Source organism: Oncorhynchus kisutch, linkage group LG28 (genome assembly GCF_002021735.2).
Source record: "Oncorhynchus kisutch isolate 150728-3 linkage group LG28, Okis_V2, whole genome shotgun sequence".
NCBI classification, from domain to species: Eukaryota; Metazoa; Chordata; class Actinopteri; order Salmoniformes; family Salmonidae; genus Oncorhynchus; species Oncorhynchus kisutch.
In genome coordinates, this window is record NC_034201.2 from 46024070 (window position 1) to 46140559 (window position 116490).

At 47.8% G+C, this 116490-nt stretch overlaps 2 protein-coding genes across 7 annotated transcripts; both read left to right on the plus strand.

Moving 5' to 3' along the window:
* Positions 1 to 5502: 5502 nt before the first annotated feature.
* On the plus strand, positions 5503 to 92889 carry LOC109873355 (myotubularin-related protein 4). 6 transcript variants are annotated; one of them, XM_031808632.1, is made up of 17 exons: positions 5503 to 5626; positions 23107 to 23208; positions 45347 to 45436; positions 56541 to 56657; positions 61234 to 61263; positions 62668 to 62750; positions 65632 to 65798; positions 66756 to 66852; positions 69894 to 70007; positions 71396 to 71598; positions 80325 to 80453; positions 84260 to 84371; positions 85021 to 85216; positions 85619 to 85804; positions 87824 to 87994; positions 89993 to 90147; positions 92409 to 92889. In XM_031808632.1, the coding sequence occupies exons 2-17, from the start codon at positions 23176 to 23178 to the stop codon at positions 92863 to 92865; spliced, it is 2340 nt and encodes a 779-aa protein (XP_031664492.1). In that variant the 5' UTR covers positions 5503 to 5626; positions 23107 to 23175; the 3' UTR covers positions 92866 to 92889. The 6 variants fall into 6 exon arrangements, with proteins under 6 accessions (XP_031664492.1, XP_031664494.1, XP_031664493.1 ...); XM_031808634.1 differs by lacking the exon at positions 5503 to 5626 and adding an exon at positions 15796 to 15877; XM_031808633.1 differs by lacking the exon at positions 5503 to 5626 and adding an exon at positions 15888 to 16004.
* LOC116358173 (myotubularin-related protein 4) lies at positions 92862 to 103318 on the plus strand. The gene is made up of 4 exons (XM_031808637.1): positions 92862 to 93968; positions 96876 to 97013; positions 99748 to 99836; positions 102661 to 103318. Exons 1-4 carry the CDS (start codon positions 93036 to 93038, stop codon positions 102836 to 102838), a joined length of 1338 nt encoding a protein of 445 aa, XP_031664497.1. The 5' UTR covers positions 92862 to 93035; the 3' UTR covers positions 102839 to 103318.
* Positions 103319 to 116490: the final 13172 nt, after the last annotated feature.

Here is a 116490-nt window from a genome sequence, read left to right on the forward strand (position 1 = left end):
TTGCTGCTATAACAGCCTCCACTCTACTGGGAAGGCTTTCCACTAGATGTAGGAACATTGCTGCTATAACAGACTCCACTCTTCAGGGAAGGCTTTCCACTAGATGTTGGATCATTGCTGCTATAACAGCCTCTACTCTTCTGGGAAGGATTTCCACTAGATGATGGAACATTGCTGCTATAACAACCTCCACTCTTCTGGGAAGGTTTTCCACTAGATGTAGGAACATTGCTGCTATAACAGCCTCCACTCTACTGGGAAGGCTTTCCACTAGATGTAGGAACATTGCTGCTATAACAGACTCCACTCTTCAGGGAAGGCTTTCCACTAGATGTTGGATCATTGCTGCTATAACAGCCTCTACTCTTCTGGGAAGGCTTTCCACTAGATGATGGAACATTGCTGCTATAACAACCTCCACTCTTCTGGGAAGGCTTTCCACTAGATGTTGGAACATTGCTGCTATAACAGCCTCCACTCTTCTGGGAAGGCTTTCCACTAGATGTTGGATCATTGCTGCTATAACAGCCTCCACTCTTCTGGGAAGGCTTTCCACTAGATGTTGGAACATTGCTGCTATAACAGCCTCCACTCTTCTGGGAAGGCTTTCCACTAGATGTTGGATCATTGCTGCTATACAGCCTCCACTCTTCTGGGAAGGCTTTCCACTAGATGCTGGAACATTGCTGTGGGGACTTGTATCCATTCAGCCACAAGAGCATTAGTGAGGTCGGGCATTGATGTTGGGCGATTAGACCTGGCTCACAGTCGGCGTTCCAATTAATCCCAAAGGTGTTCGATGGGGTTGAGGTCAGAACTCTGTACAGGCCAGTCAAGTTCTTACACACTGATCTCGACAAACCATTTCTGTATGGACCTCACTTTGTGTACGGGGATATTGTCATGCTGAAGCAGGAAAGGGACTTCCCCAAACTGTTGCTACAAAGTTGGAAGCACAGAATCGTCCGTTTTTTAAGAGAACCAGTCAGTATCTAGCCTGATGGTAAGAGAACCAGTCAGTATCTAGCCTGATGGTAAGAGAACCAGTCAGCATCTAGCCTGATGGTAAGAGAACCAGTCAGCATGTAGCCTGATGGTAAGAGAACCAGTCAGTATCTAGCCTGATGGTAAGAGAACCAGTCAACATCTAGCCTGATGGTAAGAGAACCAGTCAGCATCTAGCCTGATGGGTGGGGTTTTGGGCCAGTAACCGAAAGGTTGCTGGATAGAATCCCCGAGCTGACAAAGTAAAAATCTGTCATTCTGCCCCTGAGCAAGGCAGTTAACCCACTGTTCCCCTGAGCAAGGCAGTTAACCCACTACTCCCTGGGTGCTGATGCCGTGGATGTGGATACGGCCAGCCTCCCTGATACATTTCAGTTGAACAATTGACTAGGTATCTCCATATCTGCTGACACCACCATTTTGCCTCATGCAGTGTGACACATCTCCTTTCGCATAGAGTTGATCAGGCTGTTGGTTGTTGGCCTGTGGAATGTGGTCCCACTCCTCTTCAATGGCTGTGCGATGTTGCTGGATATTAGCAGGAACTGGAACACGCTGTCGTACACGTCGTTCCAGAGCATCCCAAACATGCTCAATGGGGGACATGTCTGGTCAGTATGCAGACCGTGGAAGAACACATTTTCAGCTTCTAGGAATTGTCTACAGATCCTTGCGACATGCGGCTGGGCATTATCCTGCTGAAACATGAGGTGATGGAGACAGATTAATGGAACGACAATGGACACTCAGGATCTTGTCACGGTTTCTCTGTGCATTCAAATTGTCATCTGTAAAATGCAATTGTGTTCGTTATCCGTAGCTTATGCCGACTCATACCATGACCCCACCGCCACCACGGGGAACTCTGTTCACAATGTTGAAGTCAGCAAACCGCCATACACGTGTTCTGTGGTTGTGAGGCCGGTTGGACGTACTGCCAAATTCTCTAAAACAATGTTGGAGGCGGCTTATGGTAGAGAAATTAACATTATATTCTCTGTCAAAAGCTCTGGTGGACATTCCTGCAGTCAGCATGACAATTGAATGCTCCCTCAAAACTTGAGACATCTGTGGCATTGTGTTGTGTGACAAAACTGCACATTTTGTTGTCCCCAGTGCCTCCAACACTCTACTCAGCAAATTGGGTGCAGTCTATCACAGCGCCATCCGTTTTGTCACCCAAGCCCCATATACTACCCACCACTGTGACCTGTATGCTCTCGTTGGCTGGCCCTCGCTTCATATTCGTCGCCATACCCACTGGCTCCAAGTCATCTATGAGTCTTTGCTAGGTAAAGCCCCGCCTTATCTCAGCTCACTGGTCACCATAGCATCACCCAGCACTCCAGCAGGTATATTTCTCTGGTCACCCCCAAAGCCAATTCCTCCTTTGGCCGCCTTTCCTTCCAGTTCTCTGCTGCCAATGACTGGTACGAACTGCAAAAATCACTGATGCTGGAGACTCATATCTCCCTCACTAACTTTAAGCACCAGCTGTCAGAGCAGGCCACAGATCACTGCACCTGTACATAGCCCATCTGTAAATAGCCTATCCAACTACCTCATCCCCATACTGTTATTTATTGGATTTATTTTGCTCTTTTGCACCTCAGTATCTCTACTTGCACATTCATCTTCTGCACATCTATCACTCCATTGTTTAATTGCTATATTGTAATTATTTCACCACTATGGCCTATGTATTGCCTTACCTCCCTTATCCTACCTCATCTGCAAACACTGTATATAGACTTTTTCTATTGTATTATTGACTGTATGTTTGTTTATTCCATATGTAACTTTGTGTTGTTGTCTGTGTCACACTGCTTTGCTTTATCTTGGCCAGGTTGCAGTTGTAAATGAGAACTTGTTCTCAACTGGCCTACCTGGTTCAATGAAGGTGAAATAAAAAAAATAAAAAAAGCCCAAGGTGCATCTGTGTAATGATCATACTGTTTAAACAGCTTCTTGATATACCACACCTGTCAGGTGGATGGATTATCTTGGTAAAGGAGAAATGCTCACTAACAGAGATGTAAACAAATATGTGCATAACATTTGAGAGAAGCAAGCTTTTTGTGCACATGGAAAATGTCTGGGATCTTTTATTTCAGCTCATGGGACCAAAACTTTACATGTTGCGTTTATATTTTTGTTCAGTGTGTATATACAAAACCTCAGAAAATCTCATTTTTGACTGCATTTGGGCCTTTAATGATTGATTTGTTGTAGTTTCAGTCTCTCTCTCTGATGTTCCTCTTTTGTTATCTCATATTTTTATTTAACTAGGCAAGTCAGTTCAGAATAAACTCTTATTTACAATGACGGCCTACCAGGGAACAATGGGTTAACTGCCTCATTCAGGGGCAGAATAACAGATTTTTACCTTGTCAGCTCGGGGATTTGATTCAGCAACCTTTCGGTTACTGATCCAACGCTCTAACCACTAGACTACCTGACCTTGAACTCGACAATGATGGGCTCTGACTTATAAAATTTAAATATCCTTTATCAAGTCACTGAGGGAGAGAGGGGAATGCAGAATGTTTACATTCTGTCAGAACATGGTATTGTTAGACATCAGGTATCCTATGGAAAGGAGAAGGTTCACAGTCTGGTTTCAGTTGTTTGGCTGTAGTTTGAAATATTTGCTACACCAGACGTTAATGTCTATCTGTAGGAGGAAAGCATATGGTGGAGTAAATTAAGGTTGGATATGAGCCAGGGACTTGGAATGTTACTGAGTAAGGGAAAAGGCAATCACAGGGTTGCGGTCATTGATAAGGGTGGAGAGTTGTGGATTAGTGAGGAATGGGTACCGAGGTCAGGTCACATTAAGGGAGAAGGAACAGTGTATTACCCACATCACTTAACTTCCTGCCTAGCAACAAATATGTAATGTTTAGAGAAAAGGAGACTGCACATAAAGGGGGGGGGGGGGGTGGGTATATACTTGTGCTGATGCGAACATGTCATTGTCTGTTTCGCTGTCTGACCCATTGGGTGACTAAACTTGGTTTGAACTTTTCCTAGTTGTCCGGTAGTTTTTAAACTCTTGTTTGTTTAGAACCTAACAACAATAAATGAAATGAGAAAATCTAAAAAGGGGCTCTTTAGATAGGAGAGCCGAATGAACAGCTCTCCACCCTTATCAGTGACCACAACCATGCGATTGATTGCCTTTCCCTTACTCAGTAACATTCCAAGCCCCTGGTGTCATGCCCATATGGGGACACAGTGGTACGTGCCCCCTCAGATGTCCCTTTGAAAATAATAATGATACTGTTTCTCTGTAACAGAGCCACATAGAAATGTTATAAAGTTGGCTTTAGCTAGCCTAGATTGGATACCTATCTTCCAAAATCAAAACGACTATGTCAGGCTATCAATCAAGGTAGAATAGCTAGCTTGTCTAACTATGTTAGCTGGCATGCCTGCTGGCAAGTTTGGTAGATTTTAGAAAAGCAAGCAATAACTAAATGTCCTGAATAACACTCATTCCTTTCAATATTCTAGACAGATTTTTAGCAGAGATGCAGAGAAGTATATTTCGTAAAAAAAAAAAAACAGTCTAGAGGATAAAGACAGCTCAACATGTATGCTTAGAAATGCATAGAATTAAGCACAATGATTATGGCTCTAGATTTGCAGGGGGAAAAAGCTGTTTCAGGAAAATTCTTTAACCTGTGCTTTGTTCTCCCGTATATTTGTAGGGATCATTACGCACCTGGAGATTGCAATACTCAGCTCAGCTAAGAGCACGAACGTTTCAGACGCAATAGATTTCAAATTGAGTCACGACCGCTTTAACACAGTTCCCGATGACGCGCCAGAGCATGTGATCAGTTTGTGCCGCGCTGTGATTTTCTATTGGTCCCTCATTTCACTAGAATACCGCCCACAGGCACTGCCGCCTCTGATGCCGCGCGATTGCCAGCAACATTGAGGGAATTCGATTAATCTGCCCCGTATTCCCGGGTGGAACTTGTTTTGTCCCAGGTGAAAGTTGAATGCATTCGTCTTGGGAATCGGGCTGTATCCCGGGCATGAGCCAGGTGCCCCGTTCAATGCCCACGGTGAAGTCTGCTCAAAACAAAAGTGATGTAATTAAGCACGCGGAGTAATGAGTAGGATTGTGTATTTTCACATGCAACAATTATTGCTTAATCTGCCTTCCCAATGTAAAATTAGTTAGAAAATTATTACATATATTTTATGGAAAATAGATGTATGTTTCTGGGCGATGCACCATGTTGACTAATGATTAAGTGGCGTAGATCACGGTTCCATTTTAGACAGGCACTCCTACCTCACCACCGCTTTTGCCCGTTCATATCACGGACCATATCCTAATCGAATCCACCCATTCTAGAGGCACCGATCTGTCTTGATTGGCTTTGGTGTGGGTGTGTGCACGCCATTGACGCGGCTACACAACCGCGCTTTTACCTGTCATAAACTTTCATTGGCTATTCCGCAGTTATTGGTATGGTTTCTCTCTCACCATTGGTTTAAATGCATGCTTTACGTTTGCTGATTGGTCGAAGCATAGGTCATCGCTCGTGAATGCGGAAGTCGTGTAGTCTACTGAGTCACCGTTGTATCAGCTGATTCTTTCTGAGTGAGTAGCTATCCCGATTGTATTTTTAAAAATAAACCAACATGTCAATTTAAAAAAAAAAGTGTGTATTGTGTTGCACGGCTACTGAGAGATATACTGTTCCTTACCAATATTTTGACATTTGCCAGTGTGCTTAGCTAGACCAGTCCAGTAGACCTCGAACCGCCTCCCCCTCCTAGTAGCCGGTGTGTTTGATGGGGCATCACCACTCTCACTAACGTTAAGCTCGTCGAACCTGGACTAAGGAAAGCCAGCTCCTAGTTTTCAACATTTCCGTCTTGTTGCACCTGTTTGGTTCTCTACATACATTAGTGAACTCGCTATTTTATCTGTCAAACGGTACTGTTTTAGCGTGTTTTTATATGCTTTGTAGTACCAAGCTACTCTGATCCTATCAAAGGGTGTGTTCGTAAATTATCTCCAGTGTGTCATGAGTGCGCTCTCTGGGTCGCTCGTTAATTCACAGAGTTGTCAAATGTTGTCTTTTTAAAATTCAGACCATTTCGCCCTCGGGTCGTTCAGAGCGCATCCTGGATGCTTTGGCGGAGGACGAGGGTTGATCCGAGCGTTTTGTCCTCATGTCTGTTTCCAAGCACCCAAGTTAACTGGCTTAAGTTGCCTAACTTGCAAGCTACTTTAACACCTTTTATTTTATAAATGAGATCAGCAATGCATCAACCTACGTGAAAGAGGGCCAACCAACTTTCTGGTAGAGCATGCAGTGATGAGTACAAAATTTTTGCCCATAATAAAATAAATCAAATCACATTTTATTTGTCACATGCGCAGAACATGCGCCGCAATGCGCTATGATAAACTGCTTTTAACAGCTTTAAATAAGTGACCGCTGCGTTCATATGTTGCCATAGTCTAGGACCAATGGGAAAATCGACTGAATCATCTGCTTTCTACTGTTTAGCGAAAAAGTTTAGATAATTATTTGGGTCAGACACGAATGAGAGAACACATGTCTCTGACCCTAGCAGAGCTGGTTAGGCTGTTTTTAATGTTGTCAAGAGCGCCAGTGACTGACTGTGCTGCTGGCAAATATATTATAATATTTTGCTGACGGTGGTCATATTCAACGGGTGTTGCACGTTCGTAAATTCATCAGTTATTTGGGGAATTTTTGAGTACACCTTTTTTATTGGGGCGGCAGGGAGCCGCCCCAATGTAGGCCTACATTCCATGAGACTTTTCATGCAGGCCTTGACATTTAACTTGTTTATCCACTTGTTCTTCAGACAAGGATGTGACTGAACGTTTTGATGCAAGAAACCACTTAAAACATTTTTACGTATCATTATTCCCATACCATTTATTAGAGAGAATATGACAAATTATGCTACCCTGTGCTCATTGGCTATTTAGCTTATTCAAGTATGTCTCAAAATACAACACTACCCCTTTAAGACAAAAAAATCTCTTTTACCTGACTCACTTTTCAAAGATGTGTAGAAATGCACACGTTTTGTGATCTTCCAGAAAGCAATCACTCCCCCAGTTATAGATAACTACAAATTATCTATAACTGGGCTAATAACTCACTAACTAGCGAAGGATATAAACACATGTAGAGCTCTGATTGGTTATGGCGCTCCAGTTTGTGTAGAGTACAGGCTGTCAATGCGATAGAATCCTAATCGGATGCATTCTGCGTCCAACAAAATCTCTTGCGTACTTGTCACCGTGTCTAAACACATATGGGACACAATTTGAGGGATTTTAAATGATATTATTAGTAACCAATCAGATCAATAGGACTGTAGATGTTTTCAAAGTGAGGAGAAACAGACAGGAAATGTTGATTTATTTTGAAAGGAAACAAAACAAACCATAGTTTGTTTTTGTCTCTGAATGTTTAATTGAAAGTTGCTAATATTGCATTGATTCGATCACAATTCCCACAGTAAAGGGAAATGTTGATAGTGTTAACTAACGGGGACAAGTCTATAAAGTTGTGTGAAGTTCAATCTCCTGCTTCTCTGGGCATATTTCTTCTGCCAGCAGTCCAATAGAAATTTTGTTTTTTGCTCTACTTCCATTCTGGTTCTTAAAGGGTTTCTGTAATGAACGCACCTCAGGTAACTTCCAAAATAAAGGAACCATTTCCAGTAAATGAGGGATACAAAGAATATTGAAAGCAAGTCCTTCTACACAGGTGTGGTTCCTGAGTTAATTAGGCAATTAACATCCCATCATGCTTAGGGTCATGTATAAAAAAATGCTGGGCAGGGCATTCTTTTGGATACCATGGCTATCCCCCCCCCCCCCCCCCCCCCATAAAGCGACAATGGCCCCATCCACAGGGCACAAGTGGTCACTGAATTGTTTGATGAGCATGAAAGCGATGTAAGCCATATGCCATGGCCGTCTCAGTCACCAGAGCTCAACCCAATTGAACACTTATGGGAGATTCTGGAGCAGCGCCTGAGACAGCATTTTCCTCACCACTGTCAACAAGACAACAAATTATGGAAGAATGGTGTCACAGCCCTTCGATAGAGTTCCATACAGTTGTTGAATCTATTTCAAGGGGCATGTTCTGACTCGTGGTTGCCCAACTCCCTATAAAGACTACTTTATGTTGGAGTTTCCTTTATTTTGGCAGTTACCTGGTGTCATACGTGCGAGTCGTGCCCACTTCTCCACCCTTCCATGTGTAGCCCCGGGCCTCTTTCCCTCGTGTGGTATACAACATACCTGCTGTGTTATGCAGTGCTTTATTGATGGCTCTGATCCTGTTACAGGTCACACTACTCTTTGAATAGCCCATAGACATGTTTTCAAGCTATTTTAAATGGAGGTCGACCGATTTTATGATTTTTCAACATCGATACCGATTATTGTAGGACCACAAAAAACCTGATAATGATTAATTGGCTGAATTTAAAAATGTTATTTAAAATATTTTTTATTCATATATTTTTTTTTTAAATATAATACAATTTTTAAAAAGTACATTTATATAATATTTGCCTACCGGGTGGCGCAGTGGTCTAGGGCACTGCATCGCAGTGCTAGCTGTGCCACCATAGACTCTGGGTTCGCACCCAGGCTCTGTCGCGACTGGGAGGTCCATGGGGCGACGCAGGTAGAGTTGTTAAAGTGACTATGCATAGATGATAACAACAGAGTATCAGTGGTGTAAGAGAGGGGGTGGAGGGGGTGCAAATAGCCATTTGATTAGATGTTCAGGAGTCTTATGGCTTGAGGGTAGATTCTGTTTAGAAGCTTCTTGGACCCAGACTTGGCGCTTGGGTGCCGCTTGCCGTGCGGTAGCAGAGAGAACAGTCTGACTAAGGTGGCTAGTCATAGACTGACAATTTTTAGGGTCTTCCTCTGACACCGGCTGGTATAGAGGTCCTGGATGGAAGGATGCTTGGCCCCAGTGATGTACTGGGCCATACGCACTACCCTCTGTAGTGCCTTGCGGGCAGAAGGCCGAGCAGTTGGCATACCAGGCAGTGATGCAACCAGTGATGCAACCTAGGATGCTCTCGACGGTGCAGCTGTAGAACCTTTTGAGGATCTGATGACCCATGTCAAATCTTTTCAGTCTCCTGAGGGGGAATAGGCTTTGTCGTGCCCTCTTCACGACTGTTTTGGTGTATTTGGACCATGTTAGTTTGTTGGTGATGTGGACACCAAGGAACTTGAAGCTCTCAACCTCCATTACAGCCCCGTCAATGAGAATGGGCACAATTGGCCTAGCATCGTCCGGGTTAGGGAGGGTTTGGCCGGTAGGGATATCCTTGTCTCATCGCGCACTAGCGTGCCGGGCGCAGTGCGGCAGTGTGTTAAGAAGCAGTGCGGCTTGGTTGGGTTGTGTTTCGGAGGACGCATGGCTCTCGACCTTCGTCTCTCCCGAGCCCGTACGGGAGTTGTAGCGATGAGACAAGATACCACGAAAAGGGGGTAAAAAATAAATGAGTATAATATTTATAATAATGACAATTACAACAATACTGAATGAACACTTTAATTTTAACTTAATATAATACATAAATAATGAAACATGTTCAATTTGGTTTAAATAATGCAAAAACAAAGTGTTGGAGAAGAAAGTAAAAGTGCAATATGTGCCATGTAAAAAAGCTAACGTTTAAGTTCCTTGCTCAGAACATGAGAACATATGAAAGCTGGTGGTTCCTTTTAACATGAGTCTTCAATATTCCCAGGTACGAAGATTTAGGTTGTAGTTATTATAGGAATTATAGGACTATTTCTCTCTATACCATTTGTATTTCATTTACCCTTGACTATTGGATGTTCTTATAGGCACTATAGCATTGCCAGCCTAATCTCGGGAGTTGATAGGCTTGAAGTCATAAACAGCGCTGTGCTTCAAGCATTGCAAATGCAGTAAAGTGTGAATGAATGCTTACGAGCCTGTTGCTGCCTACCACTGCTCAGTCAAACTGCTCTATCAAATCATAGACTTAATTATAATATAATAAACACAGAAATACGAGCCTTTGGTCATTAATATGGTAAAATCCGGAAACTATAATTTTGAAAACAAGACGTTTATTCTTTCAGTGAAATACGGAACCATTCCGCATTTTGTTAAACGGCTGGCAACCCTAAGTCTAAATATTGCTGTTACATTGTACAACCTTCAATGTTATGTCATAATTCTGGAAAATTAATTACGGTCTTTTGTTAGGGAGAAATGGTCTTCACACAGTACGCAACGAGCCAGGCGGCCCAAACTGCTGCATATACCCTGACTCTGTTGCACAGAACGGAAGAGAAGTGACACAATTTCCCTAGTTAATATTGCCTGCTAACATGAATTTCTTTTAACCAAATATACAGGTTTAATATACTTGTGTATTGATTTTAAGAAAGGCATTGATGTTTATGGTTAGGTACATTGGTGCAACGACAGTGCTTTTTTTTCGCGAATTTGCTTGTTAAATCATCACCCGTTTGGCGAAGTAGGCTGTGATTCGATGATATGTTAGCAGGCACCGCATTGATTATATGCAATGCAGGACAAGCTAGTTAAACTAGTAATATCATCAACCATGTGTAGTTAACTAGTGATTATGTTAAGATTGATCGTTTTTTATAAGATAAGTTTAATGCTAGCTAGCAACTTACATTGGCTCCTTGCTGCACTCGTGTAACAGGTGGTCAGCCTGCCACGCAGTTTCCTTGTGGAGTGCAATGTAATCGGCCATAATCGGCATCCAAAAATGCTGATGGTTAGAGTTCACATGACATTCTCTTGGCTGTTGCCATGACAAGAGGTGGGTGGGTGGGTGGCTAGCTACTATAGAAAATGTGATTTTCGTTCTCTCAACATTTCAGGCTAGCCAATTTAAAATTAGAGCTTGGCCGATTAATTAGGGCGATTTCAAGTTTTCAAAACAATCGGTAATCAGCATTTTTGGATGCCGATTATGGCCGATTACATTGCACTCCACAAGGAAACTGCGTGGCAGGCTGACCACCTGTTACACGAGTGCAGCAAGGAGCCAATGTAAGTTGCTAGCTAGCATTAAACTTATCTTATAAAAAACGATCAATCTTAACATAATCACTAGTTAACTACACATGGTTGAAGATGTTACGAGTTTAACTAGCTTGTGTGAATGTATGAGACTAAAGGGCAGCTTTAAATAATGTTTTCAATAATACTGGCGTGGGAGAACTGTATAGGTTTACTAATTGTTTTACTACTTGTATCACTGTCTTTTTGAATATTTCCCCCACCGCTCTGCCCACCCACCGCTCTGCCCACCGCTCTGCCCACCCACCGCTCTGCCCACCGTTCTGCCCACCCACCGCTCTGCCCACCGCTCTGCCCGCCCACCGCTCTGCCCACCCACCGCTCTGCCCACCGCTCTGCCCGCCCACCGCTCTGCCCACCGTTCTGCCCACCCACCGCTCTGCCCACCCACCGCTCTGCCCACCCACCGCTCTGCCCACCCACCGTTCTGCCCGCCCACCGCTCTGCCCACCGCTCTGCCCACCGTTCTGCCCACCCACCGCTCTGCCCACCGTTCTGCCCGCCCACCGCTCTGCCCACCGCTCTGCCCACCCACCGCTCTGCCCACCCACCGCTCTGCCCACCCACCGTTCTGCCCACCGTTCTGCCCACCGTTCTGCCCACCGTTCTGCCCACCACTCTGCCCTTCGACAAGCACATGTATTTGTTTGGGCTCAGAGAGATTCCATTCCTCCTTCCCAGGCGTATATCTTGTGCTGGACAGGACTGAACTAGCTACATAAGTGCTCAAAAACATTGCCATTTCTGACTGTTATCAGTGCATGGTGAACTTTGACCTGGGTGTTGATGTGTGATGACAGGGCTGCTGTGAGTGTGACTGGACAAAAAATATTGTTTACGTGAAATACTGTTGGTTGAGCTCTTGAAGGACCGATCCCAGAATAATATGCATGAAGATTCATGCTTATTTACACATGGCCTACTTCAGATTTAGAAGTGAAACCAACTTGTTCTGTTTTCCTGTAAATGAAGAAGTGCGAATGTTAGTCTGACCCGTTGAACAGTTTTAATGACAGAAAGTAGTTTCTAGGCCGGGGTAAATCCCACAACAGCAGAGAAGTGGATGAGTGGTTTTTGTCTCCATTCAATTCAAGGGGCTTTATTGGCATAGGAAACATGTGTTAACATTGCCAAAGCAAGTGAGGTAGATAATATATAAAGTGAAATAAACAATCAAAATGAACATTAAACATTACACATTCTCTGTGTAGCATACATTTCCAACTGTCACGTGATGATGATAATATATATATTTTTTTATTTTGTCACATTGTCTATGGTGGTAACAAAATTGTTGCTACTGTTGTTTCAGAAGGATTATGCAACAGATTTGATTGATTTATATATATTTTATCAATGGAGCGTTATTGTAAGCCCCCAAGTCCGCTCTGACTATTTCGGGTGATTCATCAGCCACTGAATTGATTCTTTCGGAAAACTCCCTGTGGAAAATAAAACAAAACAAGTCTTGTGTAGATTTTCTTGGGGTCAGGATGCTTGTTTGTATGAAGGTACAGTAACCCAATCTTTCTGCTAATGTTGACAATATATTCCCTGGGCTCCTTGTTTTTGGAGTAGGTTCCCCAGAAGGTTATTTCACTGGCATTTATAACACAATCCAAAGCTAGTTGGTCTTTTTTTAATTATATAGATGTGGCCATTTATCCACTGACACCATTTTGTTTTTTTGCGGGATAAGGATGGGAGAGTTTGCGTCAATGTGTTACTGCGTTATAGGTCTAATAATATATATGTGTATGTATGTATATGTCTGTCCCATGGATAGAGGTTTCATCAGACCCTGTCTGGAGTGCAGTGTAACATGACTCATATGTTCTGAACCATTGTTGCTTCGGGACCACACTATAATACTTACTACTTGCTTCAAATGTTTCCTGGTAAATATGGGATTGATGCGTGACAGTACCAGTCAAAAGTTTGGACACCTACTCATGCAAGGAGTTTTTCTTTCTTTTTAAAACTATTTTCTACATTTTAGAATAGTGAAGACATCAAACTATGAAATCAAATTGTATTAGTCACGCGCGCCAAATACAACAGGTGTAGGTTTCACCTTACAGTGAAATGCTTACTTACGAGTCTCTAACCAACAATGCAGTTTAAATTAAATAAGAGTAACACGTAATTAAAGAGCAGCAGTAAATAACAATAGCTGGGCTATATACAGGGGGTACTGGTACAGAGTCAATGTGGAGGCTATATACAGGGGGTACCGGTACAGAGTCAATGTGGAGGCTATATACAGGGGGTACCGGTACAGAGTCAATGTGGAGGCTATATACAGGGGGGTACCTGTACAGAGTCAATGTGGAGGTTATATACAGGGGGGTACCTGTACAGAGTCAATGTGGAGACTATATATAGGGGTACTGGTACAGAGTCAATGTGGAGACTATATACAGGGGGTACCGGTACAGAGTCAATGTGGAGACTATATACAGGGTGGTACCGGTACAGAGTCAATGTGGAGACTATATACAGGGGGTACCGGTACAGAGTCAATGTGGAGGTTATATACAGGGGGGTACCTGTACAGAGTCAATGTGGAGACTATATATAGGGGTACTGGTACAGAGTCAATGTGGAGACTATATACAGGGGGTACCGGTACAGAGTCAATGTGGAGACTATATACAGGGTGGTACCGGTACAGAGTCAATGTGGAGGCTATATACAGGGGGTACCGGTACAGAGTCAATGTGGAGGCTATATACAGGGGGTACCGGTACAGAGTCAATGTGGAGGCTATATACAGGGGGTACCGGTACAGAGTCAATGTGGAGGTTATATACAGGGGGTACCGGTACAGAGTCAATGTGGAGGTTATATACAGGGGGTACCGGTACAGAGTCAGTGTGGAGGCTATATATTGGTTGGGTACCGGTACAGAGTCAATGTGCCTGGGAACAAGTTAGAGGAAATTGAGATAATATGTGCATGTAGGTAGAGTTATAGAATAGGCTTTGTCGTGCCCTCTTCACGACTGTTTTGGTGTATTTGGACCATGTTAGTTTGTTGGTGATGTGGACACCAAGGAACTTGAAGCTCTCAACCTGCTCCATTACAGCCCCGTCAATGAGAATGGGGGCATGCTCGGTCCTCTTTTTCCTGTAGTCCACAATCATTTCCTTTGTTTTGATCACATTGAGGGAGAGGTTGTTGTCCTGGCACCACACGGCCAGGTCTCTGACCTCCTCCCTATAGGCTGTCTCGTCGTCGTCGGTGATCAGGCCTACCCACTGCTGTGTCATCGGCAAACTTAAGAATGTTGATGTGAGCCGTGACCAGCTTTTTAAAACACTCCATGGCTACAGACCTGAGTGCTACGGGTCTGTAGTCATATAGGCCGGTTACCTTAGTGTTCTTGGGCACAGGGACTTGGTGGTCTGATTAAAACATGTTTGGTATTACACTCGGACAGGGAGAGGTTGAAAATGTCAGTGAAGACACTTGCCAGTTGGTCTGCGTATGCTTTTGAGTACACGTCCTGGTAATCCGTCTGGCCCTGTTGACCTGTTTAAAGGTCTTACTCACATCGGCTGCGGAGAGCGTGATCACACAGTTTTCCGGAACAGCTGGTGCTCTCATGCATGTTTCAGTGTTATTTGTCTGCTAGGCTCGTGTCACTGGGCAGCTCTCGGCTGTGCTTTCCTTTTTGTAGTCTGTAATGGTTTGCAAGCCCTGCAAAAATATATACAGCAGAGTTGTTTTACTTTGCCTACTTTCAATAGTGAGTTCCCAGCAAGGTTAATGGTCATTTGTGAGATGTTGTTCTGTCAGTCCAATTATACAAGTTGGAGTTTACCGTGTAGTAAGGTAAGATGAGTAAAACCTGTGTTCGTAGTGATTGGTTGTTGTCATGTTGGCTGTCGGGGAAATGCTCTGTGCGTGTGAAATTGTACTGTATTGTCAGTGCTGTCAAGAGGTTTGACATGTAGCAACCTGCTTACAGCAGAGGAGAGAGGGTGTGGCAACTGGAACAGCAGCAGAGATTAGTACCTTAACTTTTGTGTAAAAAAAATAAATAATAATAATAATTCTGAGTGATAAGCATACACATTCTAAATCAAAATGCCACAGACTCATAAGCTGTTGAGTCATGTTTAGGAATTCCATTCCTCCATTTTCATTATTTGTGGATGAAAGGCGTACTACTGCCTTTGCCCCAGATTTAGTAGTCACTAGTCCGTGAATACTGGCTTGTTTTTAAAAAAAAAATCCAAGTTTAGGCTATCCTGTTGGCCTAAAGGTTACTTGAAAAGGTCCTGTTGTTGTTACCTTCAAAGATTAGGATTTGTATAGCAAGGAGACACAGTATAGGCTACTGGTTTTGTTTAGGCGGAGTCGAGGATGGTGTAGTTGGTGAAACCGAGACGGGTCGTGCCCTATTTCAGGCACAATAAAAATCTTTAAAAAATAAAATGCCTAGTTCTGTCTTTTTCTATTTTAATTTTTTTTCTCTCAAATTCAGTTTGCTCTGTTTTTGTTAGATTTTTTTTCTTCAGGTTTTTGCTCTCAAAATCACACTTAAGGGCCCTACCTATAGAAAAGACCCCTTCACATGGTCAGAATGAGATGGAGGGAGGGAGGGAGGGAGGGAGAAAGCGAGAGGGACAGTAGGAGAAAGAAGAGTACAGAGAGAGAGAGAGTAGGAGCACGCAGAGAGGGTGTGAGAGCGGAGGGACGTCATGCTGCTGATTACAACCAGAGTGAGTTGGGGAGACTGAGAACTACATACTACTTCTTTCACTTCACCTTTACGTTGAGGGGGGAGAGAGAAGTTTAACCAAACAATTCTTGTTTTTTAACAAAGCACTACTAATCAGCTTCACTCAGGTAAGAAATGCTGGATTTTTAGAATGACGGATTTTATGTTGTTGTAGTTTAAACATTATTATTTTTATTTTTTTCCTTCTCTGTTTGTCTGAAGACTTGGTCTGCAGTGTGCAGAAGGGGGTGTGTCAGTCTTTACAGAGAAGTGAGAGGAGCATGTGTACTGCTCCGTGAGAAGCAGTCGGAAGCCTTAGACTAATAATAGGACGATCCACTAGTAATAATACCACTACAGAGTAGACTAATTACTACTGTAGACAGAGAGGGAAAGCAGACTGCTCTTATGCGATATGCCTCAACAACTAAAATCTAATAGTTCACTTATTAGAGAATTGTAGAGAATAATTGTACCATTTTTAAACCACTGTGTAATATATTTTTAATAACCCAAAATATATTTTTTTATACTGTGTTTGAAGCTGGTGTACCGAAAGTAAAAGACGCAAAAACAAAACTTAAGAACGACAAGCATAGAAGTCGTGGACATAGAACCGAATCTATAGCTCACATTTCTTTATGAATTTGGTTAGGTCGCCAAAACAATGTGACATATTGCAGCTTTACCGTTATACTTGGTGCCTGTTAGGTTTAAATATTGTTTCTCGCACAATGTGTTTTAAAACAAAACAACAACAACAAAACAACAACAAAAAAGGGTATTTGTGTACGCCCACTCCTCACGGCCAACCCTGTACGTGTAGTAGGCAAATAAACAATGTAGTTTGTCATTCTGGCGTAGGTATTTCTGTGTGTTTTTAAAAACAAATTTAAAAAAATAAAAGTTTTCTTAATGAGGTTGTCAGTAACCACGCCTATGTTTACAGTCTCTCTCCTTTATTGTGTTAGCGTTGGGCTTAAGGTTAGCAGTGTGGTTGGATAAAGTGATTTTAAACCTAACATTAAAGACTAAAAAAGCTACACGTTTTTATGAATTTTTACAATATAGCCAATTTGGATTTTTTTTGGGGGGTGGGGGGGCTGTGGAAACTGTTTTTATTAACCTTGAAGCAATGACATATGTTTATTACTGTATGATTGACATTCTGTCATAGGTGATGCAGGTGGCCTAGTGGTTAGAGCGTTGGACTAGTAACCGGAAGGTTGTGAGTTCAAACCCCCAAGCTGACAAGGTACAAATCTGTCGTTCTGCCCCTGAACAAGGCAGTTTAACCCACTGTTCCTAGGCTGTCATTGAAAAGAAGAATTGGTTCTTAACTGACTTGCCTAGTTAAATAAAGGTTAAATAAAAAATGTCCAGTCTGAACACTAATGACTTGCTCTACACGCGGACTACTGCATGTTCTGCTGAACTCCAGAGCAGTCGTTAAGGAATTAGGCTAGGCTAATAGAATTGAGCTGTTAGCACTCACTCGTTCATAGCACTCACTCGTTCATGGCCCTCAGTACATGGCCTCTATACTCTCCGTCTATCTTCTGATCAATCAACCTAATAAATCATAGCACTCACTCGTTCATGGCCCTCAGTACATGGCCTCTATACTCTCCGTCTATCTTCTGATCAATCAACCTAATAAATCATAGCAATGCCAAGTATTGAAGTTCTTTGCCACTGGAGCCCAGGCATCTACTACTATGTCTATGGCTAACAGTTGCTGTTATCCCCAACCAGAACACCCACTGTGGGGACTGTTGTGGTCTTTGGTGGATCCGTCTGTTTGTGGAATTCATTTTCCCTCTGCTTCCTGTGTCAATATCCTCCGGTCATCTCTCTGTGGCTGGCCTTACGACTGGCTCGGTGTGTTTACTGTGGCTGGCCTTATGACTGGCTCGGTGTGTTTACTGTGGCTGGCCTTACGACTGGCTCGGTGTGTTTACTGTGGCTGGCCTTATGACTGGCTCGGTGTGTTTACTGTGGCTGGCCTTACGACTGGCTGGCTCGGTGTGTTTACTGTGGCTGGCCTTACGTCTGGCTGGCTCTGTGTGTTTACTGTGGCTGGCCTTACGACTGGCTGGCTCGGTGTGTTTACTGTGGCTGGGTGTCTTTACTGTGGCTGGCCTACCGTTGGCTGGCTGGGTGTCTTTACTATGGCTGGCCTACCGCTGGCTGGCTGGGTGTCTTTACTATGGTTGGCCTACCGTTGGCAGGCTGGCTGGGTGTCTACTATGGCTGGCCTACCGTTGGCAGGCTGGCTGGGTGTCTTTACTATGGCTGGCCTACTGTTGGCAGGCTGGCTGGGTGTCTTTACTATGGCTGGCCTACCGTTGGCAGGCTGGCTGGGTGTCTTTACTATGGCTGGCCTACCGTTGGCAGGCTGACTGGGTGTCTTTACTATGGCTGGCCTACCGTTGGCAGGCTGGCTGGGTGTCTTTACTATGGCTGGCCTACTGTTGGCAGGCTGGCTGGGTGTCTTTACTATGGCTGGCCTACCGTTGGCAGGCTGGCTGGGTGTCTTTACTATGGCTGGCCTACCGCTGGGTGGATGTGTTTATTGTGTCTGTGTTCCAAATTGCTCCCTATATAGTGCACTACTTTGACCATACAACCTTTTCCCTAATACCTATAGATGGGTTGGTTGACTACGTCACAAAGGATGAGCGTGCATAGACGTGGCTGGATACCATATGTTGTTTAGGATTCTGAATGGCCAGGTAACTGGCAACAATGTTTCTGAATGGTCAGGTAACTGGCAACAATGTTTCTGAATGGTCAGGTAACTGGCAACAATGTTTCTGAATGGTCAGGTAACTGGCAACAATGTTTCTGAATGGTCAGGTAACTGGCAACAATGACGACAAGCTGCCATGAGGGGAATCGTAGGTGGCTCGTTTCAGCTAGTGTCATCTTATTGTTGACACCATGTCTTGTTTTGACCGATGTCACATTTTTATACTAAAATGGCAACAAAAAGAATCACTAGCAAGCTAACCGACAACTGTAACCATGTATTTGAGGGACCACAAGTGCTCATTTTGTGCAAATGCATTTATGTTTTCAATAAACATTTGGAGACCTCTCGTCTCATAGTTGAGCACATGTTTGGTTCTGTTGCTGAACAACCAAACCTGTCTGGGTCTGGTCCAGAAGTATTGCACTATATAGGGAACAGGGTGCCATGTTGAGACACAGGCAGTCATGGATCAAGGTTCCCAGTAACAACTGTTGAGAAATGTTGAGTTTCCCGTTTCCTGTAAATTGTTAGTCATCCAATTAGAAGGCTTGTCATCTTGGATCAAGGTCCGTGTGGAGGGAGAGAGAGCGCAGCCTCAGAACGCGTGCGTCTTGGTGGAGTCTACTAGTCCAGTCTGGCCTTTTTTAAATGAATACTGACTGACTGATGAGACAGCACAACCTTCTTAGTCAAAGCTACTGTTGATGGCAGCCATCTTAACCAGCATCTCTACTGTATGTGTGGGTTCTTGTAGGTATGGCCTAGTTCTAATGTAGCAGGTATAAAAGAAACACCTGAAAGTACATACTGGTCTTGAGAGGGAGAGGGGGGGGTACTGTTCTCTTCTGCACTATTCGACCAATCCAGTAAATGTGGAGGAGGAGTTAAGATGGAATGTCCAAAAAAGGAAAAAGGAAAAAGGAAGTGTCTTTCCATTTTACGTGAACTGGAACAACCGGTTGTTGGGGACTCTGCAGAGGCTAATCTCTAGGCTATATATATTGGTGCAGGTTTTTTTTCTGGATTCAAAAGGGGCTTAGGTGTTGGGGGAGAATGGGCGTGGGTAGCCCACTGGGCGTGACTGAATTCGGTCTGGGCCCTGGGTAAGAATTTGAGGCCCTCGCCTTGGCGGCGGAGAGAATTGGTTTTAAAGCACATTTCCTGGAATTCCACACACATTTTTCCATGGAACTGAGAGAAATGTTGTGCAATTCTACACATTTTGCCATGGCTAATGCTGTCTTCTTATTCTGAAACAGAACAATCAATACTCAAATTGTTTTGTCTACCCTTTATTTGAATGATTGTTAGTTATAGAATATTTATCATAAAATGCATACATACGGTGCATTTGGAAAGTATTCAGACCCCTTGACTTTTTCCACATTTTGTTACGTTACAGCCTTATTCTAAAATTGATTTTTTTTAAAAATCTGTCCTCAATCTACACACAATACCCCATAATGACATCACAATACCCCATAATGACATCACAATACCCCATAATGACATCACAATACCCCATAATGACAAAGCGAAAACAGGTTTCTAGATATTTGTTCAAATGTACACTGCTCAAAAAAATAAAGGGAACACTAAAATAACTAGATCTGAATGAATGAAATATTCTTATTAAATACTTTTTTCTTTACATAGTTGAATGTGCTGACAACAAAATCACACAAATTATCAATGGAAATCAAATGTATCATCCCATGGAGGTCTGGATTTGGAGTCACACTACTAAATTAAAGTGGAAAACTACACTACAGGCTGATCCAACTTTGATGTAATGTCCTTAAAACAAGTCAAAATGAGGCTCAGTAGTGTGTGTGGCCTCCACGTGCCTGTATGACCTCCCTACAACGCCTGGGCATGCTCCTGATGAGGTGGCTGATGGTCTCCTGAGGGATCTCCTTCCAGACCTGGACTAAAGCATCCGCCAACTCCTGGACAGTCTGTGGTGGCGTTGGTGGATGGAGCGAGACATGATGTCCCAGATGTGCTCAATTGGATTCAAGTCTGGGGAACGGGCGGGCCAGTCCATAGCATCAAAGCCTTCCTCTTGCAGGAACTGCTGACACACTCCAGCCACATGAGGTCTAGCATTGTCTTGCATTAGGAGGAACCCAGGGCCAACCGCACCAGCGTATGGTCTCACAAGGGGTCTGAGGATCTCATCTCGTTACCTAATGGCAGTCAGGCTACCTCTGGCGAGCACATGGAGGGCTGAGAAATGCCACCCCACACCATGACTGACCCACCGCCAAAACGGTCATGCTGGAGGATGTTGCAGGCAGCAGAACGTTCTCCACGGCGTCTCCAGACTGTCACGTCTGTCACATGCTCAGTGTGAACCTGCTTTCATCTGTGAAGAGCACAGGGCGCCAGTGGGGAATTTGCCAATCTTGGTGTTCTCTGGCAAATGCCAAACGTCCTGAACGGTGTTGGGCTGTAAGCACAACCCCCACCTGTGGACGTCGGGCCCTCATACCACCCTCATGGAGTCTGTTTCAATGGAAGAAGTTCGGAACCACCAAACCACTCTTCCTAGAGCTGGCCAGCCACCCAAACTGAGCAATGGGGGGAGAAGGGCCTTTGTCAGGAAGGTGACCAAGAACCCGATGGTCACTCTGACAGATTTCTAGAGTTCCTCTTTGGAGATGAGCGAACCTTCCAGAAGGACAACCATCTCTGCAGCACTCCACCAATCAGGCCTTTATGGTAGAGTGGCCAGACAGAAGCCACTCTTCAGTAAAAGGGACATGATAGCCCACTTGGAGTTTGCCAAAAGGCACCTAAAGACTCTCAGACTATTAGAAACAAGATTCTCTGGTCTGATGAAACCAACATTGAACTCTTTTGCCTGAATGCCAAGCATCACATCTGGAGGAAACCTGGCATTATCCCTACGGTGAAGCATGGTGGCGGTGGCAGCATCATGCTGTGGGGATGTTTATCAGCGGGAGGGACTGGGAGACTAGTCAAGGTTGAGGGGAAAGATGAACGGAGCAAAGTAAAGAGAGAAATGAGATGACCTGCTCAGGACTTTAGATTGGGGTGAAGGTTCACCTTCCAACAGGACAACAACCTAAGCACACAGACAATGCAGGAGTGGCTTCGGGACAAGTCTCTGAATGTCCTTGAGTGGCCCAGCCAGAGTTCGGACTTGAACCCAATCGAACATCTCTGGAGAGACCTGAAAATAGCTGTGCAGCGACGCTCCCCATCCAACCTGACAGAGCTTGAGAGGATCTACAGAGAAGAATGGAAGAAACTCCCCAAATACAGATGTGCCAAGCTTGAGGCTGTAATCGAAGTCTTGAGGAAGTAATCGCTGCCAAAGGTGCTTCAACAAAGTATGTAAATGTGATACTTAAGTTTATATATATATATATATATATATATATATATATATATATATATATATATATATATATATATATATATATATATATATATATATTTTTTTTTTTTTTTTTTTTAAATAGATTTGCAAAAATGTCCTGTTTTTGCTTTGTCGTTATTAGGTATTGTGTGAAGATTGACGAGGGGGGAAAAATCCATTTTAGAATAAGGCTGTAACGTAACAAAATGTAGAAAAAGTCAAGGGGTCTGAATACTTTTCCGACTGCACTGTAGGTCGATGCACTGTAAGTCGACGTTATCTTTTCTACATACTTCATATCTGGTTTTTAAACTGAAAGAGTTTTTCCATCCTGAGAATGTATTTAAAAAAAATAAATGCTTAGATGGGCCCACCCAAGACTTTTTCTATGCAGATAACATCCCGGGGTCTTGTTTCTGCCCAATCATTTTAGCCAGCTCTGTTTGTCTTGACCACTTAAGGCCATGTCTCAAGGCCAGTGAAGTATAAACACATGTAATACTAAATGCCATAGCTGAGTCGTGAGCACATGAAGGTTGCAAAAAAATTCAAATTAGTTTGCTTAATTTCAGTATGTGACAAAACAAGCAATGTGTAGAGAGTCAAACCGCTGTGAAATATCTTTTCAAATAAAAAAAAATAAAAAATATATAGTATTTTCAGCTGTTTGAAGCTGGTGTACAAAACCAAAAGTAAAAGACACAAAATTTTAACGTAGAAATGGAGCACATAGAACAGATCTACCGCTTCTTAGACTTGCTTTCAATGAGAGTGACAGATCTACAACTCACATTTCTATGCGAATTTGATCAGGCCGCCCAAAAACTTACATATTGCAGCTTTTAAAGATCTCTAGTCTACTTCCTGTAAAATTGAGTTGGGATTTAAAAAAACATTTTTTTTACCACCTTTAACACATTTGACCAAATGTTCGTTTTCACTCTCACATAAAGAGCTGTTAGTAACTTTAATGATGGGTCGTGCAGTGTCTCTCTCTACCCAGGCTGTAACACACACTCTCACACCCCCCTAAGTGTGTGTGTGTTTTTCCCCTATCAATGTCTTAACAGTGTGTGTGTGTTGGCAGGAGACGTCGCTGACTCAGCGGAGCCCGGTAGAGGGGAGGAGAGACTGAGGGAGCTGGAGAGAAGCCAGTATGATTGGTGCAGAACAACAGACTGACAGCATGGTGAGCCAATCAGACAGCGCCATGGGGAGGGAGAGGGGGAAGCTGCCATTTCATCTCTCACTGACTTATTCTTCTTCCTCTTGACGTTTCTCACACAACTACAACACATTTATGCTTCAGTACTGAAGGATACAGTGATGTAAATTGATAGACCTGATAACGTTTATTGTTTTGAAATCTTACTTGCATAATGGCATTGGCTTCTCGGTATGTCATTGATTTATATAGCATCTGACAATCGTCACCTTACAAACCAAAAAAAATTGCAGCCGTTTTCACATCCCTAAACCAAGTGGAGGATATTCTTCCAATGTTTCAATTAACTTCCCACTAAAATGTGCTGTGTTGAGAAGCCAATAGTACACCGGTCTTAGACCTGTCCCCGATTTGGCTCTTTTCCATCACAGCGTGAACACACCCCCATCATGACAGACAGAACCGAAATAATTCACATTTCTACATCGTCCTCACAATCATTAAACACCCTGAGGACGGAGTAGCAATTGAACGTGTTGTCTGGGGAACCGAGACATCACTAATCTATAGTCTAGGGGTGTGTTCCCTAGAAATCAAACGAAACGCGGCGGGACCTACCTGAATTTGTCCAATAGAAAGTGTAGCTTTCATTGCAAACTGTTACAGTAATGAATGCATCCCTAGGCCTCATGGGGCCATAAGAACTGAGCAGAAGCTGTGACTTTCCAACATGCCTGTTTAAAAAAAAAAATATAATATTCTGTCTGCACATGACATAGGCCACACCCACCTCTGTGAATGAATTAGCAAAACATTCTAAACCTGTTTTTGCTTTGTCCTTCATTTTTAGAATAAGACTGTATAACGTAACCAAGTTGAAGAAGTCACATGGTCTGTGTACTTTCTGAATACACATGTATATGAGGAAGTATACACCCTTAGCAGCAGAATCTTAGAAACGGCGCCCTCTTGTGGGGGATTTTTTATAGGTGATCATTTCAAAAGCAGTCACCGTTTTGGTACGACTTCTCAACACACACTTCTTCCGTCTAGAAAAAGTGAAATAGATTGGGTGGCCTGCAGATTTGAATACTTCTCTATAGAGCTGTTTTCATATGAAGACATGACCAATCTACCACTTGTCTCCTCAGAGGACTCCTAGTAGGAATGTTTTGATGATTTGAGGTATCGAGTCACTGTGTGGTCCATTTACAGTTGACCTCCCAGCATATCCCAACTCCACCTAAAGTCCCGTGGTCTTGACTCTGCTGTAGTTGCGTAACTGTGCGGGAGTTTTGTAAACGAGAACCCTCCTCCACCTGCTAGACATAAGAGACAATGATAATACCATATCAGCCTGGCAACTGTCAACAGCTACACACACACATTCCATGTGGATGGATGGATGGATGGCCGGCCTCCTTTCCTAAAATAAAACTGTGGAGACACCGGATATAGGAGGCTATCTGGGGCTCACCGTCTGACTGCTTTGGGTAGGCCGAGAGAGGCACGCACACACACACACACACACTAAGCCACAGTGTGGAGAGTCGGTCAGTCACGCCACCAGACAGGAGAACCCCAATGTGCTCTCTAACCCTCTCAGATATGATACATAGGGACACAGGAGGTTATAATCCTGTGTGTGATATCTACAGTACCAGTCAAACGTTTGGCCACATCGACTCATTCAAGGGTTTTTCTTTATTTGTACTATTTTCTACATTGTAGAATAATAGTGAAGACATCAAAACTATGAAATAACACAATATGGAACCATGTAGTAACCAAAAAAAGTGTTAAAAAAAAAAAAATATGAGATTCTTCAAAGTAGCCACACTTTGCCTTGACGACAGCTTTGCACACTCTTGGCATTCTCTCAACCAGCTTTATGAGGTAGTCACCTGGAATGCTTTTCCAACAGTCTTGAAGGAGTTCCCGCATATGCTGAGCACTCTGCTGTCCAACTCATCCCAAACTATCTCGATTGGGTTGAGGTCGGGTGATTGTGGAGGCCAGGTCATCTGATGCAGCAATCCATCACTCTCCTTCTTGTTCAAATAGCCCTTACACAGCCTGGAGGTGTGTGTTGAGTCATTGTCTTGTTGAAAAATAAAAGTCACACTAAGAGCAAACCAGATGGGATGATGTATTGCTGCAGAATGGTTAAGTGTGCCTTGAATTCTATATGAGTCACCAGCAAAGCACCCCCACACCATCCCACCTCCTCCTCCATGCTTCACGGTGGGAACCACACATACGGAGATCATCCGTTCGCCTACTCTGCGTCTCACAAAGACACGGCTGTTGGAACCCAAAATCTCAAATTTGGATTCATCAGACCAAATGACAGATTTCCAGCAGTCTAATGTCCATTGGGGCGGCAGGGTAGCCTAGTGGTTAGAGCGGTGGACAAGTAACCGCAAGGTTACAAGTTCAAACCCCCGAGCTGACAAGGTACAAATCTGTCGTTCTGCCCCTGAACAGGCAGTTAACCCACTGTTCCTAGGCCGTCATTGAAAAGAAGAATTTGTTCTTAACTGACTTGCCTAGTTAGATAAAGGTAAAATAATAAAAAATTGCTTGTGTTTCTTGACCCAAGCAAGTCTCTTCTTCTTATTGGTGTCCTTTTTAGTAGTGGTTTCTTTGCAGAAATTCGACTTTTCTCTCCTCTCTTTTCTCTCCTCTCCTCTTTTCAAGATGACAGAGCCAACCATCTAATCTCTTGATGTATGCAGTGAAAAAGCACTTTAGCTTAATCTGGTCCCCTTTGCCAGTTGCCTGCCCCACTCTGTTTGACGTACATTGCGGCTGTAGTTGTTTCCATACAGCACAGTTAAGATAATGAAACGATGTCATGCAACAGAAGGCCTCCATACCCTCCCCGCCCCTCTAGCTGGGTGTTCTGAGGTTTTCCTCTCTGTCACGATCCACCGAAACAACAGGCTTCTGTCTGCGTGCATCTTCCCTTCTGGTTTACGACGTCCACATACCAGGCTCTGTTTGCTCCTAGCAGAACGCGGCGCAAAGCGTAACGTCCGCTCGCGTACTCCCTCAAAGACCTTCACTTACAAAACCAGAAACTGCAGTATTACGGGTTTTTTTCTCCTCAAAATAGTCCTACATTTAACGTAAGATTAATCAAGAACGCTACGTAATACATTTAGTCTTAGTTGCAATGTTTCATCTAGCTAAGATGTTTTGATGTTGTATTTCTCAAATGAAAAAAAAAAAAAATGTGCATATGGAAAACTAGTCTCTCCTTGAATGACAGCAAACAATTCATTCAAGAATCCTGTCCATTGTTCCCACTCCTACTAGGAGTAGTGCTGTTGACCAATCACCGACGAAGGGGCATAGACTTCGGCTACCAAACTTGCACTTGCTTTAAAAAACAACATTTTTTGGGGTGTGTGTGTGTGTGTGTGTGTGTGTGTGTGTGTGCACGAACAGCTTAAAATAAATCCAGAACACGAAAGCAAACGTCACAATTTTATAATATGGGCACAGAGGCACACCACGTTTCCCCTAGGGAGCAGGTGACAGGCGTTAGGGACGCAGTGTATATAAGTAGTGTACACTCACACCCTCCCCTAGGGAGCAGGCGAGCGTGCAACTCTATCTGGGAACAGTGCAGTGAAGTACTGCGGCTCACTCAGGCAGCTCCAAGGAGACCCTCAGGAGGGGGGGGGGGGGAGGGGGGGAGGGGGGGGGCTCCTGTTAGAATGCTGTGTCACTGGAGCTCTCTGCGTGGGCTTCCCCTCTCCTCCTCCCTCCAGTCTCTGATCCGTCCGTCCCTATCACACTCAGTCAATCGCTGCCAACGGGGTGGCTTGAAGACACGCACACTAACAGCAACAGTGTCTCTTTTTCTGATGCAGAGGTGTCAATGTAGGGGTGTGTGTGTGTGTGTGTGTGTGTGTGTGTCTACCCCTGAGTAGTGCGTGGTGGTCCGTTGTGGTGCTTGAGATGGTTGAAGTGCTGTAGCATCCTCAGGCTCTGCCATGCGTTGCTGCGGTACATGCTGCTGTGGTACATGTTACCATGGTACATATGGATGGGGTACATGGTGATATGGTACAATATGTGTTGATGTGGCACATGTTAATACGGTACATGGTGATGTGGCACATGTTGATGTGGTACATGCCACTGTGGCCCATACCTCTCTGCTGTGGTACATGCTGCTGTGGTACATGCTGCTCTGATGTGGTACACAGTGTGCTGTCGTGGTACATAATGTGCTGCTATGGTACATAATGTGCTGCTGTGGTACATGTTGTGTGGCTGTGGTACATACCACCGCGGTCCATGTCGCTCTGCTGTGGCACATGCTGCTCTGCTGCGGAACATGATGTGCCAATGTGGTACATGCAACAACGGTACATAATATATTGGTGTGGTACATGTTGCGGTGGTACATGCCGTTGTGATACATGATGCGGTGGTACATGATGACATGGTACATGCTGGTGTGGTCCATGTCTCTCTGATGTGGTACATGCTGCTGCGGCACATGCCAATCTGCTGTGGTACATGGTGTGCTGATGCGGTACATAATGTGCTGCTGTGGTACATAATGTGCTGCTGTGGTACATGTTGTGCAGCTGCGGTACATGCCACAGTGGTACATAATGCGCTGATGTTGTATGTGTTGATGTGGTACATGTAGACGTGGTACATTCGGATGTGGTACATGCAACTGTGGTACATGCTGCGCTGCTGTGACACGTTGCCAAGGAAGCTGCCTGTCTGCGATGAGATGGATCTCGGTGAAGGGTGAACAGGGATGGAGTGGGGAAGAGAGGGAGGATGTGATAGCGGGGGGGGGGGGGGAGAGAGAGCACGTGATTGGGTGAGGTAGGAGATGCGCATGGCATGGTGATGGGTGGAGCTTAGCATCAGGCAATTCCTCCTCTCTCTCTCTTGCTCTCCCTTCCCTCCTCTCTCTCATGCTGCATTCTCACTCTTCCTGTCACGTCTAGTAGGTCCGCCTGCATCCCTTCTTCCTTTCCTTCCTCTTCTCTTTCTGGACTATTTCAGTGGACTCTGTCGTTCTTACAGACTATCCACTTCCTTCCAGACTCAGTCTGAGCAACAGGGGGTCTTTCCAGGCACCTGCGCTCCCTCACTCTGTTTTCATCCACCTCTCTCTGGGGGGGGAGTGGGGGGCGGGGAGGACTGTGGTTGGGGGTGTGTCGCACCACTGTCCCGGAGCACCTCCTGGGGTACGAGCGGGGAGAGGCAAAGCGGAGTGGAGGGAGGAGGAGGGTAATGCAGGCCCGTGGTGCTCCCTTCATCCTCCATGCTAATGTTCCTCTGTAGACTGTGTGTCTGGCGACAGCCCTGTCTCTCATCATGAGCCTGGCAGACCGGGTCGCCTGCTCTTTGCTCAACTGTTTTGTAAGTGGCTCTATGGCCCCTTTTTTTTCAAATTCTTGTGTGTTTTGTGTGCAAGTTTCTATCTCTTTTGTGTGTGCTACTCCCCTTCCTGTGCAGCGTGTGTTTGTGGGTGCGCCTGGGAGAGTGGGGTGGGGGGGGGGGGGTGTGAGTCTGTCGGTTCTCATGGAGCCATGTCAGGGGGGTAGAGCTCCAATAGAGAAGTGACTGTTAGCCTAGCCTACCTATCCTCTCTAGTAGTAGTAGTAGTAGAGAGTGGAGCGACTGTGTTAGCCTCTCTAGTAGAGAGTGCAGCGACTGTGTTAGCCTACCTAGCCCCTCTAGTAGAGAGTGGAGCGATTGGGTTAGCCTACCTAGCCCCTCCAGTAGAGAGTGGAGCGATTGGGTTAGCCTACCTAGCCTCTCCAGTAGAGAGTGGAGCGATTGGGTTAGCCTACCTAGCCCCTCTAGTAGAGAGTGGAGCGCCTGGGTTAGCCTACCTAGCCTCTCCAGTAGAGAGTGGAGCGATTAGGACTGTGCTAGCTGGGACTGTGCTGTGTGGAGAGGCTGGGACTGTGCTGTGTGGAGAGACTGGGACTGTGCTAGCCTACCTAGCCTCTCCAGTAGAGAATAAAGGGACTGTACTAGCCTACCTAGCCTCTCCAGTAGAGCATAAAGGGACTGTGCTAGCCTACCTAGCCTCTCCAGTAGAGAATAAAGGGACTGTACTAGCCTACCTAGCCTCTCCAGTAGAGCATAAAGGGACTGTGCTAGCCTACCTAGCCTCTCCAGTAGAGAATAAAGGGACTGTGCTAGCCTACCTAGCCTCTCCAGTAGAGAATAAAGGGACTGTGCTAGCCTACCTAGCCTCTCCAGTTGAGAATAAAGGGACTGTGCTAGCCTACCTAGCCTCTCCAGTAGAAAATAAAGGGACTGTGCTAACCTACCTAGCCTCTCCAGTTGAGAATAAAGGGACTGTGCTAGCCTACCTAGCCTCTCCAGTTGAGAATAAAGGGACTGTGCTATCGTACCTAGCCTCTCCAGTAGAGAATAAAGGGACTGTGCTATCGTACCTAGCCTCTCCAGTAGAGAATAAAGGGACTGTGCTATCGTACCTAGCCTCTCCAGTAGAGAATAAAGGGACTGTGCTATCGTACCTAGCCTCTCCAGTAGAGAATAAAGGGACTGTGCTAGCGTACCTAGCCTCTCCAGTAGAGAATAAAGGGACTGTGCTATCGTACCTAGCCTCTCCAGTAGAGAATAAAGGGACTGTGCTAGCGTACCTAGCCTCTCCAGTAGAGAATAAAGGGACTGTGCTAGCGTAGTAGCCAGCCTCTGAGCAGTAGCGCTTGATCTGAGTCGTGCTGTAGGGATGTACCGTGTGAGGAATATAAATAATGCATGTTACTAATGTTACAGCAGTGGCAGGTGGTACTGTTGTCTGTTAGCAGGAGGTGGTGGGATGGTACTGTTCTCTGTTAGCAGGAGGTGGTGGTGGTTGGATGGTACTGTTCTCTGTTAGCAGGAGGTGGTGGTGGTTGGATGGTACTGTTCTCTGTTAGCAGGAGGTGGTGGTACTGTTGGATGGTACTGTTGTCTGTTAGCAGGTGGTGGTGGTTGGATGGTACTGTTGTCTGTTAGCAGGTGGTGGTGGTTGGATGGTACTGTTGTCTGTTAGCAGGTGGTGGTGGTGGTTGGATGGTACTGTTCTCTGTTAGCAGGAGGTGGTGGTTGGATGGTACTGTTGTCTGTTAGCAGGAGGTGGTGGTTGGATGGTACTGTTGTCTGTTAGCAGGTGGTGGTGGTTGGATGGTACTGTTGTCTGTTAGCAGGAGGTGGTTGGATGGTACTGTGGTCTGTTAGCAGGAGGTGGTGGTTGGATGGTACTGTTGTCTGTTAGCAGGTGGTGGTGGTTGGATGGTACTGTTGTCTGTTAGCAGGAGGTGGTTGGATGGTACTGTTGTCTGTTAGCAGGAGGTGGTGGTGGTTGGATGGTACTGTTCTCTGTTAGCAGGAGGTGGTGGTTGGATGGTACTGTTGTCTGTTAGCAGGAGGTGGTGGTGGTTGGATGGTACTGTTCTCTGTTAGCAGGAGGTGGTGGTTGGATGGTACTGTTCTCTGTTAGCAGGAGGTGGTGGTGGTTGGATGGTACTGTTGTCTGTTAGCAGGAGGTGGTGGTGGTTGGATGGTACTGTTGTCTGTTAGCAGGAGGTGGTGGTGGTTGGATGGTACTGTTCTCTTTTAGCAGGAGGTGGTGGTGGTTGGATGGTACTGTTCTCTGTTAGCAGGAGGTGGTGGTGGTTGGATGGTACTGTTCTCTGTTAGCAGGTGGTGGTGGTGGTTGGATGGTACTGTTCTCTGTTAGCAGGTGGTGGTGGTGGTTGGATGGTACTGTTGTCTGTTAGCAGGTGGTGGTGGTGGTTGGATGGTACTGTTCTCTGTTAGCAGGTGGTGGTGGTTGGATGGTACTGTTGTCTGTTAGCAGGAGGTGGTGGTGGTTGGATGGTACTGTTGTCTGTTAGCAGGAGGTGGTGGTGGTTGGATGGTACTGTTGTCTGTTAGCAGGTGGTGGTGGTGGTTGGATGGTACTGTTGTCTGTTAGCAGGTGGTGGTGGTGGTTGGATGGTACTGTTGTCTGTTAGCAGGTGGTGGTGGTGGTGGTGGTGGTTGGATGGTACTGTTCTCTGTTAGCAGGTGGTGGTGGTGGTTGGATGGTACTGTTGTCTGTTAGCAGGTGGTGGTGGTGGTTGGATGGTACTGTTGTCTGTTAGCAGGAGGTGGTGGTTGGATGGTACTGTTGTCTGTTAGCAGGTGGTGGTGGTTGGATGGTACTGTTGTCTGTTAGCAGGTGGTGGTGGTGGTTCGATGGTACTGTTCTCTGTTAGCAGGAGGTGGTGGTGGTTGGATGGTACTGTTGTCTGTTAGCAGGTGGTGGTGGTGGTTCGATGGTACTGTTCTCTGTTAGCAGGAGGTGGTGGTGGTTGGATGGTACTGTTGTCTGTTAGCAGGTGGTGGTGGTTGGATGGTACTGTTGTCTGTTAGCAGGTGGTGGTGGTGGTTGGATGGTACTGTTCTCTGTTAGCAGGAGGTGGTGGTTGGATGGTACTGTTCTCTGTTAGCAGGAGGTGGTGGTGGTTGGATGGTACTGTTCTCTGTTAGCAGGTGGTGGTGGTGGTTGGATGGTACTGTTGTCTGTTAGCAGGAGGTGGTGGTGGTTGGATGGTACTGTTCTCTGTTAGCAGGTGGTGGTGGTGGTTGGATGGTACTGTTCTCTGTTAGCAGGTGGTGGTGGTGGTTGGATGGTACTGTTCTCTGTTAGCAGGTGGTGGTGGTGGTTGGATGGTACTGTTCTCTGTTAGCAGGAGGTGGTGGTTGGATGGTACTGTTCTCTGTTAGCAGGTGGTGGTGGTGGTTGGATGGTACTGTTCTCTGTTAGCAGGTGGTGGTGGTGGTTGGATGGTACTGTTGTCTGTTAGCAGGAGGTGGTTGGATGGTACTGTTGTCTGTTAGCAGGAGGTGGTTGGATGGTACTGTTCTCTGTTAGCAGGTGGTGGTGGTGGTGGTGGTTGGATGGTACTGTTCTCTGTTAGCAGGAGGTGGTGGTTGGATGGTACTGTTCTCTGTTAGCAGGTGGTGGTGGTGGTTGGATGGTACTGTTCTCTGTTAGCAGGAGGTGGTGGTGGTTGGATGGTACTGTTCTCTGTTAGCAGGAGGTGGTGGTGGTTGGATGGTACTGTTCTCTGTTAGCAGGAGGTGGTGGTGGTTGGATGGTACTGTTCTCTGTTAGCAGGAGGTGGTGGTGGATGGATGGTACTGTTCTCTGTTAGCAGGAGGTGGTGGTGGATGGATGGTACTGTTCTCTGTTAGCAGGAGGTGGTGGTGGTTGGATGGTACTGTTCTCTGTTAGCAGGAGGTGGTGGTGGTTGGATGGTACTGTTGTCTGTTAGCAGGAGGTGGTTGGATGGTACTGTTCTCTGTTAGCAGGAGGTGGTGGTTGGATGGTACTGTTCTCTGTTAGCAGGAGGTGGTGGTGGTTGGATGGTACTGTTCTCTGTTAGCAGGAGGTGGTTGGATGGTACTGTTCTCTGTTAGCAGGTGGTGGTGGTGGTGGTGGTTGGATGGTACTGTTCTCTGTTAGCAGGTGGTGGTGGTGGTGGTGGTTGGATGGTACTGTTCTCTGTTAGCAGGTGGTGGTGGTGGTTGGATGGTACTGTTCTCTGTTAGCAGGAGGTGGTGGTTGGATGGTACTGTTCTCTGTTAGCGGGTGGTGGTGGTTGGATGTACTGTTCTCTGTTAGCAGGTGGTGGTGGTGGTTGGATGGTACTGTTCTCTGTTAGCAGGAGGTGGTGGTGGTTGGATGGTACTGTTCTCTGTTAGCAGGTGGTGGTGGTGGTTGGATGGTACTGTTGTCTGTTAGCGGGTGGTGGTGGTTGGATGGTACTGTTCTCTGTTAGCGGGTGGTGGTGGTTGGATGGTACTGTTCTCTGTTAGCAGGAGGTGGTGGTGGTTGGATGGTACTGTTCTCTGTTATTCGATGCTGCTGATGTGCACTGTCTGCAGTTTCTCTGCTCTGGCACGTGGCAGAGGGGAGGTGGGGAGGTAATGGTGAGGGAGAGGGGAGAGAGAAGTGGTTGGTCTTCTTTGTCAGTCAACTTTGTCAGTTACTTAAAAGACTTGACAGGTCTTGAAAACAATATAGTTGAAGCTCCTCATCAGGCTTTTATCAGGCCACTTCTCCTCATCAGGTTGGCTTTTACCAGGCCACTTCTCCTCATCAGGTTGGCTTTTACCAGGCCACTTCTCCTCATCAGGTTGGCTTTTACCAGGCCACTTCTCCTCATCAGGTTGGCTTTTACCAGGCCACTTCTCCTCATCAGGTTGGCTTTTACCAGGCCACTTCTCCTCATCAGGTTGGCTTTTACCAGGCCACTTCTCCTCATCAGGCTGGCTTTTACCAGGCCACTTCTCCTCATCAGGCTGGCTTTTACCAGGCCACTTCTCCTCATCAGGCTGGCTTTTACCAGGCCACTTCTCCTCATCAGGTTGGCTTTTACCAGGCCACTTCTCCTCATCAGGTTGGCTTTTACCAGGCCACTTCTCCTCATCAGGTTGGCTTTTACCAGGCCACTTCTCCTCATCAGGTTGGCTTTTACCAGGCCACTTCTCCTCATCAGGTTGGCTTTTACCAGGCCACTTCTCCTCATCAGGCTTTTATCTGGCCACTTCTCCTTATCAGGCTTTTACCAGGCCACTTTTATCAGATCAGTGCAATGAAGGAGAGGAGGCGAGGACCGGACAGTTTTTTTTTGGGGGGGGGGGATTGAGAGAGGGAGAGAGCCCAGTTCAGCCCAAGGTCCTCAGGTTAATCTCATCTGTGCTCTCCAAACCCCCCCACCAAACCCACTCACAAGCCCATAGTGAGCTCTGATTGGCTAAGGCGCTGCATTATGAAACTGAATAGTTGGTTTCATAATGTCCCAAGTTGGCACCAGTACCAGAGCTTTTGCTTTTGGTATTGCCAACACAAATTATTTCCAGAGTTAAGTTTCTTGCACTCATCTGCTAGCTTTGCATCAAACATTTATTTTGGCATACCATTAAATGATTTTAAAAAAAACTCCAGTCCCCCCCAATCCCCATCCATCTCTCCTCCTATTCCCCTGACTTGGTCATGTTTGTTTCTGCTGCAAATATATTCATTTTGCCAAATTGAGCCAAAAAATACTCATGTAATTGATTTGTTTTTGTTTCCAAGAATCAGGTGCAATTCTAGCTCTCTTTCCTCTGTGTTGGCTAAGTGAATCCGAAGGAGTGCAACTGGAGCGCTCCCCTTCTGCCACTGGCCTGCACCCGGGAGAGCTCCCCTTCTGCCCCTGGCCTGAACCCGGGAGAGCTCCCCTTCTGCCCCTGGCCTGCACCTGGGAGAGCTCCCCTTCTGCCCCTGGCCTGCACCTGGGAGAGCTCCCCTTCGGCCTGAACCCGGGAGAGCTCCCCTTCTGCCCCTGGCCTGCACCCGGGAGAGCTCCCCTTCTGCGCCTGGCCTGCACCCGGGAGAGCTCCCCTTCTGCGCCTGGCCTGCACCCGGGAGAGCTCCCCTTCTGCCCCTGGCCTGCACCCGGGAGAGCTCCCCTTCTGCCCCTGGCCTGCACCCGGGAGAGCTCCCCTTCTGCCCCTGGCCTGCACCCGGGAGAGCTCCCCTTCTGCCCCTGGCCTGCACCCGGGAGAGCTCCCCTTCTGCCCCTGGCCTGCACCCGGGAGAGCTCCCCTTCTGCCCCTCGCCTGCACCCGGGAGAGCTCCCCTTCTGCCCCTCACCTGCACCTGGGAGAGCTCCCCTTCGGCCTGAAGCCGGGAGAGCTCCCCTTCTGCCCCTGGCCTGCACCCGGGAGAGCTCCCCTTCTGCCCCTCACCTGCACCTGGGAGAGCTCCCCTTCGGCCTGAACCCGGGAGAGCTCCCCTTCTGCCCCTGGCCTGCACCCGGGAGAGCTCCCCTTCTGCCCCTCACCTGCACCTGGGAGAGCTCCCCTTCGGCCTGAACCCGGGAGAGCTCCCCTTCTGCCCCTGGCCTGCACCCGGGAGAGCTCCCCTTCTGCCCCTCACCTGCACCTGGGAGAGCTCCCCTTCGGCCTGAACCTGGGAGAGCTCCCCTTCGGCCTGAACCCGGGAGAGCTCCCTCTCTGCCCCTGGCCTGCACCCGGGAGAGCTCCCCTTCTGCCCCTGGCCTGCACCCGGGAGAGCTCCTATCAAGTGGCTCCCTGACTGACCGGCACCTAGGCTACAAGCCCTATGAGCGCCTGCTAGGTCCTGGGCAGTATTCAGTTCTCTTGCTCTCTCTCCCTCTTCACGTGAGAGAGAGCGCACATCTTGCGCTCGCTCGCTCTCTCGTACTCCCTTTCTCACACTCGCACACCCTCCCAATCAAGGCTAGACATTTGGAATGACTGGGAGTGAATGGAAGCAGTGCAAAGTTTTTACCTAAATTTGATTTGTGAACTACTCATAACTACTTTACTATCATTCTGTTAATTTAGACCTCTCTATTCATGGATGTCCTGACCTCTGGTCAGGTTTTCACTGCTAATCCTGTAGAATTAGACACGGCGCTGGTCCAATGAATGTGTTTTTTATTTTTTTTAAACCTCCGCACGTTGTCTTTAACTTTCCCATCTTCAAACACACTTTAGGCTACCATTTTAGTTTTGCCTGATTGTTTGTGCGCTTTCTGTTCCTGTTTGGAAAAAGTTGCGATAGCCAATGGGGAAAAACAAGGACACCTGAGGTCACGGCAAAATTGCATTCCATGTCCAGGGGTCTGATCATTACGCGACTCTGTTGCGTAATGTTTTGCAACAAACCGTTTACTCCAAATGAAGAAAACAAACACAAACGAGAGTTTCTGTTGGACAAATTCCGATGGGTTCTGTTTGGACGGTTTGCTTCTGTTTTGAGTCTTAAACGGTTGTCAGTTTTCGTAATGAATACACCCCCCCCCCCCCCAGGCCTTGTCCCTGTCGTTGATCCATGATGTCACAGGTAGTAGAATTTCCAGGCATTCTCTCGGAGGTCTCTGCATTGTCCCTGTCGTTGTTCTGATGGGTAGATTATCCACTGTGTCGCGGAGCCCTATGACCTCAACAGGTTTTTAACACACAATCACTGCACATTGTTGTGTGTATGAATCAACAAAAGAGTTGAGGCTTTTTCTCGAAGCCAGGGGGAGGCCCTTTGCTTATTGAACAATCAGCCCAACCCATGACGTAGCTGCGTCTCAGTCTGGTGAAGCCCTCTAGGAACACACTGGTCTATGAAATATTAACAACCTTGGGGAAGATGAGGAGGACTAGGTGAAGTGGGTGTGATTCATCTGCCGCTCTGCCATCCGTCCTTAAACTGGGCCTCCCACTAGTCTGCCCACTGTTGCCGACGCTGGGACAATCCCCCTTAGCACTTTCTCTGGTGCTCTGTCTGTATCCTTCTTCTCCATTTTATCCATCTTGCTTTCTTGCCATCTCTCAGTCTGAATCTCACCCACTTCTCTCTGTGTGTGTTTTGCCTCGGTACGTATGAGCAGAGCTCTCCTGTTTCACTGGAACAGGCCGGAATAGACATGTACTGTAGTCACTTGTCATAAACTCAGCAAGAAAATAAAGGTTCCTTTTTCAGGACTCTTGTCTTTCAAAGATAATTTGTACAAATTCAAATAACTTCACAGATCTTCATTGTAAAGGATTTAAACACTGTTTCCCAGGCTTGTTCAATGAACCATAAACAATTAATGAACATGCACCTGTGGAACGGTCGTTAAGACACTAACAGCTTACAGACGGTAGGAAATTACGGTCACAGTTATGAAGACTTAGGACACTAAAGAGGCCTTTCTACTGACTCTGAAAAACACCAAAAGAAAGATGCCCTGGGTTCCTGCTCACCTGCGTAAACGTGCCTTAGGCATGCTGCAAGGAGGCATGAGGACTGCAGATGTGGCCAGGGCAATAAATTGCAATGTCCGTACTGTGAGACGCCTAAGACAGAGCTACAGGTAGACAGGACAGACAGCTGATCGTCCTCGCAGTGGCAGACCACGTATAACAACACCTGCACAGGATCGGTACATCCGAACATCACACCTGCGGGACAGGTACAGGATGGCAACAACAACTGCCCGAGTTACACCAGGAAAACACAATCCCTCCATCAGTGCTCAGACTGTTAAACTGCGGCCCGTACTCTGGAGCGGGATCGATTTGGAGGTGGAGGGTCCGTCATGGTCTGCGGCGGTGTGTCACAGCATCATTGGACTGAACTTGTTGTCATTGCCGTCAATCTCAACGCTGTGTGTTACAGGGAAGACATCCTCCTCCCTCATGTGGTACCCTTCCTGCAGGCTCATCCTGATATGACCCTCCAGCATGACAATGCCACCAGCCATACTGCTCGTTCTGTGTGTGATTTCCTGCAAGACAGGAATGTCAGTGCTCTGCCTTGGCCAGCGACGAGCCCGGATCTCAATCCCATTGAGCACGTCTGGGATCTGTTGGATCGGAGGGCTAGGGCCATTCACCCCAGGAATTTACAGGTGCCTCGGTGGAAGAGTGAGAACTCCATGAGGAGGAGATGCACTGCAGTATTTACTGCAGCTGGTGGCCACACCAGATACTGACTTTTGATCTTGACCCCCCCCCTTTGTTCAGGGACACATTATTCAATTTCTGTTAGTCACATGTCTGTGGAACCTTTTCCCTTTGTCTCAGTTGTTGAATCTTTTTATGTTCATACAAATATTTGCACATGTTAAGTTTTCTGAAAATAAATGCAGTTGACTTTTCTTTTTCTGCTGAGTTCATAACCTTCAAACCCCAGAGACGTCATCTCCTAGAGGTGTGTACTCACTCACTCACTCTGATAAATACAGTACACAATACTAATGCAGGGGTTCTGGAATAATCCAGGGAATTCTAATCCAGCCCTAGTCAGATTAGGTCGAAAGCACCAGTCTCCCGACGAGGAACGACACGACTGCACATTGTTTCCAAGGAAGAATTGGGTGAGAAACTAGCAAGAGGAAGCAATTCTCTCAGGAGGGGGGGGGGGGGAATGAAGATTTTTGTTTCCATAGCAACCACACATTCAGATTTATTCAGGATGGCGACACATGTTCGTATGCCTTTCCTTTGTCTGTTTTTGCCTGATTTACCAGTCTGTGAATACCTGTCTGGGCCTGACTTACCGGTCTGTGAATACCTGTCTGGGCCTGACTACCTGTCTGTGAATACCTGTCTGGGCCTGACTACCTGTCTGTGAATACCTGTCTGGGCCTGACTACCTGTCTGTGAATACCTGTCTGGGCCTGACTACCTGTCTGTGAATACCTGTCTGGGCCTGACTACCTGTCTGTGAATACCTGTCTGGGCCTGACTACCTGTCTGTGAATACCTGTCTGGGCCTGACTACCTGTCTGTGAATACCTGCCTGGGCCTGACTACCTGTCTGTGAATACCTGTCTGGGCCTGACGACCGGTCTGTGAATACCTGTCTGGGCCTGATTTACCGGTCTGTGAATACCTGTCTGGGCCTGATTTACCGGTCTGTGAATACCTGTCTGGGCCTGACGACCGGTCTGTGAATACCTGTCTGGGCCTGACTTACCGGTCTGTGAATACCTGTCTGGGCCTGACGACCGGTCTGTGAATACCTGTCTGGGCCTGACGACCGGTCTGTGAATACCTGTCTGGGCCTGACGACCGGTCTGTGAATGCCTGTCTGGGCCTGACGACCGGTCTGTGAATGCCTGTCTGGGCCTGACGACCGGTCTGTGAAGGCCTGTCTGGGCCTGACGACCGGTCTGTGAAGGCCTGACGACCGGTCTGTGAAGGCCCGACGACCGGTCTGTGAAGGCCCGACGACCGGTCTGTGAAGGCCTGACGACCGGTCTGTGAAGGGGCCTGTCTGGGCCTGACTACCGCCACAGCTTTAATTTTTATTCCTAATGTTCTCTTCCTCACTGTGTGTGTGTGTGTGTGTGTGTGTGTGTGCTCGCGCAGTAATTCCTGTAAATGGAGTCTCAGTCACTCTAAGGGATTTGAACGCCATTGTTTTTAAGAGCAGTAGGGACATCCCAATGTGTTTTTTATTTATTTTTAGAACAGCAGTGACGAAGCAAAATTACATTGTTGGCTCGTCAGGTCACAGCCGTACAACAGACACGGTTCTTCCGGGCTTTGCCTGTTGGGACAGAGGCCGAGCGTTTTTCTCTCTCCTCTATCTCTAGTCCGGTATGGTAGAGGTTTGATTTATTCATCCCACTTCCCCCAGCTTTTCATACCGCACCTGCCCACACCCGCTGGGCTTTCTGTCCGACTCCCGCCCACTACCGCAAGAACCTGTCCCAAGCGGTATTACTGGCCTATATCAACCAATGCGCTAGACCTATTGTAGTTTGAAGAGGGCAGAGTTGGGGAGATTTACACAGGGGAAGATTTTCAGAAAAAGACATATATGGGTGATCAATATTTTATTTCTAGGCAATGTAGTAAACTATAGCGTAATCCTATTTATGAAGTACATTTCCATGAACAGATAATGTCCCTGTGCTTCTCCACGCAGGCAGCTACCCCCTACTCTATTTAATTGGACCACACACACACACGCACACACACACCTGCTCTAGCACCTAATGGCTACTAAAGTAGTGACACTTTAACTTTCTCTTGAGCTACATTTTGCATATAGGATATAGCCTACCTTTTTTTAGGAGGATGATTTGCATGGAGAGAAATGGGTTATTAATATCTATTGAAAAATGAGAACGCACTGTCGCTCTCTGTGGTAGCGTTTCGCTCTCTGTGGTAGCGTTTCGCTCTCTGTGGTAGCGTTTCGCTCTCTGTGGTAGCGTTTCGCTCTCTGTGGTAGCGTTTCGCTCTCTGTGGTAGCCTATACGAATGACGTGCCTTTTTCCCAATGACGATCACATTTTTTTTTTAAATGCACACTAAACATGTTGGATTACGTAATGAAAAAAGAGGGGACTGCAAAATTGTATTATGTAGCATTGATGCAATGACCCTGTCGGGTCTGATCGAGGCGCGGCTCTGTTATGAGTTTATAGTGCAGTATTAATGGGACGGGAGCCCGCGCCAGCCGCCGCTTGCTGGCCCATTTACCCGTGAATGTACACTGTATGCTGGGAAGACTGACGAGGGGAGTGCTGAGCAGAGCAGGAATCCTACGTCACTACGTCCAGCTACTAAACGTGGCCAACTCATCCACCACAGAGTGAGTTGTGCAGGAAGAAGATAAAAAATGAACAGCTAGACTGCTGTATTATCCCTTGCCTGCCTGTGTTTTGTGCGTTTTGGCTAGTTCATACCCCCTCCTTGAGCCTGGCATTACATCTCTGTGAGAGGGTGCTGTGTAGCCATTCCTTATACAGTAATTTATAGCTCTGGTCTGGCACTTCTCTGTGTAGTGAGTGGTAGAGAGAATGCTTCCAGGTGACTACCTCATGAAGCTGGTTGAGAGAATGCCAAGTGTGTGCAAAGCTGTCAAGGCAAAGGGTGGCTACTTTTGAAGAATCACAAATATATAAAATCTGTTTTGATTTGTTTAACACTTTTGACTTGTACTGTATGTCAGCACTCCAGTTTAACATGATAATGGCCACACTTCGTCTGCTGCACCCCACATCCCTGTACCATCACCCCACATCTCTGTACCATCACCCCACATCTCTGTACCATCACCCCACATCTCTGTACCATCACCCCACATCTCTGTACCATCACCCCACATCTCTGTACCATCACCCCACATCTCTGTACCATCACCCCACATCTCTGTACCATCACCCCACACCCCTGTACCATCACCCCACACCCCTGTACCATCACCCCACACCCCTGTACCATCACCCCACACCCCTGTACCATCACCCCACACCCCTGTACCATCACCCCACAACCCCTGTACCATCACCCCCACACCCCTGTACCATCACCCCACACCTCTGTACCATCACCCCACATATCTCTACCATCACCCCACATCCTCGTACCATCACCCCACATCCTCGTACCATCACACCACATCCCTGTACCATCACCCCACACCCCTCCCCCTGTTCCACATCTCTGTACCATTACCCCACATCCCTGTACCATTACCCCACATCCCTGTACCATCTGTAAGCCAAGGGAGCCACCCCCCCCCCCTACACACCGTTGTTAACAAGGTCATCTACATGTCATACCAACGTAGCAGGTACTGCTTCCACTGTCATCCCCTCAGGCTCTTGCTGGTTCTTTAAAAAAAAAGTGGAACAGGGGGAGGGGGTGTTAATACTGGCACAGTCTGTTACATGGCATAACCAGCCTGACCAGTGGACCAGCCTGACCACTGAACCAGCCTGACCACTGAACCAGCCTGACCAGTGGACCAGCCTGACCAGTGAACCAGTCTGACCACTGAACCAGCCTGACCAGTGGACTATGGTTTTCGGGTTCTGTGTTGGGTTGGGGCTTGTCACTTTCACACGGCTGACAATAATGTAGGCTTCGTGGGCACGTATCAGGTGACGAAGCACAATGACCATACTGCCATTTTGATTCTTGTCTGAAATGAATCACCATGCAGCACGATGAGTAAAGATCCTCGTGTTGATGTGTCTGGTCTGGCTGTGGTGCAGACTGTACAGAGGGTCCGTCTTGTCCCCAGTGTGTCTGAGCCAAGGCAGAGGTGGATAGATGAAGGGAGGTAGGCAGACACCTGAGACAGCTGGAATAGAGGGAGGAGGGAGAGATTAATGACGAGAGGATTATATCCTCCTGCTGCTCCTACAGTTTTTTTCCCTCTGTGGATTTTCAGGGACAAGTCCCCTGATTTTTAGCCCTCAGAAAGAACTGACGATGGAGTTAAATGGAGTCTGATATTTCCAATAATTGAACATTGCATCTCATCATATTTGCATGATGATCTATTTTCTGTCACTGTAGCAAACTGGTTTGCTCTCGCGGCTGCAGACCTTTTTAGGAGAGTGTTCAGGTAAACGTTTAATCAGTGATACATTGTAACCACGGCAACCAAACACCAATGGCCCAGGGCCAGGAAGTGTTTGCATGCAACAGTGTAATCTACCAAACCTGAATGATTTGTAAAATGACTAGGAGGGGTAATCCAATTGATGGAAATTGATAGTAAAATATAGTTCCATGCCTTTGTTTTCTTCGCGTAGCTACACCCCTAGTCACCTTTTTTATAAAAACAAATGCTTACCACCTTTGTTTTTTTTGTTGTAAAAAAATTAAATAAAAAAGATTTTGTTATGAAGAACTTGAGGATCACGATCCTCATTCTTCTCATGCGCTAACATCTTCATTGATGAAGGACTTGACCTGCTTCCCCGTTAGGTGACCAGCTGCCCCGTTAGGTGACCTGCTACCCCGTTAGGTGACCTGCTACCCCGTTAGGTGACCTGCTTCCCTGTTAGGTGACCTGCTGGGTGTGTTGGTGGTACCAGCTTCCCTGTTAGGTGACCTGCTACCCCGTTAGGTGACCTGCTACCCCGTTAGGTGACCTGCTACCCCGTTAGGTGACCTGCTACCCCGTTAGGTGACCTGCTACCCCGTTAGGTGACCTGCTGGGTGTGTTGGTGGTACCAGCTTCCCAGTTAGGTGACCTGCTGGGTGTGTTGGTGGTACCAGCTTCCCCGTTAGGTGACCTGCTGGGTGTGTTGGTGGTACCAGCTTCCCCGTTAGGTGACCTGCTGGGTGTGTTGGTGGTACCAGCTTCCCTGTTAGGTGACCTGCTGGGTGTGTTGGTGGTACCAGCTTCCCTGTTAGGTGACCAGCTTCCCCTTAGGTGACCTGCTGGGTGTGTTGGTGGTACCAGCTTCCCAGTTAGGTGACCTGCTGGGTGTGTTGGTGGTACCAGCTTCCCCGTTAGGTGACCTGCTGGGTGTGTTGGTGGTACCAGCTTCCCCGTTAGGTGACCTGCTGGGTGTGTTGGTGGTACCAGCTTCCCCGTTAGGTGACCTGCTGGGTTGTGTTGGTGGTACCAGCTTCCCCGTTAGGTGACCTGCTGGGTGTGTTGGTGGTACCAGCTTCCCCGTTAGGTGACCTGCTGGGTGTGTTGGTGGTACCAGCTTCCCTGTTAGGTGACCTGCTGGGTGTGTTGGTGGTACCAGCTTCCCCGTTAGGTGACCTGCTGGGTGTGTTGGTGGTACCAGCTTCCCTGTTAGGTGACCTGCTGGGTGTGTTGGTGGTACCAGCTTCCCCGTTAGGTGACCTGCTGGGTGTGTTGGTGGTACCAGCTTCCCAGTTGGGTGACCTGCTGGGTGTGTTGGTGGTACCAGCTTCCCAGTTGGGTGACCTGCTGGGTGTGTTGGTGGTACCAGCTTCCCCGTTAGGTGACCTGCTGGGTGTGTTGGTGGTACCAGCTTCCCTGTTAGGTGACCTGCTGGGTGTGTTGGTGGTACCAGCTTCCCTGTTAGGTGACCTGCTGGGTGTGTTGGTGGTACCAGCTTCCCTGTTAGGTGACCAGCTTCCCCTTAGGTGACCTGCTGGGTGTGTTGGTGGTACCAGCTTCCCAGTTAGGTGACCTGCTGGGTGTGTTGGTGGTACCAGCTTCCCCGTTAGGTGACCTGCTGGGTGTGTTGGTGGTACCAGCTTCCCAGTTAGGTGACCTGCTGGGTGTGTTGGTGGTACCAGCTTCCCCGTTAGGTGACCTGCTGGGTGTGTTGGTGGTACCAGCTTCCCTGTTAGGTGACCTGCTGGGTGTGTTGGTGGTACCAGCTTCCCCGTTAGGTGACCTGCTGGGTGTGTTGGTGGTACCAGCTTCCCCGTTAGGTGACCTGCTGGGTGTGTTGGTGGTACCAGCTTCCCAGTTGGGTGACTTGCTGCGTGTGTTGGTGGTACCAGCTTCCCAGTTAGGTGACCTGCTGGGTGTGTTGGTGGTACCAGCTTCCCAGTTAGGTGACCTGCTGGGTGTGTTGGTGGTACCAGCTACCCCGTCAGGTGACCTGCTGGGTGTGTTGGTGGTACCAGCTTCCCCGTCAGGTGACCTGCTACTCCGTTAGGTGACCTGCTGGGTGTGTTGGTGGTACCAGCTTCCCCGTCAGGTGACCTGCTGGGTGTGTTGGTGGTACCAGCTTCCCCGTCAGGTGACCTGCTGGGTGTGTTGGTGGTACCAGCTTCCCCGTCAGGTGACCTGCTGGGTGTGTTGGTGGTACCAGCTTCCCCGTCAGGTGACCTGCTACCCCGTCAGGTGACCTGCTGGGTGTGTTGGTGGTGTACTGACCGTAGCCCAGCAGTGACCAATCCCATCCTTCATTCCTCTGTTTGCTGAAGCCTGTGTAGCACCCTGCGTCAAAGATTGCTGGCACTGTGTAAATGTTAAATAGTATATATAATATATATATATATAATAGTAAATGTTATATAGTATATATATATATATATATATAATAGTAAATGTTTGACATTCGACCGTAACACAGTTCCCGAAGACCGTTGTAAAACTGAGGAAAAAGATATTGGTGCTTTTATTGCCAAATTTCGTAACCGAACAATAACCCTTCCTCTAATTTATAATATATATTATTATTATTATTTTCTATGACCCAGAACAGGGAAGGGATTATATTTTGAGGGGTCATATATGGGCTTGAAAGATATTGCCTGGCCTGCACCCACACCACATCTCTCCTCCTGTTATCTGCCAATTCACCCTCCACCACAATGCATCGCAAATGGTCCCCTACTACCTCTTTAGTGCACTACTTTCTATGGGACCTGGTTCTAAAGTAGTGCACCAAAAAGGGATTCGGGTCCCATTTGGGACTTGGGAGTCCATCTGATGCGGAGGTCTTTCACCTAATTTATTATCCGAGGTCGATCACGGTCAATGTTTCATCTGCTACGTGACGCCTGTGGACTCGCTTCCTCCGCTGAGATGGCAGATTACCATACAGATGCTTGCTGGCGTAGGATCTGGAAAGAGTCCTGTGAGGGGAGTTAGTTGGGGGGGGGGGGCTTAATTGACCTTTTCCTGGGCGAGCGACGGTTTTGATTGAAGCCTCTGTTCTAGTGCTTTCTGTTTTGATCTGGTAAAGTGGTGCTGTACTGTTTTGATCTAGTAAAGTGGTGCTGTACTGTGTTTGATCTGGTAAAGTGGTGCTGTACTGTTTTGATCTGGTAAAGTGGTGCTGTACTGTGTTTGATCTGGTAAAATGGTGCTGTACTGTTTTTGTCACTATGGGAATGTGTGCTGACGTGTCACCTGCTTGTCTTCCAGGGTGAAGAGGGACCACCCAGTCTGGAGTACATCCAAGCCAAGGACCTGTTCCCCCCGAAGGAGCTGGTCAGTGAGGACGAGAACCTGCAGGTGGGTGGCTGGGAGCACACACACACCAGGTAGAGTAGACAAAGCCCACACACTAGGATAGTATTGTAAACATCTCATCTCTACAGTAAGCTATTTCTCTCTATGGGAATCTGCTGTGCGTGGGATGAGGCTGTTGTTCTGTAGAAACTCCGCTAGCGCATACTGTAGGTTCTGAAATACCAAGTCCTATAGGAAGGTTTGTAGTACACTAACTAACACTGTTCTCAGTTCTCAGTATTCATGCTTGTTCTAGAGTGGAGAGGTGTGTGTGTGTGTGTGTGTGTGTGTGTGTGTGTGTGTGTGTGGTCTTCATACTTACAACTCACATTCTTTTTTAAATTGTATTTATTTAACAAGGCAAGTCAGTTAAGATTTTTTTTTTTTTTTTACAATGTCGGCCTACACCCCGGCCAGACACTGGGCGTCGCCCTATGGGACTCCCAATCACGGCTGGGTGTGATACAGCCTGGATTCGAACCAGGGTGTCTGTAGTGACTCCTCTAGCACTGAGATGGAGTGCCTTAACCCACTGAGCCACTCGGGAGCCCCTACTGATGCCGATTTTTTTTTAAATTTAAATGTATTTATTTTTCTTCTTTTTACATTTTTTATTTTTATTTTTTGTATATTTATTATTATTATTATTATTATTATAAACTTTAAAAAAAAAATATTAACCAGAACAATTCTAATCAGGTCAAATTCAAGAAAATGTTCAACCAGATTGGCAACGTAAATGGAAATCATCTAACCTCATCCTCAGAGCAGTGATCCACTGTTACCCCGGGTTACCACTCCACGCAGGAGAAAGGGCTTTTAGAACTCAGTCAATTAGACCGGGTGTGGATTAGGCTAGGCAGGTGGCATGGCTGGGTCTGGCTGGGTGAGAGACGGCTAGCTGCGGTGGCAGTGGGCCAAGTCTATGAGCTCATCTGTAATCCTGTTTGAAATTAGAAGACCGCATTGCAGAGTAGCTCCCTGGAGAACTGGAAGCGAGGCTACTATTGTTAAGTTGGTACTGCAGGATAAAGGTGTCTGGGCTCAACACGTAATCAGGAAAGGGGGGATACCTAGTCAGTTGTCCAACTGAAATGTGTCTTCCGCATTTAACCCAACCCCTCTGAATCAGAGAGGTGCAGAGGGCTGCCTTAATCGCTATCCACGTCTTCGGCGCCCGGGGAACAGGGGTTTAACTGCTTTGCTCAGGTGATTCGATCCAACAACCTTTTGGTTACTGGCCCAATGCTCTAACCACTAGACTACCTGCAGACCAGGGATAGGGTAGAGTAGAGGATCAAATCCAACTTTTATCTAAATCATTGAAAATTGTAAAACACTTTACATTTATATTTTTATTTTATTTAACCTTTTTATTAACAAGGCAAATCAGTTAAGAACAAATTCTTTGTAGGATTTTTTTATGAATTTTATTTACAAATTATGGTGGAAAATAAGTATTTGGTCACCTACAAACAAGCAAGATTTCTGTCTCTCACAGACCTGTAACTTCTTCTTTAAGAGGCTCCTCTGTCCTCCACTCGTTACCTGTATTAATGGCACCTGTTTGAACTTGTTATCAGTATAAAAGACACCTGTCCACAACCTCAAACAGTCACACTCCAAACTCCACTATGGCCAAGACCAAAGAGCTGTCAAAGGACACCAGAAACAACATTTCTTGCACAATTGGTGGCTGACTAAATACTTTTTTCCCCCACTGTATATATTGCTGTCATCCATCCTGGTCCTGACCACAGATTTACCTTTTTGAATAGGTAAAAGGGAATTGGATGCTGCCTAACATGGCTTCAAAACACACAATGAGTACGTTTATAAAAAACATTAAAAAATAAATCCACACTAATAATATTAAACTGATTTATGGCAGTAGGCAGATTATGCAATAGTCATGTGAACACCTTTACTCTGCTTATCTGAGTCAGAGTAAGGTCAAAATCGAATTTAAGTAAAAGCCAATTATTTTTTATTTTTTTTACTTTTGAATTATTAGGACACGTAAACACCTTAATTGGCGTTCCGGCGGTGTCTTGACCTGCGCCGGGAACCAGCCGAGAGCCTCCCTCTTTATGCGCGTGTGAAGTGAGTTCGGAAACAACTGAATGGAGGAGTAGTTTTTTTGTCTGAACTCAGAATCAAAATATGCTTCCCAACAATAACATGGTCGCTGTGGTAGAATGTTTGTTTGTTTGTTTGTTTTGATTTGCGTTTTATCAGAGTGCCATCAGGTAGCCTGCTTTCAGATCTGTTCATGTAAAACAGGATTTATTAGGGAAATCGTTCTTTTTGCAAAGAATGTCAACATTTTTTAAAATCAAACTATTATATTAATCTCACTATCCACAATCACGTAATTGTGTGCATGTAAATCATTTATTGGATAATGTGAGATTTTTTCCAATTAAGCTTCTAGCATTACTAGTGTTAGCGCAATGACTGTGCATGCTAGCTGTTCCAGTAGACTTCGTCATTGCGCTATTAGCATTGGCTCTTAAAAACGTCCTTAAACTTCCTTCAAACGGCACACAGACACAAAAATGGTATCCGTGCTTTTATCTGACTCTGGGTATTTTTATTGATTTATTTCACCTTTTATTTAACCAGGTAAGCCAGTTGAGAACACCTTTATTTAACCAGGTAAGCCAGTTGAGAACACCTTTATTTAACCAGGTAGGCCAGTTGAGAACACCTTTATTTAACCAGGTAGGCCAGTTGAGAACACCTTTATTTAACCAGGTAGGCCAGTTGAGAACACCTTTATTTAACCAGGTAGGCCAGTTGAGAACACCTTTATTTAACCAGGTAGGCTAGTTGAGAACACCTTTATTTAACCAGGTAGGCCAGTTGAGAACACCTTTATTTAACCAGGTAAGCCAGTTGAGAACACCTTTATTTAACCAGGTAGGCCAGTTGAGAACAAGTTCTCATTTACAACTGCGACCTGGCCAAGATAAAGCAAAGCAGTGCGACACAAACAACAACAGAGTTACACATGGAATAAACAAACGTGCAGTCAATAACACAATAGAAAAGTCTATATACAGTAGAAAAACATCCTTAAATGACTAGTGCAATAAAACAATTGATTTCTTCATATACAGTACCAGTCAAAAGTTTGGGGTACACCTACTCATTCAAGGTTTTTTTTTCCCCTTTGGTTACTACATGATTCCATATGTGTTATTTCATAGTTTTGATGTCTTCACAATTATTCTATAATGTAGAAAATAGCAAAAATAAAGAATAAACTTTTGACTTATACTGTGTATCTCTCTGGAAAAATACTGTGAGAATGATGACATCCCCTTTTAGTGCAAGAGCTGAATGACTGCCTGAAATTTCAGCCTGTTTTTGGTGTGTTGGAGTTTTGGCCTGTCTGGTGACATCACCAGGCGGTGAATTAGTTACTAGACCAATAACAAAGAGTTCTCGACCTCTTTGCCAATAATGGCTGGTTTTCAGTTTTCCCCTTTCCTACTGAGACCACTCTCGGACAGTCCTTAACAAAATTGTTGTGAAATGGCTCATAGCTGAGATTTTTATTTTCCTATTTTTGACCAATTTTTTTAATTTTTTTAAACAATCACAGTAAAATACTTGAATTGTTAACCAGAAATTATTTGATATCGATAAAAAATGGTTTGCCATAATGTAGAAATATAGTAGACAGCATTAGCATAAAAATTCCACATTTTATATTTATACTATATTTGATTCACTTATTTTATACAATTTTGTGTTTTACTAAAACCTGATATTTAATTTAGGCATATTTTTTAAATTATTTTTGGGTGGATCCTATACTGTCAGAAGATCGGGGAGTGGTGGTTTCCTAGCGACCACCTTGGGAGTCATTTACTTCTGGTACTCCTTCCACAACAGACAGACACTAGACTTTTAATACTTCTTTCTGCTGAGCAATCTCCAGTCAACCATATCTGTTTTTCTCCCTAGATGTTCATTTCCTTACAGGGACCTACAGAGGCACTGTTATCAAGGCATTCATGTAATTATTGCTGTCAAGAGACTCCTCCTACTTTATATTTTTTTAATGTGTGTATAATTTGATTGTTCTCAATTGTTAGGTCAGCCTCAGGGAACCTCGTCCATTCTAGAGTGTTTTTAAAATAAAAAACACATTCTAACATGTTATTGTTCATGTCACATGATATGAGAAAGAAGAAGCATTTTAATGATGCTCTCTTGTTTTACCTTGAAATGATATGACCTTTTGGACTAACTTCTGAGTCTCTCTTTTTTTTAATATATATATATATATATATATATATATATATATATATAATGCCGTAGAATTAAACAATCACTCTTCTTCGATGGTGTCATAACACACAGCATTACCGACCGCCATAAAAAGCACGGTACTGTGTAATTTGAAGTGTTCTCAAGCTGCTCGCTCACTGTTAAAGTCCCAGTTATTTATTCTGTCATTTCTCTGTTCATGACCGGTCTTTATTCTTTGTGACTCTGATCTGTCTGGATGCCTAGTCACTTTATCCTGGTTTTATATACATACGGTATCTAACTCAAGTACCTCTGCACATTGATCTGGTACTTCCTGTATATAGCTCCACATTGATCTGGTACTAACCTGTATATAGCTCAACATTGATCTGGTACTTCCTGTATATAGCTCCACATTGATCTGGTACTTCCTGTATATAGCTCCACATTGATCTGGTACTGGTACTTCCTGTATATATCTCCACATTGATCTGGTACTGGTACTAACCTGTATATAGCTCCACATTGATCTGGTACTTCCTGTATATAGCTCCACATTGATCTGGTACTTCCTGTATATAGCTCCACATTGATCTGGTACTTCCTGTATATAGCTCCACATTGATCTGGTACTCCCTGTATATAGCTCCACATTGATCTGGTACTTCCTGTATATAGCTCCACAGTGATCTGGTACTTCCTGTATATAGCTCCACATTGATCTGGTACTTCCTGTATATAGCTCCACATTGATCTGGTACTTCCTGTATATAGCTCCACAGTGATCTGGTACTTCCTGTATATAGCTCCACATTGATCTGGTACTTCCTGTATATAGCTCCACATTGATCTGGTACTTCCTGTATATAGCTCCACATTGATCTGGTACTTCCTGTATATAGCTCCACAGTGATCTGGTACTTCCTGTATATAGCTCCACATTGATCTGGTACTTCCTGTATATAGCTCCATTCTTGTGTGTGGTATTTTATGGGGCGGCAGGTAGCCTAGTGGTTAGAGTTTTGGGCCAGTAACCGTAAAGGTTGCTAGATCGAATCCCCGAGCTGAACGAGGTAAAAATCTGTCATGCTGCCCCCTGAACAAGACTGTTAACCCACTGTTCCTAGGCCGTCATTATAAACAAGAGTTTGTTCTTAACTGACTTGCCTGGTTAAATAAAGGTAAAAGTTAGTTGCTATTTTTCTGTTTAAAATTCTGCATCGTTGGGAAAAGTTTGTAAGCAAGCTTTCCCCTGTATAATCTACTACACTGGTTGTATTTGGCGCATAGGATAAATAAATTGTGATTTTGAAGTGTTTCTTCTAGAGGCCTCCCCGCCTCGGCCCTGAGCAGAAACAACCCTCACCCTAGTTACTAGTGGAGATCTGAGAGGATTGGAAAGGCCTCTGCATCCCAATGTACCCTATTCCCTATGCAGTGCACTACTTTCTATGGGCCCTGGTCAAAACTAGTGCACTACTTTCTATGGGCCCTGGTCAAAACTAGTGCACTACATAGGAAATAGGGTACAATTTGGGACTTTGCCTATTGCCTGGTTAAAGGAAGTCTCCGGGCTCTCGCCTGTCTTGCTGACTTTGATCCTGTCTTTGATTGGCTCCTGCATGGCAGCACAAACCTCTCTTGTTGGAGCTGTAGCCCATGAAAAATGCATGTTCTCTAGGGGTATGGCATTCCCTTCCAACCTGCTGCAATCTACTAGGAGTGATGCACTGTAGCTTCTAATAGACAAGGAGCTCCCAGCTATAGAATGGATTAATACTTGTACTGCTCTGTGGGACTGTCTAAACTGCTCTGTGGGACTGTCTAACTGCTCTTTGGGACTGTCTTAACTGCTCTGTGGGACTGTCTTAGCTGCTCTGTGGGACTGTCTAACTGCTCTGTCTAACTGCTCTGTGGGACTGTCTTAACTGCTCTGTGGGACTGTCTAACTGCTCTGTGGTGCTGTGGGACTGTCTTAGCTGCTCTGTGGGACTGTCTTAGCTGCTCTGTGGGACTGTCTAACTGCTCTGTCTAACTGCTCTGTCTAACTGCTCTGTGGGACTGTCTTAGCTGCTCTGTGGGACTGTCTTAGCTGCTCTGTGGGACTGTCTTAGCTGCTCTGTGGGACTGTCTTAGCTGCTCTGTGGGACTGTCTTAGCTGCTCTGTGGGACTGTCTTAGCTGCTCTGTGGGACTGTCTTAGCTGCTCTGTGGGACTGTCTTAGCTGCTCTGTGGGACTGTCTTAGCTGCTCTGTGGGACTGTCTTAGCTGCTCTGTGATTGGTTGAGAAAATGGATGTGTGACTGTGTGTCATCCAATATTGCCTGTAGATAGGCAGACACAGGGAGACCGACTGAGAGGGTGACAAATAGACTTCCTGATGAAGTGGTTTTTATGAGCCGTTTGGGTCCATCTGCGCTGTTCCAAGTGTGTCTGTCTCCCCACAGCTGACCCCACAAGAGGATCCTCGTACCCGTTTTGTTTTATTCAAGTCAACCTCCCTCCTTTTTAGGCATCGGTTTAGTCGCTCCCTCTCTCGCTTATCACTCCCTCTGTCCTCCTCGTCTCTTGTTCTCCCCCCCTCTTTCCCTCTGTACCATTTCAGACAGTCATTCCCATGATAGTACCACACTGCCAACTGATGTCTTTAAAGGCACAGGGAGACCAGTAGGATTGCCGGCTGTAATTTGCAAACCAATTCTACGGGCTTACTGCAAGCTAATTAGACCCCCCCCACACACACCCCCCCACACACATTTGGAAAGTATTCAGACCCCTTGACTTTTTCCACATTTTATTACTTTAACAGCCTTTATTCTAAAATGGATTAATGAAATGAAAAATCCATAGATGATATCCCATAATGTTTGCAAATGTATTAAAAATAATTAATTATTTACATAATTATTCAGACCGTTTGCTATGACACTCAAAATTGAGTTCAGTTGCATCTTGTTTTCATTGATCACCCTTGAGGTGATGATTGGAGTCCACCTGTGTTAAATTTAATTGATTGGAAATTATTTGGAAAGGCACACACCTGTCTATATTAGGCCCCACAGTTGACAGTGCATGTCAGAGCAAAAACCAAGCCATGTCGAAGGAATTGTCCGTAGAGCTCCGAGACAGAAATGTGTCGAAACACAGATCTGGGGAAGGGTACCAGAAAATGTCTGCAGCATTGAAGGTCCCCAAGAACATAGTGGCCTCCAACATTCTTAAATGGAAGAAGTTTGGAACCACCAAGACTCTTCCCAGAGCTGGCCACCCGGCCAAACTGAGCATTCGGGGGAGAAGGGCCTTGGTAAGGGAGATGACCAAGAACCCGATGGTCACTCTGACAGAGCTCCAGAGTTCCTCTGTGGAGATGAGTGAACCTTCCAGAAGGACAACCATCTCTACAGCACTCCAACAAGCAGGCCTTTATGGTAGAGTGAACAGACAGAAGCCACTCTTCAGTAAAAGGCACATGACAGCCTGCTTGGAGTTTGCCAAAATGCACCTAAAGGACAAGATTCTCTGGTCTGATGAAACCAACATTGAACTTTTTGGCCTGAATGCCAAGTGTCACGTCTGTGGGAAACCTGTCACCATCCCTACAGTGAATATAAGTATTGGTTAGAGATTCACCACACACACACACACTGAAAAACACACACACACACACACTGAAACACACACACACTGAAACACACACACACTGAAACACACACTGAAACACACACAGTAATAAAGCGTCTCCCACTTTGCTTTACAGACCTGATAGTGACACCGGCGAACAAGACCAGAGCTTTGTTCCAGCCGGAGGAAGATGTGACCTCTACTCATGATGTCATTTAGACGTCACTCTGTAAAACCTCCCTCACAACTCACAGATGTTCCTCAGCTGACGCCTCTCTCCACTTTAATAAAAACACGAACAGAGGCATAATTTGTCACCATCACTATTAAATCATTCTCTTTAAAGTATGACTAAATGTTGAATTGAGGGAAGAGCTCTCTTGGGGGGGGGGGTGTAAGACGTTCTTAATGGGCTTCCTGTTTTAGAACAAGGTTTCTCTAACTCTGTCCTGCCCCCCCCCCCCCCCCCACTACACAGCTGAAACAAATAATCCATGTTTTTTTTATGATGTTTTGGATATTTGAATGTAGAGCTGAAACAGGGTGGTAAGAACCCATTAAAACAGGGTCTGAATGTAGAGCTGAAACAGGGTGGTAAGAACCCATTAAAACAGGGTCTGAATGTAGAGCTGAAACAGGGTGGTAAGAACCCATTAAAACAGGGTCTGAATGTAGAGCTGAAACAGGGTGGTAAGAACCCATTAAAACAGGGTCTGAATGTAGAGCTGAAACAGGGTGGTAAGAACCCATTAAAACAGGGTCTGAATGTAGAGCTGAAACAGGGTGGTAAGAACCCATTAAAACAGGGTCTGAATGTAGAGCTGAAACAGGGTGGTAAGAACCCATTAAAACAGGGTCTGAATGTAGAGCTGAAACAGGGTGGTAAGAACCCATTAAAACAGGGTCTGAATGTAGAGCTGAAACAGGGTGGTAAGAACCCATTAAAACAGGGTCTGAATGTAGAGCTGAAACAGGGTGGTAAGAACCCATTAAAACAGGGTCTGAATGTAGAGCTGAAACAGGGTGGTAAGAAAGAACCCATTAAAACAGGGTCTGAATGTAGAGCTGAAACAGGGTGGTAAGAAAGAACCCATTAAAACAGGGTCTGAATGTAGAGCTGAAACAGGGTGGTAAGAAAGAACCCATTAAAACAGGGTCTGAATGTAGAGCTGAAACAGGGTGGTAAGAAAGAACCCATTAAAACAGGGTCTGAATGTAGAGCTGAAACAGGGTGGTAAGAAAGAACCCATTAAAACAGGGTCTGAATGTAGAGCTGAAACAGGGTGGTAAGAACCCATTAAAACAGGGTCTGAATGTAGAGCTGAAACAGGGTTGTAAGGAAACAGGAACAGGAAATCCTGTTTTTAGACGACGTGAGCCATCCATTTGGAGTTTGGACACAGTCCACTTCCTTTTGTTTAGTTCCCCCCCCCCCCCCCCCCCCCCCACCCCGATCCCCCTCCACCTGGTTGGGTTTTTAAGCAGCTAAATGGCTGCTTCTGAAGGAAATGAAGAATGTGTTCTATTATATTGTGCTGGAGACCAATTATCTTAATGCGTGGTTCTTGTCCCTCCCTCGAGTCTCGATTCGCACCATATTCCCTAAACGGTGCACTACTTTTGACCAGAGCCCTTATGGGGTATAGGTTACGGTTTAGGATTCATCTCTGGGGAATCTGGGCTGAGGGCTGGGTCTAGGGGACTAATACAATGGCCACATAGCTGGAATGTTAATAGAAGGTTTGAGAGCCATCACACACACACACACACACACACACACTTCAACTTCCCTGCCATCCTGTTTAGCCTGTCGGCCTGCTCAGGCTCAAAGACCAACCCGCATGCTATCCTCTCTCACAGAGGTCGTTTTATGCTAGTACGGCTATGTGCTAATTGGGACTGCCGCAAGCACTCTTTTATTTTCCACCAACTGTCCCATGTTCCAACCTCCTAGTACACAGTTCTGGAAGGGTACGCCAGCCAGGGAGCGACGTAGTGTCTGGCCACTGGGTAGAGGCGCTGCTCAGTGGCTTTCTGTTTGTAGTGAGGTATTACATCCCTAGGGATCTCTCACTCCCCTCTCGCACTTGCTCTCTCTCTCGCTCTCTCTCCCCCTCACTCGCTCTTGCTCTCTCGCTCCCCTCTCTTGCTCTCTCTCTCTTCTCTCGCTCCCCTCTCTCGCTCTCTCTCTCTTCTCTCGCTCTCTCCCCCTCGCTCTCTCCCCCTCACGCTCTCTCTCCACCTCGCTCTCTCTCCCCCTCGCTCCCCCTCGCTCTCTCGCTCCCCTCTCGCACTTGCTCTCTCTCTCTCCTTGCTTTCTCTCTCCTCGCTCTCTCCCCCTCGCTCGCTCTCTCTCCCCCTCGCTCGCTCTCTCTCCTCCTCGCTCTCTCCCCCTCGCTCTCTCTCTCTCCTCCTCGCTCTCTCCCCCTCGCTCTCTCTCTCTCCCCCTCGCTCTCTCTCTCTCCCCCTCGCTCGCTCTCTCTCCCCCTCGCTCGCTCTCTCTCCCCCTCGCTCGCTCTCTCTCCCCCTCGCTCGCTCTCTCTCCCGCTCGCTCGCTCTCTCTCCCGCTCGCTCGCTCGCTCTCTCCTCTCGCGCTCTCTCCCCTCTCCTATCCATGTGGTCCTCTTTACCATTAGAAATATAATCTAGTCATTCTATGTCTATGCTGTTTTTTAACCAAAGCAGATCTCCATGGTAACCATTGTCCAGTCAAGCTGTAAGGTTCAGTGAGTGTAAATAGCTAAGCAGCGGAGTTTGTGGTCTCTCTTCAGAAGACTAAATCCATCTTAGATCATAACAGGTCCTCCAGAAACAGCCCTGGAAACACACTGGGCGTGTCATTGTACTGTATTTTAATGTTGCGTGATTCCTGGTGGAAACGAGTATGTTTTATTTAAGAGATCGGTTGGTTGTCCACTGGACATCATTTTATTTTGTTCTGGTTTGATGTGTGTGTGTGGCTGTTCACCCCTGACAGAGTAGACGAGGACAGAGTAGACAAGGACAGAGTAGACGAGGACAGAGTAGACGAGGACGATAAATATTCAGGTCTAAAGTTGATGTAACACTGCAGTGTTTTAATGTTTGTTTCCTGTGTTTGTTATTCTGTTATTTTTTGGGGGGGGTATTTTTGTCCTTTTCACACCGTTGATCTGGTGTTGTCTTTTTAACGTTGCGTCATTGTAGTCTTAATACAAAAGGTTAACGTTTGCGTCCCCTCCAGGTGCCGTTCCCAGCTCTTCAGGGGGAAGGGGTGGAGTATCTGGGCCGAGCCGATGACGCCGTCATCGCCATCTCCAACTACAGGCTCCACATCAAGTTCAAGGACTCCGTCATCAATGTAAGACACAATGCACACACAGCCTGCTTCCTAATGGTCCTCCTCTAGCCTCCTCACCCCCTGGTGCTTGGTCCTCCTCTAGCCTCCTCACCCCCTGGTGCTTGGTCCTCCTCTAGCCTCCTCACCCCCTGGTGCTTGGTCCCCCTCTCACCCCCTGGTGCTTGGTCCCCCTCTCACCCCCTGGTGCTTGGTCCTCCTCTAGCCCCTGGTGCTTGGTCCTCCTCCAGCCTCCTCACCCCCTGGTGCTTGGTCCTCCTCTAGCCCCTGGTGCTTGGTCCTCCTCTAGCCCCTGGTGCTTGGTCCTCCTCTAGCCTCCTCACCCCCTGGTGCTTGGTCCTCCTCTAGCCTCCTCACCCCCTGGTACTTGGTCCCCCTCTCACCCCCTGGTGCTTGGTCCCCCTCTCACCACCTGGTGCTTGGTCCTCCTCTAGCCTCCTCACCCCCTGGTGCTTGGTCCTCCTCTCAGCCCCTGGTGCTTGGTCCCCCTCTCAGCCCCTGGTGCTTGGTCCCCCTCTCAGCCCCTGGTGCTTGGTCCCCCTCTCAGCCCCTGGTGCTTGGTCCCCCTCCTCACCCCCTGGCGCTTGGCAGTGCGCTGGTCACCACAGAGAGCGGTGCATTGAGCAGTGTCTCTGATCTCACCAGCCAGGACTGTTTTGACGTGGCCTCTGGGGTTTTAGGGAGCCGGTGCCAATGATTCCTTACTTGCATAGACACACACACACACACACACACACACACGTCCCCTCCTACTGACATCAGCCCTGCTGTAATACAAACAGCCTAGTTGTTTTCATTCACTGACCTGGCAGAGAGATTCCTCCTCCCTCTCCTCTCTCTCCCCAACTCCAGTCAGCTTGCAGAGGCCTTGTAGCAGGACTCACATAGGTCTGCACTGTCAGAGTTTATGCTTCCTTCATATCAAAATGTTCAATTCCCAGGGGTTTTTTTTCTCCCCTTTTTTACTGTCTGTTTGTTCAAAAGTATTCTGGGTAATATGTAGGGTTTAGCAACATTTCTAGTAGTAAACGTTAAGTAACATTTCTGAAAAGTGGCACGCCGTACAGTAGGATTGGCATTCTGTCTCTATAGCCAGGATTAAGCAACATCTCAAAGAAGAGAAGTGGAGGATTGGCGTTTTGACAGTGCAAGCAGGGTCCTGCACTGAACCTAGTCAGAGGCACAGATGAACTGTAGTAACCGTTAGTAACCGTTAGCCAACCAGCTCGCTCCCCTAAGCCACCTCCTTCTAATCGCTCTGTTCTCACCCTTTGAGCCCATTGAGGTTATTCCATTCTCTCCTATTCCCTTCTCTCCTTTCTTCTCTCCCTTCTCTCCTTTTCTTCTCTTCTCTCCTTTTCTTCTCTCCTTTTCTTCTCTCCTCTCCTTTTCTTCTCTCCTTTCTTCTCTCCTCTCCTTTTCTTCTCTCCTCTCCTTTTCTTCTCTTCTCTCCTCTTTTCTTCTCTCCTTTTCTTCTCTTCTCTCCTCTTTTCTTCTCTCCTTCTCTTCTCTCCTCTCCTCTCCTCTTCTCTTCTCTCCTTCTCTTCTCTCCTCTCCTCCTCTTCTCTTCTCTCCTCTTCTCTTCTCTCCTCTTCTCTTCTCTTCTCTTCTCTCCTCTTCTCTTCTCTCCTCTTGTCTTCTCTTCTCTCCTCTTCTCTTCTCTTCTCTCCTCTTCTCTTCTCTCCTCTTCTCTTCTCTTCTCTCCTCTTCTCTCCCCTTCTCTTCTCTCCTCTTCTCTTCTCTTCTCTTCTCTTCTCTCCTCTTCTCTTCTCTCCTCTTCTCTTCTCTTCTCTCCTTTTCTTCTCTCCTTCTCTTCTCTCCTTCTCTTCTCTCCTCTTCTCTTCTCTTCTCTCCTCTCTCCTCTTCTCTCCTTCTCTTCTCTTCTCTTCTCTTCTCTCCTTCTCTTCTCTCCTCTTCTCTCCTTCTCTTCTCTCCTCTTCTCTCCTTCTCTTCCCTTCTCTCCTTCTCTTCTCTTCTCTTCTCTTCTCTCTTCTCTTCTCTCCTTCTCTTGGTTGTGATTTTTCTTCTCTGCTTCAGTTTATTATCTACCATCTGTAGCTCACTGTCTTGATGTTCCATTTAACTTCCACTTCCTTCTGTTTTATTTCTTTAGTTTAATCATTTTTCCATTTCCTCCCGTCTTGACACCGCCTCTCTCTGCTATCCCTCTTTCTCTCTCTCCTGCTCTCTCTCTCTCTCTGCCACTCCCTCTTTCTCTCTCTCTCTGCTTTCTCTCTCTCTCTGCTTTCTCTCTCTCTCTGCTCTCTCTCTCTCTCTGCTCTCCCTCTTTCTCTCTCTCTCTGCTCTCCCTCTTTCTCTCTCTCTCTGCTCTCCCTCTTTCTCTCTCTCTCTGCTCTCCCTCTTTCTCTCTCTCTCTGCTCTCCCTCTTTCTCTCTCTCTCTGCTCATCCTCTTTCTCTCTCTCTCTGCTCATCCTCTTTCTCTCTCTCTCTGCTCATCCTCTTTCTCTCTCTCTCTGCTCTCCCTCTTTCTCTCTCTCTCTGCTCTCCCTCTTTCTCTCTCTCTCTGCTCTCCCTCTTCTCTCTCTCCCTCTTTCTCTCTCTCTCTGCTCTCCCTCTTTCTCTCTCTCTCTGCTCTCCCTCTTTCTCTCTCTCTCTGCTCTCCTCTTTTCTCTCTCTCTGCTCTCCCTCTTTCCTCTCTCTCTCTGCTCTCCCTCTTTCTCTCTCTCTCTGCTCTCCCTCTTTCTCTCTCTCTCTGCTCTCCCTCTTCTCTCTCTCTCTGCTCTCCCTCTTTCTCTCTCTCTCTGCTCTCCCTCTTTCTCTCTCTCTCTGCTCTCCCTCTTTCTCTCTCTCTCTGCTCTCTCTCTTTCTCTCTCTCTCTGCTCTCTCTCTTTCTCTCTGCTCTCCCTCTTTCTCTCTCTCTCTGCTCTCTGCTCTCTCTTTCTCTCTGCTCTCCCTCTTTCTCTCTCTCTCTGCTCTCCCTCTTTCTCTCTCTCTCTGCTCTCTCTCTCTCTGCTCTCCCTCTTTCTCTTCTCTCTCTGCTCTCCCTGCTCTCTCTCTCTCTCTGCTCTCCCTCTTTCTCTCTCTCTCTGCTCTCTCTCTCTCTCTGCTCTCCCTCTTTCTCTCTCTCTCTGGTTTCCCTCTTTCTCTCTCTCTCTGCTCTCCCTCTTTCTCTCTCTCTCTGCTCTCCCTCTTTCTCTCTCTCTCTGCTCTCCCTCTTTCTCTCTCTCTCTGCTCTCCCTCTTTATCTCTCTCTCCCTCTTTCTCTCTCTCTGCTCTCCCTCTTTCTCTCTCTCTGCTCTCCCTCTTTCTCTCTCTCTGCTCTCCCTCTTCTCTCTTCTCTTCTCTCCCTCTTTCTCTCTCTCTGCTCTCCCTCTTTCTCTCTCTCTCTGCTCTCCCTCTTTCTCTCTCTCTCTGCTCTCCTCTTTCTCTCTCTCTCTCTTTCTCTGCTCTCTCTCTCTCTCTGCTCATCCTCTTTCTCTCTCTCTCTGCTCTCCCTCTTTCTCTCTCTCTCTGCTCTCCCTCTTTCTCTCTCTTCTCTGCTCTTTCTCTCTCTCTGCTCATCCTCTTTCTCTCTCTCTACTGCCTCCCTTTTTTCCCTTTCCCTCTTTCTCTCTCTCTCTGCTCTCCCTCTTTTCTCTCTCTCTCTGCTCTCCCTCTTTTCTCTCTCTCTCTGCTCTCCCCCTCTTTCCTCCTCTCTTCTCTCTTCTCTGCTGCTCTCTCTCTCTCTGCTCATACCTCTTTCTCTCTCTCTGCTCTCCCTCTTTCTTCTCTCTCTGCTCTCCCTCTTTCTCTCTCCTGCTCTTGCTCTTCTCTCTCTCTGCTCATCCTCTTTCTCTCTCTCTCTGCTCTCCCTCTTCTCCTCTCTCTCTGCTCTCCCTCTTTCTCTCTCTCTCTGCTCTCCCTCTTTCTCTCTCTCTGCTCTTCCCTCTTTCTCTCTCTCTCTGCTCTCCCTCTTTCTCTCTCTCTCTGCTCTCCCTCTTTCTCTCTCTCTCTGCTCTCCCTCTTTCTCTCTGCTCTCCCTCTCTCTCTCTCTCTCTGCTCTCCCTCTTTCTCTCTCTCTTGCTCATCCTCTTTCTCTCTCTCTCTGCTCTCCCTCTTTCTCTCTCTCTCTGCTCTCTCTCTCTCTCTGCTCTCTCTCTCTCTGCTCTCCCTCTTTCTCTCTCTCTCTGCTCTTTCTCTCTCTCTGCTCATCCTCTTTCTCTCTCTCTCTGCTCTCCCTCTTTCTCTCTCTCTCTGCTCTCCCTCTTTCTCTCTCTCTCTGCTCTCCCTCTTTCTCTCTCTCTCTGCTCATCCTCTTTCTCTCTCTCTCTGCTCATCCTCTTTCTCTCTCTCTCTGCTCATCCTCTTTCTCTCTCTCTCTGCTCATCCTCTTTCTCTCTCTCTCTGCTCATCCTCTTTCTCTCTCTCTCTGCTCATCCTCTTTCTCTCTCTCTCTGCTCATCCTCTTTCTCTCTCTCTCTGCTCATCCTCTTTCTCTCCCTCTCTGCTCCCCCCTCTTTCTCTCTCTGCTCCCCCCTTCTTTCTCTCTCTGCTCCCCCCCTCTTTCTCTCTCTGCTCCCCCCCTCTCGGTCTGTTTCTTCTCCCTCTCTGTTCCTGGTGCCTGTTACTGTGTTGTAGACCTATCCAGGTGTGGACAATCACATTTCTGTGAGTACATTGTGTCAATGGCAACCCTCAGCTCCCCCCGTCCTCCCTCACAGTCTAGACAAGCTTCTGTCATTAATTCTCTGTTGGGTTCAGACTGACTGCTGCTGGATTAATGCGCACCCTAGAAGAATAAAATCTCATTTTAACTTTTCAATTGGAAGCAATCTAACCCCCCCCCTCCCCACCCACCCACCCACCAGCGTGGATGGTGATTGGTCAGCCCCAATCAAAAGTCAAGCCTCATTGGGTAATTGTATAACTGTTGAGTTTGGAGTGCTGTCATTAACACCTCTGACCCTGTGGACCAATAACAGAGCTGCGGTAATGGAACACGGCAGACTCAGCATGACAGAGGGAACACTCTAGAATCAGGCTCAGCATGACAGAGGGAACACTCTAGAATCAGGCTCAGCATGACAGAGGGAACACTCTAGAATCAGGCTCAGCGTGACAGAGGGAACACTCTAGAATCAGGCTCAGCGTGACAGAGGGAACACTCTAGAATAGACTACAGGCCTTGACCTAAAATGATTATATGGTTGTATAATGGTTGTTGTTTTTGTATGAATGAGATTAACTGTGTGGCAATTTACTATATGACAACTATGAAAAGTGTAAATACCTTGACATATAAACTTTCTAGTTTATTGACTTGATTTTATAAGGAAGTTCAAGTGATGCCGCTGTTTTTTAAAAGGCTAGATATTGCCGTTGCTATGGAGATGTTGTTGCGTGGTCCGTTTTAGGCCTATATACCTAAACAGAGGCTTGACTGAATTTACATAACCAATGGGGAGAGTTAAGTCTACCACCAATGGGGAGAGTTAAGTCTACCACCAATGGGGAGAGTTAAGTCTACCACCAATGTCATCTTCCAATCCTCACTGAAGTGCTACCTCTGCTGTGTGTGTGTGTGGGGGGGGGGGGGGGGAAATGTCTGGCTACCTCAGCGGTGTGTGTGTGGGGGGGGTGGGAGGATATGTCTGGCTACCTCAGCGGTGTGTGTGTGTGGGGGGGAATATGTCTGGCTACCTCAGCTGTGTGTGGGGGGGGGGGGGGGAGATATGTCTGGCTACCTCAGCTGTGTGTGGGGGGGGTGGGGAAATATGTCTGGCTACCTCAGCTGTGTGTGTGTGGGGGGGAGGGGAGATATGTCTGGCCTCCTCAGCTGTGTGTGTGTGGGGGGGTGGGGAAATATGTCTGGCTACCTCAGCTGTAGGGGGGGGGGGATATGTCTGGCTACCTCAGCTGTGTGTGTGTGGGGGGGGGGAGATATGTCTGGCTACCTCAGCTGTGTGTGTGGGGGGGGGCTACCTCCTCGGGCTCGCAGCCTACTCTACAATAGCGTAGCTAAACTAGAAGTGTTGTGGGTCCTGTGTAATGTCTCTCTGGCTCCCCCTGCAGGTACCTCTGATGCTGATCGAGAGTGTGGAGAGCAGACACATGTTTCAACTGCACATCACCTGCAAGGACTCTAAAGTTGTCAGGTAAATAGAGAGAGAAACTCCTATGGTGATTGGTCAGATTTATAACTACACTGGCCAGTGACCTATGGTGATTGGTCAGATTGATAACTACACTGGCCAGTGACCTATGGTGATTGGTCAGATTGATAACTACACTGGCCAGATACCTTTGCCCCATGAATCATGTTTTTTAAATATTTTTTCCTACCAGATCAAAAATAAGATTTAGTTTTCATAATAGTATTCATTTTAGATTTATGTTTGATTTGATTTGACATAATTTTTTTTTTATTTTTTATATTTAACTGCATTTATAGGCTCAGTTCTAAAACAAGGAGTCTCGTGTGTGTGTGTGTGTGTGTGTGTGTGTGTGTGTGTGTGTGTGTGTGTGTGGATTTTCCACAATATTTCTACTAGTGAGAACTGTTGAGAGAAGGACCTCTTTGTTATTTTCCTTGGAGTTGGAAAACAGATGTCATGAGTTTGGCTTAAGAACTGGTTTGGCTCAAAAAACATTTAGATGGCTATTTTTTGTTGTGTTTTTTTGTTGTTGTTGTAAAGACTTGGAGTTTTCAACTGAACTAAGAGCCCACTTTCTCTCTCATAGACACACACATCAGAAGTATTTCCATGTCTTTGATTGTGACTTTTACCATATTGAATAAGCCTCTTCACTTAATGCTGGTGTTTCTAGCTCCAACAGAGCAGTAATGCTGGTGTTTCTAGCTCCAACAGAGCAGTAATGCTGGTGTTTCTAGCTCCAACAGAGCAGTAATGCTGGTGTTTCTAGCTCCAACAGAGCAGTAATGCTGGTGTTTCTAGCTCCAACAGGGCAGTAATGCTGGTGTTTCTAGCTCCAACAGGGCAGTAATGCTGGTGTTTCTAGCTCCAACAGAGCAGTAATGCTGGTGTTTCTAGCTCCAACAGGGCAGTAATGCTGGTGTTTCTAGCTCCAACAGAGCAGTAATGCTGGTGTTTCTAGCTCCAACAGGGGCAGTGTTGCGCGTGTTTCTAGCTCCAACAGGGGCAGTAATGCTGGTGTTTCTAGCTCCAACAGAGCAGTAATGCTGGTGTTTCTAGCTCCAACAGAGCAGTAATGCTGGTGTTTCTAGCTCCAACAGAGCAGTAATGCTGGTGTTTCTAGCTCCAACAGGGTCAGTAATGCTGGTGTTTCTAGTTCCAACAGAGCAGTAATGCTTGTGTTTCTAGCTCCAACAGGGGCAGTAATGCTGGTGTTTCTAGCTCCAACAGGGGCAGTAATGCTGGTGTTTCTAGCTCCAACAGGGGCAGTAATGCTGGTGTTTCTAGCTCCAACAGGGGCAGTAATGCTGGTGTTTCTAGCTCCAACAGAGCAGTAATGCTGGTGTTTCTAGCTCCAACAGAGCAGTAATGCTGGTGTTTCTAGCTCCAACGGAGCAGTAATGCTGGTGTTTCTAGCTCCAACAGGGTCAGTAATGCTGGTGTTTCTAGCTCCAACAGGGTCAGTAATGCTGGTGTTTCTAGCTCCAACAGAGCAGTAATGCTGGTGTTTCTAGCTCCAACAGAGCAGTAATGCTGGTGTTTCTAGCTCCAACAGAGCAGTAATGCTGGTGTTTCTAGCTCCAACAGAGCAGTAATGCTGGTGTTTCTAGCTCCAACAGGGTCAGTAATGCTGGTGTTTCTAGTTCCAACAGAGCAGTAATGCTTGTGTTTCTAGCTCCAACAGGGGCAGTAATGCTGGTGTTTCTAGCTCCAACAGGGGCAGTAATGCTGGTGTTTCTAGCTCCAACAGGGGCAGTAATGCTGGTGTTTCTAGCTCCAACAGGGGCAGTAATGCTGGTGTTTCTAGCTCCAACGGAGCAGTAATGCTGGTGTTTCTAGCTCCAACGGAGCAGTAATGCTGGTGTTCCTAGCTCCAACGGAGCAGTAATGCTGGTGTTTCTAGCTCCAACGGAGCAGTAATGCTGGTGTTTCTAGCTCCAACAGGGGCAGTAATGCTGGTGTTTCTAGCTCCAACGGAGCAGTAATGCTGGTGTTTCTAGCTCCAACAGGGGCAGTAAAACTGGTGTTTCTAGCTCCAACAGAGCAGTAAAACTGGTGTTTCTAGCTCCAACAGAGCAGTAATGCTGGTGTTTCTAGCTCCAACAGGGTCAGTGTTGCGCGTGTTTCTAGCTCCAACAGGGTCATTGTTGCGCGTGTTTCTATCTCCAACAGGGTCAGTAATGCTGGTGTTTCTAGCTCCAACAGAGCAGTAATGCTGGTGTTTCTAGCTCCAACGGAGCAGTAATGCTGGTGTTTCTAGCTCCAACAGGGTCAGTGTTGCGCGTGTAGCAGAGTAGATGTGTTGATAGAATTGAGCGTTTTTCCTCAGATATCCTTTATTAAATACTGCCCCAGGATATGCGGTTTCCAGTTTGCACACAGTCCATTGTAGTTACTTGGGGGACGGGGGAGTGGGGGGGAGCGACTGGGGAGGGGGGAGGGGTGGGGGGATATACTCGGCAGTGATGATGACTGAAGAAAATTCTCTCGGGAGGTAATGCGGTCGCCATTTTGATGGTGAGGTATTTCAGATCGGGAGAACAAAAGGAAAAAGGACTTCCAGTACGTTGTCACAATTACACCATGAGTTATTAATAATTAAACAAACCCCTTCTGGCTTTCTTTTTCCTGGAGACTTCTGTCTTCCTGTCCACGCGATGGTCGATGATGTGGTGAAACCGTGGTGATGATGTGGTGAAACTGTGATGATGTGGTGATAATGTGATAATGTGGTGAAACTGTGATAAAGTGGTGATAAAGCGGCGATGATAATGTGATGATGATGTGGTGATAATGTGGTGAAACCGCGATAATGCTTTTAAAGGTCCTGACCATCCTCTGACTTCCTGTCCTTTTTGTTGTTGTTCTGTTATCTCCTCAGATGCCACTTCTCCACGTTCAAGCAGTGCCAGGAGTGGCTGAGACGTCTGAACCGGACCATAGCCCACCCTGGCAGGTTGGAGGATCTGTTCGCCCTGGCCTACCACGCCTGGTGTCTGGGGAGCAGCACGGATGACGAGGACCAGCACCTACACCTCTGTAGACCAGGTCAGAGTCACGCACAGACTGACTGACTGTCTGGCTGTCTCTGACTGACTGTCTGGCTGTCTCTGACTGACTGTCTGGCTGTCTCTGGTCTGGCTGTCTCCTGTCTGTCTCTGGTCTGTCTGTCTCCTGTCTGTCTCTGGTCTGTCTGTCTCCTGTCTGTCTCTGGTCTGTCTGTCTCCTGTCTGTCTCTGGTCTGTCTGTCTCCTGTCTGTCTCTGGTCTGTCTGTCTCCTGTCTGTCTCTGGTCTGTCTGTCTCCTGTCTGTCTCTGGTCTGTCTGTCGTCTGTCTCTGGTCTGTCTGTCTCCTGTCTGTCTGTCTGTCTGTCTCCTGTCTGTCTGTCTGTCTCCTGTCTGTCTGTCTGTCTCCTGTCTGTCTGTCTGTCTGTCTCCTGTCTGTCTGTCTGTCTGTCTCCTGTCTGTCTGTCTGTCTGTCTCCTGTCTGTCTGTCTGTCTGTCTCCTGTCTGTCTGTCTGTCTGTCTCCTGTCTGTCTGTCTGTCTGTCTCCTGTCTGTCTGTCTGTCTGTCTCCTGTCTGTCTCCTGTCTGTCTGTCTCCTGTCTGTCTGTCTCCTGTCTGTCTGTCTCCTGTCTGTCTGTCTCCTGTCTGTCTGTCTCCTGTCTGTCTGTCTCCTGTCTGTCTGTCTGTCTCTGAGTTTACGGCTCAGAGAACTGAATTGTTTATAGCCTTCATCACTTCACTCCCAACAGACAAACAGATATTTACAGACAAACACGTGTGTGTGTGTGTGTGTGTGTGTGTGTGTGTGTGTGTGTGTGCCTGCGGATACACACAGTAAAGCACAGAGAATATACCGATTTTTGTGCTTAAGAATGAATGAACTGAGGGTTCTGGTTCCCTTTGTGTTCATATCACATCATCCCTTTCCCTCATTGACAGGTGACCATGTCCTCTTTCTCTCTGTGTGTAGGTGACCATGTCCTCTTTCTCTCTGTGTGTAGGTGACCATGTTCGTCAGAGGCTGCAGATGGAGGTTAAGAGGATGGGCTTTGACATGCAGAACGCCTGGAGAGTGTCTGACATCAACCTCAAATACAAGTACGACACACACACACACACACACTGACACACACACACACACACACACACACACTGACACACACAGACACATTGACCCCCCCCCCCAGTCTCAACGCGGAGCAGGATGATTTATGATCAAACTGCTGCCTCATCATGTACGACACAGCACCACCCCCTTAATTAGCCAGCCCACGGTCTCCTAAGCAGGCACGTCTGTCTGTGCTGTCAGACGGTCCCAGACTAGCTAACGGAACAGACTGGATGGGGAGAGTGACTCAGCATTTCAAAGAGCATTTTCTGTGCCAGTCGGTGTTTAAACCTTCTTCTCTCTCCGTCATTACTTGGCTCTTGATCATCTGTGTGACAGCTCTGTGGGAGGGAGGGAGGGCAGTAGGGAGGACAGTAGGGAGAGAGGGAGGACAGTAGGGAGAGAGGGAGGACAGTAGGGAGAGAGGGAGGACAGTAGGGAGAGAGGGAGGACAGTAGGGAGAGAGGGAGGACAGTAGGGAGAGGGGGAGGAAGGACAGGAGGGAGGGAGGAAGGAAGGACAGGAGGGGGAGGAAGGACAGGAGGGAGGGAGGACAGTAGGGAGAGAGGAAGGAAGGACAGTAGGGAGAGGGGGAGGAAGGACAGGAGGGAGGGAGGACAGTAGGGAGAGAGGGAGGACAGGAGGGAGGGAGGGAGGAAAGACAGTAGGGAGAGAGGGAGGAAGGACAGTAGGGAGGAAGGACAGTAGGGAGAGAGAGGGAGGACAGTAGGGAGGGAGGGAGGGAGGACAGTAGGGAGGGAGGGAGGACAGGAGGGAGGGAGGGAGGAAGGACAGGAGGGAGAGAGGGAGGAAGGACAGTAGGGAGGAAGGACAGTAGGGAGGGAGGGAGGACAGTAGGGAGGGAGGGAGGACAGTAGGGAGGGAGGGAGGGATGGAGGACAGTAGGGAGGGAGGGAGGAAGGACAGTAAGGAGGGAGGACAGTAGGGAGGGAGGGAGGAAGGACAGTAGGGAGAGAGGGAGGACAGTAGGGAGGACAGTAGGGAGGGAGGGAGTCTCTGAATGTCCTTGAGTGGCCCATCCATAGCCCGGACTTGAACCCCATCGAACATCTCTGGAGAGAGCTTAAAATGGCTGTGCAGCAACATTCCCCATCCAACCTGACAGAGCTTGAGACGATTTGCTGAGAAGACAAAATACCCAAATTCAGATGTGCCAAGCTTGTAGCATCATACCCAAGAAGGCTCGAGACTTTAATCGCCAACAAAGTACTGAGTAAAGGGTCTGAAAACTTATGGAAATGTCTAATTTCAGTTTTTTTTTAAATAAATTAGCAAACATTTCTAAAAACCTGGTTTCACTTTGTCGTTATGGGGTATTGTGTGGAGATTTCAGATGAGGAAAAACAATTGAATCAATTTTAGAATAAGACTGTAATGTAACAAAATGTGGGGGAAAATCAAGGGGTCTGAATACTTTCTGAATGCCCTGTAAAAGTACGAAGTAGAGGAGGCATGGAGATGGTGTTGTGTTGGGCCGTCAGAACAGATTATCGGCAAAATAGATTATTGAACAGATTATCGTCAAAAATAGATTAGAAAAATATTTGCTATGATGTTGAGCGAGGGGAGAGCCTCCGGAATATCTCAGATTTCTCCAAGCGGTGCTTGAAAACAATCTCTCTCTAATACACTCTCACCTAAAATGGCGTCAAACAGTCTTGATGCCCTACCTTGATAATTACCCTGCTTTACTGTGTGGTTTATATGTTTATTAGTATTTATCTCGCAGTACCGTACTTTTAGAGCTCGTCAGTGTTGATACCACATACACTACCGTTCAAACGTTTGGGGTCGCTTAGAAATGTCCTTGATACCACACACTACCGTTCAAATGTTTGGCGTCGCTTAGAAATGTCCTTGATACCACACACTACCGTTCAAATGTTTGGCGTCGCTTAGAAATGTCCTTGATACCACACACTACCGTTCAAACGTTTGGCGTCGCTTAGAAATGTCCTTGATACCACACACTACCGTTCAAACGTTTGGGGTCGCTTAGAAATGTCCTTGATACCACACACTACCGTTCAAACGTTTGGCGTCGCTTAGAAATGTCCTTGATACCACACACTACCGTTCAAACGTTTGGCGTCGCTTAGAAATGTCCTTGATACCACACACTACCGTTCAAACGTTTGGCGTCGCTTAGAAATGTCCTTGATACCACACACTACCGTTCAAATGTTTGGGGTCGCTTAGAAATGTCCTTGATACCACACACTACCGTTCAAATGTTTGGGGTCACTTAGAAATGTCCTTGTTTTTTGGAAGAAAAGCAAAACAAACAAAAACGTCCATTTTAAAATAACATCAAATTGATCAGAAATACAGTGTAGATTGTTAATGTTGTAAATGACTTTTGTAGCTGGAAACGGCTGATTTTTTTTATGGAATATCTACATAGGCGTACAGAGGCCCATTATCAGCAACCATCACTCCTGTGTTCCAATGGCACGTTGTGTTAGCTAATCCAAGTTTATCATTTTAAAAGGCTAATTGATCATTTAGAAAAACCCTTTTGCAATTATGTTAGCACAGCTGAAAACTGTTGTTCTGTTAAATAAGCAATACAACTGACCTTCTTTAGACTAGTTGAGTATCTGGAGCATCAGTTGTGGGTTCGATTACAGGTTCAAACTGTCCAGAAACAAATAACTTTCTTCTGAAACTCGTCAGTCTAAAAGGCCAGCATCCTGGAGTCTCCTCTTCACTGTGTCTATATCCTAACCTCTCTCCTCTCCTGGTGTCTATATCCTAACCTCTCTCCTCTCCTCCTGGTGTCTATATCCTAACCTCTCTCCTCTCCTCCTGGTGTCTATATCCTAACCTCTCTCCTCTCCTCCTGGTGTCTATATCCTAACCTCTCTCCTCTCCTCCTGGTGTCTATATCCTAACCTCTCTCCTCTCCTCCTGGTGTCTATATCCTAACCTCTCTCCTCTCCTGGTGTCTATATCCTAACCTCTCTCCTCTCCTGGTGTCTATATCCTAACCTCTCTCCTCTCCTGCCAGGCTGTGCTCCAGCTATCCCCAGCAGCTGCTGGTCCCAGTGTGGATCACAGACAAGGAGCTGGAGAGTGTTGGTTCCTTCAGATCCTCCAATAGAATCCCTGTGGTCGTCTATAGGTAGGTACACACGACTACACCTGCACACACACACCATACTCTACACACACACACTACTACACACTATACACACACTACTACACTCACCCGCTACCACACACACCATACCACACACACACCATACCACACACACACCATACCACACACACACACACACACACCATACCACACACACACACACACACACCATACTACACACACCATACTACACACACACACACACACACACACACACACACCATACTACACACACACACACACACCATACTACACACACACACACACACACACACCATACTACACACACACACACACACACCATACTACACACACACACACACACCATACTACACACACACACACACCATACTACACACACACACACACACACACACCATACTACACACACACACACACCATACTACACACACACACCATACTACACACACACACACCATACTACACACACACACACCATACTACACACACACACACACCATACTACACACACACACACACCATACTACACACACACACACACACACACACACACACACACACACACACACACACACACACACACTACTACACACTATACACACACACTACTACACACTATACACACACTACTACACTCACCCGCTACCACACACACACACACACACACACACACACCATACCACACACACACACACCATACCACACACACACACACCATACTACACACACACACCATAATACACACACACACAACATACTACACACACACACACCATACTACACACCATACTACACACACCATACTACACACACACACCATACTACACACACACACACACACCATACTACACACACACACACACCATACTACACACACACACACACACACACACACACACACACTACTACACACTATACACACACTACTACACTCACCCGCTACCTACCACACACACACACCATACCACACACACCATACCACACACACACACACCATACCACACACACACACACCATACCACACACACACACACCATACTACACACACACACCATACTACACACACACACACCATACTACACTGAGTTGTCAACCGTGATGGACAGGTCTTGGCGCGAGCAGGCCTTCCCCTGGTGGAAGAGAAGCTCTGTCTTGTCGAGGTTGAGCTTGAGGTGGTGGGCTGTCATCCAAGCTGAGATATATGTTGCTACTTGGGTGTCAGAGGGGGTGTGAGGAAGAACACACACACACACACGTTCCAAATATCCTCACCATACCCAGCCTATGGACCAACCCATTCTAAACACATGGCTAATGTGTTGACCTGCTCTGGTTTTCGTGATGCGTGTGTACTGATGGTTAGTCCCCTCTCCTTACCGTCCCACCAGGCACCAGAGGAACGGGGCGGTGATCGCTCGCTGCAGCCAACCAGAGATCAGCTGGTGGGGCTGGAGGAACACAGAGGACGAGTACCTGGTAACATCCATCGCTAAGGCCTGTCTGATGGACCCCGGGACCAGGTTCACTTGTGAGGCTCTGGCCTGCAGCCAACCCCGAGGGGAAGGCCCAGACAGCTCTGACAGCGACTTTGGTAAGGATCTGATCTGTATTTATTGACCTTTGGGAAAGTAACACTTCATGCATTATACCAGCAGGCTTTGAGTTACGTGCTACCAGCCTTCACTTTACGAGACAGACAGACAGAGAAGACATTCTCATTAACAGCAATAACCTGGAGAGGAGAGGAGAGGAGAGGAGAGGAGAGGAGAGGAGAGGAGAGGAGAGGAGAGGAGAGGAGAGGAGAGGAGAGGAGAGGAGAGGAGAGGAGAGGAGAGGAGAGGAGAGGAGAGGGTACTGCTGTGGTAGAGGGACACTGTGGCGTTCACTCAGCTTGGTTCTCACAGCTTGGTCCTTAGCACTTGTTCCCAATCTGTTTCCCCCAGTGGGAATGGGACGACAGGACATGTGTAACTAACTGCTGCAGATTCAGCTCATTCATTTTGCTCTGACCCAAAAAACAACCCCAATTAGGTTGATGAGAACTAGTTACCCGAACAGACAATGAAGACACAAGTGCCTGGAATGTGGCGTTCTCAATTAATACATTCACATTGGCTTGCGATTCTGGTTCACGGACGCACACACACACACACACACACACACACACACACACACACACACACACACACACACTCTCCTCCCCCACATACATTTTGTCTGGACAGAAGATCAATCTTCACCAGTCAGGAACAGATGCTGTAGTCTAAAAGGACCATGACTCTTTTTTTGTTCGATACCTTGTTTCTGTGTTCGTGAATTTGGAGCCTGTTTTGGGAGTGACTGTCCCCTACCACCCGTCTCTATCTGTCTCTTTGTCTCTCTCTCTCTTTGTCTCTCTCTCTTTGTCTCTCTCTCTTTTTTCTGTCTGTCTCTCTCTCTTTGTCTGTCTCTCTCAAGTCAATGTGCAGGGGTATGGATTAGTAATGAGACTATATACAGGGGGGTACCGGTACCAAGTCAATGTGTGGGGGTACAGGTTAGTAATGAGACTATATACAGGGGGTGCAGGGGTATGGGTTAGTAATGAGGCTATATACAGGGGGTGCAGGGGTATGGGTTAATGAGGCTATATACAGGGGGTGCAGGGGTACGGGTTAGTAATGAGGCTATATACAGGGGGTGCAGGGTATGGATCAGTAATGAGACTATATATGCAGGGGTACGGGTTAATAATGAGGCTATATACAGGGGGTGCAGGGGTATGGGTTAGTAATGAGACTATATACAGGGGGTGCAGGGGTATGGGTTAGTAATGAGGCTTTATGCAGGGGTATGGGTTAGTCGAGGTTATTGAGTTAATATGTACATGTCTGTAGGGGGTAAAAGCATCCTCACCTGCGTGAATTGTTCGTTTATAATTATATTGTTCTATTTTCTTTTGTCTAAATCGAAGTGCGTCACAAGTTTAAAAGTCTTCGTGGCGTGTGGGACCACCTAATCACTGTAATAAACAGTCTTCGTGGCGTGTGGGACCACCTAATCACTGTAATAAACAGTCTTCGTGGCGTGTGGGACCACCTAATCACTGTAATAAACAGTCTTCGTGGCGTGTGGGACCACCTAATCACTGTAATAAACAGAAAACTCTCCAATCACTGCTGGAGATTGTATGGATTCAATGAGTGAATCAACCACGGTCACCTCCTCCCACTAGTGAATCAACCACGGTCACCTCCTCCCACTAGTGAATCAACCACGGTCACTTCCTCCCACTAGTGAATCAACCACGGTCACCTCCTCCCACTAGTGAATCAACCACGGTCACCTCCTCCCACTAGTGAATCAACCACGGTCACCTCCTCCCCCGAGTGAATCAACCACGGTCACCTCCTCCCACTAGTGAATCAACCACGGTCACCTCCTCCCACTAGTGAATCAACCACGGTCACTTCCTCCCACTAGTGAATCAACCACGGTCACCTCCTCCCACTAGTGAATCAACCACGGTCACCTCCTCCCACTAGTGAATCAACCACGGTCACCTCCTCCCCCGAGTGAATCAACCACGGTCACCTCCTCCCACTAGTGAATCAACCACGGTCACCTCCTCCCACTAGTGAATCAACCACGGTCACCTCCTCCCACTAGTGAATCAACCACGGTCACCTCCTCCCACTAGTGAATCAACCACGGTCACCTCCTCCCACTAGTGAATCAACCACGGTCACCTCCTCCCACTAGTGAATCAACCACGGTCACTTCCTCCCACTAGTGAATCAACCACGGTCACCTCCTCCCCCGAGTGAATCAACCACGGTCACTTCCTCCCACTAGTGAATCAACCACGGTCACCTCCTCCCACTAGTGAATCAACCACGGTCACCTCCTCCCCCGAGTGAATCAACCACGGTCACCTCCTCCCACTAGTGAATCAACCACGGTCACCTCCTCCCACTAGTGAATCAACCACGGTCACTTCCTCCCACTAGTGAATCAACCACGGTCACCTCCTCCCACTAGTGAATCAACCACGGTCACCTCCTCCCACTAGTGAATCAACCACGGTCACCTCCTCCCCCGAGTGAATCAACCACGGTCACCTCCTCCCACTAGTGAATCAACCACGGTCACCTCCTCCCACTAGTGAATCAACCACGGTCACCTCCTCCCACTAGTGAATCAACCACGGTCACCTCCTCCCACTAGTGAATCAACCACGGTCACCTCCTCCCACTAGTGAATCAACCACGGTCACCTCCTCCCACTAGTGAATCAACCACGGTCACTTCCTCCCACTAGTGAATCAACCACGGTCACCTCCTCCCCCGAGTGAATCAACCACGGTCACTTCCTCCCCCGAGTGAATCAACCACGGTCACCTCCTCCCACTAGTGAATCAACCACGGTCACCTCCTCCCCCACGAGTGAATCAACCACGGTCACCTCCTCCCACTAGTGAATCAACCACGGTCACCTCCTCCCACTAGTGAATCAACCACGGTCACCTCCTCCCACTAGTGAATCAACCACGGTCACCTCCTCCCACTAGTGAATCAACCACGGTCACCTCCTCCCACTAGTGAATCAACCACGGTCACCTCCTCCCACTAGTGAATCAACCACGGTCACCTCCTCCCCCGAGTGAATCAACCACGGTCACCTCCTCCCCCGAGTGAATCAACCACGGTCAGCTCCTCCCACTAGTGAATCAACCACGGTCACCTCCTCCCACTAGTGAATCAACCACGGTCACCTCCTCCCACTAGTGAATCAACCACGGTCACTTCCTCCCACTAGTGAATCAACCACGGTCACTTCCTCCCACTAGTGAATCAACCACGGTCACTTCCTCCCACTAGTGAATCAACCACGGTCACCTCCTCCCCCGAGTGAATCAACAACGGTCACTTCCTCCCACTAGTGAATCAACCACGCTCACTTCCTCCCACTAGTGAATCAACCACGCTCACTTCCTCTCACTAGTGAATCAACCACGGTCACTTCCTCCCACTAGTGAATCAACCACGGTCACTTCCTCCCACTAGTGAATCAACCACGGTCACTTCCTCCCACTAGTGAATCAACCACGGTCACTTCCTCCCACTAGTGAATCAACCACGGTCACTTCCTCCCACTAGTGAATCAACCACGGTCACTTCCTCCCACTAGTGAATCAACCGCGGTCACTTCCTCCCCGAGTGAATCAACCGCGGTCACTTCCTCCCACTAGTGAATCAACCACGGTCACTTCCTCCCACTAGTGAATCAACCACGGTCACTTCCTCCCACTAGTGAATCAACCACGCTCACTTCCTCCCACTAGTGAATCAACCACGCTCACTTCCTCTCACTAGTGAATCAACCACGGTCACTTCCTCCCACTAGTGAATCAACCACGGTCACTTCCTCCCACTAGTGAATCAACCACGGTCACTTCCTCCCACTAGTGAATCAACCACGTCACTTCCTCCACTAGTGAATCAACCACGGTCACTTCCTCCCACTAGTGAATCAACCACGGTCACCTCCTCCCACTAGTGAATCAACCACGGTCACCTCCTCCCACTAGTGAATCAACCACGGTCACTTCCTCCCACTAGTGAATCAACCACGGTCACCTCCTCCCCCGAGTGAATCAACAATGGTCACTTCCTCTCACTAGTGAATCAACCACGCTCACTTCCTCCCACTAGTGAATCAACCACGCTCACTTCCTCCCACTAGTGAATCAACCACGCTCACTTCCTCCCACTAGTGAATCAACCACGGTCACGTCCTCCCACTAGTGAATCAACCACGGTCACTTCCTCCCACTAGTGAATCAACCACGGTCACTTCCTCCCACTAGTGAATCAACCACGGTCACCTCCTCCCCCGAGTGAATCAACCACGGTCACTTCCTCCCACTAGTGAATCAACCACGGTCACTTCCTCCCACTAGTGAATCAACCACGGTCACTTCCTCCCACTAGTGAATCAACCACGGTCACTTCCTCCCACTAGTGAATCAACCACGGTCACCTCCTCCCCCGAGTGAATCAACCACGGTCACTTCCTCCCACTAGTGAATCAACCACGGTCACCTCCTCCCCCGAGTGAATCAACCACGGTCACTTCCTCCCACTAGTGAATCAACCACGGTCACTTCCTCCCACTAGTGAATCAACCACGGTCACTTCCTCCCACTAGTGAATCAACCACGGTCACTTCCTCCCACTAGTGAATCAACCACGGTCACTTCCTCCCACTAGTGAATCAACCCGGTCACCTCCTCCCACTAGTGAATCAACCACGGTCACCTCCTCCTCCGAGTGAATCAACCACGGTCACCTCCTCCTCCGAGTGAATCAACCACGGTCACCCCGAGTGAATCAACCACGGTCACCCCGAGTGAATCAACCACGGTCACCTCCTCCCACTAGTGAATCAACCAAGATGATAAAGCTCACACACTCCAAAAAAACAGCATTGCCTGATGGTTGTTCTACAAAGTCCCCCAAAAAAAGCTCAACTAAGTAGAAGCGAGGCTCTAGAGGTGGTATCAGGAACAGATTACGGGGAGGGGTGAGGAGAGGAGAGGGTAGAGAGAGGTGCCGGGGATGCCACTGTCAAATGGGACGTCATTAAAAATAACAAACGGGAAGAGTTAGCGGCGACATTTTGAAGAGGACTTTAGGAGAAGTCATTTTAAATCTGCTTGACAGAAACGTGGCTCAAGCAGGACCATATTGATGTGAACATTTTGATGGATACACTGTCATTTAGAGCAGATGGAGACAAAACAATGTCACATCAATCGATAGGCGGGGGAGGGAGGGGGGGGGGGCGGCATGTATCTTTGTAGATAATACTGGGGCCATGCAGTGTAATGTGATTTGAAATCTGCACCAGAGACTATGAGATTCTCCTTGTATCATTCACACCATTCTATCTCTACCATGCGATTTTGGAAAATGACCGTTATTCTGGTCTATGTGTCTGGATTTCACAATAAGGAAGCTGTTGACAGGATTACAGACTGTTTTCAATGCTGCGTTTTCCACAATCAACTGACCAGACAGTATTTGTGCTCTGGGATTTTAATAGGCTCTCTCTCCGCGCACCTCTCCTACTGCAACATTACGTCACTTGTCCAACTCGTGTCCTTGGATCAGTGTTATGGCAACGTAGAGGACGCATTTGAAGGCGATGTGCAGATCACCCATCTAGGAATCAGACTGTCTCCTACCGAGATGCAGGTGATACTCGGGAAAAACCCTGTAGAGAAATCTATTCCGGTATGGAAAGAGGAGAGTAGGGAGGAGCTCAAGGATTGCTTTGATGTCACAGACTAGGAGAGGTGTACTTTTGGCTCACGCAGGGATCCCCCACGAGGTGACAGACAGCATTACATCATCCAGTTCTGTGAGGAAACTGTCATTACAACAAGCCTTGGGTGTCTAAGGACTTGAAAATGTGCCTCGGTGAAAATATGTTTTTCATTCCTGAACGGAGATACTGATGCTGGAAATTAAGGAAATGAATTCAGGTCAAAAAATATGGAAAGTGGGCCTCCCAGGAGGCGCAGTGGTCTAGGGTTCACGCCCAGCCTCTGTCGCAGCCGGCCACGGCTGGGAGGTCCGTGGGGCGACGCACAATTGGCCTAGCGTCGTCCGGGTTAGGGAGGGTTTGGCCGGTAGGGATATCCTTGTCTCATCGCGCACCAGCGACTCCTGTGGCGTGCCGGGCGCAGTGCGCGCTAACCAAGGTCGCCAGGTGCACGGTGTTTCCTCCGACACATTGGTGCGGCTGGCTTCCGGGTTGGATGCGCTTCTGTGTTAAGAAGCAGTTGCGGCTTGGTTGGGTTGTGTATCGGAGGACGCATGACTTTCAACCTTCGTCTCTCCCAAGCCTGTACGGGAGTTGTAGCGATGAGACAAGATAGTTGGATACTACGAAATTGGGGAGAAAAAGGGGGTAAAATTTATTAATAAATATGGAAAGCAAAAAAAGGATTTCAAGGATAAAGTGGAGCAGAGGTTCTGTACAGGCAATCCAAGACAAGCATGGGACGGGTCTTAATGGAATGGTGGGGAGAGAAAGGAAAAGAGAGAACAATAACAGACTGTTCATCCTTTGTAAATGACCTTAACTGTTTTCATGGAAGATTTGATACTGTTGATTTCAAAGACGAATGTAAAACAAATATGTGAGATTATCCCCAAATCCTCTCCTGTCCCGATAACAGAGAACGAGGTGGGAACGAGGCTTGTTAATGATTAAGCCACACAAAGCACCCGGGCCCAGACGGACTACGGGGCAAAGTACTGAAGGTCTGCGCCGACTTGCTCAAGGGTGTCTTCACACGACTGTTTCAACTCCTACTGAGCACCTGTACAGTGCCAAAATCCTGGAAGGTGACGACCATTGTACCGGTGCCTAAGAAGTCAAGGTGCCAAAGCAGATCAAATGGACCCTGTGTGGAGGACAGTCGGCCGGTACAGTCCGGTGAGGGTCGTGGAGCCTGTGTAAGGACAGTCGGCCCAGTACAGTCCGGTGAGGGTCGTGGAGCCTGTGTAAGGACAGTCGGCCCAGTACAGTCCGGTGAGGGTCGTGGAGCCTGTGTAAGGACAGTCAGTAGAATAAAATATGAGGGACAATGCAGGTAGTCGGGGTAACCGTTTCAATAACTATTCAGATGTCTGATTTTATTTAACCCTTTATTTAACTTGGCAAGTCAATTAAGAACCAAAAATTCCTATTAACAATGACGGCCAAACCCGGACGATGCTGGGCCAATTGTGCACCGCACTATAGGACTCCCAATCACATCCGGATGTGATACAGTGTGCATTCGAACCAGGGACTGTAGTGACACCTCTTGCACTGAGATGCAGTACCTTAGACCACTGCTCCACTCGGGAGCTTATGGTTTGGTGGTAGAAGCTGTTCCGGGTCCTGTTGGTAGCAGACTTGGTGCATCAGTACTGCTTGTCATGGAGAGAGAACAGTATGACACAAGTATCTTAAGGCGAAGCTAGAACCATAGGATCCTAGAGTCAGGCAGGCAGGCAGACAGAGTCAGGCAGGCAGACAGACAGAGTCAGGCGATCCTATGATTCTAAGATGAACTTAGCCTTAAGATGCTATTGGGAATCCAGGCCCTAGACATTTTGTGAGTAATGTCTATCTGAGATGTTTCTGCGTGATGAGGCTCTTCCCCGCCCACCAATCACTGTCCCCTAGCGAGGTTTGTCGCCCGTCGTTGTGGTAGATGTTACTAAGCAGTGCTGCAGTGGTCATCATCAGGAGGAGATATTGATTTTCTCCAGGGGACGAGCTGAGCCAGCACTATTTATCATCACACCCCTGTTCCTAACCCCTTCTCTCTGTTTAACCCTCCTGTCTCTCCCTCTCTCTCTGTCTCTCCCTCGCCCTCTCTCCATCTCCCTCTCGCTGTCTCTCCCTCGCTGTCTCTCCCTCTCTCTGTCTCTCCGTCTCGCTCTCTCTCCGTCTCGCTCTCTCTCTCCGTCTCGCTCTCTCTCTCCGTCTCGCTCTCTCTCTGTCTCTCCATCTCCCTCTCTCTGTCTCTCCCTCGCTGTCTCTCCCTCACTCTCTCTCCCTCTCTCTGTCTCTCTGTCTCTCCCTCTCTCTCTGTTTCTCCCTCGCTCTCTCTCCATCTCCCTCTCTCTGTCTATCCCTCGCCCTCTCTCCATCTCCCTCTCTCTGTCTCTCCCTCGCTGTCTCTCCCTCGCTCTCTCTCCCTCTCTCTGTCTCTCCGTCTCGCTCTCTCTCCGTCTCGCTCTCTCTCCGTCTCGCTCTCTCTCCGTCTCGCTCTCTCTCTCCGTCTCGCTCCCTCGCTGTCTCTCCCTCGCTGTCTCTCCCTCGCTGTCTCTCCCTCGCTCTCTCTCCCTCTCTCTGTCTCTCCGTCTTGCTCTCTCTCCGTCTTGCTCTCTCTCCGTCTTGTACTCTCTCTCCGTCTCGCTCTCTCTCTGTCTCTCCCTCGCCCTCTCTCCGTCTCGCTCTCCCTCTCTCCGTCTCGCTCTCCCTCTCTCCGTCTCGCTCTCCCTCTCTCCGTCTCTCCCTCGCTCTCTCTGTCTCTCCGTCTCGCTCTCTCTCCGTCTCGCTCTCTCTCCGTCTCGCTCTCTCTCCGTCTCGCTCTCTCTCTGTCTCTCCCTCGCTCTCTCTCCGTCTCTCCCTCGCTCTCTCTCCCAACTCGCCATCTCTCATTCTCTCGTTTATCTGCGCCATCCATCTTTTTCTCGACGTCCCTCATTCTGTGTCTACCCCCCCACACCCCACCACTAAATCTAAAAACCTCCTCTCTCCCTCCCTCAGACTCCTCTCTGACAGGATGCCCAGGCCCTGATGCCAACACTGCGCCACAAAAGCTTCTTATCCTCGACGCTCGTTCTTACACCGCTGCAGTGGCCAACCGTGCCAAGGGAGGTGGCTGTGAGTGTGAAGGTCAGTACACACACGCAATACAGTGGATGGGATGTTGTCTCCTAACCTGGTTGTTTTGTCAGGCACCATACTCACATATGTCTCATCTTTTGTGCCTCCTAGTAGAACAGCCAGAGAGAGGTGTTACATCACCCCGTACTGTGGTTGTCATTCCTCCTAAGAGCTCCTGTTATTGAAGCCAGTCACATCGTGTCTGGTTGACCTTCAGAACTCCGTCAGTCTGACAGACTCGTGTGTTCTGAGCTGGGGGACAGCTAATGAATCAGGTTATCTAGGGGCGGGCAGGTAGCCTAACGGTTAAGAGCGATGGACCGGTAACCAAATGTCGCTGGGTTGAAATCCCCGTGCCGACCAGGTGAAAAACCTGTCGCTGTGCCCTTGAAGTGTACCTATGATGAATATTACAGGCCTCTCATCTTTTTAAGTGGGAGAACTTGCACAATTGGTGGCTGACTAAATACTTTTTTGCCCCACTGTACATGTTGACAGTCCCTAAGCAGCAGAGATGTACATGTTGACAGTCCCTAAGCAGTAGAGATGTACATGTTGACAGTCCCTAAGCAGTAGAGACGTACATGTTGACAGTCCCTAAGCAGTAGAGATATACATGTTGACGGTCCCTAAGCAGCAGAGATGTACTTGTTGACAGTCCCTAAGCAGCAGAGATGTACATGTTGACAGTCCCTAAGCAGGCAGAGACGTACATGTTGACAGTCCCTAAGCAGTAGAGATGTACATGTTGACAGTCCCTAAGCAGGCAGAGATGTACATGTTGACAGTCCCTAAGCAGGCAGAGATGTACATGTTGACAGTCCCTAAGCAGTAGAGATGTACATGTTGACAGTCCCTAAGCAGCAGAGATGTACATGTTGACAGTCCCTAAGCAGTACAGACGTACAGTGGGGCAAAAAAGTATTTAGTCAGCCACCAATTGTGCAAGTTCTCCCACTTAAAAAGATCAGAGAGGCCTGTAATTTTCATCATAGGTACACTTCAACTATGACAGACAAAATGAGAAAAAAAATCCAGAAAATCACATTGTAGGATTTTAATGAATTTATTTGCAAATTATGATGGAAAATAAGTATTTCAGAGTACTACCCTAACTGTAGTATGTTTCAGAGTACTATCCTAACTGTAGTATGTTTCAGATTACTATCCTAACTGTAGTATGTTTCAGAGTACTATCCTAACTGTAGTATGTTTCAGAGTACTACCCTAACTGTAGTATGTTTGAGAGTACTACCCTAACTGTAGTATGTTTCAGAGTACTACCCTAACTGTAGTATGTTTCAGAGTACTACCCTAACTGTAGTATGTTTCAGAGTACTACCCTAACTGTAGTATAATTGTGTATGTTTCAGAGTACTACCCTAACTGTAGTATGTTTCAGAGTACTACCCTAACTGTAGTATGTTTCAGAGTACTACCCTAACTGTAGTATGTTTCAGAGTACTATCCTAACTGTAGTATAATTGTGTATGTTTCAGAGTACTACCCTAACTGTAGTATGTTTCAGAGTACTACCCTAACTGTAGTATGTTTCAGAGTACTACCCTAACTGTAGTATGTTTCAGATTACTACCCTAACTGTAGTATGTTTCAGAGTACTACCCTAACTGTAGTATGTTTCAGAGTACTATCCTAACTGTAGTATAATGGTGTATGTTTCAGAGTACTACCCTAACTGTAGTATGTTTCAGAGTACTATCCTAACTGTAGTATGTTTCAGAGTACTATCCTAACTGTAGTATGTTTCAGAGTACTACCCTAACTGTAGTATGTTTCAGAGTACTACCCTAACTGTAGTATAATTCTGTATGTTTCAGAGTACTATCCTAACTGAAGTATGTTTCAGAGTACTATCCTAACTGTAGTATAATTGTGTATGTTTCAGAGTACTATCCTAACTGTAGTATGTTTCAGAGTACTACCCTAACTGAAGTATAATTCTGTATGTTTCAGAGTACTACCCTAACTGGAGTATAATGGTGTATGTTTCAGAGTACTATCCTAACTGTAGTATAATGGTGTATGTTTCAGAGTACTATCCTAACTGTAGTATGTTTCAGAGTACTATCCTAACTGTAGTATGTTTCAGAGTACTATCCTAACTGTAGTATGTTTCAGAGTACTATCCTAACTGTAGTATGTTTCAGAGTACTATCCTAACTGTAGTATGTTTCAGAGTACTACCCTAACTGTAGTATGTTTCAGAGTACTACCCTAACTGTAGTATGTTTCAGAGTACTACCCTAACTGTAGTATGTTTCAGAGTACTACCCTAACTGTAGTATAATTCTGTATGTTTCAGAGTACTACCCTAACTGGAGTATAATGGTGTATGTTTCAGAGTACTATCCTAACTGTAGTATAATGGTGTATGTTTCAGAGTACTACCCTAACTGTAGTATGTTTCAGAGTACTACCCTAACTGTAGTATGTTTCAGAGTACTACCCTAACTGTAGTATGTTTCAGAGTACTATCCTAACTGTAGTATGTTTCAGAGTACTATCCTAACTGTAGTATGTTTCAGAGTACTATCCTAACTGTAGTATGTTTCAGAGTACTACCCTAACTGTAGTATGTTTCAGAGTACTACCCTAACTGTAGTATGTTTCAGAGTACTACCCTAACTGTAGTATGTTTCAGAGTACTATCCTAACTGTAGTATAATTCTGTATGTTTCAGAGTACTATCCTAACTGTAGTATGTTTCAGAGTACTATCCTAACTGTAGTATGTTTCAGAGTACTACCCTAACTGCAGTATGTTTCAGAGTACTATCCTAACTGTAGTATAATTCTGTATGTTTCAGAGTACTACCCTAACTGGAGTATAATGGTGTATGTTTCAGAGTACTACCCTAACTGTAGTATGTTTCAGAGTACTACCCTAACTGTAGTATGTTTCAGAGTACTACCCTAACTGTAGTATGTTTCAGAGTACTACCCTAACTGTAGTATGTTTCAGAGTACTACCCTAACTGTAGTATGTTTCAGAGTACTACCCTAACTGTAGTATGTTTCAGAGTACTACCCTAACTGTAAGTATGTTTCAGAGTACTACCCTAACTGTAGTATGTTTCAGAGTACTACCCTAACTGTAGTATGTTTCAGAGTACTACCCTAACTGTAGTATGTTTCAGAGTACTACCCTAACTGTAGTATGTTTCAGAGTACTACCCTAACTGTAGTATGTTTCAGAGTACTACCCTAACTGTAGTATGTTTCAGAGTACTACCCTAACTGTAGTATGTTTCAGAGTACTACCCTAACTGTAGTATGTTTCAGAGTACTACCCTAACTGTAGTATGTTTCAGAGTACTACCCTAACTGTAGTATGTTTCAGAGTACTACCCTAACTGTAGTATGTTTCAGAGTACTACCCTAACTGTAGTATGTTTCAGAGTACTACCCTAACTGTAGTATGTTTCAGAGTACTACCCTAACTGTAGTATGTTTCAGAGTACTACCCTAACTGTAGTATGTTTCAGAGTACTACCCTAACTGTAGTATGTTTCAGAGTACTACCCTAACTGTAGTATGTTTCAGAGTACTACCCTAACTGTAGTATGTTTCAGAGTACTACCCTAACTGTAGTATGTTTCAGAGTACTACCCTAACTGTAGTATGTTTCAGAGTACTATCCTAACTGTAGTATGTTTCAGAGTACTATCCTAACTGTAGTATGTTTCAGAGTACTATCCTAACTGTAGTATGTTTCAGAGTACTATCCTAACTGTAGTATAATGGTGTATGTTTCAGAGTACTATCCTAACTGTAGTATAAATCTATATGTTTCAGAGTACTACCCTAACTGTGAGGTGATGTTCATGGGCATGGCCAACATCCACTCCATTAGGAACAGCTTCCAGTCCCTCCGAGCCGTCTGCAGCCAGATCCCTGACCCGGGCAAGTAAGTGGATCCCTCTGACATCTCTCCCTTATCTCTACCATCCCTCAGTCCCCTTCTCCAGGCCTCAGTAAGTTTACACCAGGGAGGGAGGGAGGGAGGGACTAGCTGTTTGTCCAAAGTGTCTTTGTGGTGTTCATGTATTTTTGCATGTCAGACCTGCATTCAAATACTATTTGAAATCATTTGCAACTACTTAAGCTGTGCTTTACTGAACTTGCCAGTCACACACTAGACAAGCAATAGAAAAATACCCAGGAGTGCAAAACCCGGCCCGCCTGCGACTCCAGGCAGACTAAAGCAAACGTTTAAAGTGCTCGAAAGATTTCAAATAGTATTTGAACCCACATGTTGTGTGTGTATGTCTCCTTGCATGTGGACAGTGCATGTCCCAACCTGTAATGAGTGATGCACACAGAGGGCTGTTCTAGTGGCAGAGTTCCTGGTATTCTAAAAGAGGTGCTGTAGTGACCCCCTTTTTTAAAAATGCCACATCTAGGTCAGGGGCTCCACGCCCTCTCCCCGATGTCAGGGTTGTCCCCGGTTACCCAACCCAGGCTGTGTTTTTGTTATTTACCTTCAGAAGGAAATACATTCTAGAACCTTCTAGACCTGTTCTCATTGGTCGCCCCTCGGGTGTGTGCATTCACAGCTGGCTGTCTGCTCTGGAGAGCACCCGTTGGCTGCAGCACCTGTCCGTCATGCTGAAGGCAGCCACTCTGGTGTGCTCTGCGGTGGAAAGGGAGGGACGTCCTGTCCTGGTGCATTGTTCAGACGGTTGGGACCGTACCCCTCAGATTGTGGCTCTCGCCAAGATCCTGCTGGACCCGTTCTATCGGACGCTAGAGGTACACACAAAACACTGTGATGTACACACAAACACTGTGAGGTACACACAAAACACTGTGATGCAATGATGAAAACGGTGTGCTTCACTTTAACCCTGATGAAACTATTGTCAGGTTTTCTGTTCTGATAGTATGTTGACGGTATAACCAGTTTCACACATCCCATTTGAATTTACCAACGACCACAAAAAAACAGTGGTTTTATTTACACATGTTACAATGGAGCACTTTGTCAGTTTACAATAAAAGAGGGAGGGAGGGAGGGAGGGAGAGAGACAACGAGAGAGGGAGAGAGTGAGACACAGAGGGAGAGAGTGAGACACACACACAGAGAGAGAGAGAGAGAGAGACACAGAGAGAACTGTATAGTGTTGGATCCGACTTGTCCTCCCTCCTCTTCAGGGTTTCCAGGTACTGGTGGAGACGGAGTGGTTGGACTACGGTCATAAGTTTGGCGACCGCTGTGGTCACCAGGAGGATGCCGTCGACGTGAGTGAGCAGTGCCCGGTTTTCCTCCAGTGGCTGGACTGTGTTCATCAGCTGTTCAAACAGTTCCCCTGCCTCTTCGAGTTCAACGAAGCCTTCCTGGTACGTACACTACACCTTGACTTTACCATCTCTCTCTCTCTCTCTCTTTTTCTTTGTCAAGCTCTCTTCTTCTCTCGTTCTCTCTCTCTCTCTCTCTCTCTCTCTCTCTCTCTCTCTCTTTATCTCCTTCTTTGTCAAGCTCTCTTTTCTTCACACATTCTCTCTCTTCACACATTCTCTCTCTCTCTCTCTCTCTCTCTCTCGTTCTCTCTCTCTCGTTCTCTCTCTCTCTCGTTCTCGTTCTCTCTCGTTCTCTCTGCTCTTGCCTAATCTCTCTTTCTCTCCTACACACGGTCTGTTTGGAGAGGCAGCCACAATTTACTAGTCTTTGTTGGCCTTTAAGACCTTTCTTAAAGATCATTTAAGGTTTCTACATGAAATACTACTGTGTAGTAGATTAGGAGCATACTGTTACTGTGTAGTAGTTTAGGAGCGTACTGTGACTGTGTAGTAGTTTAGGAGCGTACTGTGACTGTGTAGTAGTTTAGGAGCGTACTGTGTAGTAGATTAGGAGCGTACTGTGACTGTAGTAGTTTAGGAGCGTACTGTGTAGTAGATTAGGAGCGTACTGTTACTGTGTAGTAGTTTAGGAGCGTACTGTTACTGTGTAGTAGATTAGGAGCGTACTGTGTTCTGTGTAGTAGTTTAGGAGCGTACTGTGACTGTGTAGTAGTTTAGGAGCATACTGTGACTGTGTAGTAGTTTAGGATTGTTACTGTGTAGTAGATTAGGAGCGTACTGTGTTCTGTGTAGTAGTTTAGGAGCGTACTGTGACTGTGTAGTAGTTTAGGAGCATACTGTTACTGTGTAGTAGATTAGGAGCGTACTGTTACTGTGTAGTAGATTAGGAGCGTACTGTTACTGTGTAGTAGATTAGGAGCGTACTGTTACTGTGTAGTAGTTTAGGATTGTTACTGTGTAGTAGATTAGGAGCGTACTGTGTTCTGTGTAGTAGTTTAGGAGCGTACTGTGACTGTGTAGTAGTTTAGGAGCATACTGTTACTGTGTAGTAGTTTAGGAGCGTACTGTGACTGTGTAGTAGTTTAGGATTGTTACTGTGTAGTAGATTAGGAGCGTACTGTGTTCTGTGTAGTAGTTTAGGAGCATACTGTGTTCTGTGTAGTAGTTTAGGAGCATACTGTTACTGTGTAGTAGTTTAGGAGAGTACTGTGACTGTGTAGTAGTTTAGGAGCGTACTGTGACTGTGTAGTAGTTTAGGAGCGTACTGTGACTGTGTAGTAGTTTAGGAGTGTGACTGTCTAGTAGTTTAGGAGTGTGACTGTCTGGTAGTTTAGGAGCATACTGTGTAGTAGTTTAGGAGTGTTACTGTGTAGTAGTTTAGGAGTGTTACTGTGTAGTAGTTTAGGAGTGTTACTGTGTAGTAGTTTAGGAGTGTTACTGTTTAGGAGTGTTACTGTGTAGTAGTTTAGGAGTGTTACTGTGTAGTAGTTTAGGAGTGTTACTGTGTAGTAGTTTAGGAGTGTTACTGTTTAGGAGTGTTACTGTGTAGTAGTTTAGGAGCGGAGTGTTACTGTGTAGTAGTTTAGGAGCGGAGTGTTACTGTGTAGTAGTTTAGGAGCGGAGTGTTACTGTGTAGTAGTTTAGGAGTGTTACTGTGTAGTAGTTTAGGAGCGTACTGTTACTGTGTAGTAGTTTAGGAGTGTTACTGTGACTGTGTTCTGTGTAGTAGTTTAGGAGTGTTACTGTGTAGTAGTTTAGGAGTGTTACTGTGTAGTAGTTTAGGAGTGTTACTGTGTAGTAGTTTAGGAGTGTTACTGTGTAGTAGTTTAGGAGTGTTACTGTGTAGTAGTTTAGGAGTGTTACTGTGTAGTAGTTTAGGAGTGTTACTGTGTAGTAGTTTAGGAGCGTACTGTGTAGTAGTTTAGGAGCGTACTGTTACTGTGTAGTAGTTTAGGAGCGTACTGTGACTGTGTTCTGTGTAGTAGTTTAGGAGTGTTACTGTATATATTAAGGAATGTGTAAAGGCCTAACGTGTGTGTTTTTGTTCCTCTCCCCCAGGTCAAGCTGGTGCAGCACACGTACTCGTGTCTGTACGGGACGTTCCTGTGTAACAACGGGCGGGAGAGAGAGGTCCGCAACATCCACAACCGCACCTGCTCCGTCTGGTCTCTGCTCCGCTCCGGCAACAAGAACTTCCAGAACTTCCTCTTTATCCCCGGTCATGATATGGTACCCACTACTGTCCCCTCTCCTCTCTTCTCTCCTGTCTTCTCTTCTCTCCTGTCTTCTCCTGTCTTCTCCTCTCTTCTCCTCTCTCCTCTCCTGTCTTCTCTGCTCTCCTGTCTTCTCCTCTTCTCTCCTGTCTTCTCCTCTTCTCTCCTGTCTTCTCCTCTGCTCTCCTGTCTTCTCCTCTGCTCTCCTGTCTTCTCCTCTGCTCTCCTGTCTTCTCCTCTGCTCTCCTGTCTTCTCCTCTGCTCTCCTGTCTTCTCCTCTGCTCTCCTGTCTTCTCCTCTGCTCTCCTGTCTTCTCCTCTGCTCTCCTGTCTTCTCCTCTGCTCTCCTGTCTTCTCCTCTCTTCTCTCCTCTCTTCTCCTGTCCTGGTTATTAACAGAGGGATCAGGTGTGCTTCACATGTCCTTGGTATGACCTTTTTCAAACAATTCCATTTAGTATAACCCCTCGTCCAGTTTTATCTGCTACGGGTTAAAGAAGGAAAGATGTACAATATATTCAGTGGATGAGCACCAATAGCGCAGTGGATGAGCACCAATAGCGCATATATATATATATGAACAGGCAGTTAACCCACTGTTCCTAGGCCGTCATTGTAAATAAGAATTTGTTCTTAACTGACTTGCCTGGTTAGATAAAGGTAAAAAAAAAGAAAGAAATAAACATTAAGAATAAAATAAGAAAAATAATATCTTACAGGAAAGCCTCAGATGAAAACATTAAACATCAACTATTTACAAGAACATAAATATTGTATATATTATATATAAATATATATAGATATTATATATAAATATTAGCATACATATAGATATATATATAGAGCTAGATATAGATATATAGAGATAGATCTATATAGATATATATATAGAGCTAGAGATAGATATATAGAGATAGATCTATATAGATATATATATAGAGCTAGATATAGATATATAGAGATAGATCTATATAGATATATATATAGAGCTAGAGATAGATATATAGAGATAGATCTATATAGATATATATATAGAGCTAGAGATAGATATATAGAGATAGATCTATATAGATATATATATAGAGCTAGAGATAGATATATAGAGATAGATCTATATAGATATATATCTATATAGATATAGGGGGCCGAATACTTTCGCAAGGCACTGTATCTATATAGATAGATAGATATATATTAGCATACATATATTATTGTTAGTATGTATTTATTTTGTATTTACTATACGGTGCATTGTCGTGCTGAAACAGGGAAGAACCTTCCCCAAACTGTTGCCACAAAGTTGGAAGCACAGAATCTTCTAGAGTGTCATTGTATGTTGTAACGTTAAGATTTCCCTTCACTGGAATTATTCTTCCTCCACCAAACTTTACAGTTGGCACTATGCATTCGGGCAGGTAACGTTCTCCCGGTATCCGCCAAAACCCAGATTCGTTCGTCGGACTGCCAGATGGTGAAGCGTGATTCATCACTCCACAGAACGCGTTTCCACTCCTCCAGAGTCCAATGGCGGCGAGCTTTACACCACTATAGCCGGCTGCTCGGCCATGTAAACCCATTTCATGAAGAGATTTTTACGCGCTTCAACGCTTGGAGGTCACGTTTGTGAGCTTGTGTGGCCTACCACTTCGCGGCGTAGCCGTTGTTACTCCTAAACGTTTCCGTCTTCACAATAACAGCAGTTGACCGGGGAAGCTCTAGCAGGGCAGAAATTTGACGAACTGACTAGGTGGAAAGGTGGCAACCTATGACAGTGCCACGTTGAAAATCACTAAGCTCTTCTGTACGGGCCATTCTAATGCCAATGTTTGTCTATGGAAATTGCATTGTTGTGTGTTCGATTTTATACACCTGTCAGCAACGGATGTGGCTGAAATAGCCGAATCCACTAATTTGAAGGGGTGTCCAACATTTTAAATGGCTTTACTGAGACAAAAAGTTATTTGTGTTTTTTTTATTGACCTCCGACCTCTGCTCCTACCTGTCCCCTGTGTCCAGGTGTTGCAGCCGGTGTGCCACACCCGGGCCCTGCAGCTGTGGACGGCCGTCTACCTACCCACCTCCTCCCCCTGCACCTCTGCCGAGGACGCCATGGAGCTCTACCTGTCCCCCAGCGTACAGGGAGACGAGCTCACCTCACGGTCCCTGGACAGGTGGGCCTATCCACTCACTCTATTCTTCTCTCTGTCCACTCACTCTATTCTTCTCTCTGTCCACTCACTCTATTCCTCTCTCTCTATTCTTCTCTCTCTGTCCACTCACTCTGTTCTTCTCTCTGTCTACTCACTCTATTCTTCTCTCTCTGTTCTTCTCTCTCTATTCTTCTCTCTCTCTGTTCCTTCACTCTATTCTTCTCTCTATATTCTTCTCTCTCTGTCCACTCACTCTATTCTTCTCTCTCTGTCCACTCACTCTGTTCTTCTCTCTCTGTCCACTCACTCTATTCTTCTCTCTCTGTCCACTCACTCTATTCTTCTCTCTCTGTCCACTCACTCTATTCTTCTCTCTCTGTCCACTCACTCTATTCTTCTCTCTCTGTCCACTCACTCTGTTCTTCTCTCTCTGTCCACTCACTCTGTTCTTCTCTCTCTGTCCACTCACTCTGTTCTTCTCTCTCTGTCCACTCACTCTGTTCTTCTCTCTCTGTCCACTCACTCTGTTCTTCTCTCTCTGTCCACTCACTCTGTTCTTCTCTCTCTGTCCACTCACTCTGTTCTTCTCTCTCTGTCCACTCACTCTGTTCTTCTCTCTCTGTCCACTCACTCTGTTCTTCTCTCTCTGTCCACTCACTCTGTTCTTCTCTCTCTGTCCACTCACTCTGTTCTTCTCTCTCTGTCCACTCACTCTGTTCTTCTCTCTCTCTGTCCACTCACTCTGTTCTTCTCTCTCTGTTCACTCACTCTGTTCTTCTCTCTCTGTTCACTCACTCTGTTCTTCTCTCTCTGTCCACTCACTCTGTTCTTCTCTCTCTGTCCACTCACTCTGTTCTTCTCTCTCTGTCCACTCACTCTGTTCTTCTCTCTCTATTCTTCTCTCTCTCTGTCCACTCACTCTATTCTTCTCTCTCTCTGTCCACTCACTCTATTCTTCTCTCTCTCTGTCCACTCACTCTATTCTTCTCTCTCTGTCTCTTAGTGTATTTGTAAAAACATTGACTTTAATTATATCTCCTTGTATCTCTTGAGCTCTTGTCTTTTCAAGGATTTATTTGAGTTATTGATTTAAGGATTTACTCACAGTGGGGGTAAATCAAGATGAACAGGCTCATGGTGAAAACTGCATGTGCGGCTCTGTATCTACAGCTCTAGTGTTTTTAGAAAAGGCTCCTCAACAGCTTCTACCACCAAGCCATAAGACTGCTAAACAATGAGTCAAATGGCCACCCAGACTATTTACATTGACACTCTATTTGATTTGTACACTGCTGCTACTCCCTGTTTATTATCTATGTAAAGTCACTTCACCCCTACCTACATGTACATGTACGCCTGCCCTCTAGTGGTACAGCAGGGAAGGTCACCTGCCTGCCCTCTAGTGGTACAGCAGGGAAGGTCACCCGCCTGCCCTCTAGTGGTACAGCAGGGAAGGTCACCTGCCTGCCCTCTAGTGGTACAGCAGGGAAGGTCACCCGCCTGCCCTCTAGTGGTACAGCAGGGAAGGTCACCTGCCTGCCCTCTAGTGGTACAGCAGGGAAGGTCACCTGCCTGCCCTCTAGTGGTACAGCAGGGAAGCTCACCTGCCTGCCCTCTAGTGGTACAGCAGGGAAGCTCACCTGCCTGCCCTCTAGTGGTACAGCAGGGAAGCTCACCTGCCTGCCCTCTAGTGGTACAGCAGGGAAGCTCAACCTGCCTGCCCTCTAGTGGTACAGCAGGGAAGCTCACCTGCCTGCCCTCTAGTGGTACAGCAGGGAAGGTCACCCGCCTGCCCTCTAGTGGTACAGCAGGGAAGGTCACCCGCCTGCCCTCTAGTGGTACAGCAGGGAAGGTCACCCCGCCTGCCCTCTAGTGGTACAGCAGGGAAGGCCACCCGCCTGCCCTCTAGTGGTACAGCAGGGAGGCTCACCTGCCTGCCCTCTAGTGGTACAGAAGGGAAGCTCACCTGCCTGCCCTCTAGTGGTACAGCAGGGAGGCTCACCTGCCTGCCCTCTAGTGGTACAGCAGGGAGGCTCACCTGCCTGCCCTCTAGTGGTACAGAAGGGAAGCTCACCTGCCTGCCCTCTAGTGGTACAGAAGGGAAGCTCACCTGCCTGCCCTCTAGTGGTACAGCAGGGAAGCTCACCTGCCTGCCCTCTAGTGGTACAGAAGGGAAGCTCACCTGCCTGCCCTCTAGTGGTACAGAAGGGAAGCTCACCTGATTTAATGAAGCTCCACCACTTTCATTAACTTGAGATTTGTATTTATACCCCTCTGTGCAGGCTTCCTAAAACTCGCTCCATGGACAACCTGGTGTCTGCCTTTGAGAACGGGGTGGCCCTCACCCGCACCTCCAGCGACCCCAACCTCAACAAGCACTGTCAGGAGGGCCGTACTGCCCATGGCCTGGAGCCTATGGCTTCTGTAGGAGGAGGGGCCGCACCCGACAGCCCCGAGGACATCAGCCCTGACACGGGATTGGAAAGCGACGACTCGGAGGTGGAGCCTGTCACTCAGACTCCTCCTACCACACCCGTGGAGATGGAGCAGAGGGAAGAGGGCTTCGAGGAGGCGGAGATGAGAGAGGAGATCTGTCTCACCACCCAGCCCCTCCCCCCCATCGCTCTGGAGCAGGGTAACCCCCACTTCCCCCCTCTCCCCCTGCTCACACCCCTCCTCCACCAGGCCCTCTCCCAGACCACTAACCCCCGGTTCCTCCCCCTCGACTGCCACATCTGACGGCCTCGGTCACTACCCGTCCTGCCTGCATACCATCACCACCTGCCTGGAAGGGCCCACTGCCAGCAGCCGTTCTGAACGGGCCTATCACCAACGGCCTCCAGAACGCCCCCTCCGCTTCTGCAGAGCTGCCGGCACTCGAGCAGCTAGTTCCCACGTTCCCTACGGCCATGGAGGACTCCACTGAGACGCTCACGGACGAAGCAGAGGTCCCACCAACGCTGCCCCCTAGAATCAGAGAAAGTCTAGGCCAGCCCAAAGCCACAGAATGGGCCTTACCCGAGACCCAGCGAGAGGAGAGAGAGGGGAAGAGGACCGAGAGTATGAGTGGTAGAAACTTAGTGCCTCTGAGAGAGTATGTGGTAGCAGTACCAACATCAGAAGAAGCAGCATCCTCCGCCTCCACAGTGCCCCCTGTTGACAACAGCCAGGCTGTGGCATTGCGACGCCCGGTCTCCCAGAACCAACTGCGTGTCAGTGAGGAGCTGTCTCTGCTGGGCTCTCACTGGGACAGTGTCCAGGGCATGGTCCAGTCTGCCTGCAGCACTGCTGCCAGCCACTCTGGCCTCTCAGCCAACCTCTCGTCAGGCTTCTGTCGTGCCCTCCAGCCCACGGCCTACCAGAGCCGACGCCTGGCTGGCAAGCTACTGCGCACCCAGGGCATGGCCGTGCCTAACGGGGGTTGGCAGTACGGCCGAAGGGAGAGGGAGGAGAGGGTTCGCTCCTCGGCTCCAGCCCCAGTCAGCTCCAGCCCTGTCAAGTCAGGGTCCAGCTGGCTCTCTGCAGTCAGAAGCAGCTCGGGCTACGCTGCCATCATGGGCCCAACCACCACCAGCTCACCCCCAACCTTTTCAACCTGCCAACTCCTCCCAGCCTCCCCTTGCTCCTCAGCCTCCCCCCAGCCCCACCCGGCCTACCTGGATGATGATGGTCTGCCGGTGCCTGTGGACGCCGTGCAGCAGCGCCTCAGGCAGATGGAGGCGGGGTATAAACAGGAAGTGGAGGTGCTGAGAAGCCAGGTGCGCCAGCTGCAGATGAGGCTGGAGAGGAAACAGTACAGCACACCGCCCTCCGAGCCTGACGTCGACTACGAGGACGACATTGTGAGTAGCTGTCCTACCTGGACTTTGAACAGTACCTCAATGTGTTATTACTGTGTTGTGAAAGGATGTAGGTCATTACTAAATACTTCATAATTACAACCCAAATGTTAACTCTAGTGGAATTACACTTCAATAGAGAGAGTAATAATAACCAAACGTTGCACGTCTCCCTCCCTCCCTCTCGTCACGTCTCCCTCCCTCCCTCTCGCCACGTCTCCCTCCCTCCCTCTCGCCACGTCTCCCTCCCTCCCTCTCGCCACGTCTCCCTCCCTCTCGCCACGTCTCCCTCCCTCCCTCTCGCCACGTCTCCCTCCCTCCCTCTCGCCACGTCTCCCTCCCTCCCTCTCGCCACGTCTCCCTCCCTCCCTCTCGCCACGTCTCCCTCCCTCCCTCTCGCCACGTCTCCCTCCCTCCCTCTCGTCACGTCTCCCTCCCTCCCTCTCGTCACGTCTCCCTCCCTCCCTCTCGTCACGTCTCCCTCCCTCCCTCTCGTCACGTCTCCCTCCCTCCCTCTCGTCACGTCTCCCTCCCTCCCTCTCGTCACGTCTCCCTCCCTCCCTCTCGCCACGTCTCCCTCCCTCCCTCTCGCCACGTCTCCCTCCCTCCCTCTCGCCACGTCTCCCTCCCTCCCTCTCGCCACGTCTCCTCCCTCCCTCTCGCCACGTCTCCCTCCCTCCCCTCTCGTCACCCCACCCTCCCCCCTCCCCCCTCCTCTCGCCACGTCACCCTCCCTCCCTCTCGTCACCCACCCTCCCTCCCTCCCTCTCGCCACGTCTCCCTCCCTCCCTCCCTCTCGCCACGTCACCCACCCTCCCTCCCTCCCTCTCGCCACGTCACCCTCCCTCCCTCTCGCCACGTCACCCTCCCTCCCTCTCGCCACGTCACCCTCCCTCCCTCTCGCCACGTCACCCTCCCTCCCTCTCGTCTCGTCACCCTCCCTCTCGTCACCCTCCCTCCCTCTCGTCACCCTCCCTCCCTCTCGTCACGTCTCCCTCCCTCCCTCCCTCTCGCCACGTCTCCCTCCCTCCCTCTCGTCACGTCTCCCTCCCTCCCTCTCGCCACGTCTCCCTCCCTCCCTCTCGTCACGTCTCCCTCCCTCCCTCCCTCTCGTCACGTCTCCCTCCCTCCCTCCCTCTCGTCACGTCTCCCTCCCTCCCTCCCTCCCTCTCGTCACGTCTCCCTCCCTCCCTCTCGTCACGTCTCCCTCCCTCCCTCTCGCCACGTCTCCCTCCCTCCCTCTCGTCACGTCTCCCTCCCTCCCTCTCGCCACGTCTCCCTCCCTCCCTCTCGCCACGTCTCCCTCCCTCCCTCTCGTCACGTCTCCCTCCCTCCCTCTCGCCACGTCTCCCTCCCTCCCTCTCGCCACGTCTCCCTCCCTCCCTCTCGCCACGTCTCCCTCCCTCCCTCTCGCCACTCTCCCTCCCTCCCTCTCCCACGTCTCCCTCCTCCCTCTCGCCACGTCTCCCTCCCTCCCTCTCGTCACGTCTCCCTCCCTCCCTCTCGTCACGTCTCCCTCCCTCCCTCTCGTCACGTCTCCCTCCCTCCCTCTCGTCACGTCTCCCTCCCTCCCTCTCGTCACGTCTCCCTCCCTCCCTCTCGTCACGTCTCCCTCCTCCCTCTCGTCACGTCTCCCTCCCTCCCTCTCGTCACGTCTCCCTCCCTCCCTCTCGTCACGTCTCCCTCCCTCCCTCTCGTCACGTCTCCCTCCCTCCCTCTCGTCACGTCTCCCTCCCTCCCTCTCGCCACGTCTCCCTCCCTCCCTCTCGCCACGTCTCCCTCCCTCCCTCTCGCCACGTCTCCCTCCCTCCCTCTCGCCACGTCTCCCTCCCTCCCTCTCGCCACGTCTCCCTCCCTCCCTCTCGCCACGTCTCCCTCCCTCCCTCTCGCCACGTCTCCCTCCCTCCCTCTCGTCACCCCACCCTCCCTCCCTCCCTCCCTCTCGCCACGTCACCCTCCCTCCCTCTCGTCACCCACCCTCCCTCCCTCCCTCTCGCCACGTCTCCCTCCCTCCCTCCCTCTCGCCACGTCACCCACCTCCCTCCCTCTCGCCACGTCACCCTCCCTCCCTCTCGCCACGTCACCCTCCCTCCCTCTCGTCTCGTCACCCTCCCTCCCTCCCTCTCGTCACCCTCCCTCCCTCTCGTCACCCTCCCTCGCTCTCGTCTCGTCTCCCTCCCTCCCTCTCGCCACGTCACCCTCCCTCCCTCCCTCTCGTCTCCCTCCCTCCCTCTCGCCACGTCACCCTCCCTCCCTCTCGTCTCGTCTCCCCTCCCTCCCTCTCGTCTCCCTCCCTCTCGCCACCCTCCCTCTCGTCTCGTCGCCCTCCCTCCCTCTCGTCTCGTCACCCTCCCTCCCTCTCGTCTCGTCACCCTCCCTCCCTCTCGTCTCGTCACCCTCCCTCTCGTCTCGTCACCCTCCCTCCCTCTCGTCACCCTCCCTCCCTCTCGTCTCGTCTCCCTCCCTCCCTCTCGCCACGTCTCCCTCCCTCCCTCTCGTCTCGTCTCCCTCCCTCCCTCTCGTCTCCCTCCCTCCCTCTCGCCACGTCACCCTCCCTCCCTCTCGTCTCGTCTCCCTCCCTCCCTCTCGCCACGTCACCCTCCCTCCCTCTCGTCTCGTCTCCCTCCCTCCCTCTCGTCTCCCTCCCTCCCTCTCGCCATGTCTCCCTCCCTCTCGCCACCCTCCCTCTCGTCTCGTCGCCCTCCCTCTCGTCTCGTCACCCTCCCTCCCTCTCGTCTCGTCGCCCTCCCTCCCTCTCGTCTCGTCGCCCTCCCTCCCTCTCGTCTCGTCGCCCTCCCTCCCTCTCGTCTCGTCGCCCTCCCTCCCTCTCGTCTCGTCGCCCTCCCTCCCTCTCGTCTCGTCACCCTCCCTCCCTCTCGTCTCGTTGACCTGTGTCCTCTCCGTCTCCAGACTTGTCTGCGTGAGTCAGACGACAGTGATGAGGAGGACAGTCTGTCAGACCACAGCGAGGACCGTTTCTCAGAGGGCAGCTGGGACAGAGTGGAGCAGAAGGACACAGAGGTCAGCGTTCCTCATAGTCTACTGCAGGTTTCTCTCTCTACTGCTTCTTATATATAACCATACCACAATACCCCACCACCCCAATACCATACCACAATACCCCGCCACCCCAATACCATACCCCAATACCCCATTACCTAGCCCCCTAACCCCAATACCCCACCACCACAATACCCCACCACCCCAATACCATACCCCATTACCTAGCCCCCTAACTCCAATACCCCACCCCCTAACCCCAAATCCCCACCACCTAACCCCAATACCCCAACACCTAACCCCAATACCCCACCACCTAGCCCCCTAACCCCAATACCCTATCCCAATAACCCACCATCTAGCCCCCTAACCCCACCACCTAGCCACCTTACCCCACTACCTAGCCCCCTAAATCCAATACCCCAACACCTAACCCCAACACCTAGCCCCCTAACCCCAATACCCCACTACCATAACCCATTACCTAGCCCCCTAACTCCAATACCCCACCACCTAGCCCCCTAAACCCAATACCCCACCACCCCAATACCTAACCCCAATACCCCACCACCTAGCCCCTTAACCCCAATCCCCCCCACCCCAATACCTAACCCCAATAACCTACCACCTAGCCCCTTAACCCCAATACCTAACCCCAATACCCCACCATCTAGCCCCCTAACTCCAATACCCCACCACCTAGCCCCCTATCCCAATAACCCACCATCTAGCCCCCTAACCCCACCACCTAGCCCCCTAACCCCAATACCCTATCCCAATAACCCACCATCTAGCCCCCTAACCCCACCACCTAGCCCCCTAACCCCAATACCCTATCCCAATAACCCACCATCTAGCCCCCTAACCCCACCACCTAGCCCCCTAACCCCAACACCTAACCCCAATACCCCACCACCTAGCCCCCTAAATCCAATACCCCAACACCTAACCCCAATACCCCACCACCTAGCCCCCTAAATCCAATACCCCAATACCCCACCACCTAGCCCCCTAAATCCAATACCCCAACACCTAACCCCAATACCCCAACACCTAGCCCCCTAACCCCAATACCCCAACACCTAACCCCAACACCTAGCCCCCTAACCCCAATATCCCAACACCCCAACACCTAACCCCAATACCCCACCACCCCACTACCATACCCCAATACCCCATTACCTAGCCCCCTAAACCCAATACCCCACTACCATACCCCAATACCCCACTACCTAGCCCCCTAACTCCAATACCCCACCACCCCAATACCCCCCCACCCCAATACCTAACCACAATACCCCACCACCTAGCCCCTTAACCCCAATACCCCATTACCTAACCCCAATACCCCATTACCTAACCCCAACACCTAGCCCCCTAACCCCAACACCTAGCCCCAATACCCTACCCCAATACCCAACACCACCACCTAGCCCCCTAATCCCACCACCTAGCCCCCTAACCACAATACCTAGCCCACCCATTTTCACCTACCTCATCCCCATACTGTTTTTATTTATTTACTTTTCTGCTCTTTTGCACGCCAATATCTCCACCTGTACATGACCATCTGATCATTCATCACTCCAGTGTTAATCTGCAAAATTGTAATTATTTGCCTACCTCCTCATGCCTTCTGCACACATTGTATATAGACTCCCCCTTTGTTTTCTACTGTGTTATTGACTTGTTTATTGTTTACTCCATGTGTAACTCTGTGTTGTCTGCTCACACTGCTATGCTTTATCTTGGCCAGGTCGCAGTTGCAAATGAGAACTTGTTCTCAACTAGCCTACCTGGTTAAATAAAGGTGTTCTCAACTAGCCTACCTGGTTAAATAAAGGTGTTCTCAACTAGCCTACCTGGTTAAATAAAGGTGTTCTCAACTAGCCTACCTGGTTAAATAAAGGTGTTCTCAACTAGCCTACCTGGTTAAATAAAGGTGTTCTCAACTAGCCTACCTGGTTAAATAAAGGTGTTCTCAACTAGCCTACCTGGTTAAATAAAGGTTAAATAAATTAAATAAATTAAATAAAAAACACCCCACCACCTAGCCCCCTAACCCCACCACCTAGCCCCCTAACCCCACCACCCAACACCAACACCTAGCCCCCTAACCCCAACACCTAGCCCCCTAACCCCAACACCTAGCCCCCTAACCCCAATACCCAACACCTAGCCCCCTAACACCCAACACCTAGCCCCCTAACCCTAACACCTAGCCCCTTAACCCTAACACCTAACCCCCTAATCCCAACACCCTAACTCCCTAATCCCAATACCCAACACCTAACCCCCTTATCCCAACACCCTACCACCTAACCCCCTAATCCCAACACATACCCTGGAGTGGTAGTGTAGCCTAGTGGTTAGAGCGTTGGACTAGTAACTGAAAGGTTGCAAGTTTGAATCCCCGAGCTGACAAGGTACAAATCTGTCGTTCTGCCCCTGAACAGGCAGTTAACCCACTGTTCCTTGGGCCGTCATTGAAAATAAGAATTTGTTCTTAACTGACTTGCCTAGTAAAATAAAGGTAAAATAAAAATAGCCCCCTAACCCCAATACCTAATCCCAATACCCAACACCCTACCACCTAAATCCCAACACATAGCCCCCTAATCCCAACACCTAACCCCTACCTCTAACCTTATACTACATTGAACACTACAGCCCCTCCCACTCTCCTTTTACCTTTCTGCCCCAGATACCCATCTGCCGCACACTGTTCTAATGTCTGTGTGTGTGTGTGTGTGTGTGTGTGTGTGTGTGTGTGTGTGTGTAGGTCACGAGGTGGGTGCCTGATCACATGGCCTCTCATTGTTTCAACTGTGACTGTGAATTCTGGATGGCCAAGAGACGTCATCACTGCAGGTTTGTTAAGCATCAATCAAGAAGTCGAGATGTCTCCGGATGAGAGATGTCTCCGGATAGGATGAGAGATGTCTCCGGATAGGATGAGAGATGTCTCCGGATAGGATGAGAGATGTCTCCGGATAGGATGAGAGATGTCTCCGGATAGGATGAGAGATGTCTCCGGATAGGATGAGAGATGTCTCCGGATAGGATGAGAGATGTCTCCGGATAGGATGAGAGATGTCTCCGGATAGGATGAGAGATGTCTCCGGATAGGATGAGAGATGTCTCCGGATAGGATGAGAGATGTCTCCGGATAGGATGAGAGATGTCTCCGGATAGGATGAGAGATGTCTCCGGATAGGATGAGAGATGTCTCCGGATAGGATGAGAGATGTCTCCGGATAGGATGAGAGATGTCTCCGGATAGGATGAGAGATGTCTCCGGATAGGATGAGAGATGTCCCTGGATAGGATGAGAGATGTCCCTGGATAGGATGAGAGATGTCCCTGGATAGGATGAGAGATGTCCCTGGATAGGATGAGAGATGTCCCTGGATAGGATGAGAGATGTCCCTGGATAGGATGAGAGATGTCTCTAGATAAGAGATTATTCTAGATAAGAGATGTCTCTGGATAGGATGAGAGATGTCTCTAGATAAGAGATGCTCCTGGATAGGATAAGAGATGTCCCTGGATAGGATGAGAGATGTCTCTAGATAAGAGATGTCCCTGGATAGGATGAGAGATGTCTCTAGATAAGAGATGCTCCTGGATAGGATAAGAGATGTCCCTGGATAGGATGAGAGATGTCTCTAGATAAGAGATGTCCCTGGATAGGATGAGAGATGTCTCTAGATAAGAGATGTCCCTGGATAGGATGAGAGATGTCTCTAGATAAGATATGTTCCTGGATAGGATAAGAGATGTCTCTAGATAAGAGATGTCCCTGGATAGGATGAGAGATGTCTCTAGATAAGAGATGCTCCTGGATAGGATAAGAGATGTCTCTGGATAGGATGAGAGATGTCTCTAGATAAGAGATGTCCCTGGATAGGATGAGAGATGTCTCTAGATAAGAGATGCTCCTGGATAGGATGAGAGATGTCCCGGATAGGATAAGAGATGTCCCTGGATAGGATGAGAGATGTCTCTAGATAAGAGATGCTCCTGGATAGGATAAGAGATGTCCCTGGATAGGATGAGAGATGTCTCTAGATAAGAGATGTCCCTGGATAGGATGAGAGATGTCTCTAGATAAGATATGTCCCTGGATAGGATAAGAGATGTCTCTAGATAAGAGATGCTCCTGGATAGGATGAGAGATGTCCCTGGATAGGATGAGAGATGTCTCTGGATAGGATAAGAGATGTCTCTGGATAGGATAAGAGATGTCTCTAGATAAGAGATGTCCCTGGATAGGATAAGAGATGTCCCTGGATGAGAGATGTCTCCGGATGAGAGATGTCCCTGGATAGGATAAGAGATGTCTCTAGATAAGAGATGCTCCTGGATAGGATGAGAGATGTCTCTAGATAAGAGATGCTCCTGGATAGGATGAGAGATGTCTCTAGATAAGAGATGCTCCTGGATAGGATGAGAGATGTCTCTAGATAAGAGATGCTCCTGGATAGGATGAGAGATGTCTCTAGATAAGAGATGTCTCTGGATAGGATGAGAGATGTCTCTAGATAAGAGATGCTCCTGGATAGGATGAGAGATGTCTCTAGATAAGAGATGCTCCTGGATAGGATGAGAGATGTCTCTAGATAAGAGATGCTCCTGGATAGGATGAGAGATGTCTCTAGATAAGAGATGATCCTGGATAGGATGAGAGATGTCTCTAGATAAGAGATGCTCCTGGATAGGATGAGAGATGTCTCTAGATAAGAGATGTCTCTGGATAGGATGAGAGATGTCTCTAGATAAGAGATGATCCTGGATAGGATGAGAGATGTCTCTAGATAAGAGATGTCTCTGGATAGGATGAGAGATGTCTCTAGATAAGAGATGTCTCTGGATAGGATGAGAGATGTCTCTAGATAAGAGATGCTCCTGGATAGGATGAGAGATGTCTCTAGATAAGAGATGATCCTGGATAGGATGAGAGATGTCTCTAGATAAGAGATGCTCCTGGATAGGATGAGAGATGTCTCTAGATAAGAGATGATCCTGTAAAGTGTAGGATACTAAACATAGTCCATACTTTCAACGCTCAGCAGATATTATACCGAACCTACTAGGAATTTGAGATTTTAAAAAGCACTTAGCTGCACGAACGACAGTTCCTGTTTTGCCTAAAAGTAATTAAAAAAAAATATATATATATTTTCTAGGGTTTGTTTTACCGACCTTAGTTGAATGTACTCTCTGGATAAGGAGCGTCTGCTAAATGACTCACTACTGTACTGTCTCTGGATCAGAGAGTCTGTTAAATGACTCACTACTGTAGTGTCTCTGGATCAGAGAGTCTCCTAAATGACTCAGTACTGTAGTGTCTCTGGATCAGAGAGTCTCCTAAATGACTCAGTACTGTAGTGGCTCTGGATCAGAGAGTCTGTTAAATGACTCACTACTGTAGTGTCTCTGGATCAGAGAGTCTGTTAAATGACTGAAATGTGAATCTGGTTTACTCTGTCCTCTTACTCTGTTCTCGTACTCTGTCCTCGTACTCTGTCCTCGTACTCTGTCCTCGTACTCTGTCCTCGTACTCTGTCCTCGTACTCTGTCCTCGTACTCTGTCCTCGTACTCTGTCCTCTTACTCTGTCCTCGTACTCTGTCCTCGTACTCTGTCCTCGTACTCTGTCCTCTTACTCTGTCCTCTTACTCTGTCCTCGTCAGGAACTGTGGCAATGTGTTCTGTAAAGACTGCTGCCATCTGAAGCTGCCCATCCCAGACCAGCAGCTGTATGACCCTGTGTTGGTGTGTAACGTCTGCTGTGACCTGCTGCTGGAGGCTAGGAACAGAGAGATCCGCAGCCAGCAGCTCAAGAAGCCCATCGCCACAGCCTCCAGCTGAGAGACCAGAGAGAGAGAGAGAGCCCTTTACTGAATGGCTCAGTCTGGCCTGGCTCGGCTCAGTTCAGTTAGGACCTGGATCAGCACCATCTTGGGTCAGCTTTGGACAGATATGAGCCAAGTGCCCCATTCCCACTACCCTAACATGGTCTGGTCTTGGCTGTGGGGGGGGGGGGGGGGTGAGAAGGACTTGTTGCTCTGTGGGAGGGAGGCAAAGCTTGAGAATGGAGAGAGGCCATTGACTGCTGGGGATGAGAGACACTGACTGGAGTAGAAGAGGGGATGGTTGAATGAAATGTAGGAGGAAGAGGAGCAGATGTTCTCCCACTGAGTTTAACCCCTTTTGGTCAAACACATATAACTTGGAAGGAAGGCTTCAGTGCCCTGCCCTGTCCTCACCTGCCCTGTCCTGCCCTGTCCTCACCTGCCCTGCCCTGCCCTACCCTGTCCTGCCCTGCCCTGCCCTGCCCTGCCCTGCCCTGCCCTGTCCTGCCCTGTCCTCACCTGCCCTGTCCTGCCCTGCCCTGTCCTCACCTGCCCTGCCCTGTCCTGCCCTGTCCTCAACTGTCCTGCCCTGTCCTCAACTGTCCTGCCCTGTCCTCAACTGTCCTACCCTGTCCTGTCCTGCCCTGTCCTCAACTGTCCTGTTCTGTCCTGCCCTGCCCTGCCCTGTCCTGCCTTGCCCTGTCCTCACCTGCCCTGTCCTGCCTTGCCCTGTCCTGCCCTGGGGCTGTTGTCCTCCAGTGGTGCATCATAACCCCCCTGCACCTGTAACCTACTGGGAGATGTTCCATCATCTCAACCCTCCCCCCCCCCCCCCCCCCCCCCACACACACACACACACTCTAGTGCACCCGTCACACACCAACAAGCTACTCCATGATGTACCCCCCCCATACACACACACTCTAGTGCACCCGTCACACACCAACAAGCCACTCTATGATGTACCCCCCCTCCATACACACACACACACACACACACTCTAGTGCACCCGTCACACACCAACAAGCCACTCTATGATGTACCCCCCCTCCATACACACACACACACACTCTAGTGCACCCGTCACACACCAACAAGCCACTCTATGATGTACCCCCCCTCCATACACACACACACACACACTCTAGTGCACCCGTCACACACCAACAAGCCACTCTATGATGTACCCCCCCTCCATACACACACACACACACTCTAGTGCACCCGTCACACACCAACAAGCTACTCCATGATGTACCCCCCCCATACACACACACTCTAGTGCACCCATCACACACCAACAAGCCACTCTATGATGTACCCCCCCTCCATACACACACACACACTCTAGTGCACCCGTCACACACCAACAAGCTACTCCATGATGTACCCCCCCCATACACACACACTCTAGTGCACCCATCACACACCAACAAGCCACTCTATGATGTACCCCCCCTCCATACACACACACACACACTCTAGTGCACCCGTCACACACCAACAAGCTACTCTATGATGTACCCCCCCTCCACACACACACACACTCTAGTGCACCCGTCACACACCAACAAGCTACTCTATGATGTACCCCCCCCTCCACACACACACACACACACACACACTCTAGTGCACCCGTCACACACCAACAAGCTACTCTATGATGTACCCCCCCCCCTCCACACACACTCTAGTGCACCCGTCACACACCAACAAGCTACTCTATGATGTACCCCCCCCCCACACACACACACACACACACACACTCTAGTGCACCCGTCACACACCAACAAGCTACTCTATGATGTACCCCCCCCCCTCCACACACACACACACACTCTAGTGCACCCGTCACACACCAACAAGCTACTCTATGATGTACCCCCCCCTCCACACACACACACACACACACACTCTAGTGCACCCGTCACACACCAACAAGCTACTCTATGATGTACCCCCCCTCCACACACACACACACACTCTAGTGCACCCGTCACACACCAACAAGCTACTCTATGATGTACCCCCCCCTTCCACACACACTCTAGTGCACCCGTTACACACCAACAAGCTACTCTATGATGTACCCCCCCTCCATACACACACACACACACACTCTAGTGCACCCGTCACACACCAACAAGCTACTCTATGATGTACCCCCCCCTTCCACACACACTCTAGTGCACCCGTCACACACCAACAAGCTACTCTATGATGTACCCCCCCTCCATACACACACACACACACACTCTAGTGCACCCGTCACACACCAACAAGCTACTCTATGATGTACCCCCCCCTTCCACACACACTCTAGTGCACCCGTCACACACCAACAAGCTACTCTATGATGTACCCCCCCTCCACACACACACACACACTCTAGTGCACCCGTCACACACCAACAAGCTACTCTATGATGTACCCCCCCCCTTCCACACACACTCTAGTGCACCCGTCACACACCAACAAGCTACTCTATGATGTACCCCCCCTCCATACACACACACACACACACACTCTAGTGCACCCGTCACACACCAACAAGCTACTCTATGATGTACCCCCCCCTTCCACACACACTCTAGTGCACCCGTCACACACCAACAAGCTACTCTATGATGTACCCCCCCTCCATACACACACACACACACACTCTAGTGCACCCGTCACACACCAACAAGCTACTCTATGATGTACCCCCCCCATACACACACACTCTAGTGCACCCATCACACACCAACAAGCCACTCTATGATGTACCCCCCCCTCCACACACACACACACACACACACTCTAGTGCACCCGTCACACACCAACAAGCTACTCTATGATGTACCCCCCCTCCACACACACACACACTCTAGTGCACCCGTCACACACCAACAAGCTACTCTATGATGTACCCCCCCCTCCACACACACACACACACACACACTGTAGTGCACCCGTCACACACCAACAAGCTACTCTATGATGTACCCCCCCTCCACACACACACACACACACACTCTAGTGCACCCGTCACACACCAACAAGCTACTCTATGATGTACCCCCCCCCCATACACACACACACACACACACACACACCCCTACTCTCCTCAGAGGACAATCTCTCGCCCTCCTTAGTGTGGGGCATTCCAACGCCTTTACCTGTTCTACTGGTGACTTACGACAACTTTAAAAAGCAAAATGCTGCTACATGATCTAAAAGTCTCGTTTTTTGTATAATTATTTTGTGCACTACAAGAAATTTGAGACCAAACTCGAGCGGAAAGGGAGGAGAGAGAGAAAAAAAATCTGTTTACTTGCGGTCGTATCTTTTATTGTGTTGGGGGGGTTTGAATGTAAAGCGTTTGAAATTAAGTCTTAAAGTAACTGGAAGGCTGATGATGATGATGATGATGATGTCTTTATGTTCATTAGGTCGATTGTGTACTTGTTCATTCCTGTGAGGTTTATTTAAAATTTAAAAAATAAAATAGATTTAAAAAATAAAATAAAATGTAAAAAAAATATATGCACAGTTAATGTGGTTCTGTCTTTGTCATGTGTAGCCCTGACAACGTTTAGAAAATCTGAGGTATCCCACTATCTGTGTGGACAAAGGTTAATTAAGATCAGATCTAGAATTGTCATCTGATCGGACGAGTCTCTTCAAAAGAAACATTTTAATGAATCTGCTAAAGCAACCAGACAAGACAAAACTGTTTGCCATGAATCCAAAACTGGAGTGTTGTCCTGCGATGTTGTCGTACAGTATCACTTACAGTGAAAGGTCACCCTGGAGAGGACTTGGTGGTTGTTCGTTGATGAGGAAGGAGGGGGGTTTGAATAACAGAGTTTATACTTCTACACTGATGTGAGAGAGGCTTGATGTTGATGTACAGTAACATAGTTCTGCTTTAACTGTTTCAGACTTCCTCTTTAAATCAAATTAAATTGTCAGGTTCCTGTCCAAGAATGTCAATGCCTGGCACTTAAAATAACTCTGGAGAAAGTACTATGAAGTGCTATGAATTTCCTTTTTTAAATGTTATTTTCTTCCTGTACCGTAGGGGGGAGTTTGGCTAGCCTTGTATCTAAACCGAGTTTACCGTGTTACGAAACGGAAGTGAAACTTCATTTAGGATGCCATGCTAGCGTTTGGTTGTGGATCCTAGAAATTGTCCTTTTATGGCAACAAAAAAAAAAGAAGAAAAAAAAAGGTCTGTTATTTTGTTTCCGTCTGATCGGTCTGTTATTTTGTTTCCGTCTGATCGGTCTGTTATTTTGTTTCCGTCTAATCGGTCTGTTATTTTGTTTCTGTCTAATCGGTCTGTTATTTTGTTTCTGTCTAATCGGTCTGTTATTTTGTTTCTGTCTAATCGGTCTGTTATTTTGTTTCTGTCTAATCGGTCTGTTATTTTGTTTCCGTCTAATCGGTCTGTTATTTTGTTTCCGTCTAATCGGTCTGTTATTTTGTTTCCGTCTAATCGGTCTGTTATTTTGTTTCTGTCTAATCGGTCTGTTATTTTGTTTCCGTCTAATCGGTCTGTTATTTTGTTTCCGTCTGATCGGTCTGTTATTTTGTTTCCGTCTAATCGGTCTGTTATTTTGTTTCCGTCTGATCGGTCTGTTATTTTGTTTCCGTCTAATCGGTCTGTTTTGTTTAGTTTTTTTTGTTCCTTGAGACAGAAGTGCCATATTGTATTTTATTTCTCAAACCTTTTTCTCATGGAGACGACAGCAGGTCACTAACTGAACTGGCCAGTACTTGGTTTGTTTTTAATGGTAGCTGCTTTTACAAAAAGGATGTAAAGAGTCAAACATTAGATGAAGAGATTATGAGATGATTTGTTAATAAATGTATGAACTGAAGATTTAAATGAGACGGTGAGCCTGTACGGTTGTCACGGCTACCCATTGCCCAATAACATTGTTTTTTTGGGGGGGGGGGGGGCTTTCACGCGGGGTTGTTGATGGCAAAATCTGAACGAGGAAGTGGTGGAACCCAGATATGCAATGTAATGTAATATATAATTATCTGATTCAGTACTAGTGGCTAAAACCTGTCACTTAGCGAATACTTGTGTAAAGAAAACAAATGCACTGTAAAAGAGATCCTATTGGTTAAAATAAACAAATATTATCTATATCGTGGATGTGTGTCTTCTTCATTCTGTTATGATGTAATATTGTGCAACCATGAACTGGTTTCTTTTCTTCAAAGCTTCTCAGTGCACGTTTGGGACTTTTGGGGGGTTTTCAACAAAGAAAAATCAATCTGTCCCTCTTACCTATCCAGGACAGGAAGCTTGGCTGCACACCAATCACAGGACAGGAAGCTTGGCTGTACACCAATCACACTGAGACCCCCCCCCCCCCCCCCCCCCAACACTCTTCCCTCCACATGCCAACCCAGGAAGTAGAGCAGGTGGATTGGAGATCTCCTGCAATGCCGTCCCCCCCAAAAGCAGGCTCAATTTCAACTTGTTAGGTAGAATAGTCCACCCTATGGCAAAACGCAGACCTGCGACCAACTGCGGGCTCTCCAATATCGAAGTTACCCTTCCCTGCTCTGACGGTTACGATATCAAGGACATGATCATGCATAGCCATCATGAACTGTTTATCTTATTTTTCTTCCAGACAGTTAACCTCGTGTTGTAATGGCTTTAGACACAGACGTTGGTAAGATGGCCTGACGGAGGGGATCCAATGGGATGTTGGGGCAGCAGGTAGTCTAGTGGTTAGAGCAGTAACCAGCAGGTAGTCTAGTGGTTAGAGCGTTGGACTAGTAACCAGCAGGTAGTCTAGTGGTTAGAGCGTTGGACCAGTAACCAGCAGGTAGCCTAGTGGTTAGAGCGTTGGACTAGTAACCAGCAGGTAGTCTAGTGGTTAGAGCGTTGGACCAGTAACCAGCAGGTAGTCTAGTGGTTAGAGCGTTGGACCAGTAACCAGCAGGTAGTCTAGTGGTTAGAGCGTTGGACCAGTAACCAGCAGGTAGTCTAGTGGTTAGAGCGTTGGACTAGTAACCAGCAGGTAGCCTAGTGGTTAGAGCGTTGGACCAGTAACCAGCAGGTAGTCTAGTAGTTAGAGCGTTGGACTAGTAACCAGCAGGTAGCCTAGTGGTTAGAGCGTTGGACTAGTAACCAGCAGGTTGCCTAGTGGTTAGAGCGTTGGACTAGTAACCAGCAGGTAGTCTAGTGGTTAGAGCGTTGGACCAGTAACCAGCAGGTAGTCTAGTGGTTAGAGCGTTGGACCAGTAACCAGCAGGTAGTCTAGTGGTTAGAGCGTTGGACCAGTAACCAGCAGGTAGTCTAGTGGTTAGAGCGTTGGACTAGTAACCAGCAGGTAGCCTAGTGGTTAGAGCGTTGGACCAGTAACCAGCAGGTAGTCTAGTGGTTAGAGCGTTGGACCAGTAACCAGCAGGTAGTCTAGTGGTTAGAGCGTTGGACCAGTAACCAGCAGGTAGTCTAGTGGTTAGAGCGTTGGACTAGTAACCAGCAGGTAGTCTAGTGGTTAGAGCGTTGGACTAGTAACCAGCAGGTAGCCTAGTGGTTAGAGCGTTGGACTAGTAACCAGCAGGTAGCCTAGTGGTTAGAGCGTTGGACTAGTAACCAGCAGGTAGCCTAGTGGTTAGAGCCTTGGACTAGTAACCAGCAGGTAGCCTAGTGGTTAGAGCGTTGGACCAGTAACCAGCAGGTAGCCTAGTGGTTAGAGCGTTGGACTAGTAACCAGCAGGTAGCCTAGTGGTTAGAGCATTGGACTAGTAACCAGCAGGTGGCCTATTGGTTAGAGCATTGGGCCAGTAACCAGCAGGTGGCCTAGTGGTTAGAGCGTTGGACCAGTAACCAGCAGGTAGCCTAGTGGTTATAGCATTGGACCAGTAACCAGCAGGTAGCCTAGTGGTTAGAGCGTTGGACCAGTAACCAGCAGGTGGCCTAGTGGTTAGAGCGTTGGGCCAGTAACCAGCAGGTAGCCTAGTGGTTAGAGCGTTGGACTAGTAACCAGCAGGTAGCCTAGTGGTTAGAGCGTTGGACTAGTAACCAGCAGGTAGCCTAGTGGTTAGAGCGTTGGACTAGTAACCAGCAGGTAGCCTAGTGGTTAGAGCATTGGACTAGTAACCAGCAGGTGGCCTATTGGTTAGAGCATTGGGCCAGTAACCAGCAGGTAGCCTAGTGGTTAGAGCGTTGGACTAGTAACCAGCAGGTAGCCTAGTGGTTAGAGCGTTGGACTAGTAACCAGCAGGTAGCCTAGTGGTTAGAGCGTTGGACTAGTAACCAGCAGGTAGCCTAGTGGTTAGAGCATTGGACTAGTAACCAGCAGGTGGCCTATTGGTTAGAGCATTGGGCCAGTAACCAGCAGGTAGCCTAGTGGTTAGAGCGTTGGACCAGTAACCAGCAGGTAGCCTAGTGGTTAGAGCGTTGGACTAGTAACCAGCAGGTAGCCTAGTGGTTAGAGCGTTGGACTAGTAACCAGCAGGTAGTCTAGTGGTTAGAGCGTTGGACCAGTAACCAGCAGGTAGCCTAGTGGTTAGAGCGTTGGACTAGTAACCGAAAGGTTGCTAGATCGAATCCCTGAGCTGACAAGGTAAAAATCTGTCGTTCTGCCCCTGAACAGGCAGTTAACCCACTGTTCCTAGGCCGTCATTGTAAATAAGAATTTATTCTTAACTGACTTGCCTAGTTAAATAAAGGTTAATTCAAGATTAAATACATGTAAATTGCGGTAATATGCCATTAATAACAGAACAATAGATCATAGATGCATTGGCAGTGTAAAGTTGATGAATAATGACCCTCTGCTATTGGTTCTTCATTTCACATGGATCCTGATGGAGGTTCCCTGGCGAGACACCCTAGAAACACGCCACTTCGCCACGGCTACGACCGGAAGTGACTTCGTAGCATTTTTCCTATTTCCTGTTACGTTAATTCTCCGAACCAGCAACGTTAGTTCTCCTAGCCTGCTACGAAAAGGCACTTCTAATTGTAGCTGTATCCAGCTAGTGTGTTTTTTAGTGAATCTCGTCCCCCAGGCAATGGCACATCCTAGTGAGAAATAACTTCCTGTATTTTCCAAATTTGTCCACACGGTGGCAGTGTTTTGAAGTGAATCATTGTATTCTATATGCCACAGTATAATATAGTCACAGTACAGCAGTAAAGACTCCCGTGAGGCCAGGACACAGACAGGCTCTTCTTCATCAGAAAGCTTTCTCAGAAATGCCTTCATGCCATGACGGTGTGTTGGAGGTAGGGGTCATTCATATTCATACATTAGATACACCCCTCTGTCTGAACGTACAGACATGTAGGAGGACCACAGTTTCTCCATGACAGTAATAAACAAAGCTGCTTCCTCTCTATGACCAGGAGGAGGTGAGAGACCAGGAGGAGGGGAGAGGCTTCCTCTCTATGACCAGGAGGAGGTGAGAGACCAGGAGGAGGTGAGAGGCTTCCTCTCTATGACCAGGAGGAGGTGAGAGACCAGGAGGAGGGGAGAGGCTTCCTCTCTATGACCAGGAGGAGGTGAGAGACCAGGAGGAGGTGAGAGACCAGGAGGAGGGGAGAGGCTTCCTCTCTATGACCAGGAAGAGGTGAGAGGCTTCCTCTCTATGAGCAGGAGGAGGTGAGAGGCTTCCTCTCTATGACCAGGAGGAGGGGAGAGGCTTCCTCTCTATGACCAGGAGGAGGGGAGAGGCTTCCCCTCTATGACCAGGAGGAGGTGAGAGACCAGGAGGAGGTGAGAGGCTTCCTCTCTTTGACCAGGAGGAGATGAGAGGCTTCCTCTCTCTGACCAGGAGGAGGTGAGGCTTCCTCTCTCTGACCAGGAGGAGATGAGAGGCTTCCTCTCTCTGACCAGGAGGAGGTGAGGCTTCCTCTCTCTGACCAGGAGGAGGTGAGAGGCTTCCTCTCTCTGACCAGGAGGAGGTGAGGCTTCCTCTCTCTGACCAGGAGGAGGTGAGAGGCTTCCTCTCTCTGACCAGGAGGAGGTGAGAGGCTTCCTCTCTCTGACCAGGAGGAGGTGAGAGGCTTCCTCTCTCTGACCAGGAGGAGGTGAGAGGCTTCCTCTCTCTGACCAGGAGGAGGTGAGAGGCTTCCTCTCTCTGACCAGGAGGAGGTGAGAGGCTTCCTCTCTATGACCAGGAGGAGGTGAGAGGCTTCCTCTCTATGACCAGGAGGAGGTGAGAGACCAGGAGGAGGTGAGAGGCTTCCTCTCTATGACCAGGAGGAGGTGAGAGACCAGGAGGAGGTGAGAGACCAGGAGGAGGTGAGAGGCTTCCTCTCTATGACCAGGAAGAGGTGAGAGGCTTCCTCTCTATGACCAGAAGGAGGTGAGAGACCAGGAGGAGGTGAGAGGCTTCCCCTCTCTAACCAGGAGGAAGTGAGAGGCTTCCTCTCTATGACCAGGAGGAGGGGAGAGGCTTCCTCTCTATGACCAGGAGGAGGGGAGAGGCTTCCCCTCTATGACCAGGAGGAGGTGAGAGACCAGGAGGAGGTGAGAGGCTTCCTCTCTTTGACCAGGAGGAGATGAGAGGCTTCCTCTCTCTGACCAGGAGGAGGTGAGGCTTCCTCTCTCTGACCAGGAGGAGGTGAGGCTTCCTCTCTCTGACCAGGAGGAGGTGAGAGGCTTCCTCTCTTTGACCAGGAGGAGGTGAGGCTTCCTCTCTCTGACCAGGAGGAGGTGAGAGGCTTCCTCTCTCTGACCAGGAGGAGGTGAGAGGCTTCCTCTCTCTGACCAGGAGGAGGTGAGAGGCTTCCTCTCTCTGACCAGGAGGAGGTGAGAGGCTTCCTCTCTCTGACCAGGAGGAGGTGAGAGGCTTCCTCTCTCTGACCAGGAGGAGGTGAGAGGCTTCCTCTCTATGACCAGGAGGAGGTGAGAGGCTTCCTCTCTTTGACCAGGAGGAGATGAGAGGCTTCCTCTCTCTGACCAGGAGGAGGTGAGGCTTCCTCTCTATGACCAGGAGGAGGTGAGAGGCTTCCTCTCTATGACCAGGAGGAGGTGAGAGGCTTCCTCTCTATGACCAGAAGGAGGTGAGAGGCTTCCTCTCTATGACCAGGAGCAGGTGTGAGGCTTCCTCTCTATGACCAGGAGGAGGTGAGAGTCTTCTCCTCTATGACCAGGAGGAGGTGAGAGGCCAAGGTGGACAAACAGGTCAGGAGGGGCAACATACGACAGAGATGGGGAGAACAGGAGAAAGTGTAAACATTTTGTAATGTTCTGATCCATGTTGCTGTGGGAAACCCTAGTGGTACAGTACCATGGAAACCCTAGTGGTACAGTACCATGGAAACCCTAGTGGTACAGTACCATGGAAACCCTAGTGGGACAGTACCATGGAAACCCTAGTGGTACAGTACCATGGAAACCCTAGTGGGACAGTACCATGGAAACCCTAGTGGTTCAGTAGAATGGAAACCCTAGTGGGACAGTACCATGGAAACCCTAGTGGGACAGTACCATGGAAACCCTAGTGGGACAGTACCATGGAAACCCTAGTGGTACAGTACCATGGAAACCCTAGTGGTACAGTACCATGGAAACCCTAGTGGTACAGTACCATGGAAACCCTGGTGGTGCAGTACCATGGAAACCCTAGTGGTACAGTACCATGGAAACCCTAGTGGTACAGTACCATGGAAACCCTAGTGGTACAGTAGCATGGAAACCCTAGTGGTACAGTACCATGAAAACCCTAGTGGTACAGTACCATGGAAACCCTAGTGGTACAGTACCATGGAAACCCTAGTGGTACAGTACCATGGAAACCCTAGTGGTACAGTACCATGGAAACCCTAGTGGTACAGTACCATGGAAACCCTAGTGGTACAGTACCATGGAAACCCTAGTGGGACAGTACCATGGAAACCCTGGTGGTACAGTACCATGGAAACCCTAGTGGGACAGTACCATGGAAACCCTAGTGGGACAGTACCATGGAAACCCTAGTGGTACAGTACCATGGAATCCCTAGTGGTACAGTACCATGTAAACTCTAGTGGTACAGTACCATGTAAACTCTAGTGGTACAGTACCATGGAAACCCTCGTGGTACAGTACCATGGAAACCCTCGTGGTACAGTACCATGGAAACCCTCGTGGTACAGTACCATGGAAACCCTCGTGGTACAGTACCATGGAAACCCTCGTGGTACAGTAGAATGGAAACAGATTCATGTTCAGGGTTGTAACGGGTTGACTCTTATAAAATGCAAAGTCATGAATGAAGGAGGGTTTGTGCAGATCAATAATATTGTTCCTTTGAATCAATTTGATGTTATTTTAAGATTATTGATATAAAATAATAATAACTGTTGTGATGGTGATGTAAAAACCTTTCCAAGTACTATTCAGCATATTTGAAGAAGGGTTGAATATGAAAACGATAAACATAAATGAAACCTGTCTATTAAGTGCTTCAAATATTACAATAATGTCACAGTACTGAGCCCAACCTAGCCCAGATTTACTGGGCTTGACCTGCTTACCAGTCCTCCATAGGTCATTTTCAGCACAGTAGCAACTATCGGAGCAGCACAGCTTGGGTCAGGCATATTGTGCTTACGTGTGTCCATGGTTGAGAGGTATTCCCCCACTGGAAAGAGCATGTTACTGGGTTTCAGGCAGGTTATAGAATAGCAACCTGTAACTCAGTACCATGCTCATTTCAGAGGGGGGAATACCTCTCAACACACAGAGACACTGGCCTGCTGGATGTTTATCAATTTTCTGTCATCTTTCTGAGGTATCCACTAGGGCAGTAGCATTTAAAGTCAGGGTCACGACCAGGGGAACTGCAGTGGGGGTCAGACAAATATACAGTATATACAGTGGGACAGAAAAGTATTTAGTCAGCCACCAATTGTGCAAGTTCTCCCACTTAAAAAGATGAGAGAGGCCTGTAATTTTCATCATAGGTACACTTCAACTATGACAGACAAAATGAGAGAAAAAAAATCCAGAAAATCACATTGTATGATTTTTAATGAATTTATTTGCAAATTATGGTGGAAAATATGTATTTGGTCAATAACAAAGTTTCTCAATACTTTGTTATATACCCTTTGTTGGCAAGGACAGTGGTCAAACGTTTTCTGTAAGTCTTCAAGGTTTTCACACTGTTGCTGGTATTTTGGCCCATTCCTCCATGCAGATCTCCTCTAGAGCAGTGATGTTTTGGGGCTGTTGCTGGGCAACACGGACTTTCAACTCCCTCCAAAGATGTTCTATGGGGTTGAGATCTGGAGACTGGCTAGGCCACTCCAGGACCTTGAAATGCTTCTTACGAAGCCACTCCTTCGTTGCCCGGGCGGTGTGTTTGGGATCATTGTCATGCTGAAAGACCCAGCCACGTTTCATCTTCAATGCTCTTGCTGATGGAAGGAGGTTTTCACTCAAAATCTCACGATACATGGCCCCATTCATTCTTTCCTTTACATGGATCAGTCGTCCTGGTCCCTTTGCAGAAAAACAGCCCCAAAGCATGATGTTTCCACCCCCATGCTTCACAGTTGGTATGGTGTTCTTTGGATGCAACTCAGCATTCTTTGTCCTCCAAACATGACGAGTTGAGTTTTTACCAAAAAGTTATATTTTGGTTTCATCTGACCATATGACATTCTCCCAATCTTCTTCTGGATCATCCAAATGCTCTCTAGCAAACTTCAGACGGGCCTGGACATGTACTGGCTTAAGCAGGGGGACACGTCTGGCACTGCAGGATTTGAGTCCCTGGTGGCGTAGTGTGTTACTGATGGTAGGCTTTGTTACTTTGGTCCCAGCTCTCTGCAGGTCATTCACTAGGTCCACCCATGTGGTTCGGGGATTTTTGCTCACCGTTCTTGTGATCATTTTGACCCCACGGGGTGTGATCTTGCGTGGAGCCCCAGATCGAGGGAGATTATCAGCGGTCTTGTATGTCTTCCATTTCCTAATAATTGCTCCCACAGTTGATTTCTTCAAACCAAGCTGCTTACCTATTGCAGATTCAGTCTTCCCAGCCTTGTGTAGGTCTACAATTTTGTTTCTGGTGTCCTTTGACAGCTCTTTGGTCTTGGCCATAGTGGAGTTTGGAGTGTGACTGTTTGAGGTTGTGGACAGGTGTCTTTTATACTGATAACAAGTTCAAACAGGTGCCATTAATACAGGTAACGAGTGGAGGACAGAGGAGCCTCTTAAAGAAGAAGTTACAGGTCTGTGAGAACCAGAAATCTTGTTTGTTTGTAGGTGACCAAATACTTATTTTCCACCATAATTTTCAAATAAATTCATAAAAAATCCTACAATGTGATTTTCTGGAAAAAAAAATCTCATTTTGTCTGTCATAGTTGAAGTGTACCTATGATGAAAATTACAGGCCTCTCTCATCTTTTTAAGTGGGAGAACTTGCACAATTGGTGGCTGACTAAATACTGTTTTCCCCCACTGTATATATATATTTGGGGTGGTAGGTAGCCCAGCGGTTAAAGAGTTGGCTCTGTAGCTGAAAAGTGTCTGGTTCGATTCCTGGGGCCGGGCGCTGGAAAAGGGGCTGATAACTGGAGAGCTGCTGGGTTCCCATCCTCAAGACATTACCCTACCATTGGTCCTTGAGCAAGGCCCTTGACCCTACAACATGCTCTCCATTCAGGGGAGCTGTAGAGCAGCTAGAACCTGTGCTTGACTCAACTGT

What these genes read in the sequence shown, in the direction of transcription:
- LOC109873355 (XM_031808631.1), top strand. Translation starts at nt 28,543, where the DNA reads ATGAGCCTGGCAGACCGGGTCGCCTGCTCTTTGCTCAACTGTTTT. An exon ending in CCTACACCTCTGTAGACCAG is followed by an intron (nt 65,799 to 66,755) that starts GTCAGAGTCACG and finishes CTCTGTGTGTAG; the next exon opens with GTGACCATGTTCGTCAGAGG. An exon ending in TTATCCCCGGTCATGATATG is followed by an intron (nt 87,995 to 89,992) that starts GTACCCACTACT and finishes CCCTGTGTCCAG; the next exon opens with GTGTTGCAGCCGGTGTGCCA.
- LOC116358173 (XM_031808637.1), top strand. Translation starts at nt 93,036, where the DNA reads ATGGAGGACTCCACTGAGACGCTCACGGACGAAGCAGAGGTCCCACCA. An exon ending in TTCCTCATAGTCTACTGCAG is followed by an intron (nt 97,014 to 99,747) that starts GTTTCTCTCTCT and finishes GTGTGTGTGTAG; the next exon opens with GTCACGAGGTGGGTGCCTGA. An exon ending in AAGAGACGTCATCACTGCAG is followed by an intron (nt 99,837 to 102,660) that starts GTTTGTTAAGCA and finishes TGTCCTCGTCAG; the next exon opens with GAACTGTGGCAATGTGTTCT.